The sequence below is a fragment of the Amblyomma maculatum genome, chromosome 1 (assembly GCF_055883805.1).
Source record: "Amblyomma maculatum isolate TAMU_Amacu chromosome 1, ASM5588380v1, whole genome shotgun sequence".
Lineage (NCBI taxonomy): Eukaryota > Metazoa > Arthropoda > Arachnida > Ixodida > Ixodidae > Amblyomma > Amblyomma maculatum.
Genome location: NC_139344.1, coordinates 362,124,999 through 362,242,633, shown reverse-complemented (window position 1 = coordinate 362,242,633; position 117,635 = coordinate 362,124,999). Strand labels below are relative to the sequence as shown.

General features: G+C 44.5%; 3 protein-coding genes across 7 annotated transcripts; 2 read left to right on the top strand and 1 right to left on the bottom strand.

Moving 5' to 3' along the window:
* Positions 1-11,438: 11,438 nt before the first annotated feature.
* LOC146207953 (scm-like with four MBT domains protein 2) lies at positions 11,439-56,853 on the top strand. Of its 4 annotated transcripts, none has more exons than XM_084591664.1 (21): positions 11,439-11,542; positions 14,270-14,359; positions 15,257-15,342; positions 19,713-19,986; positions 21,261-21,349; positions 23,727-23,816; positions 24,758-24,905; positions 26,276-26,379; positions 26,965-27,099; positions 28,873-28,996; positions 30,569-30,651; positions 33,432-33,500; positions 34,797-35,056; positions 39,179-39,210; positions 40,828-41,059; positions 42,304-42,482; positions 47,140-47,294; positions 49,610-49,773; positions 51,556-51,778; positions 53,345-53,530; positions 54,479-56,853. In XM_084591664.1, exons 2-21 carry the CDS (start codon positions 14,281-14,283, stop codon positions 54,617-54,619), a joined length of 2,853 nt encoding a protein of 950 aa, XP_084447790.1. In that variant the 5' UTR covers positions 11,439-11,542; positions 14,270-14,280; the 3' UTR covers positions 54,620-56,853. The 4 variants fall into 4 exon arrangements, with proteins under 4 accessions (XP_084447790.1, XP_084447789.1, XP_084447787.1 ...); XM_084591663.1 differs by having other exon boundaries at positions 51,556-51,784; XM_084591661.1 differs by having other exon boundaries at positions 51,556-51,838.
* Positions 56,854-61,037: 4,184 nt separating this feature from the next.
* mEFTs (elongation factor Ts, mitochondrial) lies at positions 61,038-77,898 on the bottom strand. 2 transcript variants are annotated; one of them, XM_084591659.1, is made up of 7 exons: positions 77,700-77,898; positions 73,874-74,045; positions 72,814-72,942; positions 70,531-70,653; positions 68,571-68,781; positions 63,851-64,122; positions 61,038-62,180 (listed from the first exon to the last, which is right to left on the bottom strand). In XM_084591659.1, exons 2-7 carry the CDS (start codon positions 74,024-74,026, stop codon positions 62,022-62,024), a joined length of 1,047 nt encoding a protein of 348 aa, XP_084447785.1. In that variant the 5' UTR covers positions 74,027-74,045; positions 77,700-77,898; the 3' UTR covers positions 61,038-62,021. The 2 variants fall into 2 exon arrangements, with proteins under 2 accessions (XP_084447785.1, XP_084447786.1); XM_084591660.1 differs by lacking the exon at positions 77,700-77,898 and adding an exon at positions 77,522-77,677.
* A 335-nt stretch (positions 77,899-78,233) lies between these two features.
* On the top strand, positions 78,234-100,633 carry LOC146207951 (uncharacterized). The gene is made up of 6 exons (XM_084591658.1): positions 78,234-78,604; positions 83,448-83,765; positions 89,802-89,900; positions 94,890-95,037; positions 98,901-99,149; positions 100,188-100,633. The coding sequence occupies exons 2-6, from the start codon at positions 83,464-83,466 to the stop codon at positions 100,509-100,511; spliced, it is 1,122 nt and encodes a 373-aa protein (XP_084447784.1). The 5' UTR covers positions 78,234-78,604; positions 83,448-83,463; the 3' UTR covers positions 100,512-100,633.
* Positions 100,634-117,635: the final 17,002 nt, after the last annotated feature.

Here is a 117,635-nt window from a genome sequence, read left to right as displayed (position 1 = left end):
TGGTATGAAGCGACCTCTTAACTCACTGAGCAGTGAGTGCACATTCATCAAAACTAGCTGAGTGACTGCAATAATTGCAGTAATACCCCAATTGAGGCTTAACATGCATTCTATTTCACTTTAGAATTCAAGGCAGTGCATATAAATCATTAGAGACATACCAAATTGGAAATTCTTTATGCATCGACTAAACCCTCCGTTCACAAATGCCTTACAGTTCCGTTTAGGTCAGGCAAGCAGCCTGCTTTGCAACAATTGTGGCTTATGGAAACAGTGGAGATTATTTTACTGGAATCCCCAACGTATGGCAAGGAATGTGTGCTTATATATTGATCATGTTATGGATCCACTCACTCAAGTGCCTTTAAAGCTTTACTGTGTATTAGGATTCTTATAGCCTGCCATATAGGCAGCAGAGAAGTACAATCAATTTTTATTCAGCTATTTAGCTGACACCAACCTTACTTGTATAGACATTCCATTCCGTCCTCATAGCGTACCACTTTCATTTATCTCACCTCACACAGCAGGTTACATTTCTTAATCCACATTTTTGTTTTTCAAGGCATTTATCATTTCCTGCTCCACTCTCTTTTTTGTCTTTTACCATTTCCTGCTCCACTCTCTTTTTCGTCTTTCTCCCTCTAAATCCTTGCCCTGTGCAGAGTGGCAAGTCAGCAAATTAAAATACTGGCTAAATTCTTAGTTTTTTGCACTGAAGAGCTTCTCTTTCTCTCTCTCTACATGCTTACAATGAACAAAAAAGCATATGTATACGTGCAATGCATGAAAAGCATACAATTTAATAATCAATGTTTTATTTTGTAAGATAAAAGTAATTGTCTGAAACACATGCAGGCTCGTGATGCTGTATTAATTTCTAGTTTTATTCTTATGTCTGTAACTTATGTATGTAGCAATTAGAAAAATAGTTTATATAGGGTTGTGGTTTAGGTGCACTATCCTTTGCAGTGTTACAGTATACTCTGATGCATTTCCATGAAGAAATGGAAGTTATAGCTAGCAAGTGTATAATTGCTAATCCACAGATGAAATGCCTTCAGGGATATTCATTGACTGCTAATTCAATCAGGCTTTCGGAATAATTTCAATTTTTTAACTTAATACCTGCTGTTGCTGCTTTGACATATTATGCTCAGCTTTGGCATTTGCACACTCAAAATTATGTTTCTAATTTGGGAAAGGCAGTATATATTTGTTAATTTCTTAATAAGTTGCAGGCATTTACTTTATTAGCTTTTGGAATAAAACTCCACAGTGAAGAAAATGCACACAGGAAAAACGCGGCACAATAATTATGTGACGCCTTGAGAAATTTGGTTTTATAATTTTTCATCAATCACTCATTTATATTTGTCAATACTATTTGCTGTACATATAAGGCCCTTTGTTTTTGGGTTTAATTTGTCATGAACTTCGGAGACCAGTATTATAGGCTGCTAGTTCAATCAGGCTTTCGGAATAATTTCAATTTTTTAATTTAATACCTGCTGCTGCTTTGACATATTATGCTTAGCTTTGGCATTTGCACGCTCAAAATTGTTATGTTTCTAATTTCGGCAAGGCAGCATATATTTGTTAATTTCTTAATAAGTTGCAGGCATTGACTTTATTAGCTCTTGAAATAAAACTCCACAGCGAAGAAAATGCACACAGGAAAAACGGGGCACAATAATTATGTGACGCCTTGAGAAATTTGGTTTTATAATTTTTCATCAATCACTAATTTATATTTGTCACCACTATTTGCTGTACATATAAGGCCCTTTGTTTTTGGGTTTAATTTGTCATGAAATTCGGAGACCAGTATTTTTAATTGTCATTTTTCTCACCTGCAAAACATGGATTCCACAAATCATGCATTGAGACCGAACTCATATCATTCGCGTTCATATTCTCGACCGCTTATCCTGCGCCAACTGCATTTTTTTCGGCCTTTTAGAAGTATGTGCTATTATCTTACTACCTTTCAAATTGAACCAGTTAAGCATAGAGCACGTTTTACTAACATGGATTGAATGTTTTCTTGTTAACCGGTCTCGGCTTTTAACTGCTAATGGTCATCACCCTTATTTTACTGATGTACGCTCTGGCATATACTGCAGGTACAGTTCCTACGTATGCTTTATTTCTTGTTCATATGGCCATCTCTCCCTCATGAAGTTTATGATTTTATGATGTTTACCTTTTTGCAAATGATTGTTCACAAAATAAGCATATACCGATGGCTCTTCAGTTTTGCAGTCTGATCTACCAATTAACTTAGTGTAATGCATTGTTATGAAGCAATATTTAATGTATGTAAAATTATCTAAACCTAAAAGGTAGCTAATACTCCAACTTCCTATTAAACAGCAGCTAGTTAATATCAGTCTATTCCTACAAATGCCTTGAGGTCCATGTGGCCTCTTCATATTCAAAGAATAATATGCTATAGTCACATATGCTGGGCTATTTACACCATAATTATTCTAAAGCCCCATTCTTATACTGAAACTATGCACTAAGAATTAGAATATGCAGTGCTGGTTTAGGATGCCTGTTATGGAAACTGTTTTCAAGACTGACCTCGCTCAAACAGATTCATGTGTTTCACATTATAAAAGGGAAGCTGGCCTAATTAGCATAAAATCTGGAATCGATTCCATCCCTATCATTATGTGCAAAAGTTCTCTGTCATAGCTGATTCTACAAATTTTACCACCTCTTACACTCTGCATGCTATTAATTGCTTGCCCTGTATACCCTCAATACATTTGAGCAGCATTGGCCATTATCACTAGTGCAGCATTGAATTGTAATGAACACAAGCTTGCTTAGTTAATTTGTATTCTATACCACATAGAGTAAAGCCACCTCCAGTATAACGTGTGAATATAATAATCACTTTTTTGGCACTGCTGTAGCTAACATTGTATGTTATTGTTTTTTCCAGCATTGTATGTTTCCTATAATGTATAATATATATATATATATATATATATATATATATATATATATATATATATATATATATATATATATATATACATAATGTATTATGTATAATATATATATATATACATAATGTCTTTTTTCGTTTTTCATTACTCACCCTCTGGCCTTTGGCCTTATTGATTTACTAAAATCAATATGAAACAAATCAAAATTAGGTGCTGTTTTTCCACATCATATTCAAGAATTCAGGACTCAGTAGGTTAGCCAATTGTCTCATGAATCTAAGTGGACAGCCCAATTGGTTTTTTGTGTACAGCTGTCCAGTCAAGTTGGTTTGCAGTTTGAATTAGATTATCCACTTGGGCAATTCACTTGGATATCCAATCAGGAAGTCAGCCAAACTGTTCAATTGGCCATCTTAAGTTGTTTTCACTTCTACTATCAGTCTATATTAAAAACAATAACTGCTCAACAAACAAGAGCCATTAGCTTTATCAGGAGCTAGACTCTCGAGGGCAAGTATATATACGCCCAAAAAAATAAAAATCAAGCAGCAGCCAGTTTAGCTAGGCTAAGCATGAATAAACATGCGGAAGTAAAATTTAGTGCTCATTTGGCTTTTTTTTAGCTTGCTTTTCTGTGCATCTTGCCATGAAGTGTTTAACGGGCTCTTTATGCTGAAGGAGTCCTAACTACGTCTTCAGAGTAGTTTTTTCAGAGGAGACGAAGATGACGACTGCGAAGTGCAACGTGGAAGACCAGTAGCTTAGTACTATGAAGAAACCAGCCATGAAGATGGTGCACCAGTCTAACGCAGTGGCCAGCGAAGCTATTTCTTTGTCTCGGCCTGCTTTCAAAACTGGCTGATGGCGAGCATTATTTTTTGAGTAATTGTTTGAAAGAGGCATCACAGCCACTTCGAAGAAATACAAAGGTAGCAGTCCTCCAATGGAAAAACATTATTTCAAAATACACGTATGGAACAGTTTGGCGTTATGTCGTCTCTTCTGATGTCATGCATGCTTGCTTGCGACCAACACAGATTGGCTACCTGCATCGGGAGTCAACAGTTAATATTCTTAAGCTCCTATCGGGCCAAAATGGTTTCAAATACATTAAGTAAAGTCAGATATCAGCTCTATTTTTGAAGCATTTAAGTGTTTCGCTGACTTTAAGGTAGGCATGCTTTTGTTCTGTTTCACCCTTTGCGATCTGTATTACCTTTCCCCCCTATCTTTGTCTTGACCAGACCGATATATTAAAAAAATAATAATAAATACTTAAACTTTTCATTTGGTTTCAAATATATGTATACAGTTGGAGCCAACTGCACTATCCAATTGGTTCCAAATATGTGTTTAGAAAATGTTTCAATTAACGGCCAGACCAGTTGGAACATTCGAGCGATTGCATTCCGATTGGTTATAGTATGTTATCCATATGATGGAGACTTATTTGCTTAAAATGTTGGAAATGGTGCAGTCTCAATTCATATACTTGCATATAATTATTCCCTCAATTTCGTTCTTTCATTTTTCATACATCCTTCATTCCATCAGCAAAATTGGGAAAACAGCTAGATTGCGTGTTTTCAACTATGTCTGAAGTTTTCCATCTCTTTCCATCATTCACTATTGTTCAATGTGTTATGCTGCATTCACATCTCTAAATGGGCACTCTTAACATATGAGTTTCCATATGTTAACATGGGAACCCATGGTTAACATGGTTAACATGGGTTCCCATGGTCTTTGTAGACTACAGACAGAAAACTTCCACAACCCAGTATGGCTGCACCAATTAAATGTGGAGGACAGATACAGACAGAAAACTTCCACAACCCAGTATGGCTGCACCAATTAAATGTGGAGGACAGAGAACACGAAAACAGTAAACACTGCGGACAGAGAGGTATACTACACCACATAATTTGCCTGGGGCAATGGCCAACATTCAAGACACGGAAGCTTGGGAGTACCTCCTACAAAGCGAAAACTTTGAGACCCAAAAAGAAGCAATCGGCCTGGTGGTTGAGGCCGTGAAGAATCGGTGTATTAATTCTTGAATGCCTCTAGTTGAGGAGTCCCAGCCTTCTATTTCTGTCCATGTGCTACCCGAGTGGGGGAGCAGGGTAACCTCCTATATCGATGGTAATAAAGTTTTCAATCTATCAATCAACCCCGTGATGTGCTCCAAGTAAACTGCCAGAGTGCACATGCACACAAAATGAACCATGAAAAGAAAAAAGAAGTCTGAATTAATTCATCATCATCATCATCATCATCATCAGCCTGACTATACCTACTGCAGGGTGAAGGCCTTTCCCATATTCCTCCAATTAACCTGGTTCTGTGCTAACTGCAATCACTTGACCCCTGCAAACTTCTTAACCTCATAACCTTATCCACCCACCTAACTTTCTGCCGCTCCTGGTACGCATTTCCTTCCCTTGGAACATAAGCGACTGTCAGTTATCCTCACTTCACACTATATGAGCTGCCCACGCCCGTTTATTTTCTTGATTTCCACTGGAATGTCAGTGACTTTTCTCTGGCCCACTCTGCACGTTTCCTATATCTTAATGTTGCCCCTATCATTTCACGTTCCATAGCCCTCTGCGTTGTCCTTAACTTAAGTAGAACCCTGTTTGTTAGCCTCCACGTTTCAGCCCCATAGGTCAGTACAGGTAAGATGCAACTGTTGTATACCTTTCTCTTGAGCGATACCGGTAAGTGGCTAGTCATAATCTGCGAGTGCTTACCAAATGCGCTCCATCTCAATTTTATTCTCCTTGTTGTTTCCCTTCTCCGGATCTGTGGTTACTACCTGTCCTAAGTAGACATATCCGCCTACTACTTCCAGTGCCTCGCTACCTGATGTAAACTGCTGCTCTTTGCCGAGGCTGTTGAGCATTACCTTAGTTTTCTGCATATTGATTTTCAAGCCTACCTATCTACTTTTCCTGTCTAGATCATCAATCATTCTTTGCAGTTGGTAAATACCATATAAGTAACAGACAGTAAGCTGACTGGTCTGTAATTTTTCAAGTCCTTAGCCTCCCCATTCTTATAAATTAATATAATGTTTGTGCTCTTCCATGGTTTCGATACCGTCGATGACACCAGGCACTGTGTATACAGGGTAGCCAGTTTTTCTAGCACGATATCACCCCCGTCCTTTAACAAATCTAGAGTTACTTCATGCTCTTCAGCTGCTTTCCCCCTTTTCATAGTTTCTAATGCTTTCTTAACTTCATCCTTCGTCACTAGTGGAAAGCCTGACTGCATTTCCCTACCGCCAATCTCATTATTGTCCTGACTTCCTTGGCTACTGTAGAGATCAATATAGAACTCTGCGGCTACTTTGATTATCTTGTCCATATTCGTGAGGACATTTCTCGCCTTGTCCCTCAGCGCATATATCTGATTTTTGCCTATATGCCCAATTTCTTCTTCATCGCTTTAAGGCTTTCACTATTCTTTACAGCACGCACAATTTTCTCCATGTTATACTTCCTTATATCGGCCACTTTGCGCTTATTGGTTAGCTTTGATATCTCTAGCTGCCAATTCTATCTGGTCTGTTGGATTAGAAGCTTTCATACTTTGCCATTTCTTAATCAAATATTTTGTCTGCTTAGACAGCTTACCGATATTGTTTCTAACTACCCTACCGTCTACTTCTACAGTGCACTCATTAATGATATCCCTGAAATTACCATTCATTGCTTCTAGGCTAATGTTGTCATCCTCGGTTAGAGCTGAATATCTATTCTGTAGTGAGATCCTGAACTCTTCTGCCCTCCCCCTCAAAACTAATTCATTGATGGACTTCTTTCTTACTAATCTGTTTCGTTATTCAGACTAATTCGAGACCTTACCATCCTGTAGTCACTGCACCATACTTTTCTGATTACATCTACACATCATGAAATCAATTTTATTTTTAGTCTCCCCGTTAGGGCTTTTCCATGCCCACTTCTGGTTCTTCCGTTTGCTGAAGAAGGTGTTCATAATTCTTAAGCTATTGCGCTCTGCAAACTCAACGACTAACTCCATCCTACTATTCCTAGAACCAATGCCATAGTCACCAGTGCATGGTCTCCTGCCATGCTTTTTCCCTACCTTGGCATTGAAATCACCCATTAGTACATCATACTGCATCTTCCCTTTCCCTATTGTCAATTCTACATCTTTGTAGAAGCTTTCAACTGCCATGGTCATCATGACTACATGTTGGTGCTTAGGCCTGTACAACCTTCAGTTTGTACCGCTTATTATTAAGCTTAATTACGAGGCCTGCCACCCTCTAATTAATGCTATAGAATTCATCTATATTACCAGCTATATACTTATTGACAAGAAAACCTACTCCTAATTCTCGCTTCTCCGGTAAACCTCGATAATACAGTACATGCCCATCTTTCAGTACAGTATATGCCTCATTTGGCCTCCTAACCTCGCTAAGTCCTATGACATCTCATTTAATACCCTCTAGTTCTTCTAACAGCACTGCTAAACTAGCTTCACTAGCTAGGGTTCTAGCTTTAAACGTTGCCAGGGTCAGTTTCCAATGGCGGCCTGTCCAGCGGAGCCAGAGATTCTTAGCACCCCCATGCAGCCGCTGGTGACTGAGGGCCAGGGTTTTGTAAAACTAATCATGGAAGGTTGCGGACAATTATTGCATCAGGGTGGCCAACTCCTGTTCTGGTGAGGGAGTGTGTTGTCGGAGGTGTTCACTGGCATCAGGTTGCACCCCAAATCTGTTTATGCAATTTCATCGACATATGGATTAAAAAAAAAAAAAAAATTATCCAGTGGAGAATTGCGTGGCACTGGGAATCAAAGGTTCTCTAGCATGCGAGGCAGGTGTTCTACCTCTACGCCACCGCAGTATATCTGAATTAATTAGGCGTTGGAAATTCTCAAATGATCCAACCAGTCGGAGCAAAATGGGAAATGTTCTATAAGCAAGTCAATTATAATCAGCATCAACATATATAGACCATTTTTGCGGTGAGGAGGAAAATAGTCTTGAACTTGGAACACACAGCACCACTCCTCCTCTCTGGCATGTGGCGACACGGTATAGTAGCAGTGAGCGAGCCAAGGCATACTATGCAAAAAGCACACACGCCACGCTGTCTTTTACACATAAAGCATCTTGAATGGTCGAAAAGCATCTAAGGTGCTCAGCTGATACGATATAATAGCAGGCGGGCAGTGCACTATATATCTTTACACTTTTTTTATATTTGTATGGTTCTATGTACATACCCCACCCCTGTCCTTTCCTTTCATCCCCTTCTTTACTTCCCTTTGTATCTCTTCCCTTCCCTGTTCATTTCATTTACATTGGCAGCAGTATGCTAATTAGTGCCGCAGCTAGTGAGATTTTTCTCTTTAATTTGCTGTTCAAATTAATATGAGAATAACAACCTAAGACAGATGATTACCAGAAGACAAACAGATTAACAGTGGTGGTATGAGTGCATGTCGGTGTACGCAGTTGCAACTCTTTCAATCGGGCAAAGACGAGCAAGGTTTGAATTTCAATCACCAACCGAAAGTGTTTTGCGTGGGAGCCTTTTGCGGGTGTTCCATGCACTTTGTTGGCAGAAAAGAGACAGGAAAAGCTGAATGCCCATGCAACAAGCAGATTATATTTTTGGCAGAAAATTTACAAGATGCTGCATGGTAAAGAAAAAAATATTTTGGCGCAATTACCTGAAATTTATGAAGGTATGAACAAAAATGCATATGCCGCTTCAAGTTAATTACATGCAATTAATTGGTTGTCAAGTTAGTATTTAGTGAAACAGCACTACAATACTTTTTTTCTGAAAACACACATTCCGAAAGTTTTTGCTGCCGTAACAATTGCGAATATGGTTGTGGGAACAACAGCCATTCTGTAAAATATTCAAATTTTGCAAGAAAAAATTGGCTATAAAATATATGTTGATAAAAGCAACTTTCACTGCAGTCATCATGAATATTATTCCATAAGGTGACTATTACAGAAGGAATTGCCCATTTCCATCTGGCCAGACGGCAGCATAAAGGAAGCATGAGACGAACATAGAACATAGAGCGGCCAGTCACAGAAATTCCAGGACAGGATTGAGGCCCCGCCATCGACGACAGATACTTGCTATGTGCCCTGGCAAACCAGTAGCTGAGTCATGCAGCCAATATGCTGCAATCTGACCGCCAAAAATGCTTTCGATGCTTGAAAACCGCGGCTTTATTTCCAGCAACAGTGCCTTAGCTAGGGTAGCTAAATGCATCTGAATAGAATGCGTCCCAGTAGAGTTGTGAGAACTCCACACAGTATATCTGCTCAAGTAGTAAGCTGTATATGCAGGATTAGTGGGTCCAACAAATGTAGCACGATTAGCTCCTGAAATGTCATGAAATGACATTCACTTGCTTTCATTGCCCGAACTGTTAACGCAGCCCTTTTCTAGCAATCATTCAGGATAAACAGTAGTCCAAAAGCTACTCTGCATTGCGCTTTGCCGCCTTCGCTCACGCATTTCTGTCATATGGTCATATATAATTCTAAACAAATGGCTTATTAACTGCTGCTGAAAAGTTTATTCTTCAAGTCAGGTATTTTCAAATGCAAAATTTCGAATAAAAAGCTCCGGAGTGCTGTGCAACTCGTCAGGGTGGCAATCCTCCAAAGAAGCGGGATCGAATCCGGGCCTTGGCGGCCGTTGATGGAGGCGAAAGGCAAGGCGCCCATGTGCTGTACATATAGGATGTCAGTGCACGTTAAGGAACCCCAGGTAGTCGAAATTTCCGGAGACCTTCAATACGGCGGCTGTCATCCATAGTCGGGGACGTTGTCCTATTTTGCGAATGCAGCAGCACACGCACAACAGTTAGTAAGTACATAAGATAGCTGATCTCATTTTGACTTAGGGCAGGCGTTTGCCAAAGCCTTCCCTCTGCATATAAAATGACAGCGCTCATAATGAAATGATCAAGAAATTTTGAAATCCAACTTCCTTTTTTAAATCCATTTTCTTCTCCCCTTCGGGCGGCTGGGTTTCCATCGAGAGGCATGCGCATGTTTCGGCAGCTGCGTTTCGATGGAGGCGAAATGAAGAGGCGTCCGTGTGCTGTGCTTTTTCAGCGCACGTTAAAGATCTCCAGGTGGTCAAATTACTCCGTAGCCCTCCACTACAGCTCCTCTTTCTCTCTTTCCACTTTCACCCCCACCAATTCCTTCCTTCCCTTACGGCGCGGTTGAGGTGTCCACAGAAAACAAGTGAGACAGTTATCGTGCCTTTCCCCTCCTACAAAAAAGAAATCAGGCATGCGCATGTGCTGTGCGATATCAGCGCACGTTAAAGATCCCCAGGTATTAATCCGTAGCCCTCCATTACGGCTCCTCTTTCCACTTTCACTCCAACCTTCCTCCCTTCCCTTAAAGCGCGGTTCAGGTGTCAACAGAAAAGTGTGACAGATATACTGCGCCAAATTTCCCTTCCGGTGAACCAATTATTATTATTATAATTCTGATTTATTTTTATATACTGCGCCTTTCCCTTCCGGTGAACCAATTATTATTATTATTCTGATTTATTTTTATATAGGAAGGGAGAGGGGCGGTAACTGTCTCACTTGTTTTCTATGGACACCGCAACCGCGCCGTAAGGGAAGGGAAGATGGGAGTGAAAGTGGAAAGAGAGAAAGAGGAGCCGTAGTGGAGGGCTACGGAGTAACTTCGACCACCTGGGGATCTTTAACGTGCGCTGACATCGCACAGCACACGGACGCCTCTTCGTTTCGCCGCCATTATAATTCTCACCATTGCCACAACACGTACACGTGGGCACGTGGCTAACGATCATTCGCCGTAGCTAGATTACGTCACTGATCGTCGAGGTTTGGTGGTGCATAAACACAAACCACCGGCGGTTTCGGCCGGTGGTGTTTGCTGATATGCCGTCGTAGGTGGACAATGTACGCCATCGGACATCTCAAAGCGCGAACATATGCAGTTAGATGAGTACTGCTGTACACGTGCAAGCATGAGAGACAGGAAGACGGGCGTGCAAAGGTCAAACCGTCAAACCATTCACACTACGCGCGGGCAAAACAAATACACACGCGCAAACATTATCTGCATTTTGGGGGCTCTGTAATTGCCGAGAAGTGTACCTCCCAAGCAAGAATTAATGCGCAGCTGGTTCAGCAAGTACAGACTGTTACAGACGTTGTTTCTTGTGTGCTGCTCCATGGCTTCGCCTTCGCGCGCACGTTCATATGTGTGTTTCGATTAACAAATAAAGCATCATATTAGTCAAATAATTTTTACAGCGTAGAAAACATAAGTATAGTGTGCAAAATACATTTAAAACGGTAATAAATATATTTACCGGTTTAAAAATGTTATTATCAGACTCTTTAGCTTCGGTTTCGGTTTTAAAGTTCAAAAAAGAAAAAAAGGTACAAAGGATGGCATTGCTGGAGCCGCTGCGCTGTCGCCGCCGTTGCATGCTCGGGAGGAGGCGATGGTCAACTGGTGTTTCTGCTGACAATTCAGGTGATTCTGTCCCGGAAAGCGCTCGGTGAGTTCGTCTTCTTCCTTTAGTGTGGGGCAGTGCGCGTTTGTTTCAAATGGCAATCCGGCAGGTGCGATCGGTTGCTGTGATCAAACTGCATATGTACTACGTTCGTATTCGTTGAACGCTGCCGCAGCTCGTCAGCTGCTGCGCCGGTAGGTTCAACCTTTTTCATCACTATATTAATTGATTAGAAGTTACCACAGCATTGTTGCGAATGCTTTAGGAAATTTCAAATAATTGTCAGGCGTTACCTTCCTGTTCAATCGTATCATATATGCATGCCATTTATTAACTTGCGAGAGTGCGAAATATGCACGGGAAAATATTTGTCGTACACGTTTTGCAAGTCTTGGCATTTTTCTGGCTCATCTAGCCATGCCTTGCCCTTCTTGCAGTGTTACAATATTGCAACATAACAGGGCAAATTAGCGCAGTGAAGCGTGAATAACAGTGGATCTAGCGATCGAAGTAATGGCACAACAGATTTCTGCGTTGATCGCAGGGGCGAACGATCCGTTTCCAACGGAGGTCTGCCTATTTGCGGAACGGGATCTTTCGCAAATTCGCCGTTTATAAATTGACACATCACTGCGAAAATTGGAGCAATGATCGAAGAGCTGACGCGAGCGCGTAATCTTTTTATGCTGTTAATTTTCGTAATATGGGATATTGGAGCTATAGTTGCCAAACGAGACGCATATCGCGCGAATATGATCCTGAAGCGGATGCAAGTTTTCTGTTCGTTTGCCTCCTTTTTAACGAGTTTATGTTGTTTAGGAAAAGTGCAGCATGCGTGATCGAGTCGCGTTTGCGGCTGCGCTTTAAAATGTTAATCGTATGCGGCGTGTGTCATGGTAATTATCAGGCGTGTTGAGCAATCAATACATAGAATTGAAGATTCGCGAACCGGAGACATCGCACTTGGTGGTTCATATACGTATTGTTTTGTATGGAGACGTACCGATCGCACCCCGTCGTCTTTGCTGGCGAACACCGCTTTTGTGCAGTGTGCAAAATAAAAATAAAAGACAAAAAGAAGTGCGCTCTACCAATCTACGCCTCGACAACGGTTAATGCATGGATTTACAGGCAACAAACCTGGATGACGACGTTCTCTTCAATCGTGTTAGAAATTGCGATGACTTTTTGCTAGCTGTTACCTTTCGTTTTCTCTTTGTGTTGTTTCGGTTCTTGTTTTCTCGTGGCTGTAATGGCGTGCAGTGGGGTTAATCCTGTTAATCCAAAACGTTGAAGTTGTTTTAAGCGTTCTAAAGCGAATTCAGTAAATCTGCTCCACGAAAAGCATTATGTCTGGCCGGACAAACACGTATTAACCGCATAGTGAGGGAAGAGGTGGAAGGAGTGAAAGAGAGAGAGAATATTACCACAATGGGTATTGTGAAATACTTCGGGTTCTCGAACATGGGCGGACATATTGCATAGACTCACGGGAAGCTTTTGCATTTCGCCGACGAACTCTGACGAACATTAATGTCGCGGAAATGAAATTATTGGTTTTATTGCGCCAATTTGGATGGAAATTATTTCTGACTTCTGCCCTCATGCATTTGCAAATCTGCCGCCCTTTCACGAAAAATGTGAAGGAACTAAGAGAAATTGGCGTTTAACATTTGAATATTTTTCTACCGTTAGCTCATACCTTCATAAAATGGGTGTGCGATATTTTAATGTATTGCATATATACGTGTTCGCACCGAAAAAAAAAAAAAAAGTGGACATGTTTTCACCGAAAAATGAAAAGGGAGGGAGGGGGAAGGGGGGGGGGGGGGGGGGGCATTTTTAATTTTTCTTTTTTTTACATTGAGGTCGGTAAATATCTTGCTTCAAAGCTGAGACTTTTAACTTGCGATAAAGTTTATTAAGCTGATGTAGATTTCTAGAAATTAAAATTGAAAGCAATCATGGCTAACAGTTATATATAAATACAATTTATAGGAGAAGTGCAAGTTCTTATTACACATTAAACATAAAGCCAAGCGAGCGGGGGGGGAAATGATAAACAGTAACATGTCTCTTCAAGTGAACAAAATGAAAATGAACAGACAAATTTATTTATAAGAAAAGCAGTATTGGTTTGCTTGACGGGCAGCAAGCACAACCTCCTAATTATTTAATTATATTGTGAAGACATTGACAACTGCAGTGCCTTAACATGGCGTGAAGTGGTAAAATTTGCGAAAGTTGGCGCGTGTGCAGAATGTGTCAGTTCCAGCTTTTGTTGAATGCAACGCCAATTTTTTCTCCGTCTTGGTTTTAGAAAGCATGTTAACGGTTATTGCTAAAAGTCACTGTAAAATTTTCGAAATGATAGAACAGAAATGTTCCCACTACCACTAATAAGCAGAATAAAAATGTTAGCCTTCTTCGGATTCTGCAGTCCCAATATCTGAGGGGGATCTCAGATCTTCTTTAAATACTGTTGGAGGTTTTCAGACCCTTCTGACTTTACCACTACTGCCTGAGGCTCCTCAGAGGCATGGTACTTAAATATAAGGACAGATACAAGCATTCCTGGAATGGATGTCCTTTATTATTATTTTTTTTTTCTGTAAATGTTCCAGCATTTGAAATGCACCATCAGTATGCAACAGTGTGGGCCTCCTGACACAGCATGATTACAAGGAGCCCTTCCTTGAATGAGTGAATAGTTGTGATGTGGCATATACATATAGGCACACAACTTGTGTTATGTGGGGTCCATTTATGCAGGGCCGGCAGCAATGAGCGGCAAGGTGCCCGGCTCTCCCAAGAAGGAGATGGGCAGCCCCCACAAAAGGCAAAGCCTCACTGGAGTCACTGGTGAGTGTCCTTCCCTGCACATCTCACTCATATTTCTCATATTTCTGATATTTCTGATATTTTTCATATTTCTTCGCTCACTCAACGGTTGTTCAATTTAGTGAGGAAAGTGGTTGGGTGGCAATTTCTCACACTGTTTAAACAAAGCGCGCCCATTATTTAGCAGACATAGCAAAGGACTCTAGTCTGCCTTTGTATATATGTACGTTATTGCTTCTTTAAAGCCTACTGTGTTGCTAGATGCTTCTACTGCCACTTTGTCGCAAAACACAGCACTGTCTCCACAAGAGGACGTGTAGCAGAAAGTTAGTAAATTGGATCATTGTGTTATACCTGTAGGAAAGCTATGCTTGCTGTATTGATGGCGACAATGAACAAACTATGTAGCACCTAATTCCAATTGACGAGAGGACCAAGAATTTGAATCATGACCTTTGAGACCTTGCATGAATGCAGGGTTTATTAATCCTGCCTCAATCCCAATGCATTGCTGAACCTTGGAGGCAATATGTATGAGAATTATAAGCTCTGCCACATGAATGGACTATGTCGTGGTACTGAACCCCTTCTCATCTCAGTGCAGAAAGCTGCATAATGTCTTGGACCCTCTCGCCAAAAATTACTATGCCGTGTGTTGTTTGAACTCATGCCGGTTATTTGAAAACTTGGATTCGATTCAGTTTCACTAATTTAAACACGCACTCTTTGATTCGTTCAGCAAATTGAATATAAGGATATTTGGTTCAGTATTACATATAGTCACGCACCCTTGATGCTACACTGAAGTGAACCCTTGATGCTACATTGAAGTGAACGTTGTGGTTACTGGTGTAGGTATTGCGACCGTCCCTGCAGTTTGTGACGTGATGTTGTGCTGGTCATAATTTCCCTGTACAGACGAAGGCGGAGAGCCAGAGTTCCAGTGGGATGACTACCTGGAGAGCACACAGAGTGAGGCCGTGCCAGCCACAGCTTTCGCTCATGTGAGTGTGTGTACTGTTAGGCTGAGTTCTCACGTGATGTCAGTGCTGCATGGAAGGCAAGGTTAACCTTGGCATGAAAAAGTGTAAAATGGTGTGTGTGTGGGGGGGGGGGGGGGGGAGGGGGGGCAACATTATTAGTGTGGCTAGAGTTACAAAATCCATTTTATGAGATGTATCTGTGCTGGTACGTCTCATACAATAGATACAATGGATAGCAAAGCACTAGGAGTAGTAGGCTCACTGTGTCTACTTAGGACAGCTATTAACCATAGATCCAAACCATGAGAGGGAAATAACTGGAGAATAAGATTGGGATGGAGCGCATTTGGCCAGTACTCGCAGATTATTACTAGCAGCTTACTGGTATCACTAAGTATATATAACAGGTGCATCTTACCTGTACTGACCTAACGGGTTGAAGCGTAGAGACTAACAAAAAGGGTTCTGCTTAAGTTGAGGACAATGCAGAGAGCTATGGAACGGAAAATGGTAAATGTGAGCATTGATTAGAGGTAAAGTGCGCAGAGTGGGTGAGAGAAATAACTCAAGTTATTCTACTGGAACTCAAGAAGAAGAAATCGGCATGAGCAGGTCATGTAATGCAATGAGAGGATGACCGGTGGTCAAAAAGGGTAACAAATTTATTATCATGGGCAGGAAAGCAAAGCAGAGGGCCACAGGAAGTCAGGTGGCTGGATGTGGTTAGGGAGGTCTCAGGGATCAAGTGGATGCAGCTAGCACAGGACCGAGTTAATTGAAGGAATATAGAAGAGCCCTTTGCTTTGCAGTGGGTATAGTCCCGCTTATGAAGATGATGACCTCTGCCTGACGTTTATGAATGCCATTGTTTTCAGCAAGAATGCACACTTACATTCTATATAAACTACCATGCCGACAGTCACGCAAAGACAAATAGGAAACTGTGTTGGAATCGAGGCTCTGTGGGCTGATGTTTATGTAGTGCTAAATTGACTTCAATCTTCGAGTCACTTTTCATGCTATATACTGTATTATATTGCATGAATAGTTGCATCAATGGTAGTTACCATGATAGAAACGCTGTATTTATGATACAAATTAGGCTGGCTAGTGGCAAGTCTTAGTTGGGAGTTTTGTCACTTGTAAAAAACATGCGTTCTTACAGAGGTCACCTTCAGACAGACATTGTGTGTTTGCTGCATGATACTAAATGTGTAGAAAGTTGAATGCTTGGCAAAGACTTGCATTGTCTACTGTGTTGTAGGTATAAGCATGGTATTACCTACTTTACGTATGGCTTTATTAACATAACCTTTTTATTTGAGGTAGCCTTTAGTTATTTTGTCTGATACTCATTCGGGGAATTGATCTCCTAGTCATATCATAATTTTTTTATTGCTTTTAAATACAGATTTATCATTGACGGCATTGTCAGTCCTTAGTTATCCATTATTTTCTTCCAGTTTTGACAATTATTTTTCTTTACTTCAGATTTTTTCAAATTTATTGTTTACTGCTCCATTACAAAATCAGAAAGTCAATAAGCAGGTTTAACTCACGTTTAAAAAACAACACTTTATGCCCTGGCATGGCACATATTTTTTCTTTACGAAGTGTTTGGGTTCCGCAGTTTCACGGTTTTTGCTGGGATGATGGCTAGGTGTAACTAGCCTAGTACACATTTCAGAACACGTGACAGTGCCAAAACTGTGCAATTGCGCTGAACCTATACCGTTAAGATGTGGAGCATCAGTAGGGACTGCCTGTCATGATGACACATTTGCCATGGTATCAATTATTATTATACAGTCGTGCCTCGTTAATATGGACACTTTGGTTTCCGACCAAAACTGTCCATAAAGCGAGTCATCCATAATAACGAGTCATGAATAAAAACAAAACGAATTTTATTAAGAAAAAAGAATTTTAATTAATGACTGCTTTTGTACATAACGGTGTGCACTGGACTCAAAATTTCACAGAACACCGGCAATTTTGAGTGCATTATCCATTGTAGTGCAATAGTCTGAAGCGACTCGCGTACCATGACACACCTGATGGTGGGCTTTGTGTTGGTCGAACTTTCGAGCACGAACTCCTTACTGGCCGATGAATCAGCATCCGATCCTCTACTCACAGCCACTTCCAAAATGGTCTCGTCACTGAGCAAAGTAGCCGCTAAGTAGCTGCTTGAGATTCTCCTGAGGCGAGGAATCAGCTGAACTGTCGATACTAGTCCCTCACAGCTTGGATTGACTGAGATGGCTTTTGCCGCTTATATTCACAGATTTCTTCGCGCCTGCGTTCAGCTCTATTCTTTTTCGTTTAACTCCTGCCATGCCAAAAGCTAGACTCAAGTTGAGGGTCACAGGCTCCTGATGCTTTGCACTTTTTTTCCTAGTTAACCTTTCTGCCTTTTTGTTCTTCTGATTCTTTCTTTTTTGCCTTGTACTGTTTCCGTAAGGAAGCAAGGGAGTCAAGTTGGCACGCTGCTATGCAGAGGGCTATCGAACATCCCATCTTCTTGGCGCTGGTTCTATGTGCTCCTATAAAACAAACACTGCAAGCTGAAGTACAGTTTAGAATGACGGCTAGCTGACTACGAAGAGCTCAGACCTTGTCAAGGCCGCATCGCTGACTCAAGGCGAAGCCGACATGCCTGAGGTGCGAAATATGGCAGTTCGGCAGCGCAACAGTGACGAAAACCAGAAGCATGAGAAGGAAGGGCGTCCAGGACGGGACGTCCGGTCCTAGTTGCTTGCACTTGGCTTTCTTCCTGTCATTTCTCTCTTACGCTTTTACCGGCCTCTCTGTTCACATTCAGCAGAATTTATTGCAACCACATGTTGCTGTTTCTCGACTGCGGCGGCACTTCCGCTGCACCCAGAATTCTCCTGTCTTACGCTTACCCTCGGTTTGCTATGTACGTTCCTCTCTGCCCCCCCTCCCCCCAACGGCCACGCGCCCACTTTGGTTCTTTCCAACCCCACAGGACTCGCTCAGGCATCCCGCCGTATCGGCTGTCGCGTAGGTTCGCGGGCGGCGCGCCCTTCTTTACCTTGCGTTCGGACTATAGTGTATTTCGGACTCCTCTGCTTTTTTTCAAGCACTGTCCATATTAACGAGACAAAAATACATGGGCCCAAGTGGGCCGTGTGCATTCTTCCCCTGTCCATTGTCCAGACAGCGAGCTTCCATATTAACGGGGCATAAATACATTGAAAAGGTTTCGTCCCCAGAAAAACTGTCCATAATTCGGGTCGTCCATATTAACGGGGGTCATAATAACGGGGCACGACTGTAATCCTTGTTGATTGGAGGTACTGTCTCACAAAAGTTTGCAGTCTACCTCACTATTCATTCTAACGGAGTAGTGAATTGTAAACTTTTGCAACGTATGGTACATACATATATGCCTTGCTCTTTCCATAAACGTGATATGGGTGGAGGAATTCTGACCCTGAAGTGGCCTAACAATTGTGCTTGTGCACCACAATCGTGGTCGTCAACACTGGTTCACGATCCATCTTTTAGCGAAAATGTGATAACCTTTCTGTAATGCATCATTTGGTACATGCAGGCGATACTTTCAACTGCAGTGAAGGAATTTTGTGCAGTTGAGTGAATTATAGCAGAGAAGGGCATGCTATAATGTTGCTATGAATGCTGTCTGTGTTGGGTGATACTGTCACATCCTACCTTCCCAACAGACCAGGTATCTTTGTGATTTAATTTCCCTTTGCCTGCCTTGAGCCATTGTCTTGTTGACTTCATTTACTCGTGAAGTGTCATGAGAAGCAGCTACCGGCCACATCAGGAAATAAAATGTAGGAACCAGGGTTATAGTTCCAGTGGATACGAGCTAATGGGGTGCAAGGACAAAAATAGGGGCAATGTAAAAACTCATGTGCCTATCTCATCATGCAGACTTTGCCTGCTATATATGTGCCTTTATCTCTGTTTCACTTTGGATGGCTTAAGTAATTTTCTTATGCTGTGTGGTGGCATGTATATGAGGAACTGGAGTCATCATAGCTGGAGGATCATAGCTGGAGGATCATAGCTGGAGGATCATAGCTTGCATCGTGAAAAGCATATATTAAAACAAAAAAAGAATGAATTTGACGTGGAGCAATTTTCTTCATAGTGCTACACACATTTGTGCTAGCAGAATTTTGAGTGGCAAAGTTGTAGCACAGGTTCGGTTGACGACAATGACGATTGTTTGATTTTAATGGCATTAGGGTGGCTTCGCCAGGGAGCACCATTTTTTTAATGTTGGTAGTGTGCAGAGGTTGGGTTCAGAGACCTTTCTTTTTGAGTACAAAGCGTCAAATAAAGAGCTGAGTTTGGAGTACAGTTGGGAACGTGCGGGGGCCTCCTGCACCCAGGTGGAGCACAGTCTGGAGAGCGGCCTGCGCCCCGGGATGAAGTTGGAGGTACCACTGAGCTCGGCCGACGGTGGCGGCAGCGGCAGCAATGGCAGCGGTGGGAACGTCTACTGGCTGGCCTCGGTGGTGACTACGTGTGGACCACTGCTCTCCCTGCGCTATCTGGGCTACGGGGCTGACCGCTCGGCTGACTTCTGGTGCGATGTTGGCACCAACGAGGTCCATCCCTTGGGCTGGTGTGCCCGTAACCATAAACCCCTCAAGCCACCCCCGGGTGAGGGACATGTTCTATGTTCTGTCGTTCCACTTACATGTTGTATTTGCTTAATGGCCAAAAGTCGTGAAAAAAAAAAGCAGCTCTTTAATAATGACGGGATAAGGATGTTTTGGGAGTGTAAAACCCATTTTTTACATACCGACAAATTTGTTCACTCCCTTGACCATAAATTCAGCTTTATAAGGTGTAAGCAAGCTGAATAAATTCAATCTCTGTAAATGTTTTCTTGTTTTCTCAGAACGCAAAATTTTCAGGGTTTGCTAGTTTACAAGAAGGATACCTTTGCATCTAGAGCAGATAAAGGAATAATTTTATTACAGCATGCTCCTGAGTGATTAAACTAATGTTCAGGGCAGATTTCTCGTTTTATTCTTGCTAATTTTTTTGTGCACTGTAAGTTAAATGGCTCATAAATAAATCACTTTTCCTACATTGAAATTCAATAAGTTGTAGAATGTCTAATATATTGCATTAATCAAAAAGTAGTTCCTAAATTGTATTTGTATTACTGCATACTATCTAGTCACACAGTAATAATAGTTTTATGATTACTGGCTTTTCTCTATTGTTTCCATAAACAAATAAGTGGAAATGTTTCATTTTCTGAAAACTAATTGACATGTCAGACTAATGATTATATATTTGAAATCTGCTTAAAAAACTGGTTATGACTGTGCATTTTCATTGAATTTAGCCTAAATGTAAATCAAAATGTTCCATCAGCCCTGTCTCCTCTTAAATGTAACGCAAGTTCCTTTTTACTAATAAAAGACGTGGAGTGTTGTTCCTTGTGTAATAAGGTCAGTTTAATGAATAATTTTTTTCTCTGTGCCATCCTCAAAAGCAACCTTGGATGAATATGACAAAACAAGTAAGCTTATGATTTGTCCTGATCAGTTCTTCGGTTCTCTTTAAGTCCTGTCTGAATGGTATGATGGAATAAGCACCTTTGTCTTATTTTTTATATCAATTTTTTTCAATTGCTAGCACTCATTGGGTTCTCACTGCTTACAAAATGGCTGTGTAGCTGGTGTCACCATCACTGTGCTGTGTGGGTGAAGAAATGACTGTGGGAGGTAGGGGGTGCCAATAACTGGCTTTTCACCATAAAGCGCAAAGAAGAGAGCAGTTTAAACCTAACCATCCAGTGCACACAAATCATTCTTTGATAAATTTCATTCCATGTAGCTAAGCGTTGCCCTTTTGTCATAGAAAATTGAGCTGGCTTGCCTCTAACTGATGCCTCGGATTTCTCTATCTGTCCCTGGCAGCCATTGTGGAGAAGCACCTGGACTGGGAAAAGCTGCTCTCTGACGAACTTAAGAGTGCTGTCACAGTGCCGGCCTATGTGCTTGAGATGGTAAGTGGCAGATGGCCGAACACAGGCACTCTTAAAGGAGCTGCATGCTTCGTCGCAGTATGAATGTCTTGTAGTCCATAGTCCACAGTCCGGAAGACCTGAGATTCTCTGGTGTGTACTATTGAAGCTGGGCAGGAAAAAGAAAAAAAAATAGAATTTTGTTTATCTGTGGAATTCCTTTTTTTCATTATGTACATATTGCATGAATAAGTCCTGTCTCTTGTGTCTTTTTATGCAGCAAAGAAAAGTGCCAGTTATCATGAATTTTGTTCGGTGGCCATTTTCATTGACTGAAACAACCTAACCTAACCTGGCTTAGATTAGCTAACCTAATGTAACCTAATCTGCAACAGCAACAACTGTTGCTGGGTGCTGCATGAAAATGCATATACATTTGAATTCCCCATGCCCCAACTCTCTCTCCACAATTTCTATAGCCTCACTAAGCCAACTCATTTTGTAAGGGGGATTTAAGAATTTGGCAAGCATTTATATACAGCATTTATATATATATCTAGGAAACAATGAAGTGTGCACATCTGAAATATAGCCCCTTGTTTGGCTTCACTCCTTCGTTTTCTCAGGATCAAGTTTTAGTTCAGCCACCGACATATACTACAGTCGAACCCGGATATAGCGAACTCGAAGGGGATCGCGAAATAGTTCGATATATCGATAATTCGATATACAGAAATCGGCTTGTGACGGCACTTACGATGCTAAAAAACGATACCGTATTTGTCGTGTAGTCAACCCACTCGCATAATGAACCCACCCTCCACTTCTGCACCCGAGAATTTAAAAAAAAAAAAAAAATGCGTTAAGGCCAGCTCGCTCACATGCAAGCGACGAGCGGCAGCAACAGAGCGAAAATTTTCAAACTTGTTGGAACTGCGTCCCTCTCGCCGCTCGAGCCAGCCCGGCAGCTCAAAACAAGGTTTCTGTGTCGCCGCGGCGGCAGCAGAAATCGCAAGCATTTTCGCTTGCATGTCGATGGCGCGCGTCAGACCGTTCCAGTCACGGTCGTCTCATCCACAGCCCATTGGCAGCGTGCCAAGATGCTGCGCCGCGATAACGTCAGGGCGCGTTTATCTTTTGATAGCTCCTGCGGTGGCGGGGAGCGAACTTGGCAGAGTACCCGTGATGGCGTGATTGCACAAGCCTGGTTTGATTTATCACGCTGCGCTTGGGGCGGGCGTCATGATCGCAGCAGCTGACCGCGTGCTTTCGCTGATTCATACATGCAAGGATAAACGATAGAAAATAAAATAAAATAAACATCCCCGCAAAAAAAAAAAAAAAAACCCTGCCGCTTCTAACGTCCGCAGCCGCCATATCTTGCGCTACGCCGCGCGTACAGCACAACGATAAGAAAGGATGACTCTCGCAAAAAAAAAAAAAAAAAAAAAAACAGCTGCCGCTTTTTAACATCCGCAGGCGCGCCACCCCACGCAGAGGGTTCGCAACACACGCTAGAGAAAGCGTCCCACGTCTGTCTGAAAACTGGCTGAGCTGGCTTGGCGCATTCGTTGCGCGTGCTGAAGGAGAGATATCTCGGCAAAAGAATGGGCACACCCATGCACATGGCTTGCAAACGTCATGTGTTGGCGCGCGGGAAACGACAACTGCAGATGCTCGCGCCTTTGGGGAAAGGGCGCGCCGCTGCCCAGACCAGCCGTCGCCGAACTGTCCCCTCTCATTCCTTCCGCGCGGCTTGAAAACGTCACGCGGCAAACGGCCAAGGTTGATGCGATCGTCTTTGGGGAAGGCACACTTTCCAGTGCGCAGTGCGGAGTTCGATATATCGAACGACCGGTGAAATTGAGTTCGATATATGACGCGGCTTTCCTATACTTTTACATGGGATTTTCAAGGGGATATTTCGTGAGTTCGATATAACCAAAATTCGGTATATCCGGGTTCGATATAACCGGGTTCGACTGTATGTACACTAAGGGCGACTTGTCCCGATGTTGCCGGTATGCAATGATATGTGGGTGTTCGTCGTGCTCTGGTGGTTTCGTCGTTAGTTTGACTCAGGTGTAATTTGAATATATGCGTGTAGCATAGACACTTTGTCTGGTAAGCTTTCTATTTCCTATGTAAAAATTAAAAAAAAGCTCTTGTTTCACATGCTGAAGTGTAACCGCAAAGAAAGCACTGCTTAATGACTTTCCATGCAGCACTGAACACTGGCCCAATATTGGTGATGTGCCAATATTGGATCAAATTTGTCACCCGAGCATCAATATTGGACCGATGTTGTGTGCTGCCTGGGTTAGTGCTTGGACGCTTGGGTCATGTCAAGGGGAGACAATTCGGAGTGAGCAAAAACTGCTTGCGCCCCATAAAGTGTGCTGTGTGTATGTGCATGCAGAAAGGTACAGCGCCCATTGACCAGATCCAGCCGGACATGAAGCTGCTAGTGCTTGAAGAAGAGAATCCTTTGAATGGGTGGGCTGCCTCGGTAAGCCTCTGATTATTCTCTTCGCACGGAGTAGATTTTTGCTCAAGTCTCTTCGTCACATGGACCTGGCTCAGATTGTTCTCATGATTTAGTAGTGCTGGAGTAGGGCAGTTGCAGAGCAAAATTCATCCAGCATATGCTCAGTGTTCATAATTATGAGTTTACTTTTTTATCTGAAGTCATGAAAATGTTTGTGTCCGATAGTGTGTTCAAGCATTATATTTTAGCTAACAAAATAAAATAAAAATAAAATAATACAATGAAAAATTTCCCTAGATCACTGCAGAATCTGTACTGGAGAAATGCGGAAGCCTATGCGTTGTTTTGTCCGCGAGATGGTCAGTGGGATTTCGCGAGTAACAGATGCTGCGCCTTTCCTTTCGTGTAAACTAGTTATGGAATGCCGGTGAACTTTGATGTGTTCAATGGAATGCTGATTGTGCTCGACAAGGGGCACTCTGTGTACCATGTGCAGCAGCAGCAGCGCTCAGCCTTTCACATTTCTGCACTGAGACACGTGACCAGGAACTGAGAACTGAAACCTGGAGTTGGTTGGTGGCCGTCTTGGCTCCCAATTACGCACTTATTTGGCTCTAATTAATTACCTAATTAACCCACATCAACCGTTTTGTTGCTTGCACACCTTTCCTTGATGCTCTGTCCGATGGTACCATTCTTTTTCTCAATATACCAACTAGTTCCTCTTTTACAGCTTCGACAAGGCCACGACCATGAGAAACCTGCCTACATAGCCATACAGTGCTTACGCATTAAAAATAAAAGATGGGTGCATCCATAATATGAGTGATTATGTACAGCACTAAATTAATTGTAATATGATGTCAAATGCACCTTTTTTCATCTTTGATCCATCCTCGGTACCAGTTACCTTTGGCCTATAGCTATCGTTTTTTTCTGTCCCTCGCTGCCATGCTGCGTAGGTCCTGAAGAATGTGGGTGGTCGCCTCCTTCTTCGCTACGATGGGTGCAATGACCCCCAGTGGGACCTGTGGCTTTTCTATCTGTCGCACCGTGTCAAGGCCCTTGACACACCATCACACGGCGACCAGAGCTACCGGCCTCCACAATGTGAGCACGGGACCATGAGTCCTTGAACCTTTGCACAGAGTGTGGTGCATTACGCTGTTTCATACCAGTGCACCAGTTTCGGTGAAAAGATAAGTACAATCGGGACCATTTGTAACTGTGGCCATTAGAAGGATGTGTACAACAGAAAGAGAGTTCTAGATCTAACATATGTTCTCTTCCTTCTTCCGTTGCTTTTTTAGCCAATGGCTTATGTTCTTGGTTATTGTTTTGTGGACCTTGAGCACAATTCTCTGTTGTGTCTCCAAGAGCAAGTGAGGATGTGAGGACCTGTTGTGGATGAGGCCAATGCTCTTTGGTGCAATCATGTTGCCTGAAAACAAAATGGTCACTTGAATGGTTTTTGCCCATTTCTTCTTCTGTGTACCTATCTTGTTTACACAGCTATTTTGAAGTCTGTTCCACCAAAAAAATATTTGAGTATGGGTGTCGTCCAAGAGAGTAGCTTGGTGGCAGGCTCCAGCATATGGTAGTCTTTGTAGCAATGACTGTGCTATATTATTTGATTTTGAGAGCCATTACTATCCACTTGATGTTGGAAGCTGCTGTTCGATTTCATTCTTGGTGTCCTACACTGTGGAATTTGCATATAGCGTGCTTAATCACTGAGCTGTCTATCACTCTCACTTTCCTAGGCTTTGATAGAGAGCAAGATGAAAATGTGGTGAGGCAAAAGGGTACATTGTACTCCTGCACATTGTAAAGGCACACTGTATATATATGTTGATGTCACTGATGTCAGCATGTGTTGTGACTATCATTTTGTTTGATATCTTACCACATTTTCATCTTACAATATAATGAAGACTTTAGAAATGGGTGGGATAGGTGGCTGAGCGATATTATATTGTGCATTCTTATTGTGCAGATAGTACGGAGCCGCATGCTAAGATTAAAATAGAGTACAGTGGGTCAGCGATATATGCCTTCAGATGCAGCGCAGAGTTGGCATCATTGCGCATTGTCATGTTGGTTCTTAACCCAAGTATTCAGTCTGGAATTTCCAGCTTTCACGGGCCATAGCAACAGCAACTATCATGGCATAGGCAGTTATAGCCTTTTTCTTTTTGCCTTGCGAGACATTTGCGATTGAGAGGGCGCGTTGTCTGCAAGAATTCCATTACGCAACTTGTGGAAGAGTTTTTACTGGAATTCTGTGAATGGGCTTCCCCTGAAATATTACCACTATGGGGTGGGGTCACTTTTATGTCGATTTTGAAACTGGGAGGGCAGTGTAGCAGTTCTTGCCGCTAGCGTTCACTTCACTTCGAGGTTCTGCCTTTTGGTTAGCAGTGCTCGTGGATGACCTCCAGACGACGCGAGGCTGAGCTGAGCATGCGTATTGTACGCAGGTATCGAGAGTCTACACACACTGGACGAGTGGAAACGGATCCTGCGTGAGTCGATGGATGAGGCCCAAAAGTACAACAGCAAGATTCTGGCTAACATACTGCAGGTGGGCTTGGCTTCTGGATACCATCCGTCTAGTGTCCAGCTTTGACGCTTCACTTCTAGCCTTCTCGCTCAGTTGGTTGGAATGCACGCGGCATAATAAGACGTGTTTCAAGCAGCATATTTCCAGCTTTAACTGTTGTATCAGGGTTGTTCCAAATTAGAGACCATTAAATAACCAATATTTCCTCTCGGTGTGCGTACCAGGAGAGTACTATGTGATTGCGGTTACTAACAGAATGGTCAGGGAGTATGAGATGTTTGAAATATAAAAAAATATTCAGACATTCAGCGAGATTCGTGCTGCAAGGCATGCATTAGCATTAAAAATGATGTTTGCATCTCATGTAGCATGCAGCTTCAGCTGCTAAGTGGTAAGTTTGAGTCTTCAAATTTTCTTTAACTTTAGCTACCTAAAAGCTTTTTGCAGTGGCTGTGAAGTGTGGGGGGGGGGGGGGGGATGTGAGTGAATATTAATGTGAATATTCTGCATAAAATCAGATAATGGCTGACACAATTTGGAGTGTCACAGAGTGGCATCCCCTCATTTGTCTGGTGACTGAAGAGCAGCTGTGACCTCTGTTTGCAGCCCCCTGTGCCACTGTGCGAGCACTCTTTTGAGGTGGGCCACAAGGTGGAGCTGCTGCACCCAGTCAGTCGCAAGGAGGCCTGCCCGGCCACTGTCACCGCCACCCTCGCATCGGGGCAGTGGTTCCTTGTCCAGGTCAGTGGCAGGCACAGAGTGCGCTGGGCATCTTTGTTTGTCCAAGCAGTGTTGCCAGTTGTGAGCTATTACTCTGCTTTAAATGTGTGCTCTGAGAACAAAGGCCAGAATATGTGGAGAATCAAGACTTTTGTCTGGGCTAGTTAGTTTGTGGTGAGGTGATGAAAGAACAGTGTGAAAAATTGACGAAGGAACGCACGCAAGTACAGAATGGGCTCTTTTCATCGCAGCACCCTACCTGTGTTTGTGTTTGTTCCTTCATCGTTTTATCGTGCTGTACTTCCATCACTTCACATGCGGAGGTCCTCTCCGTATGTGGTGCTTACATTCGTTCTTTATTTCCCTTGTTTCAACATGTCATGCAAAAGGCGTTTTTGTTTTCTTCACTGTTTTCACCTAGTCTTGGAGATAAGGTGCTATCACCATAACAAGTGCAGTGAATGACGTAAAAGAATGAGACGTACGGAAAAAGAAAGATAAGAGTAAACTACAGGCAGCCATGTACACTGTCATTTAGCTAAATGACAGTAATGCTGGCAATCTACATAGCCCTCTGTAAGAACTTTCCCAAGACCTTGTGGGCCTCAGTAAACGTTATAAAATGCAAATTGATTAATTTTTCAGATGCTCTTTACTCGGTCGTGTGCTTTGTGATCTCGTGGATTTATTCCCAGAGTGTGCTCTGCCTGGCACTGACATCTTTGTTTCAGGCAGATTTAGCATCCGTAACTTTGCAAATAGCATGCTCTTTTATGCCAAGTATGGAACACAGCATATAGTATATCTCCCAGAACATGAGCTTGTTTTCATGTTGTTTACCAGTTTCTTGCAAAATTCTCCACCAGCATATCCCTTCCTGATTTTGCCATTTCTGTGTCAATATTGTTTTTTTTTTATTTGTATCATGTGCACCTTTGAAGCAAGAAATCATGGCATGATTCGCAGCAATAATTTCTTAATTCTTTCCTCTTTGATATGATAGTTTGAAACTATTTTGAGAGTTTGCAAGGAATTTTGTATCTGTGTGTAAGAGATGCTTTTCAAGGCAAAAGCCTTTCGAGGTGCATGGACTGGGGAAACGTTTGCAGGGAGTGTTCACAGGAAACGTTCACATGAACTGAAGGACAAAAATTTGTCTCCACCGGGAATCAAACCACTATTCCTCTGATCCCCAGCCAAGCTTGCAAACCACTCAGCCATGCCGGGCTCGTCAGAAACCGATCATAATTCTCCTTGTCTACATGAGGATAATAGTCGCGATGCCAACGAGGATGCAGTTTGTGATAGTGTTAAAGATGGTACTACCGATGACAACATCGGTGCATTTGTTTGATAATGATGATAGTGGCAATGGTGACGATGATAGTAGGGATGGCAATGACGATGCAGTTAGTGCAAACAGTCCTGTAAAGTGTCTTTCGCTATTAGTAGCGATGCCAACGAGGACGCAGTTTGTGATAGTGTTAAAGATGGTACTACGGATGACAGCACCAGTGCATTTGGTTGATAATGATGATACTTGAAATGGTGATGATGATAGTAGGGATAGCAATGACAATGCAGTTAGTGAAAACAGTCCTGTAAAGTGGCTTTCACCGCTTCCGCTTTTAAGCAGACTTAAGCGCAGTCCTGTAATTTTTCTCGTGGAAAAAAAGACGAGTTGGCTTTCTATAGCCTTGGATTGGATTCACCACACCATTTAGGTACAAAGGTGTTTGTTGTCGATTTGAAATGGCGAATGGCATCTAGACAGGGTTTTAAACTCTCTTGCAGGTGGATGACCTGCGTCACCCCACTGAGGCGCCACCACTGGTTCGCTGCTGCCATGCCCGGTCGCAGACACTTCTCCCAGTCGGGTGGGCTCAGGAGCATGGGCTGTCCCTCCTGGCACCTCCCGGTCAGTCATGGGCCATCTTTTATTCCTCCTGTGAAACTCACTGCCCTTGCTTCTCCGCTTATGCAACTAGATAAATGACGTACAATATGTTACGACTGTCTATTCTAGTGATGTTTTAGTGAAAATCAAGAAGAAGAAATAGGCATGGGCAGGATATATAGTGCAAAGAGAGAATAACTGATGGTCTCTAAGGGTAACAAATTTGATTACAAGGGAAGGAAAGTGTAGCAGGGAACTGCAGGAAGTCAGGTGGGTGGGCGAGGTTAAGAAGTTCGCAAGGGTCAAGTGGATGCAGTTAGCACAGGACTGGGTTAATTGGAGAAGTATGGGAGAGGCCTTTGCCCTGCAGTGGGTATAGTCCTGCTACTGCTATTACTGCCAATGATGATGATGATGATAATGTTACAGCTAATGCCACTCATGGCTGCCATGAAAAGGTTACTTTATTGCCAGCAGGCACCCTCAATTGCGTGTTTTCCAAAAATTGGATTTGACTCAGTCTGGAGTTGTTTCGGTGAGTGAGTCTGAGAGAGTTCATGTGTGTCAGTGAGAGAGAGAGAAGGAATGGGGAACTGCACTGGAGAGTAACTTCTTTTTATTTTAGAGCGGGAAGCAAGCACGCCATGCCAAATTTTGTCAGATACAGCCCAAAGGAGCTTCAAAACACATTCCCGTAATTGCTTAATATTATCCTCCTTTTCAGTTTATCCTGAAGCTAAGGAAAGGAAAAATATAATTGAGCACCTTTGAAGAGCATAAACAGAAAATGTGAGAAGAAACAGTTGAATACTGCCATGTTCACTGAGGACCACAGGGTTGCGGGGCCACTAAGGCATGACATATATTCAGCGAATACATACAGCTAATTTTTATCTTGGCAGTAGAGGGTAAAGTTTTTATCTGAATTTCATTAGCCTGGCAGGTTGCTTAGCTGTTGAGTGCTTGGATTTCAAAAGTGGCTTTGATGCAAATTTTTTAGTGCTTTAGTTTATCGTTTCCATCTTATTGCTTGCTTTTGCCTTGTCTAGTATGGATCCCCTGTTTCATTTGCTTTTCAATTTTATTAAAATTTTGTTAAAATGAAGAATTCGGCTTGCGTTTTATGGAGTAAGCAGCCTGACAGGCACTTTTTTCCCACTTCTGTAATCTCGTGCTATTTTTCTTTGGGACACTAAACCACCTGAAGCAAACGTATACATTAGATAGGGAGTGATTAGCAGCGTCACTTGAAATTGACTTTTAGGTGAAATAATGGGTCACTGTCCTTTGTGAAGGCCAGCTGAAAAGACAGGCACTTTTTTCCCACTTCTGTAATCTCGTGCTATTTTTCTTTGGGACACTAAACCACCTGAAGCAAACGTATACATTAGATAGGGAGTGATTAGCAGCGTCACTTGAAATTGACTTTTAGGTGAAATAATGGGTCACTGTCCTTTGTGGAGGCCAGCTGAAGCCTACCCGCGGAGCATAAACTGCAGGGCGTTCGGTGATTGTATGAGCCGTTATCCTCGGGTTCTTAGAAAACGAGGAACCAGATCATTTTAGCAACATGGCGCACCTTTAAAATTGCAGGCTACACGTCTGAGACGTTCAGCTGGGATGAGTACCTCAAATCCAGTGGTGGCAAGGCCGCTCCAAGGTCATGCTTTCACCTGGTGAGTTGGGCCAATGCCTGATATGTGCACAATATAGCAGTCACACCTGTCGCGCGATTTTATTGGAGAAAGTTTATTGTAAGCCATATTTTGTGGCCTTTGGGAAGATAATGCACTGGCCGGCATGAGGCTTTGGAAACCTTTCCTTGTCATTGTTTTACACTGAGAAAGAAGATAGCATGCTAAATGTTCCGTTTGGTTGGGAACTTTTTTAGATGGTCATTTAATTGTGACGAACTGAATGGAATTTGAACAGCACATTTGTAGTAATTTAAAATATGCATGTAAAGAAGGTAATATCTTGGATAACCTGTTGTAAGATGCAACACTGACCCCAACTAAGTGACACATGACGCTAAATCAGTTTATTATTTCTCTGACTGTCACATGCACAGGAACATTACCGTTTGATGCCGATGATGACAGCAAACAAACTATACTTCTGGACAACCTTTTTTGGCTATGCAGCCAAGGCAACAGGGATGGAGCTTCGTCACAGTGTTACTACACCACGTAGTTCCGGCATATCTGGCCTCAGTCATGGTTTCGGTTTCTGTTCAAGCTCTGCTTTAGAGCTGCCAAAAACACAGAAATGCTTTCTTTACAATACTTACGGCTTAAGCGAACGTAAATTCACGGTTAATGAGCAGCAACAGGAAAGAGAGTGCAAGCTATGGCCTCTGAAAATGGGCACCAAGAGAGGCTTTGCAATGGGCTGAATCCTGTAGCGGAGTTTAATTTTGAAGGTGATGCATATCTGGAATGGCATTGCCTGAATGGACTGTTTCGTGGCACTGAGCTTTCTCCCCTTTACACGTCTGCCGTGGTATCGTGCTGTGTGGCATCGTAGTGGTCTCTGTATTTGAAACATTTGTCGAAAAATGTACAGCATTCTTTCATGTCAGTTATTCTGAAGGTATCTGAGAACTTAAGAATAGATCCGGTTTGTTTCTAACAGGGGTGTGGAGTATACTGATTTTTTAAATAATTAACCACATTGCATGTCCTTGTAGCATTCAATTCATTTAACGAATGAAATATTGCATGTTCAAAATTGTTCGCAATTAATTGAATAGGTGCTCAAGTTTCGAAATGCTGTTTGGATAAATGGCGCAAACTTCAAATAGGCCAGCCATAGTTTTCTTTCAAGAGTATGCCAAAAATGGGCACGACACATGCCCTTTGGTGTGTTACCACGATTGGTATAGGTGAGGTGGAGTGTTCAACATCACGACGTGGTCCATTCTTCGTGGTGTTCGTAATTCTTGTACATGACCTCAGAGATTAAACAATGTGGTGGGGTCTAGGCAAGGTCAGCAAGCCAGATTTCTGCCGGTTCCAGCAGTGTTTGTTCGAGAGAGTTGACATAGCGCATTTCCAACTGCTGCTGGGACCGGCAACCTTGAGATCCAGCAATTTATAGAACCAGTAGGTTCTCTTGCAGCTCAGAAACATTAAAATAAACTCTTATGGTGTAAAAAAATGTCCATACAATGGCGTTTTGTTTTCTAACTTTATGATATATTAAAATCAGGTGGTGAAGGAACAGTTATTGAATAATTTAGCAAGACACTTCCAGCCTTAGTTGAAATGGTAATTACCCTACTGGACTATGATACAGATCTGTGAAAGCACAAGTACAGCTTCATTGTCAGCTCAGTGGGAAACTGCAAGAGCAACAATAAACTACTATAACTAAAACTTCCTGTTGGGCGATTTGACAGTTTATCTTGATGTAGGGTTTTTAAGTGTAAACAAAGACAAGGACACACACAGGCGCTATCAACTGACTTTATTGGCGGAAGGCAACACCTTATATAGGCCGAAGGGTAGGAAAGAAAGAAACCAAAGCAAATAATAATAAAAAAGAAAACAAAGGAATCAATGGTCGAAAAAAGCCAGCAAAGCAAGGTACATGCACGGGTGGGCATGTGTAACACATTAAAAGACACTTTTGCCGCAGAATCAACAGGTAGTTGCGTTGAAAAAGTCAACCTCAGCAGCAAACAGAGATAAAGAGGGTTCGCTGATGCGCTCGCTGCAAAGTTTCTTAATATAATAGGCAACTGCATCAGCGGACTCTCTTTATCTCTGTTCGCGGCTGAGATTGACTTTTTCAACACAACTACCTGTGGATTCTGCGGCAAAAGTGTCTTTTCATGTGTTACACACGTCCACTTGCGCACGTGCCTTGCTTTGCTGGCCTTTTTCGACCATTGATTGCTTTGTTTTCTTTTTTTCGTAATTATTTGCTTGGTTTTGCTTGCTCCTACCCTTCCGCCAATAAAGTCAGTTGATTGTTAGCGCCTGTGTGTGAGTGTTGCCTTTCTCGTCCTTGTCTTTGTTTGGGCTTAGAAACCCTACATCAAGAAGTACTATATAATATACACAGCTTATCTGTAGAACTCATGCACTTATATTAAAATTAATACTACGGGTTCAACTAACACATGCCCTCCATTAAGGTCATATCAGTGGTATTAGAATTAAACACCAAAGCTTTCTCATCAAATTTTTTGTGCCCTCTATGCTATTTATAGCAGACATAACTATTAGTTGAACAATATTATTTCCATCAGAACAGTGGAGAAAAATTGAACGGCAAAAAGTCGTTGCCTGGAACCGGCAGATCTCAGTTCAGAATCAGAAAGGTGACAGTGAGGTTCGCACTGTCACATCGTCACAGTTCATGGTAGTTAGGTGTCCTCCAAGCTTTTCTGTAAATCTATTTTGTCACGGGTTATCTGAGGTTGAGCTGTTGTCCTTTTGTTCCATAATAGGAGGAAGACACTTTGGGCTTCGAGACAAACCAGAAGCTGGAAGTGGTCAGCAGCAAAAATCCCAGTGAGGTGAGCCTCCATCTGTCATTGGAACAACAGAAAGTTGCTCGTGTATTAGATTTCAACTCCTTCTACATATTTGCTCAGTATTTTCTGTTTCTATTTTTTTGTTATTGTTCCAGTTATCATGTGATGGGATGGAGGTTCTTTACAATTAGTAAATACAGTCGAACCTCAATATAATGAAGTCCTACTTGCAGCCGAAAATTTCGTTAGATCGTGAATTTCATTACGTCGAGGTTCCCATGTGTTCCAGCTGCCCAAGTAAAGTAACAGGTTAGTGGAACATTGCTTGTAGCTGGACACTTGCAAATTACGAATTCAAGAAATAAGCAAGAAATTCTAGCAATAATAGTGCTAACAAGGGTACTGAATGTTTTGTATATCAGGAGGATAATGGGTGATGGCAAATGGTCGTGAATGAATCATTTTTCTTCATGTGAGCAAAGAGCGAGCGCATCGCCCACACCGGCGTGGCTAACTTTCTTTGCGGGCAATCTTTTGTTCTGGCCTCACATACGAATACCTTATTTACACACGTAATGAACTTGCCTACCACTTTTGCAGCCAACACTTGAAAAAAAGCGGTAGTTGTTAGCACGTCCCTCCGTTGGGCTGATGGTATGCTTTCTTTGATGACTGATAGGCAGTAGGATGGACGACTGCTGTAAAAAAAAAGTCTACTTCTTTCCGCATATTGAACCCTCCCCTCAAACTGACGTCAGTGTGGGGCAAATGTAAATTGCGATGTTTGTCGGCAAAAGTTTTCAAAATGGCTACTGATGCATGGATGCGATGCGCGAGGACTTCGTTAAATCGAATGTGTGGCATAGAATTATTTTGTTAAATTGCGATAAAAAATTATTGGTTTTCAATAAGGTAGAGATTGGGAAATAAAAAAGTTCGTTACGCCGTGAATTTTGTTACATTGAGGCTCGTTATATTGAGGTTCGACTGTATTAAGGTGCCACAGGAGATGCACATACAGGCAGTAGCCCTGCCTATGTGTGCCATCACGGCTTCCCGCTCATGTTAATTATTTCTGCCATGCCATGTGTCTGGAGCCTTAAACTCATGCTTATCTTCTGGCATATTTCTTGTCCTGAATTACTGTGTCATATAATCAAGCTAGTTTGGGGTATTGCTTGCTGCTTTCCTTTGTTTTGTATGGTGCTGGTGAAGATTGATTTATTGAGGCCTCTGGACAAGCCTTTCATACTGTAGCTTGAAACTGCAGCAGTGATGAATGGAATTCAGTTTGCAGCATTATCACTCTTCTTGTGTTGCATGCATCCCTATGTCCAGCTGTGCGTGGGTACAGTCGAGCGGGTGTGTCCTCCCCTGGTGTGGGTGCGCCTGGAGGACAGCACCGAGGGAGGCACCACTGTGGTTCTGCCACTGCGCTCCCAGCAGCTCTTCCCTGTAGGCTGGTGTGGCTCCAATGCATGGCCCCTGCGGGGTCCTCGTGACTGGCCGCCCCCACGCTTGCCCTCCGTGCCGTCGCCACTCAGGCGACCAAGTGGCACTGTGGCACCATCGTCTGCAGCTGGCACCAAGACAGTCAGGTAGAGTAAAACTGACGTTTTTTTTTCGTTTTTTTTCTTCATTTAAGTATAGTGAAATCATTTTGGTTTGCGTTTATTGCATTGACGGCAGTGCTGCTGGTGTTTCAATCTTTTTGTCTTGAGTTGGGGTTCATTACTTGCATTCATTTTCCTGTTGGCTGTGCTTGCATTTTCGCATCTGCATCTTTTAGGGTGAAGCAAGGCCCTCCATAACGTTTGCCGGAGCATGATTGAGTTCTGCACATGTGCGACAGTACAGCGCATTTGCTGGTCAGCAATCTAGTGCTCTGTGCATGCGCACGGTACTCGCCGCTGTCACAGCGATGGCACCGGGGTCACCATCTTGTTTTAGAGTGTGAAGCTGCATCTCTTGTGGTTTAAGGGGCCCTCCTGCGCAAACAGGGAAGCCAAGAAATGAAGCCATGGTAAAAACTTTGCCGACCGAAACTATGACTCACTAACTATGACTAAGACTGGTTATCCGTGACTATGACTACCAATGACTAATTACGACAAACCATGACTGTGCCTAACCATCCTTATACTATGACAGGTCAACTATGACTATTCTGTGACTGACAATGACTACGACTAATATTACTATCGATGAGTATGAAGATCATGAGTTAAACGTGATTATGACTATTACTAACCATGAGTATGCCGTAGTCATACTTAGGCATAGTTGTGGCGTTGCAACTTGATCAACCAGCACATTCCCCTGATTGCGAACCGGAACGTATCGAAGTCATCCAGTGTTCGACGCTTGTGTTTCAAGACGGGAATGGTGTTCATGCTGGCCAGCAACATAATATAAGGAGCTCGAGGACAATAAACAGGGAGGTGGGGGTGGCTGCTTCCGGCCCTGTGGGGCCAGGAACCTAGAGGCCTTTGCAGCCATGCCGTCATTGCACTCACCACCACTTTGGTGACGGACAATGCCTGTTGCAATGCGTGGCTTTTTCTTCCTTTCTTCTTTTTTCTCTCAATTCTTCTTTGTTTGCATGAGGCAGCGGTGATGGCTTAGCTATAGAACCAGTTGGCAGACTTGTGCAGCTTCTTTTCTTCCTTCCTGCAGTCACAACAAAACAACAATAAATGGGGCTTCCTCAGCTTAGGGCCAAGATGCTTGCCTTGTGTTTGCGCCACTCATATGTTCGCCCTGTGGTGCGGCCGAAGCCGTAACCACAGCTGCTTGTGCAGCCGTGAGCTGCTCATGGTTCAGCAAAGGGCGCTGTGTCGTTGCTGGGAGAAAGAGTGGGACAGAGACTGCAAAGCATCTGTCTTCATTCATGTGGGCAACTGCGGGATGACTAAACCGCAGCCTTCAGACTATCCAGCCCTTTAGGTGGCATATACCAGTCAGCTCACACTGCCACATGCACTAAGCTGCAAAAGTTCAACTCTACCATTCTTTTTTTTTTTTCACAGTGCTTGGTAATATTGCCACCTGGTGTCCCTGATGTTCTTAGGTGGCGCCTGGAAGAAAAGGACGCCGAAGTTGGCTCGCGTGCTGTGCGCAGAACTTTATCTGCTGGTTCAGCTTCATCCCGTCGTTTTAGTCACGTCTAGCCCTGTTGTCCATGACATATTTTGGTGTCGGCGCTAGGTTTCGATCCCAGTACATGTCTCGTACACCACCGCATGCCCAGGACTCAACTCCTGTGCCAGTCGACACCCCTGTGTACCGTACTAGCCGAAGGAATCAAGGCCTGCGCCCTGAGCACGGGCCGTTGGAGTTCAACACCGCAGCCGCCCCTCGACTGGCTATGCAAGCTCCAACTTACTACACCCTGCAAAATCCACGACTGCCTCAGCCCTTCCACGGCAGTCAGAGCGAAGACGTCGAAGACTGGCTTATCCAATCTGAATTGGTCGTCTCGTTTAATCAGTGGGACGACACCGCCAAGCTTCGAAACGTCTTCTTCAGCCTGGAAGATGGCGCTCGTACTTGGTACGAGAACTGAGAAGACGCCCTAACATCATGGCGTGAGTTCTGCCGACGCATTCGTGAGACCTATACCAGCGTAGATCGCCGAGAACGCGCAGTAAGGGCTCTACAGTCTCGTATACAGATGCCAAATTAGACTGTGACCATGTATGTGGAGGACATGACCCGGCTCTTCCGACGTTCTGACCCGGCCATGACCGAAGACGAAAAGGTGCGCCACCTTATGCACAGTATTAAAGAGCAACTGTTCGCTGGCCTCTTGCATAATCCACCAAGGACGGTTGCCGAGTTTCTTTGGGAAGCTGTCTTAATAGAGAGGATGCTCCAGCAGTGGTCTACCACTTACGACAGACCGGTGGTCGCTGTTTCGGTTGTGGAACCGTTTTCGGCCTTCGGGGCTACCCCGAACCTACGCGACATCATCCGCTCAGTTGTACGCGAAGAGCTCCAGCCGCATTTCGGTGCTCCACAGCCGATGGTCGGCTCTGTAGCTAGCATTGTCTGCGAAGAGCTTCAAGCGTTGAAGTCTTCGGTAGCGTCCGCTGATCCACAACCTTTCCCCACGGAGTACCTGCATCCAACTTATGCAGATATGGCGCGACGCCCTGCCCCTGCTTCGGCGCCATTACCGCCACCCGATCAAGGCTCACTGTATTCCGCACACACTGAGCCATTCGCCGACAACCGACGACCACCCCAGCGGAAGGCGGACCTGTGGCGCGCCCCAAATCGCCAGCGCCTGTGCTTCCATTGCGGGGAACCAGGTCATCTCTATCGCCAGTGCCCCTATCGACACCTTGGACTTCACGGATTTCCCATCAACATGCGTCGCCCTCCAATAGGCCAAAGACCCCGAGAGATTGAAGACTACTTAGCGCAGCAGCGCATGGCGCCAACTTCTCAGTGGCAGTCACAATCCACGTCCCCACGCCGACCATCGCCGCAGCCCAGGTCATCCTGGATGGCGCCACGACGGTCGCGAAGTCCCCACCGGGAAAACTAAAGACAGCGACCTCCGGGGGCGAGGCCACTTGCAATCGACGTGACGAAGACCCCCTGACAACGAGACCTGTGAGCGATCTGGATTTTACGGCACAGACGACAGTTCCTACAAATGAACATAGACTCTCGCTGGACATACCCGTGGTTCTCGACGGCCATAAGGTTAGCGCATTGGTGGACACTGGCGCGGATTTTTTCGATTATAAGCGGGAAGCTAGCAGCGCTTAAAAAAGTAATGACACCATGGTCGGGCACACAGATTCGCACCGCTGGCGGACATGTCGTAACTCCTAGTGGCCTGTGCACAGCACGAGTTCAAATTCGCAGCTCCACGTTTATTGTAAACTGCCTCATTATACCTGACTGCTCCCGTGACTTATCCTTGGGGTTGATTTTCTCCGGGAGTATGGAGCTATTATCGATCTCCGGAAGCACACAGTGACATTTTCAACCGAGAAAGCTGCTGCGAGAAAGAATCACCAATGCCGCGCCGCCCTTCGAATTTCCGCCGGGAGCGTTTCGATTCCGCCACGCGGCAGTGTTTTTGTGACTGTTACTTGCGACGAACTGCGTGACGGGCATGCGGTCACGGAAGGCAACCAGTTTCTTTTGCTCACCCACGGCATCTGTACAGCGCGCAGCCTCATCCACCTCTGCGACGGCCGGTCTGAGCTCCTGGTGACTAACTTCACCAACGAACCCCGGAATCTTTTTCGTGCTACTGCCATCGCGTTTGCTGACTCCTTAGTGGATGTTTCAGAATGTTTTACGTTTGGCGCTGTTAGCACTGTGCAGCCCCCACTTGATCGTCTTGATATTAGTCCGGATCTCTCGGACACACAGAATCGTGAGCTACGTGCTCTCCTAGTAGAGTACAACACTTGTTTTGCGTCCTCATCGAAAGTACGGCAAACGCCTCACGTGAAGCACTGCATCATTACTCTTGATGACGCCCACTGATGTTCTTAGGTGGCACTTGGAAGAAAAGGACGCTGAAGTTGGCTTGCGTGCTGTGCGCGGAACTTTGCCTGCTGGTTCAGCTTCGTCCCGTCGTTTTAGTCACGTCTAGCCCTGTTGTCCGTGACAATATACAGCAAAATGTGTACATATTTGGTGTGTTCGTGGTTTAATTTAAAATCTCTTTTCTCTTATTCCACCTTTCATAACAGCAAGAAGTCTGGATCTATGGAAGTCAAGTCAGGTAAGCGCTCACCTGTTCGAATTATTGTAATCTGCACTTTGGTCCCCAAGTCAACCCTCTGCTGAGGCAGCAGCAGCAGCCCGATCTTCTAACATTTATCATCATCTCTGTGAACAGAGTTTGTTTTTCCTGAAGCAGTTATGCTTACAAGCACAAGCCATGTGATAGTGGTGATTAGTGAGTTTACTCTCATATAGATTGACCTTCTTTTCTTAATGTTTTTTCTCAAAAATCTCACTTTTCACCACATGTGAATTGCATGAAGGCAGGAGCAAACAAATCCACAAACCCTGTGAAGGAATGGAGAATGGCGTCAACAATTCTGTCGTGGAAAGTCCTATGTTCTGCCCATGTTTTGAGTTGTTAAAACAATAGCAGTCATCGTTACTGCCTGCAAATATTTCCTGCACTCTTTCTTTCGAGAGCCGTGCAAAGTGTTCCCTGCTATGGCCGACGAGAACATGAGAACGGAGCCTCCACAGCGTCGACTGTAGACTTCAGAGGCATTGCCTTAAAGAACTAAACTTCCCTCATTCATTCAATTGCACATGAGTTGCGATTCCTGAATGTGTACACCATTTTCTGAGCACTGAACCTATTTAAGCCATTCAAGCATTTACCTATGTCACTTTAAGTGCAAACTCGATTAAAAGTTTGAGTGACTGTATGAGGTTTTAATATTGCCAAAACTTTGTGAGGTACTGGGGATAGCAGAAGAAGTTCCGCTCAGTGCTCCTACAGCTCTGCGTTGTGCCAGTTGCTTTAATTTCGCCATTTGTAGCTTTTATTCATTGGCCAGTACAGCATCCTAATTTTCTTCTTCTTTTACGACTCCCAAAGTTAAGGGCCCATCTGTGTGACATATTGGCTAGTACACCATTATAAATTCGACACTTCCTTACAGAGTAGTTGTTCTGTAGCAGAGATCACGTGATGCAATAATCGTTAATTTGTGCCGATTCTTTATTCGGATGAGCAGTAGTGCAAGGTCAGTTAATTTTCGAGCTTCGCATGGCGATATCTGATGCTGCTGCTACCCGAGACGAGTTAGTGCCATTTGCTTGACTATTAAGGCTCTACAACAGCAGTGTAAAAAAGGCAGCAAAGATCTTCAGTGAGTCGAAATCTTGCATTGCCAAGCATTGGCTAAAGTTTTTCATCCTTTTGTGACTGCCCACGACAGCTATTTGTCCGTTTTGTTTAAGGGGTAAATACTTCAGGGTGGAGCGAGGTTTGGAAGTAGAAGTATAATTAGTAATTACTCATTAACATCCACCCAACCACAGCCACACATCTATGAAAGAAAGCTGTACAGGTCTCACAGAAACTTTGCCGTTGAAGAAAAATTCCACCTTGTCCTGAAACTGAATCCGAGACATTCCATCTGGCTACGAGAGCAGTTTGAGACAACGTTGTTCGCGCCCTTCTGACCTCTTGTAATATAACTCATTAATTTAATTAATGCAGTAGGATATGTGCTGCAGTGGCTGTTTATTTTTTGGCTCTTTGGATACTCCCTTGAGCAAACTGTCTGTCATGCACTGTTGTGCTAGTTGGATCTGTGCCACCTGTTTACTGCAGTGCTATGCTCCCATGCTCCTCCCACTCCCCGCACAGGGTGGTGTCCCGCGCTGCATCTGAACCATCGGTGCTTCTCGGGTCCGCTGCTGTCCAAGGGTCGCCTGGCGGAGCTTCCGCGCCAGACGGGTCCCGGCCCCGTGGCGCTGGTGCTGCGTGAGGTGCTTGCACAGCTCATTGGCGTCGCCTACAAGCCCAGCCGCGTGCTAGCCATCCTGCAGCTACGTGGAAGCCCAACGCCCGGCATGCTCCAGCAGACCCTCAAGGCCAAGTGAGTGTGCTTGTCCATGCTGGTAAAGGGGTGGGGGAGGGAGTTAGGTCATGCACTTTTCTTCTGTTAAAGCAAGAGCCTTATAGTATATGACTAGTCAGCAAACGAAATCTGGTGATGGCGGTGTCTAGAAAACGTGGTCCCGAAAAATCACTAGGACGTCATCAGGATGGTCGTGTCGTTGTGGTGGCCCTATACATCGTCACTGCAGTATAGGCTCGTGAATACTACTAGTCCACTTTAATTCACCCCGTAATCCATTTCAGGCTTTCGCACCCACAGAACATAAGCAGTCTTTTGTGCCCTCCGTAACTCATTTAGTTTAATTTGAATGGTTTGAACACTGTTAGTGCATCCTGATGAATCACTTGTGATGCTAGGGGGCAAACCTAGTGTCCGTAACTTCTCTCTCAGCTATTACGGGGTTGTTAGCCCCACATTTTGAAATCCTCACAGCAAGCATACAAAATGCCACTGAAGTCTATCGACACTATGTCCTTGCAGAATGTTCTTTTCTCTGTGGAGCGATGTTCGGCCTTACTGCCGCTAAAGCAGCAAGAGTCGGAAGACCAAGCTTTGAATTCTTTGGAAATGGAATTTGTCAAACTTCAGGCATTTGACATTCCTCAAGGTGTGCTACAAGAGAATGTGCCGACAAGCAGTGGAGAGCCACCTCCCAGCTGGAAGGCGCAGATGTGCAAAAGAAATTTAGCCGTATCTCGGCAGTGATGCTCGGAATCCTCTGTATACCACACCGCAATGCTGAAGGTAAGAGGCAGTGCGGTGTTGTAAAAAAAAAAAAAATCGCACCCAGTTTCAATTATCAATGTCAGACGCAGCGCGTGGTCACATTCTTTTGGCAATATGTTGCAGGGGCAAACATTGTTATGCTTGGCAGTACTCTAAAGAATTTTTGAAAAGGGCAGCATCTATCTACTACATCAAAACTTCCCCAATAGTGAGCAATGATGCAGCACGTCGGTGGTTTGCACACAAAAACAACCCGATTCCTGCTTTTTTGAACTCAGTAACAAACAACTCAGTCATTATATAGATGCCTGGCAACTCCTTTCGCTCTAACCCCCCTCTTTGGTCTAATCAGATCTGCCTAGTGCCTCTTCTGTGAACCTGGCAGGTATGGGTTTATTTTTGCGGTTCCTTTTGCTGTACAAGTGTTCCCAGTGGCTGCCACAGTGTAATCCTGCGCCCTTTCTGAACGAGCATATGCCTCACGCGGTGCGCAGGTACAAGGGCAAGACTTACCGCGCCACTGTGGAGACTGTTCGCAGCAGTGGTGAGGTGGGTGCGTTTTGCCGCAGCATCTGTGCGAAGCTTGAATGCTGCCCCAACCTGTTCGGCCCGACCAGCTTTGGCGAGAGCGCCTGCCCTGACAACTGCGCAGGACTCACCAAGACAAAATATGGTACGTTGTTGTCTTTGTCATTTTTGATGCGGTCACTCGTACGTCCATTTTTGGGATGGTTAGAGCAGCTTTTTTTTTTTCTCTTTTTGTTCATGCTTAAGCAAGCACAATCTTTGTGATACGCTACAAAACATTTTAAGGCATTGTAGTATTGTTTGATTTTTCATGGCACCCTTTGGAGAGGACTCGCGTAGTGGTAGGAAACAATCTAACTTGAAAACGGAAGTATTGTGAACAAAAATACTATCTGACCTATATACGTCTCATGCACTAATTAATGTACTGGCCTTTAATATGAATGCATATTGGCTAATAAGGTGTATCAGTTTCTGTATTGCCTGATAAAAAATAAAACAACACATAGAAAACTAGCCAAACAAATAAAACTTTTCATGGGACCAATAACCTTTTCTGATGCTGTCCCCTTCAGTGCGAGCATAAGGGTCTTGATTCTGATATTGTTTGTTGGCCAAAACCAAGTTTTGTGTTTCCCACTATTGTTGTAATTGAACAGCACATTTAATAATTTGAGTGCATTGTTTTGCTTGTTTGTTGCAATTTCGGAGTTTTAGCGACGTTATTACCACTGGCCGTACTGCGAACTTTTCAATATTTAATATTTTTATTTGCTCGAGGAGCAAAATCATGGTACTGATGGTGTCGGCAGACAGTGTAGGTTCTTTGCAGTGGATATGACGTCAACAGGTGCTCTTCTGACGATTGCATAAATAGAAAAGGCACTGCAAATTATGTCTATATTAGGAAAACTTTGTTATGTCGCATTGTTGTATTTTATATTAAGTCGATGAATCCAACATGTTTGCTTTGCACAGAGGCACCGTAAAGCGAGAGACTCAAAAAGTGCCAACAGAGACATTGGTTACTGTTTGCATCAGACTTTCACGACCTATACACGTGGACCTGTGGCTATGCAGCCAAAGTTATGGCAGGAAAGAATTTAACGACCTTGCTACTTTCTCCTCACTATTATAGGATGCCTGTGAGTAGAGAGAAAGGGGCAGTCAAGCAGCGGGCTCATGAGAAGAGCACAATAGTAGTTGGCTGTGGATGTTGACAAAGGAATGTCTCCTTCCCCTTCTCTTTGTTCCTCATTCTATTTCTGTGAGGTGTCACGGAAGAGATCTCTTCAACTTTAGCAAAGAACTTGTTATGGCGACCCGGAAACCATGAGAAGACATCTTTCGCGACTTTGTCGTGACATGCTCATGTAGGCTGCTTGGATTGGCGCCCCACATAGTATCATCATTGGGCGAGTGAAATGGGAAAGTGAAACTCCGGGAAAATTGAGATGAGGGCAATTTTTGGTTTGCTTGTATTTGGAAAACTCATTCCTTAATAATTCAGGTTCTAGTGCAACGATTCCTGTAATTCTTTTCGATTCGATATCTGCTTGACATAAAGAAAGCGAACAAGCGTTGGGGGGCCTTTTTAAAAAATGATTCGAAATGTTCTCATTATTTATGCGCATTATATAACTAAACTTGGCACAAATTTACTGGATCCAAGAACAGCATTTTATTTTAAGCTGATTAGTATAATTTGTGAGCAAGTATAGTTAGCACCATCATTAACTGATCCCCAGGGTCATTAAAAAAAATCCTCCCCCCCCCCCCCCCCCCTCGCTGGTTTGAACCTGGCTGCGGCAACTGCGTTTTGACAGAAGAATGTGCTGTGCTACTTTAGTGCATGTTAAAGATTCTCAAGTGGCCTGATTTAATATAGAGCCATCCACTACGGCATCTCTCATTAATGTTAACTTCCACACGCCACATTGAAAAAATCGCAACAAAATGCATAAATCTTTTTTTTGTGTTAGCATGTGCTGAAATCCCCATTTTGTGCCATAAAGCTGTTTATTCTTTTTTTATATGCCTAGTACTCATGGAAACAAAAGTTAAGTAAAAATATTTCTTACAAAAATCGCTCACAAGAACTTCTGTGCAAGTAATAATTTTATTACAGCTGCCAGGGTGTCAGGATTCATACAACAAAAGAACAGAATCATTCTACTGTCATTCGTTATTAAATGCCAAGAGAACGAGTGATAGCAATCGCAGGTAATGTGAAAGCACAGAAAATCAGCCTTAAAGTTTATTCCCTTCCCTGCCTTATTTGTCACATTTATGCGCGTTTCTTTTTGGTCCGAGAAATGCGGCATTGCAAACAACCGAAGCACGCTGATCGTCTGATCTCTCCTCTTCACCGTGATACGAAGATGGCAGCGCTCTGTCACGGGGAATTCGCAGTTTACTCTGACTATTCCAAGCCTGGTTTGCTCACAATGCTCGATGACCACACATAAACAAACATGCGGCTTTTTAATTTCTTCTTCAGATTTTGCTACAATGTTTTGTAGCAAGGTAGGTGGAGACACGAAGGTTGCAAGCGATAATAAATTATAGGAAGCAAAAGATATGACCACAGTGGCCATTTTATTTGCTACCCCCTCCCCCCAATTAAGGAGAGTGACTGACTACAAGCGTAGCGCTTTAATTGGGAGTCGTGCTGCATAAGCGAGAGATTTGCATCATTCTAAAAAAGGTGGCATCTATATGCAGTGGCTGAACGTAACAAGCAGAAAAGGAAACTCTGCGCAAATGTGTGAAATGGCAGTATCTCGAAGGCAACACAAAGCACAACCAGCCTAAGTAGATCTGTTCTTGGTAATAGTATTATTAATTATTTGTTTTAAAATGTCGACATGCTTACTGTGCAAGACCTGTCCGTTTCCTATGATGCTGGATGCCTACAGAAATTCTGTTGACCAGTGGCTTACAGTGCTTGGCAAATTGTTTAGCCTGAAGTATTTATTGGCTGATTGGTTAACTGACTTTAGGCCTGCCAGGCAGCTTCGAAGTCATGGTGATGTACCACTTGTGCGAGGCCAAATGTTGCCGACACGGTCTGACGCACTCTGGACTCGATCTTGACCTGCGCTTATCATCTGGAGCGTACAGAACATCCCCTGTGCTCAATCTTTATGTAGAATCAAATGAGCTGCCTTTAGAGCATCGCAGAGCTGCACTGATAAGCATGTATGTCTTAAAAATCCATTCTCTCCGGAAACATCTCTGCTACTCCAAATCACAAAATGCCCATCTAAAACTTTATTCTACTTCAAACCACATTTTATCAGGCCCTTGGTATTGCGTTTTGAAGTTATGTGATGTTAGGAAGATAGTGAGTGACCGGAAAGCGTGGCGTGACATGGTCCATAGGGTCACGAAGAGTTGGACCCGACTGAACAATTGAATTGAACTGAACTGATTGCGTTTTGAAGATAAATGCAAAGAGCTAGCGGAATTGGACTCTCTACCTAACACTGCACCAAGAAACAACCCTCTGCCACCATGGTACAACCTCCCTGTTGTATGCGATTTCTCACTAACACATTTACACAAAAAACAAATACTACAAGCCTTTTTCGCACTTCAATAAAAAAAAGTATGATGCCTAGGGGTTTTTTTAGCGCAAACAAAGGCAAAGACAAGAAAGGCGAGATGTACACACACAAGTGCTACGTGTACGTCTCGCCTTTCTTGTCTTTTGTCTTTGTTTGCGCTAAAAAATCCCTACATCAAGATGAACTACCAACTGGCCCAGCAGGAAGTTTTAATATGATGCCTACACTGAATTTTATACAGATAGCTCAAAAACAGATATTTGGGTAGGAATTGCTGCAGTTAAAGACAAAAGCAAAAAAAATTGTAAGTCTGCCACAGTGCGCCTTGATTTTCACTGCCGAGTGTTATGCTGTATGTGTTGCTGTAGAGCAGATTGTAAAAGAGGAAATAAAAAACAGCATCATCTACACTGATTCATTGAGTGTGCTCACAGCATTAAAACCAAAAAATGGTCAGGAACCTTTATAGGGGAGCATTATTCATGACATTGTTAAAATCACCTCTCAAAAACATAACATTAGGTTCTACTGGGTCCCTAGCCATGTTGGGATTGACAGCAATGAGACAGCTGATGCATGTGCTGCGCAAGCCCAATTAAGTCAAACTAAACAAGTGAGCTTGCCGCACAGGGATTGTTTAAAGCTAATACAAAATAAATTGCAGTCAAACAAAACAAGTGAGCTTGCCGCTCAGGGATTGTTTAAAGCTAATACAAAATAAATTGAGAGATAGATTGCAGGTCGCATGGAAAGAGCAAGTGAACAATAAATTGCATTCTGTAAAGCCTCTTTTAGCAAAATGGAAGCCGAGTAGACATCAAGAACGTTGTAAAGGAATAATTTTATGTTGCTTTCGCATTGGACACACTCACCTCACTCATAATTTCTTACTAACAAAACAAGACAAACCACTCTGAAAGGTGCGGTGGTGAACTCACAGTTATCCACGTCCTTGAAGATCTGAGAAAAAAAAAATTTACATTATTGTAAAGAACACATCCCATTACACCCCATGCTCCTTTTAGGTGAACAAGCACTAGTTGATTCTGCAGAGATTTTTAAGTTCCTCAAAGATGCCAGCATTTTAAACAAACTGTAGCAGTCAAGCTATGTCATTATCAGTCTATATCATCAGTTTTTAATCTTATGTTTAGCGCAGCATAACCTTGGTTGCTTTTACGCCATAAAACTGAATATAACTAACTCTGCTTGGTGTGTCTTTTCCCTGTGCAGCTTACAACTTCGTGCGCAAGCGTCACAAGCGGCAGCTGGCACTGCGAAAAGCCAAGCAGGCGCGTTCCGAGAGCTCTGCGTCCGGAGCCAATGCCTCGTCTGGTGGATCCATGGGCGATCCATCTGAAGCCAAGAGAAGCCGAGTCAATGAAGCGGTGCGTTGCACGATGAGATTGCGTGCATCGGGGGCAGGTTTGCATTGCAATGGCACTTAGCTTGCTTAGGATGTTTTGGAGTCATTTTTTCTTTTTTAACATGTTAAAATATATACTTTTTAGCTCTTACTAGTCCGAATTGGCAACATACAAATTATATGCCAATCTTAATTTGGTCCGAACATGTTCTTGGCAGATAGGTGTTTTTGCATGCAAATGCATGGCACTTGTGTGGAGCAGGCATTTGAAGCAGATGAGGCAAATGTAAACGACTGCGAGTCTACAATCGGCACTACATTTCTCATTTTGTGGGAACTGTTCCTGGTAGAATAAGGAGCAATTTATGGCGTGAAAAGTTGCTTATGCTTAGTCTACCCTTTTACACTGTTACGCTTCAAACCATGAATTGTTCGAGTGGATAATGCATACTACACAATGTCGCATTATCTGCCTGGCTGACAATGTGTATTTTACCACCAAATGGGGCGATGCTAGCTAAAGATGGTTGTTATGAGCGATAGCAACAGTGATGGTCGAGATTGCGTGTGCCTTAGTTTTACAAAGGGCCCATCTGTGGATTGTGGACAGCCGAAGTAGTACTGAGAACGAGCAGACCATGACAAAACATAAATCAATATGAGCTCCGGCTTTAAAATATTGGAACAGAAATTGTAAACTGAATGGGAGCAGACTGCTCCAGCCTGTCACGTTACAATTGTAACAAAAAGTCCAAGCGACAGTGCAACGAAGGCAGCAGATACAGTCTGCCCCTGAGTAAAGGCGAGATCAATGACTGCTTAGACGATTTTCATCAAGAATGCTATAGGTTATTGTATTGCTTCTTACATGCCTTGTTGGCTGTTCAAAACGATCAGTGTCTCCATAGGCGGATGTGATTTCTTAAGTCAAAGCAGTGGTAACAGATCTAACGGTGCTAATTTTTTTTCATTGATTATTCCATCAGTTGGTTGTAGGAGTGTCGAGTGCTTGCTCAGTGCTCTTCTCATTGAGCTGATTTTTACTTACGCATGACATGGCCATAGTTTAACACTTTCCTGTCATCGGGAAAAGGGTGGTTTTTGGGTGGTGTCAGTAATATTTTTTTTTCTTTAACAAAACTTGCTTGGTACAAGAGTGTTTAGTATTAAATTGTAGAGGAGAATTCCTCTTCACAAGGGTATTAGCAACAATCAGCATATTTATTGAATAACTGATGAAAAAAATTAGAAGGGTTCAACGCTGCTGAACCGAATATGGAGCGAAAGCATTGGCTGCGGGTGACCGGGCGTTCGTTTTCTTCGTCTTCTTCGTCATTGTCTTCTTCACGGCTGTTGCGCCCAGCTGTTGCGTGGTGATTGCGGCCACGGACTACGCGGCTGGCTGAAACTTGGCGTAGTATTGTTTTCGCAAAAAATAAAAACTATTAGCAAAATATAGTAGTTAAAAAAAAACAAACACACAAAAGCATCAAAGTTTCTTGGCACAAATAAAAACACAAAGTTATAAATATACGTTTTTTACAACAGGGACCAATGTAACATTGCAGCAAATTCTAGCTTTCTGTGTACAGTATTCACTGAGTTAGGAAAAAAAAACAGTAGTTGAGGTTGACCCGTGGCTGTCCTCTAGTGGAAAACATGACTCCCTGTGCTGTCGGCGGCAAGTAATACTACCCGAAAGACATTGTCACCCTGCAGGTAACTGTTGTAATCTTCAGAACAGTGATCTCTTCTGATCAGCGCGCAGCAAACGCAGAAATTTTTTTGGGAGGAAACGCGAAATTTATTGAGGCCTGTTGTCGACTTTCCGAGTCGGTTTGATATAGTTTCGCTGTCAGTCCTATAGTCTGAAAAACTGAATTCATCTTCCAAGTCATCACTGCTGCTGTTTGCATCCAAAAACGAGCTCTCTGATGCGTTAACTTCAGCAGAAATGCTCGTTTCTGCGCAGCATGAGCGCGACGTCGACGCCATGCTGTAAACAAGAAGTGCCAATCACCTGACTCCGGAGACCATCTGGACGAGCGTGGCGTGGTGGAAAAGTTAAATCAAAAGCAGAACTGAAAGAAGGGTTTCTATAGTTGCCATTGGAGGACGCCACTTGTCAAGGAGCGCTTCGAAAGCGGGAAAATTTGAATCGTGACACCATCGATAGCAGGCTATCGATGGGAATAGGCGTGGACAGGAAAGTGTTAAGTACAAAACAGATACTAGCATGCGTTGAAAAAGATTAGGACTTCAATGAAGTGCACTGTACTGAAAACTAAAGGTAACGAATGAGTATAATGATCAAACGGTGGTTTCGCTTGCCTGTAGGCTACAGAAAAAAGTACTGCATCATCCAAGGAGGCGAACACCAGCACTGCTGCACCAGCTGCCGTAAAGAAGTCTGAGCGGCTGTCGAACCGGCTAGCTGGACGGCCGCCCAACCGGATAGGACATCGGCCGCCCGGCAGACCGCCCAAGTCTGCAAACAGGCAGTGCGTTGGTTCTCATGGGAACACCCCGCACTCGTGTGGAGTGTAACAGCATTGCTGGCCTTGTGCTTGCCTTCAGTTTGGACATCACTTCAATAACAAGAAGTGACTGTGATATTGTTGGTTTAACTGAAAAATGTGCTTGGGAAGACCAGAGCTCTCAAGCTTGTGTTTTCATTGTTTGCAGGTAGCAAAAATTGTCACGGGCTTCCTTTCATTTATGTTGTGCAAAAGCATGCCATCATGCATTTTTTTAATGAAAAACTTGTGGTTAAAAGGACGAGGTTGCCATTGCTGCTTCCTGTAGATGGATGCAGTGATTTCCTCAAGCATATATGTACAGCTAAATATTTGCACAGGCGGCAAAATAAATATATTTTTGGGTGGGTGCAGGTTCACCACCTCTTCAGCACCAGCATGATCTTGATGTGCAATTCATGCCTTCTTGTTTGATAGTAGTCATTTTCACAGCTGGATGAGTGGCCAAGCAAAAGTTTTACATTTCCATGCAGATGTGGGCAAGAAAATTGCAGAAATGTCAAGTGGTGGAGACTATGCATGTACAGTTTTGTTTGTTGATACTACCTGAGATGCAAAAAAAAGTTACAGGATTAGTACACTTAAGTCTGCTTAAGAACGGAAATGCAAAAGCATATTCCTTTCCTTTTTTTTCTTTTCTATTTTCCTTTTTCTTGTTTATTTGCTTTTTTTCCTTTTCCCCCTTTCCGCATTTTCTCTCTGCTTTTTATTTTTCTTATGTTTACATACGGTGACCAAAGTATTCGAACCCACCACCTTTGAGGACACACCCATGGTGTTTTGCTGTCACTTTCATCACCACCACCACAATTAAAATCGCTATCATCACCATCAGTAGCGCCATCAATAGCTATCATCACTATCATGTCACTACCACTAGCTATCACCAGCATCATTATACCATCACTATCATTAACTATCACCACTGCCATTACTATCACTATTTATCCCTAGCATTATTGCTATTTCTAGCACTAGCTGTTGCCAGTGTCATTACATATTTATGGTGCTTATAAACTTGCTTAATCAACTATTACATCATGTTTACTTACCTTACAAGTTTGTGTGCACAAATTTTTGGCCAACACACTGTTTATACCACTCATGAGCCAAAAGGCTTTCGCCTTAAAAAGAAAGTGTGATGCCCTTTACCTGCGTTAGAAGCTGTTGGAAACTTCTTTTTCTCATATCTTCACTCATATCTTCCATAATGGAGCATGATGTATAATAGGTTGTTAAGTATGTGTAACACACTTTATTATCTATTATTACTTATAATCCTGGAAGGAGTCTCATAGCCTGTGTGCATTGAGACTGGTAACTGTGAAATGCAGAGTGAATTGCAGCTTTACAACGATAAAAAGCATGAAATGAAAGTTGGCCCTAGTGGCTTTCTCTAACAGCATGTTTATGTTTCACTCCACAAGCTGTGTCATTTTGGTGCTCTTGTTGATTTCTGTTGAAAAAGAATAGTGGCAATGGATGGCCCTGCATTGTTATATGCTACTGAGAAGACTTAAAAGAGGAAACTGTTTCGTGGGTAGTGTTACGAAAGGTTTCGTGTCCAAGCTAATTGTTTCATTGCTTTCAGCCTTGATGGTATTTTAACCTGGTTTGCTAAAGTCAGCTACACATGTCCAAAGCAAAAAGCCGTTCGACCTTTCGATTCGAGGATATTCTTTAAATTTGACATGATCAGAGCACGTGCTGTCACTCTGAGGCGTGGCATCTACTTGGAACGCGCAGGCCTCCCGCTGCTACGTCAAATGGCTCCTCTGCTCCACCTCCGTCGGATGATCGGCCTGGTGTTCGAACACGGGGGGCACGCCTACCAGACTTCAAGACCCTCAACCTCGACCTGCGGTGGCAGAAGCCACTGCGGGCACGGCTCCTGTCCAGCAAAAAGCCACAGCAGCAGACATCACGGTCGGACACTCCGGATTCCATGTCATCCGAGGGCACGGCTGAGGCGAGTGTAAGACTCGTGGTCAAACGTGTCATGCTGAATGGGGGCAGCAGAGAAATAAATGTAATTTCATGCTTCCCTCCTGCTCCCGCATATGACTATCCATACTCAGATACTTGGGGTAGGAAAAAAACAATTGCGGAACGCTGAAGCCTGTGCAGCTGTGCACTGCACTTAGAATGCACTGCTGTCACGCTATCTTCTGGGGCAGTGGGTGCTTCATATCGCAGAGCTGTAGCACAGACATACTTATTAGCATACAGCCAGAAGGTATCATTTTACATGCGAGATCGTACGACGCATATATTGTCACGTAGTTGTGACAATGGTGTGCATTATAATCACAATGATAAAGCCGCACGCCAGCGGCTATTGAAAACGACAAACAAAGCTTCCAATGGTTTGCGGCAATATATAAGACCTGCCTGCTCCCAGTCCGCACAATCGTTCCTCGCTCATCTTAGCCTGCAGTATGTCTGGCTCAAAATGCGAGGGTTTCAAATACTGCGATGTTCTTGATATTTTTATTTAATCAAAATTAATTTCTTTGTAAACTAAATGGTTTGAAACATGAGGAAACTTTCATTTCGCACTTTGTGTCACTATTTAATCACTTTAATTCTGTGCGTGACATCACGCTTCACCTGAATGCTGTGGGATGTTTTAAAATTCCTGCACAAAGTCATGTGGCTGCAACATCACGACCCTCTTGACCAATCAGGATTATTTCCTCGTGACCAGCTACGCTGCTAATGACGATATTGTAACGTAACGTTACACAGAAGGCGCTCTGGCACTCTGACACTGAAGAACAACAGCCAGTCAGGGCAGCACGAAAGCGGAGCACCGTTTCGCTTCGTCGTCTTCTCCGAATCGCCAGTCCAAATCAATGACACATGCCATTCATAGACGACGAAGATTTGGACCGGCGATTCGGAGAAGACGACGAAGCGAAACGGTGCTCCGTTTTGTGTTGTGGTATCCCACACCAACCTAGCATAACATCTGTCAGCTCACTGCGTCAAGCAGCATTTGCAGCATCGAGGCGATGCTGCCAAGAAGGGGGGCAATGACACATGCCATTCATAGACGACGAAGATTTGCAAGCGTAACGTTACACAGAAGGCGCTCTGGCACTCTGACGCCGAAGAACACCAACAGCCAGTCAGGGCAGCACGAAAGCGGAGCACCGTTTCGCTTCGTCGTCTTCTCCGAATCGCCGGTCCAAATCTTCGTCGTCTATGAATGGCATGTGTCAATATTGGCTTTTCTGCGACATGCGGCCCAAACCATCAACCTAATATTGGTATTTCTTTGGCAGTATACCGGCCCAATGCTGGGCGGGTACATTGCCTATGCAGTACCAACATTGGGCCAATGAATTTTAGTGTTTGTGGTCTTAGTTCTCCCTCGTGTCACTTACCTGCAGAAAGCACGCCTTTATTCTTTTTTTTACTGCAGAAATAGTGCTCACTTTTTTTTCTTCTGTTAGGGCTAGTGCATTTGTAGGTGCTTGATGTATAGTTATTAGTCAGTGACTACATCTACTCTGTCTTGTGTTGAGCGCAGTCAGTCCCAGAGCAGCCATCTCGGTCTTCGTCATCGTCATCATTGACCAGTACGCAGTCCCAGCCCAAGGCCCAGATTCCTCACCTGTGCCTGGACTCAAATCCCATCGAGTGGAGCGTTGGGGATGTGGCACGCTTTGTCGCTGGCACAAACTGTGCACCCCTAGTTCGAGTCCTGCAGGAACAGGTCAGTGTTAGCGCATGGGCTTTCCTCAGTGTGCCTTGTGTGGGGAAATTTTTGTCTCTATGCGGTGCAAACATCTACGTTTTAAATTAAAATTGAATAGATCAGTGTAGTTGTCAAACATACTAAACGTGATGACGCCCCCTCTCATAAAAAAAACCAAACACATAATTTAACGGTCTAAAAAAATATCTGAACTTTCACTTTACTGAAATAAAGACTGGGTTGGCGAAAAAAAGTTAGTCCAAAAATTAGGGGAATCCCCTGAGTGGAGTTGGATTTATAATAAGGGAGCGATTACTCATTGACATTCACCTAAGTGCAACCATGCGGTTAAAAGGAAAGCTCTACAGCTTTCTCAGAATCTTCGCGGTTAAAGAGAAATCAAGATTATGGACAGGGTCTAATCGCTTTAAATAGGAAGCTCTTGTCGAACCATACAAAATGCTTCCGTAATCTAACTTCGGGACTACTAGAGAGCAATAGGTATGCAACAGGCATTCTATATCAGATCCCCAGCATTTCTGCGGCAGTAGTTTCAGGACATTTACTTTTCGTTTTTCGACGGCCACAGAATGAAAGGCGAGGTTTCACACATTTACTGCAATTTCGTGGTCCATCGTTGAGCACCTTTTCTCGGATTTATTTGCAAATTGGTTTGCACGAATTCAGATATATTGTATACATACTTTTAGCATTGATATCAGGCATTACAAAACACACTCTGCATGACATAACCAAATGCCATGCACAGTATGGTGCTGCCACCGATAAACTATAAAATGTTCAGCCGCCTCCCTTCAAACTGTTATCTCTGTTGTAAGCTTATAGTAATGCTTGGTTGGGCTAACTGGCAGTGAGTAGCCTATTCTAAAGGTTCATGATAAACAATGCTTTGCTGATAGACTGTCATCATGCTACACTGTCCCTTTCCTGTACCACCTTTTGCAGGAGATAGATGGTCAGGCCCTGTTGCTGCTCACGTTGCCCCTGGTCCAAGAATTCCTCGAGCTGCAGCTGGCTCCAGCCGTACAGTTTTGTCAGCTTCTGGAGAGAATAAAGCTGGCCTTCTACCTCCAGTATGCCAAGTGAAGTGAGAGGCGACGGGTATCCACCCGTCATATTGACCACAGACTTGCCGTCAACGGCAGCAAACAAGTGGACCCGTCTGCAGGCAGAGGATCGTGGCGAACGACTGTGCTCGTGCAGTGATATGCTCGAATGACTAGAGTGTGTGCTCCGCTGAAAGATGTCCTGGAAAGATGATGTCCAGTGTTCCGTGACTGCATCTGGCTCTTTTCAATTGCTGATGTGCGTGGTCATTTGCTTCACCCACCACATTATGCATTTGCACCAGCTCTGTTTGCTTTGATCCAGTGGCATTAATTTCAGGTGTCCCACTTGACCTTATCGTTAGCTGGATTGTCCGACATCAGATATGCTGTACTGCTTTGGCAAAGCTGTGGGCTTGTTTTCTTTTTGTGCGCATTCTCTGGAAGAATGCAGATGCCTCAGATTTGAAGTGTAGTCAATAAGCATTTCTGTCAAGTGTTAGCTTTTTCTGGGAATTTTTTCTTAGACTTTTATAAATTTCCTATAAATTAACGTTGGTTGCATTAGAATGGAAATGGTAGTGTGTAATCGATTATTTCAAGGACATCTTTAATTTGGAACAGGTGTGCACAATGGTGGAAACAAAGGAAACCAAACACCTTCATAGAGAGCAAGTTTGTCAGAGCGAACGCTTTGGGAATGGGTTAGTTTTCACTTTGGCAAGACAAAGAACAGAAGAAAGCTCATATGAGAGGTATTCTTGCACATTGCCATTTTGCATCTTCTCTTTCTTAAAGACAGGGCCAAAATGCTATCCACTGACAGCATTCCAGACTTCCTCAACCGAGTACAGCCTCCTTGAAGAATTCCCAAGGGCGGCAAAATCTAGAACATTGAGTTGCTTGCATAAATGAATTGGCATATTGCAAGCTGCAAAGTAATGGTTACCTTTTCCTTGCATGAGTGTCGGTAGTCGGTATATACTAAGTGCCATGTCCCCCTTTCTCAATTTTATTATAATCCAAATTTACCTGTGTTAAATGGCAGGTTTATTGAATGCATGAGTGAGTGTGCATGCGATGATTAATATAGGGTCGTCAGATGGTGCACTGGTATCAGTGCTGCCCACTTAATTGTGCTGTATGCCCAAGGCCATTGAAGAGTGGCTCGGCTTTGCCTGTCAAACTAAACAACATGGCACGCACAGAACTGCTTTTTACTTCGGGAGAAAGCAGCAAAGTTTTGCATTTTCCAATGCCAAGGCTGATCTGTGAGCACTTGTTGACATAATGTATTCGGTGGTTTGTTGTGTTTGCATTGTGTAGCATCTATGCACACATGTGTGGGCAGTCATAGGGCTTACTCGTTCCTATTGTAACTGAAGTCTTTGTGTGGCGTTATTGAAGCCTCGGATTGGCTTCAACACGCATTCGGCAATATCTTCTAACCTGCAAAAGGTTGTTAAGGCGAATTTCCAGAGGGTTACTGATAAGTGTGTGCTTCTCCTTGTGTTGCTTTGATGACAAGCTCTGCGTAGAGTGCCCCAGCTTTTTTCAGCAACATCGTACTCTGCGAGCAATTTAATTTCGGAGCCTAGAGTTGCAAGAAAGAAAGCATGTACGGTTATTTTTCTCACTGACCACGACATATCATTAATGGAATTGTTATACTTGTCTCAAGAGTGGCTAATAGAGTGGAAGTCGATGTTTAGGTATGAGCGGCTACTGCAGTTTCTGCAAGCAGGAAAGACCTGCAAATGCTCTTCGGTGAGTCAGCAGCAATAGACGCGAAATGACAACTATGATGCGCGCATGCTTCAGGTGATATCGAATGATGCTCTGGGCACAACTACTAGGGCGACATCATTTGTCTCACTGTGGCGACTAACAGCAGACGAGTTAAACGAAACAGCGAATGCCAACTGTACGGCATTCTGCATTATTTAAACATGCGCATACAGGTAAAAATTATTTAATACTGCTGATGTCATAATGCCACCAAATGGATATCGTGTACTTGAAACAAGCACTCCTTGCAGTCTTGACACGTTCTCTGTCCTGTTTTGAAATGGAGGGTGCTTTTGTGAGACTTGTACAGTTGAGAATGAATCGGTACGCGTGTATGTGACGGCAGAGCCGAAGGACTTCAGTGAAAGGCAAGGAGTGATGGACGTTGTGTGCTATACCAAAGTTGAAAAAAAAGGTTGTTATCTATGATCAAAGAGTTTAAAAGCAAGTGTTATTTTCCCTCTGTCAATAAAATATACAAAAACATTGGTGTTCTCTCAATTTGCTGGTTTTCTGAGGTTTAAACATACGGGAAGCATTCATCTTCTAACGAGTCATCGTCCCACGCGATTCGTGGTGGCAAACCTCGTCACAAAGGGATGCCAACGCAGTGGGAAACTTCTATGGCGGAAATAGTGTGTGATGCCTTTAGAAGATGAAACTGAATGGTTTTTGCAGACATGGTCTAATGATAATGCATTGGGTGGAGTTCTGCAAAAAGGAGAAAAAATATTAAATGCAAATGCAGAAACATGAAAACATAGCTGCTGGAGGCGAAATGTTTCCAAAGGACAGGCCTGATGTCCACAAAGTGAAAATCAACCATTTTAGTATTTGGTCTCCCATAATACGCCTGCCAACTATGCAGATCTTGTCCCGTTCATTGCATTTGGAGTCTTAACATTTGTGTGTTTAAAGGGACAGAACACTGGCCAAAAAAATTCAGACACTTTGGCGACTAAAGTGATGAGAGGCGAAAGCCCGAGTGCTGCATTCTGCTACGCGATTGTTGCGCATGTAGTGATGAATCCTGCTAAGAGTAAAGTGAGCGACTACTCTCACATTCTGCGAGTGCATTTGTTCAGTGAATTCTGCTTGGCAGCGACGAGATCGCGCTTCTTGTATCTTCGCAGCTGTATGTTCACTGTTGTGTGGTTGATTTTATCAGTGCGTGGCATTAATTAGTAATTAATTAGATCATTGCAACTAATTAGGAGCTATTAATAATTAGTAAGCAGTTAATAATTAATTGTTTAAATATTAATTAGTACTTGATCATTGGCATATGGCCATATAAGGCACGCATTCACGCATACTGTGGTGGTGCTCTGTGATTTTGCCATTGAAAATCTGAAGTGCTATCCAGTGGAAAAACCCTATTACCTTCACTGTAGTACCCCACGTGACTAGTCAGCAAAATATAGTCAATTTTCGTAAGTGTCCATTGTTCTTTTTTTTTCTAGAAGTGCTTGTCACAATTTATATTTTGCACTCTGTTTACACAAAAGCCACCCCTCCTTTCGTACTGCAAGAGGCATGCTTTCAGGTTTTGCCACCAGATGGCGCCAAAGTGTTTGGAATTCCGTGAATGAAGCGATGATACTAGTGCTCACTAAACATTTCGTCGACGAGGTGTGCATTACTGTGCCGTAACAGTCTTGAGTGTGAAACTGAAAAGGAAGTTACTCTAAGCAAAAAATGTCTAATTACTGTCCTGCGAGTGAAATTATTATTTGTTTTCAGTAAGTCTTTTCTGTCTACCACCAGTCGCCATCGCGGTCGCTCCTCATGGTTTCCAGCATCGGACTACATAAACACGGGCGCATGCACTGATCGAAAAATTGTAGGCAAAATTTTCTACGGTGTTTCTACACAAAAAAACTATGGAATCGAAACATTTTCACTGCGGCGAAAAAAATTTGAGGCTTATATTCTAGTGTTCTGTCCCTATAACCTTGATCATGACTTTGATTACGGCTGTAAGTGTATGCTGCAGAACATGTAGCAATGAAGCCATTCAGCAGCGCACAAGGCTGGTGCAAATGTTTGCAATAGTAAACAGTTTGCGAATAGTATTTGTTATTTGATTTGACTTGAAATGAACCTCCCGAGCATTTGGAACTTGCGGAATTTCCTGTTCACCTGAACTTGCATCCAAAGTTCACTGCACTTCGAAACGACATCCTGCATCTTTTGTACAATAGCACAGTCAACAACTGGATATGAAAATGACTGTGAAGGAAGCAAGCTGCTTATATTTTGTTTTTGATCCCTTACCTTGTGTTTCACAACAACCCCTTTCATATTATGCACATTTCGATTGGCATACCTATCACCTTTTATTTTACGAGGATGACTGAAATGAAAGCTTCAGAAAGAGACTAATTCTCGCATTAAAGTGGCAATGTTTCGTTTTTGACCTTTTGGTTTAGAATGGCATTTGCTTTTCCCATGGGGCTTGGCATGTTGCAGAAGTGAGAAACGAGGGCAAAAGCATATTGTTGAGGACGGCACCTTTGCTTCAGCACTAGAAGCCTTAAATCTAGCAGTGACAGTGTCAGGAAATATCACACAGCACGAATATGCAACGAAAATATTGCAGAATTTAGCGCATTACGGGACATGGCGTAAATGTTGTGTTTTGTCACATTTTTCCAGTAGCACACTTGTGAATCTTGTATGGCATGTAACTAACTTCACCCGGTTTCATGCAGGCCCTTTCTGTACAAAAAGACTGGGTATATGGAATGCTGTATAAAGTGTACGTACCAGACTTTTCAGTAGGGTATACAGTGCAGTTATGACTATAATTTTATTTACAAATACCATGCGAATTCTGAAGTAAAATGCTTGCTGTTTATTAATTTTTCTTTCTCACTATACAATATTCAAGGCTCGAAGGCATTTTTTTCCCCATATTCGTATTCGATTCATATTAAAAAATTGCAAAATTTGCACGCTTTTTGTTTTAAAGCAAGCGTACAAACCCCGCTCTACAGAATAGCTGGAATATTCGCCATCATGAGAAAAAAAGATCATGGCCATGGCTGTGGTAGTTGTCAGGTGACATAGCTTCACACTGGTTGGCCTGACTGTTGTGCGACGTCACGAGACCGCATGACATGGCAACAACCTTCCAGTGCCCTTCGGCAACGAGTAAGATAAGCTACCCCTATTCCATGCAGGCACATTCATATGGCTTGACTAAGCGGTAATATTTGTTAAAAGCTATTCACTATACCTACGTTCATATTCAAAACTATTTTAAAATAATTTGGTTTGATTTACAATGAAATTTCGCCATTCGTATTTTATGTTCGCAAACAAGAATTTTATGTTCACACACCTCTACTCTGCACCTTTCACTTGTTTATACTATATATCACAGGGAAATATTACCGTGTGTTTGGAACAATAATTCAAATTAATTTCTTTGATTTTGGCTTCCATGTGCTGGCTCAGCCAAGCAGCCTGTTGGTTGCTTAGTGGGCTTTGAAGTTCCAATAAAGTTTTTCCATCCATCCATTGAAGTTCCAAAGCGACTAAAGCTATGAAAGATGCTGTTAGTAGACGGCGCTGGAAATTTCGACCACCTGGGGTTTTTTAACGTGCACTGACATCACACAGCACACAGACGCCACACTGTTTCGCTTCCATCTACATGAAGCTGCCGCGGCCAGAATTTGATCCCACATTCTTTTATGTGTATTTCTGTTTGGAAATAGAAGTTGATTGAGTTGAAGTTGATCCTTGGGCAGAGCAGTCAAGGGCCCTAATCACTGCACCACTGCAGCTGGGCATCAAGCAGCCCATCTCACCACAACCTATCTGTAGCAACCAAATATATTTCTTGTTACAAAAGATGTCATGGAAATCTGTTCCCATAACAGTTCTTAAATAAGTATGGACACCAAATTTTGGTGGCATTTTTCTTCTTGTTAATAATGCGTAAGACAACCTTGTATATAGATCCCCACAGTTTTCGCCTAACTGAATTTTTTTTTCTCATCAGTTTTGATTTCAGCAGCCGAGAGATGACTCTGGTGTCACAATCAAGTCTAAGTCACGCATGAGGGAAAAAAAGAACAGCGATATACTCGTTCCTCTGTCGTTTTGAATTCACTAAAACACGAAGCCAGCCTGTCTCAAGAGCAGGAATTGCAGAAAGAGAATAGTTAGCAATTACATCGCTGTTATTTCAAGCCTTGCGTGACATAGACTTGCGTGACCTAGACTAGACCTAGACTGACTTCACAGCTATCGCTCGGCTGCTGAAACCGAAACAGGTGAGAGAAAAAAAAAAAAAAAATCGATCATAAATTATTCAGCAGTCGTAGGTGAATATCACATGGCTATCCACATACAGTAATATCCTACAAACCATTACAAAGGATACAACACGAACCCAAAAATTAGACGTCTATACTTCTTTAAAACAACCACACCTTACACTACCAGTCGCTCCGAGAGCATGGAAGATGCAAAGAACTACACAGAAGTTTCTTGACATGAAGGAAATATAATGCATCTAAATACACATAGTATTCAGTAATGGATTGATTGAAAGATGAAATTATTTTTTGTTATTGTCTTCGTCTATGCTGCTCCACTTCCACAGAATGCATCGCTGTTATTAGAAGAGCCCCCACATATTCAGTGCAGGCACCAAGAACAGATTGCAATGTGATTTATTAACAAGATACTGCATGCACATGTGTGATGGGCCCATGGTGGCAAGGTATATTGTTGCACAGCGCTGATACACAACTAAAAATGGCATACGGGTCATACACTGGACAAGAACTAGCATGAGATAAATCACAAATAAGCAACAGAACTGATAAGATGCGATCTGAAGCATGGGAGAGGGGCTGCTAACCGCAAATGGTTGCAGACACTTAGTACATGCAAAGAGCTGCTTCGCGCACAAAAGCAGCGACACTGAAATATCAAAACAGATAGTTGCATGCGATATTACATTTAAAGTGGCTAGCGCATATGTAGCTATCAGTAAATAACAGACATACATGCGCATCAGTACTAAGATGACGGAAAATGCAGACATTGGTATGGCAGCAGTTTCAAGCTAGCGGTTCATTGACCAGCTACTGCCAAGTACCCTCAACACATACTAAGCGCAACGCCGAATGCACCATAGGGCTGGCAAAGAAAGTTGCAATGCTACAAGCACGGTGCAAAAAATTGTTCCCTCTCGCTAGGTAAAGCTTCCCTGCTGACAAGAATATGACTCCACACATGCGCCTGTTGGAAAATACTAAGCCTGCTCAAGAAGCATACATCTATCATCGCGGTAGCAAAGTTGTTGCAATGCATTAACGAGAGGTAACAATCGGTAGCTCCCTTTGCCAGCCCCAGTGAATGCGCCTGAAGCATCTCCATCAACATGACCTGCCACTCTCGGCCCTAAGCTCACACAGCTGCTGTCGGCCCTGTCGACCCTGCAAGTGTAAAAGAGGAAAGGCACTAAGTGGGCGGTATCTACTAAAACCTGCCGGCTCGGGACGTCACTTCGTGAGGCCACAGTCAAGCAGGCCTGCTCGCGCTGCCGGATACTTGGTGAGAGCTGCAAACGCGGACACGAGATGCCGCAGGTCAAGGCGGTGCGCAATTGGCTCAATTGTGCCGGGACAAAGCTATGCGCTCTGGTCGGTACTCTCGCCGCAGGCGTACCGCTCGAAGTCCATGATGTCGATGCGGCCCTCGGCGACCACCCGGCCCACTCGCACGCTTGGGTCGACCACGTAGTCCTGGAACAGTAGTCGGCTCTCGTCTTCTTCCTCCTCGGCAAGTGGCTGCACAGAGTTGAGCAGCTGACTTGCAGTAACACTGGAGACATGATAGCATAAAGGATGCTACATCCCAAGCATCCATACTTTCATTCTTCCCCGTGCTCCTCGTTCGCTCCCATCCACTGCTCCCGCCTCTTTGCTTTTAGTTTCCTTTTACGGCTATGCCAACATTCAACACACGGACAGGTACGTAAGAGCGGTGCTAAAAAAAAATCTCGTTACGTGCAGTAATATGAAATATGATCAGAATAACTGGACACAACAACATTCCAAGCAGATGTGCACAAGCTTCCGAAGAAACCCCCCCCCCCCCCCCCCCCCCCCCCCCCAAATTATCGTCCCATCTCTCTTACCAGTACACGCTGTAAATTATTGGAACAAGTAGTTTTCACGAAACTTGTCAATTTTCTTCGACTCTATTTCCTTCTTCACACCCGTAAAGCACGGTTTTCAAAAATCATATTCACGTGATACCCAACTTGCCTGCTTAGCCTAACAAGCTCCAGCTTATCTTAAATAGAGAATCAGAGGCTGGTTGCATTTTCTTTGATTTCTTTAAAGCTTTTGACAAGTCATGTCACTGCTTATTACTTTTTAAGCTAAATCAGTTGAACATTTATCATAACATTGTGAATAGATTGAATACTTCCTTCTTATCTGATCACAGTTTTTTTCCCGCTAACAATTATAATTCACCTTTCAGTGATGTTTACTCGGGTGTGCCTCAAAGTTCAGTTACTGGACCGCTTTTGTTTCTTATTTACAAAAGACCTTCTTCCGAAGTAGAAAATAAAATCCCCAATAATGCTAATCTTCTTCACAGCGATCTTTGTACATTTCTTCTTGGTACAGCGATTGGTTTATGAGCCTAAACATAGCAAATGTAAAGTTATGAGAGTATCCAGACCTGCTAACGCCCCTTTCAAATGCTGCCTAAATAACGTGCCCCTAGAATCTGTCACTACATATAAATACTTGGGCATCCACATTTCTGCAGACCTCACCTAGTCGCACATATCGAGTACATTACAAACAACGCTAACCGCATGTCAGGCTATGTACGCCGAAACTCTGTCAAAATTCCGTCATTTCTTAAATCATTGCTTCACAAAACACTAATCCATTCTCAACTGGAATATATGGGGCCCTAAACTTTTATAGAGACCCCCATGATAATAAGCTAATTATTTCGCTAGAGTTAGACAAGCGTAACGAGCATGAAAACGTATAATCACTAGCGTGCCGTCAAAAAATTATTTGTCTCGGTCTTTTACATAAACTGTACCATCATTCAACACTACAGAACGCGCTCATTCCTCCTCCTCATACGTGCCGCACCGATCATCGCTACAAGGTTGGAACTCAAGCATTTAACACTGCATCAGCATTGCAGCCTTTCATGCCTGCTGCTTTATGTGAATGGAACCACCTTGCCGCTGAAACCGTCGAAATCGATGATAACCAGTATGTTCGCAAGCAATGCATTAACTAATGTTGTACGAATAGCACAATTATTTTTGTTATGCTCACTGTTCTTCTTTCTGTATTTTTCTATATTCTCATTTGTAACCACTCTCCTCTTTAAAGCCTCCAGCGGGGTTCAATAAATAAATAAATAAATAAATAAAATCTCCTGAGTTAGCATGAATGCTGTCCCTAAACCGCTTCCACACCTGTTCCTCCTCAGTTGCTTCACTGCTGTCCTCGGCTGCTTGGCTCCCCTCCTCCTGCTTCTCTTTGGCCTTTGCCTCACTCTCCTCTGCTTCCTTCTCAAGCTTCTCCTTCTCTTCCTTCTCCAACAAGAGGTAGTCATCCAGCAGGCCAATTGACTTGGGATTCAGCGCCACCACCTGCTGGCACAGCCGGCGGCCCAGCTCTTCCATCTCCTCCTCGCTCAGCGGGCTGTCCCCAAGGTCACGGTACGCAACCAGGGCGCCATACCGACCTGCACGCAACAGCCCAAGGTTGACCCCAGATGGTGGAATGTCACACCAAACTTAGGTTGAGAGCGGCCACGAGGCAACTGGAGACACTAGCCTGTCTGTCAAGGCCACAGTCATGGCCATCACGCGGTAAAGCATAGCCAAGGCCAATCTATTGAAACAGCACATGTGAGAACATTTCATCTAATATACTGCCGAGACCATCTCCGAAGCAAGCCAGAGCCCCCCCAGTGCTAACAACTTCCACCGCCATGAGCGCCTTTTGTCTCCCCACTTGGCTTCGCACGTCCTAGAGCAGTAGTTTTCAACAGGGTTCTGCAGAGCCCTTGGGTCCCTCGAGCACTTTCATTCCATGCATGCGCTAGACCAAACTTCTCTTATCCCCCAATTTATTTTGGGACTGATGATCACAGTTCAATGATCCCGATTCAAAACTGTAGAAGTGATTGATTGATTTGCGGTGTTTTATGTCCCAAAGCGACTCGGGCTATAAGAGACGCCCAGTGGAGGGCTTTGGAAATTTTGACCACCTGGGAGCGTTTTCTACCGTGCACTGACATCGCACAGCACACAGACGCCTTGCTTTTCACCTGCAAAAGCCGTACAAGCGCGCTTCCCCATCTGACACTGCTGTCCTCAGCAGCCAAGTGATCCGGTGGGCGACGAAACCAGTCCAGCCCACTGTGAGAAGATTCCTGTTTCTTGCATTCAGTTCAGTTCAGTCGTGTCCGACTCTTCGTGACCCTATGGACCATGTCACGCCACGCTTTCCGGTCTCTCACTATCTTCCTAACATCACATAACTTCATCTGCAGTGCCTCGAGGATGCCATCTAACCATCGCGTTCGCTGCCTACCCCTTCTCCGGCGACCCTCAACCTTTCCCAACATCAAATCTTTCTCCAGCGACTCCTCTCTTCTCATCAGATGACCAAAGTAGCTGAGCTTTAACTTTAAAATTTGACCCTCCAATGAGCAGTCAGGGTTTATGGTCGACAATATCGACTGATTTGATCTTCTGGCAGTCCAAGGAACTCTCAAGAGTCTTCGCCAGCACCACAATTCAAACGCGTCAATTCTTCGGCGGTCAGCCTTTTTCACAGTCCAACTCTCGCATCCATACATCACAACTGGAAAGACCATAGCACGAGTTATACGGATCTTGGTTGGCAGACTAATGTCTCTGCTCTTTACTAGGCGGTCAAGGCTAACCATTGCTCTCTTTCCCAGAAGCAGGCGTCTCCTAATTTCATGGCTGCAGTCTCCTTCCGAGGTAACCTTGGAGCCCAAGAACAGAAAATCTAACACAGCTTCCACTTCTTGTCCATTGATGCTCCAGGACTTGATAGGGCAAGACGCCATGATCTTTGTCTTTTTAATGTTCAGTTTAAGCCCGAACTTCTCACTCTCTTCTTGTACGCGCATCAGAAGTCTCTTGAGTTCCACTTCACTTTCTGCCATTAAAGTGGTATCATCCGCATATCTAAGGTTGTTGATACGTTTTCCAGCAATCTTCACTCCAGCTGAAGACTCCTCCAGGCCGGCCTTCCTCATGATGCACTCTGCATATAGGTTAAATAGGCAGGGCGACAGTATGCAGCCTTGCCTCACTCCTTTCTCGATCGGAAACCAATCAGTAAGACCATGCCCAGTTCTGACTGTGGCCTCTTGCCCTTCATACAGGTTCCTGAGACAGATGAGGTGAATTGGAACTCCCATCTCTTGGAGAGCTTGCCACAATCTGCTGTGATCTACGCAGTCAAACGCTTTCGCATAATCAATAAAGCAGAAGTAGATGGGTTTCTGGAACTCTCTTGCTTTTTCCATGATCCAGCGAAGGTTAGCAATTTGGTCTCTAGTTCCTCTGCCCTTGCGAAACCCAGCTTGCACGTCCGGAAGCTCCCGATCCACATACTGCTGCAGCCTACCTTGGAGGATTTTCAGCATCACCTTGCTAGCATGCGAAATAAGCGCGATCGTGCGGTAATTGGAACAATCTTTGGCACTGCCTTTCTTTGGAATGGGGATGTAAACTGACCTCCTCCAATCCTGTGGCCACTGCAGGGTTGTCCAAATCTTCTGACATAATGTATACAGAATGTTAACAGCGTCATGGTTGAGGTTTTGAAGCAACTCAGCTGGAATGCCATCAATTCCGCTAGCTTTGTTCTTAGCAAGGCTGGCTAAGGCCCATTCAACTTCACTCTTCAGGATGTTCGGCTCGAGATCAGTAATCACAACCGTCTTATGTTGGGTTTGCACATTCGGGTCCTTCTTGTACAGTTCTTCTGTGTATTCCTGCCACCTCTTCTTTATCTCTGAGGCTTCAGTGAGGTCCTTGCCTTGTTTGTCCTTTATCACGCCCAGCTTAGCACAGAAGCTTCCTTTGATATCTTTGATTGTCTTATACAGAGCTCTTGTGTTCCTTAATTGGCTGTTGTCCTCAACTGCTTGGCACTGTATGTTAAGGAAGGCATTCTTAGCTCTCCTTGCTATTTTCTGAAAATCCGCATTGAGAACCTTGTATCTTTCTCTTTCCCCCATAACTTTTGCCATCCTCCTTTCCTCAGCTATTTGCAATGCCTCTTCAGATAACCAGTTTGCTTTCTTGCATTTCTTTTGCTTTGGAACTACCTTAGTAGCAACTTCTTGTATTATATCACGAACATCAGTCCACATCTCTTCGGGCTCTCTGTCATTTAGATCTAATTCTTGAAATCGATTCCTCACTTCCACAGCATATTCTAATGGAATTTGATCCAGAGCATACCTGAAAGGCCTTCTAGTTTTCTGCGTTTTCCTCAATCGAAGCTTAATTTCGGCAACAAGAAGCTGATGATCGGTGCCACAATCGGCCCCAGGCCTTGTTTTTACTGCTTGTATAGCGCTTCTCCATCTCTGCCGGCAAAGAATATAATCGATCTGATTCCTGTACAGACCGTCCGGTGAAGTCCATGTGTACAGGCGCCTCTTGTGCTGTTGAAAATGAGTATTCGCTATGGTCAGGTTGTTTTCTTGACAAAACTCTACTAGCCTCTGCCCAGCTTCATTTGGCTCGCCAAGACCGAACTTGCCTATAATTCCGGATATTTCTTCACTCCCGACCTTAGCATTCCAGTCGCCTATGAGAAAAACGACGTCTGATGATGGGGTGCGGTCTAAAAGGCATTGTAGGTCCGCATAAAATCTCTCAACGTCAGCTTCTTCAGCAGCAGTGGTCGGTGCATAGACTTGGATAACTGTTATGTTGAAAGGGTGACCTTGGATCCGAAGTGAAATCATTCGGTCGTTTTTGGGGGTGTACCCTAGCACTGCTTTGCCCATTCTTCTGTTCACTATGAGAGCGACCCCATTCCTTCTCTTGGATTCGTGGCCACAAAAAAAGACATAATGGTCGCCGGAGTTAAATTCTCCCATTCCGGTCCACTTGAGCTCGCTGATACCCAAGATATCGATGTTCAATCTGTCCATTTCTCGCTTGACGACATCCAGTTTACCTTGCGTCATAGATCTTACATTCCATGTTGCTATATGATATATCTCCTTGCAACATCGGACTTTCCGGTCGCTTCCCGACACATCCACAACTGAGCGTCCTTTTGGCTTTAGCCCAGCCGCTTCATTTGTCCTGGAGCTACTAGGAATCGCCCTTTGTTCATCCCCAGTAACATGTAGGACGCCTTCCAACCTGGGGGGCTCTTGCATTGCAATCACCCAAATCGTGTGGTCAGCACATCTTGTTTGGGTTAACTAAGATATGTGGAAAGTGTGCTCGAGGAATTTTAAATAAGGCAAACTGCTGGTAGCATAAAGGTTCGCTACACAGCCAGTTAATTTTTTTTTTTTTTTTACCCTGAACATTTCTTTGACGTGCCACGGATTTATGCATCACTTTCTACATGCATGTTAGGTAGGAAAGGACGGAAGGAAATACCTATGGGGTTCCGAGCACCTCTTGAAAGCCATAAGGGGCTCTCTAAGGGTTATCTAAGGGTAAAAAGATTGTTAGCTCGAATTCTACTGACTCTTGTACTCTTTCTTTGACCTAGTGTGGTCGTGGCTTGCTATGAGCTTTCCACGCTGTTTGAGTTGCAGCAGTGGATACTGTTGGGTTCGCAACCATGTAGAAGCTTAGTGAAACGAAACAGATAGCTGAAAACACACAAACAAGAATGTACTGATGGACAGGTGAAGCATACAAAGACCAACAAGGGAAAGGTTGTGAAGGTGATTTTCATGCATAGGAAAAAAAATAAAGAAAAAGCTGCTACACGATGAGGCGCAAGGATGAAGATATCGCAAAATTTGCCAACCTTCTCATCGCAGGGCCCAGTACTACTGGCTGTACAGTGTAAATAAATGATAGGACCTATGGAGGACCCACAACGCCATGAACGCATTAAAAATCCTTGCAACTTGGGTACGGCTCCACCAAGACCAGGCTAGCTCACCAAAGCAGGGGTACTTCTTCTCCCCGTTGTTGCTGTTCTGTGGGTGGCAGTATCCGGCGATCAGCGTGGTGCCGGCCTCACCCCTGAGGCAGAGGGCCCGCCGAACGGCGAGCTGCTCGCCAAGTTTGCCCACGGCCAGCGCCCGTGCCTCTTCCACCGTGTGGCCGTCCTTGATGCGCAGCTTCTCCAGCTCCTTGGTGCCCAGACGCACCTGCTCATGAGTACAGCACAGCAGAATAGTGGCAACACTGACCTCCCCATAAAACGACAGAAATAAAAGTAGACAAAAAAAAAAAAAAAAAAGACGCCGGCTTAGCCACAACTAAATGAAAGCTTTGTGCGTGAAAAATAAATAAGCTTTCACACTGATATAGGCTTTCAGGAAGGTGCAATTATGACCAACGTGTGTTCAGACCGCAACGCACTACTGCAATGTGACATCATAGACCTTGACGCTCAGCTAGGCCTAGTAGGCTGAACTAAGCCTAATGCACGACCAAGCTTAGGAAGGCATACTTACACCAATGCGCATTCAGACCTGTTTGTCTGAGCTTCATTTCCTAACCTGTGCCTAATACAGATTTAACTAGCGTTAATTATGCCTAATTAACATTGGCAGCCTTAATTTTGGCCATGGTAATCATGATCACTCCTGGCAAGTAGTATTATAATAAAGGGCCATTTTTTTAAACGTATACCAGCTATACTAGTGTAGCAAAAAAACCTTAGTCCTGTATACATGGACTCAACAAAGTCGGGTCAAGTTAGCCCGTCGATAAAAAAAAAAAAAAAAAAAAAAAAAAAAAAAAAAAAAAAAATCAAGTTTTCAGCTTCATGTTTAAGCAGTCAGCTTGAGTAAAGTAGGCGGCAGAGCAAGTCGAATTAACTCACCTGCAGGGGCCAGGTTAACTTGCTTGACCCGACTGTCTAAAGCACGTAAACGCTGTCGAGTCTGGGAGTCGTACTATGGGCAACTCTGTGATTAGAAAGCTTCTGGTGTGGAGCGTCAGGGAATTGAATGCTTTCTAGCCCTCATCAACAATAAAAAATAATAAGCGGAACTCTCGGTAGTGAAAGGTAATGGAATCAAATATGAACAGAAACCTTGCACAATAAGTGCAAATCTTAACACTAGGCGCTGCTGGTATAGTTACTCATTAGAAGCGAGTTCATGTAGACACCAAGTAGGTCGAGTCCATGTATACGGGGCTACACTGGTGTGGCTGGTGTAGGTTAAAAAAAAAATATGCCTCTTATGTATAGCATTGCTAGGCTTGGTTGTTGCCACAGCAACTCTGTTAGGTGGGCCGAATCCGAAAACCAGTGAAATCATTGCTTTTGACTAGGAGTGCTTCTGCAATAAAAAAAAAAAAAAAAAAGCACCAAGAAAAACCTAGTCTAATTATTACTTTTGGTAGAAATCGATTCTCTGGCTCTTCCCGCTTGTGTCAGTGGTCTTTTTTTGCGACTAGAATGCAGCACCCTATTGTTACAGTGCGACTCTTTTGTTGTGCTCAATGCTGACACTTGATGCTTTGATTATAGCTTAAAAGAATAAAAAAAAAAAGGAAAAAGAAAAACAGAGAACTCTGTTGCAAATTTTAGTTCTACAAAGCACATAAAAGCTTTGACAACAGTGAGTTCTGCGTAATTTATGAAAAAGGTAATCACGCACAACTTTTTGCCCCTTGTTGTTTCATACTGGTGCCCACATCTTAGCAAAAGAATTAAAATTTGGGGTTTGATACCCAAGGTGAAATGCGAGCTATGAGGGACACTGTAGTGGAGGGACCCGGACTGATTTAAACCACCCGGGGACATTTAACATATGCTGACACAGCTCAGTGATCAAGGGCAACAGTGGTTAAGTTTTCTAACAAAAGAACTGTACTGCATTGTTCCACAACTGCTGCAAGCAAGGACAATGCCCCCCTGCCCCCCCAACGCTGCTGCAGTGCACCTTCATGATGGTGGTTTCCAAGGAAGGCAGCTTCTTTGCATGGCTCGTGCACGACCGCACCAGCTGCTCCACAAACTTTTGGAAGTCAGGGGTGCGAGCCACAAAGTCCGTTTCGCAGTTCACCTGCATCACATTTTATTCACTTTAGTTTCATTCTCACCTCCAGTGACACAAGAACCCAAACAGCAAACGAATATCACCCCCCCCCCTGTAAAAACCACCCCCGCACCCTTAAAAGATGCATTTCGTGTCTATAATTTACACTCTACAGAAAGGTCTAAAAAAGGGCGCATTGATGTACCGATGCACTAATGGGTGCAGTGCTGCTTGCTGCACCCAAGGAAAGGGTGCATCAGTACCTCAAGGCAACTTTTCAGAAGAGTGTGAGTTATAGAAACAAAAAGGGTGCAATTTAATTTTTATTTTACAGTGCAAGCTGTGCAATAAAACCGACTAAAGCAAGGCTCTGGGCCCCTCAACATCAGCTGTGTTAAAGAGGTTTGCCACGGTGCGATTAAATAGAATTCAAACCAGCCTTCTCTCCCCTTCAAGTTTGAATTACAGGGTGATTACTCGACTGCACCTGGTCTAGTCTGATTGTCTATGCCATATTCGTTGGTGCAGTGCTCATTTGGATTACACTTCCATTACGGCAAAAGCGAGAATATGGAGGCATGAGTTGCCGGAGGAGGCATGAGAGGGCGAAAGGAGTTTTACCGCCCCTTCAGACTGGTTAGCCGAAAAGAAAATTAGTACTGTATTCTCCTGTGCGTAAGACGCATCCCTCATATTTACGGTATTTTGTGCCGCATCAAAAGTGTTCTAAACAAAATGGCAGCGCATTTAGGATTTAGCGTGCCAAAGTGGCCCTGTGTACGAGGAATACAATAGTTGAGGGGTCAGGATTAATGCCTATTAACCTCGGGTTCTTTAATGCGCACTGACATCCCACGGCACACAGATAACGTGTTTTGCCTGCATCAAAGTGCTTGTTCACCTATGAGTGTAAAAATTAAACAAGTCTACATTTTCATCCCCAGCCAAAATGACTTCGCATATGCTCACAAGTACATTTCACGAATGAACATGTCTAAAAGACATTTCTTTCAATCAAGTACACTGTCAAGTCTGAACATATCAAGCCCAGATGATTCCTATTTTAGGCTATAATCCCTTGAATATCCTACCTTAACAAACGAGACAAGTATTGGAGTTTTATATACTGCGCAGTATATAAAATCCCAATTTCAGGGATTGTTCACTACCTGCAAGGGATGTTTTTTCTTTCTAATGGTGACCTTTTACCACTTTTCGCGTGCTGAGGTGAATCTGCAGCATCACCTTTGGGACCCGATGGAAACGCTTTCACTGTGAAACTGCGTCACAAGGTGAACGTGAGTTGTGCTTGAGAATGGCATCCCATTTACTGTACTCATTTCCAACACGACAACAGCACATTTCTGTCATGTGGTAAAGCCAGCCCAACTAGCTAGAAGGCGAGTAAATGGCAGCTGCTTTCCAGTGATGCCACGCAGGAATTATGATGCTCAGAGGCTGAATTCGCGCGAAATACTGGCACCGGTAGTCACTGCGAGGCGGGGAACAGCAATTGTAAGAAACATAGCTCACTTCTGAGGACTTGTACGCAACATGTGCGTTCTGTGGCACTTGATCTACACATTGCAACCATTTGAGAGGAATTTTTTGAACCCCCTTTCAGAGGCCTTTTCATAGTAACATGTTGTGAGTTGCCCTTTCCTTGTAAACAAAAATTTTGGCAGCTACGACAACATCCAGGATTTCTAAAGAAAGGGAAAATGGGCACATATGATGCTAATGCAGTTTCTCCTGTTTCCACTGCTTTATCTTTTCAACGTGCGCCCCTGGTATCAGTCTTAGCTGTTCATTCAGAACTTGAGTATAGTTTAAACACACATGCTCAAAGCTCCCCTAAAACTGGTTCTGCGCGTGCTTTCCTCTTAATCAGCGCCAACAGTGCTGACTGAGGGATGCTTAACGTAGGTGTCAATTAGAGATATGTGTCAGTGAAATGCACTGAAATGTGTTTCAGCATGCTCGCTCTATAATGAATGTAAAGGAACTACAAAAACTTGTTTTATCGAAGGAGTGAGTTATCAGAAGTGACCCCAAAAGGAGGAGCATATCAGGCACTGCAAATGTCGCTGTTCCATGAGAAACTTTCAATGCAACGCACACATTAACATGACTGCTGGTGCTGGCAACGTGGCAAGGTGGCCCGCTGAGACACGAACAGACCCATACCTCGGCCATGGCTGCGTAGGGCCCATCGATGTGGACGGCAACCAGGCCCTGGGTGGTTGAGCGGCCCTGCATTTGCGCTGCCTTGGCCCAGCCGTGCTTCTTGGCCTCCTCAGCAAGCCACTTCTCAGCCTGAATCATCGTCCAGCACATTGCTGTCACAATGAGGACCTCAAGCATGAAAGCAGAGGTCGCTTAGACTTTTTGCTGCACCAGATGATTCATAGCTACTTAAAGTGTAGCAACTGCACACAAAACACACACAAAGTACTTGCTCTTTCACTGCTGTCTGCATACATTTTTTTATTTAGTTGCAATAATTGCTCACCTCAGGGCGAGAACACCTGTAGGACATAATGATAAAGACGAAGCACAACACACAAGGACAAAGAGAAGTAGACCCTGTAGGAACTTAGCACGCTTTCTTTTTGTGCTCATCTGGCACATATGCATCGTGCGTGAGAATGACTTATGACTGAAGCTGGAAAAATCAACTTTTCTCGAGAGGTCTGTTTATGCTACCTCAAAGCCACTGTAATTATGATGCAGGTGCCTGAAAACTACAACATATATCAGTGCAAAATAAAAGAACACAAATGACTCGGTGTCAGTCAGACGAAAACAAGATGAAACAATTTTTTTTTACACGAACTTCAGTAATATAGCAACAAAGCATGCCATGATTTGAGAGTTTGGGCTTGTTTAATGCTGGAGATCCTCAAACTACAATAAAAAAATGCAGACACGCAAGTTAATTACATTTTGATAACAGTGAATGCTTTCCACCTCTGGTTTGACAGAGAACAAACTTGCTGCAACCTATTCTTTGTCACCCAAATTAACATGACGGAAAAGAGGCACACTGTGGCAACAACAGCTACCTACCTTTGAACAGTGCATGTCCATTAAGCCACAGCACGGATACACATCGGAATTCTTGAGCAAAGAAAAAATATGTTCCAGTAATATTCAATGAAGTGAGAATTTGTACAATCTGCAGTTGAGTGCCCTCCATCATGAACAGCTGTTTGCAGACAAACTAGACATGCGACATGAAGTGCACCTTCTTCAGGTCATTGTTGCTGGCCTCCAGTGCCTTCTTGCAATTGGAGAATGTGTAGCCTGTCTTCCTACGCAATTCCATGAGGGTAGCCTTCTCCACAACATGAAGCGAGGCACACGTCTGTAGGCATCGTGTCAGCACCTGAGCAAACATGCTAAAGCCGACACGCCACCTGGAGTGAAAAAGGAGGAGGAAGAGGGGTTTAATTGGCTGCACTTTGACCTCTCTGTTTACTTATTTGCAAGAAAAAGTAAACCAAATTTCTGTTCTTGTTGAATGTAGATTGCAGAATAAGGTGCATAAGGGCTTGAAACACCACCAGAACTATTGAACAGGTTTCGTTCATTAATGGACTGCAGAAATAACAGCACAAGAGACTGAGCGATGCAATAACAAAGTATATGTCATTTTGGCCACAGCGGTTACAGTATGTTATGCAAAAAGTGAGCACGGTCAGCCAGGTAGCCAGCTTTTATTACAATAAAAACCAACTTAAATCTGCCGTCATCTGCACTATTAAGTGGAATGAACCGTTGCTTTCATTTCTCTCGGAAGCAATGAAACTTAAATTCCTCATACAGAGGAGGACATTGACAGTTTCTGGAGCAATGCTTCACATCTTCCACTGATGCAAATTTGAGCAAACTCTGCACCAGTTCAATAACAGTGTCTGTATTGCGTCTCACATAACACAACATAATACACCTACTTCAGCGGTGATAGATTATTCTCCTCGCTAACCTATTTTTGAATAGACAGAAAAAAGGCGTCTAAAGCAAGAAAACTGCATTGTGACAAAGGGGCACCAATACCGCTGCCTCCTCGACTTGATCGGTCAAACATTTATTTATTAACAACTGTATTTAACAACTATATTTCCTAATAGCTCCCTTTATGTCTTGATGCAATAAATAACATACTAAAAAAAGAAATATCTTCCATTGTAAATACAGTATGGCATGGTATAGTACATGGGGTCTAAAGTCCCAAAGCGATATCAGCTATAAGGGACACCGCAGTGAAGGGCTCCTATAATTTCGACTACCTCGGGTTCTCTATACCATGCACTGACAGTGCATAGTACATGACCTCCTTGCATTTCAGCTCCATCAAAATGCAGTCCCCATGGCCAGGATCAAGGCTGCATCCTCAGAATCGGTAGTTAAGCGCCACAACCACTGAGCCAACGAAGCGGAGGTCAGTTGCAGTAATGTCAGAGCAACTGCTAGATTACTGAGAAAAACTGCACTATAAAGTGAACTTATAAATTTATACTAGCTTCTGCACGCAACTAACTTGCTGAAATGATAAATCATGTGCCCTTCATCAGGCACATAAAGCAAATCTATAGCATAATTCAAAGTAAGACTCCTACACGATATAACAACATGACACGCTTGCTGAAACTTTCACTCATTTAGTCCAGAAAGTCGGCCTTTGCCAACAGTGATTTCACGGCATGCTTGCAGTCTCTCTGGCATTCGAAACTTTGGAAAATGCAGCTTGTGCAATTTAATAAAAATTTCATCCTTTTCCAACGAGAAATAGAAACTGCTGATTTTCATGCAATCTGCATTTCATGTAACGAGCAAGTTATTATAGAAATAAAGCAAGGCCTACAGATTTCGGAAGCTAATATATAGTGTCTGCACCACAGAAAAAAAAAAAAAAAAAAAAAAAAAAAAAAAGTGGCTAAATGCAGGTGGAGATTTGGAGGGCTGATAGATACATTTAGGGGGCGGGGAGACTAACGCACAATGTCAATTATATGCTGAAATACTTATCCCTTGCCTAAGCATCCTTACAATACTCTGATTGCTACCAAAGTAACAATGCCTTTCAGTGTTGCACTCTGGCAGAAAATGTAAAGCAGTTTAGAGAATCGCACACAATGTTTTACATCCGATCGCAAGCTGCACTAGCCAGATGCTTGCAATTTCACAATGCTACAGGAAGCACAAGTGTGGACCTTGCGCTGGGCATTCACAGAAGGGAGAGAAGAGGCGAAAAGGTGAACACTGCTCAATGCCCTTCGGTATAGTCACAAAACCTGAAAACGGGGCTAAAACGAAGAGTGTGTTGTATTCTGGCTAGTGCACGAGTTTGAGGGCAATAGGAGATATGATGGAACTGCTATATTTTAAACTCAGGCACTCCATTACTTCTAGCAAAAGATGTTGGCATCCTCTGTCAGACCGCAGATACCTGGATTCACTATCATTATAATGTACTCAGTTTGTTATCCCTGCCAAACAGAAGATACCTTGGCAAGCAAAATGTGGTACTGGTTGGAAGCTGTGACCTCGCCCCCAAAAGTGGTGGATGGTTTGAGTGCACACAGTTTGTTCACAAAGCACAGCAGATGAAGTTAAAGGACAATGACCATGGTCAGTGACCTGCGAACTACATCTGCTTGACCCCAGAAAATTTATTTGCACTGGTGTGGCTCTAGGTTAGTCTGAAAGAAGACTGTTTTGGTACAATGGCATAGGTCAAGTTGAAGCAAAATGTATTCTCTGCCGTGCATATTAAGTAAAGATTGCTTTCCCTGCTACAAATGGTGGTAGCAATCCTGCAGTTGCTTTTAAGACTATTTTCAACTGCACACATGCAGCACTCCCTCCCCTGCAAATAATTAAAAAATTTGCATTATTCTACACTCCAATAAAAAGCAGTAACTGCTCCAAGAATAAGTTCATAATAAGTAATAGTAAGTAAAATCTCAGCTCCACCAAACAAACTCTGTGTGCCAAAATAAACAAAATTTAAAGAATTAAACACAACTGAGAAAACAAAATTTTCTTTCAGGCCCAAAAAAACAGGTAGGCAATTCCATGATGCATATCACTGTAGAACCGTTATTCCCAGCACAAGCAATCCAGGATCGGTAAATGCAAGTGAAGACACTGCTTGACAATAAAGATCTGTTGTTGCTTTTGATGTAGGAGACCTTGAAGGTTTCGCTTCAAGTCATATCAAGGTAGGAGCTCCAACTGCTGTGCAAGTGTTATGACCATTTGCAGACAGGGTTGCCTAAACAAAATAGGATAATTTCTGCGCACTGTAGATGACCGAAATAGCCGGACAGTAAGCTCGTTATGCTGATCACGCATGCACAATCATCAATCAGACACTGCCATAGTTTTGGCCGGAGTTTTTGACGCAGAATTCCTCGGCGTGCCGGCCGAATTCAGTGGGCTCTGCTCTTTTCAAACCTGCAGCACATACCTGCTACTCAAGAAGTCACAACTAATTATTGACCTCTGTCATAAATTGTGTGCAAGGTCATATAGTTATATAGGACCCTCACAATGAAAGCCAAAATTCAAATCCCTAGGCAAGGACAACAGCCCATGTTATTGCCCGTGAGCATCGGTGATGCAAGGCACTGAAGGCCCAACGCAAATTCACGACCCGCTTAGAATACTTTTTGCATCTTAATTGGTCATTCACTGCTCAACTGGTAGGTAAAGTGCTGGGGACATGACAACGCATATGCATTTAACAGGAGATCACGAGGACTCTTCAGGCCGCTAAAAGCAATTTGTTGCTCGTCATAAGCAAAATGAAGATAGAAGCAACTTCTAAATCGACTCGGAGTATTATGCTACGACGCCGGCAGGAGCCTCAAGATCACAACCACTTTACCCGATGTGAACAGTTCCTCGTGTTTGTCTTTATGTAGCTCTTGTGATTCCACATACACTTGTCACGCGCAAAGGCCTTGGCTCCTCGGATGTGCCTCAGTTTTCTTAAGTTATTCACTGCTATTCAGCTAGCTAGGAGCAGAGCGGAGGGAAAACGTGGTTCGCGTACGCATGCTCACCTGCGTTTTTCGCCTAACCAAGAAATCAAAACTTTCGGCACCGACGCCCTCCGATCCGCAGCGCGATAGAGCACGCAGCGCACTTGCACTTGGCACGAAAGAAGTCGTAGGTACCACGAAGCGAAACGAAGTCACCAACGCATGTGGGCATAGGCGCGGCAAGGCCAGCACCAGCGGCAGCAGGTAGGAGTCAGAAGTGCGAGCTGCGCGTGGCTGCGGCTGCGCATCGCCAGGCGCATCGGAACAATTGCAATTCAATCCAATCCAATCCAATTCAATCGATTTCTACGCTTGCGTACGGTGACTCTTCTTGCGTTATGTACTTGCGTTTCAAACATAAATGTCGCACCACAAGAGGTTTGCTTTACTGCTTAAGGCCTTTAGAATTGGTGAAATTTTTGAAATAAACTTACGAGTGATTTTTTGGTATTGTTATTTTCATGTATGGAGTGTGCGCATAGAAGCAGCCGACGCTTCGGGCAACGTTACTAGAACCTGGCTACAGGATTCACCGACAGATAGCTTCGTCTATTATAAAATGCAATACCGTAATGTTCTACCTGGCTTTGTTTTTGTACGATCTTAATGTAATAATAACGCCAATATTTTTGTAATTTTTCTTATATTACAGAGCATGATCTGCAAAATTTATGAAGGGACTATATTCTGCTGCGCAGTTAGTTGATGCGTTTTGGCAATGTTTGCATGATGTTTGGCTGGTTTGGCTGTCGGGCTTGTCCGCTCAGCTCGCTCGCGTTTGTCGGCATGATATGACATAACCATAGACCGCTGCATTTAAGCGCGCGTGCTACACGCTCCGTGTAGTTGTCTGTCGGCTGAAGGGCCGTTCACGGACGTTGGTTTAGTGGAGTCGTGGAGCTTCTCGCAGTGAGCTACGGGAAGAGGTGAGATAAAACATTTGTCTAATGACGATTATTAAAGAAGCTCGCGGGTACTAGTTGCAGTGTTTCATTTTGGTTTGCCGTTCCCGGGTGCAAAGTGTCGCCAGTGTCGCGTTGAATCTTGACGGTGGCAAGCAAAAGAGACGCCTAGCATCATTCTTTATATTGGCAACAAGCGTTATTATTTAGTTCTATGTTGCATCGGAATGAAGCGAAACGCTACGTTTTTCTTGCGTTGCGTGTGTCATCATGCATGCTATGAAACGCTCATTATGCCTTGCTGAGCGTTCTCGAAGTCAAATGCATGAATGATTTATTCCTTTATTTGTTAGCAAAATAGAGTTAACCGCATTATTAATTGGCGGTAAGTTTACATTGAGGTGAATGGTTGCCTTTGTAACGCTCTCCTTGTTGACTGGTTTATTATCTTTGCCTCTCTGTGAAATTTCGCGAGTCGACTTGCTATCTCTTTTTGTAGACCAGTGAAAACCGAAGTGATTCAGATGCAGGTGTTGCCTGCACAGGTCTGTACTTTTTCTCCGTGATCCTAAAGATTTTTAGTTTGACGTTTTGTATTATGCAGAAAGAGTACAGACTTGTGCGAGCAACGCCTGCAACATCAGTTTAGCTTTTACTGATGAAGAGCTTGCCAAATTGACACGCGAAATTTCAAACAAAAAATTACGAGGGTCTTTAGCGACTAAAGTAGTGAAAGGCGAAAACCTGAGAAGTCTCGTCTTGTCTAGCGTTCCTGCCATCTGCAATCCCACACTTGAACACGCGCCAAGGAACGCCACGTGACAGGAGCGGTGGCATACCATCCAAACGCACACTTGTCTGAGAAAGTGTGACAGATACTACACCTTCCCTGAAGTCTCATCTTGTCTTGCGTACCTGCCATCTGCAATCCCACACTTGAACGCGCGCCAAGGAACGCCACGCGACAGCCGCCGCAAAAGCGGGACACACTTTGTCCACGACAGTATGAGCTATTAAAGGCTTTTGCCTTAAAATCACTGTCAACAAGGTGAGGATTACAAAAACAACCATTCACATCGAAAGGAAACCTTACAGCGACATATATGTGATCAGCAAACAATATATGTTAGGTCCAAATGTTCAGTAGCAAACAGCCAAAGCTACAGTCGCCTTCGTTGTGACTGTTTTAATAATTAATCAGTTCTCATATGCGACCAAATGTTCCAGATGGAAACTTTCGCACCGCAAGACAGTTTGTGCTACCCTCCTCTGTGGCTGCCTTAAAGGTGGCAAATGAGTAGTGCGTGCTTGTATGCGAAATTCACCTTCGAACTTTGAAGAAAATTAAATTTGTCTAAAGGCCCTATAATAATAATTGGTTCGCAGGAAGGGAAAGGCGCAGTATCTGTCACACTTACTCTGTGGACACCTAAACCGCGCCGTAAGGGAAGGGATGAAGGTGGTAGTGAAAGTGGAAAGAGAAAGGGGAGCTGTAGTGGAGGGCTACGGAGTAATTTTTACCACCTGGGGATCTTTAACGTGCGCTGACATCGCACAGCACACGGACGCCACTTCGTTTCGCCTCCATCGAAACGCAGCCGCCGAGGTCGGGTTCGAACCCGGGAACTCCGGACAGTAGTCGGGTATCTTACCACTGCACCACGACCGTCCTTCTTCAAGGAAGAATTCTCATTCTTCCTTGAAGAAGGACGGTCCACCGTAAGGCCCTAAAATTGTGTTTTTTCTGCAGCAAGAACAGCTAGCATAATATTCTTATCATCAGGTCTTAGAATAACTATCCAATTTTACTTTGATATGGCAAGGTTGTGTGAGAGCATTTTCAGCCCCAGAACACATAAAGCTACCTGTACATTAGTGGAAGGGAGTGAAAAAGTGCCTTAGGTTTCTACGGAATCCTTATTGCAGTCAGAACCATAGCTGTTTCAGTGAGTTTGGATAAGGGACCACTACTAATAATCAGGATGCCCATTAACAGAGCCTCCTGCCTTTGGAGATGCCCAAGGGTTGGTGACTTGTCCAGGAACTTATGTCATCACAAGCAGTTGCTGCTTGGAAGGATACAGTGACTTGTTTCCATCTGAATTTGTTTAATGTTCCCAGACTTCTTAATTTTTTTTTTCTTTGTGTTAAATTCTTCCAGTGTGCTGTTCTTCTCGAATGTAGGAAGTAATATGTTGTGTCATGAGGGTTGGTTCTTGTTTATTGAATTGCCTTCTTGTCACACATGATTGTTTATTGGCCACCTCTCATCATGTGACCCTTATAAACGCGTGTTCTCAGTATAGAGGGTGCTTCTTCTGGAGTCTTTGTTATCACTGCATTGAGTGGTGTGCTTTGGAAATGCTTTTTTTGCAGGGATTTTAACTGCAGTTTTGTTTGCTAAGCTTTGCACCACATCTGCTGAATCACTTTCATTGATATAGAATTTTGGCATGAAACAAACTTATGAAACCAAATATAGTGTGGCCGTTGTTTTTGCATCGCTTTTCTGCTGGCTACAGCAACATTAGTACTCACCTATGCAGATATGTCAGTACAAGTGCGGGCTGTCAGTGTTCAGAATGTCCATAGCCATAAGACTTGCATTGTTCTAGATGTATATTTTGTTTAGATATGATACCGACACACAGTGAATTTGTTTGCTTGTCTCTCAATATTTGTCTGCATACTTTCACTTACCCCTTATCCAAACTATATAAACTTACAGTGCATTTTCAGCATTTTTGCAAAACATGCAGACAGTATAAATGGTTTTGAAACCTTAGCAATCTCAAATAAAACCTGCAAAGGGTTCCGATATGAGGTTTTATGTTGCTATGCAGTATTCCTTAACAATTAGAAACTGCATATAATGAGTGCAGTTGTAGTGACCAACAAGGCATTTTTTTAAAGTGAAAAACTTCACTATGAGGGTCGGAGCTAAGCTTCGCATGAGCCGGTGCACAGATTTGCCAGTTCTGCGCATGCGTGAAACCGAGTGACGTATGCCGCGACCGAGTGACATCACAGCCAAGGCCAGCTGCGCAGCCCCCTTGCCAAGCTCTGCCGGCGTTGCCTAGCAACGCTTAAGAGGTGTGGGAATTAGAAACTACATATAAGAGTGCAGTTGTAGTGACCAACAAGCCATTTTTTTTAAGTGAAAAGCTTCACTACGAGGGTCGGAGCCAAGCTTCGCGTGAGCCGGTGCACAGATTTGCCAGTTCTGCGCATGCACGAAACCGAGTGAGGTATGCCGCGACCGAGTGACATCACAGCCAAGGCCAGCTGTGCAGCCCTCTCGCCAAGCTCTGCCGGCGTTGCTTAGCAATGCTTGCCTAGCAAAGCTGCGTTGCCTAGCAAAGTCTCCATCTGGGAATCGAACCTCCATCCCTCGTATCCCCAGCCGAGCGCTTTACCGCTGTGCCACGCCCTGGGTAGTGAAACACTCTTCATAATTTCGCTTGTCTACCGTGAGGATGATAGTGAGATTCCGCGAGTGACAGACACTGCGATTGGTGCTCAATTTGAAAGTACCAAAGACTAAAACAAGTTAAGTCACTCAATTAGGTGACGTCAAGGATGTGACGTCACCCATCTGCTGTCAGCTGTGAGGACCAAGCGGGGGAACGAGTGCGTTCCAACGCCGCCTGGTGGCGCTTCTTGCCTTCCGCGAGTGACAGATGCTGTGCCTTTCCTTTCCTGTAAACGAATTATAGAATGCCGGTGGAAGCCAAGGAGAGTTTAGCTGCTTGTGAATGGCGCAGAAGACTGGAGAAATTAACTTCTTCTGATCCTGAGGTGGTTACTGCTTTTCGCTACGTATATCCAGGCATAGCAGAGCAAAGCCATTTTTCTTTTTTTGTTTTTTCTTTCCAAGCACTTTTATAAATGCTTATGGGGGCAGTGGGCCTTATTCTGCCCAAATCCTTGCCAAATCTTATTCATTGAGAGTATTACTTTCTTTACTACTTTGGAGAAAACCAAGCACCACTACTGGAGCTAGTTGAGCCATTGACCTTTCTGCTTCAAGACAAGCTTGCCGGACATTGAGTTGTGTCAGTGCCTTGAGTGCAGTTTGTCTTTGCAGCAGAGGAGGGTAGTAGAGAGTGCCTTAACTTTGCGCTGGGAAGGACGATGGCAGTGCGATGGGCATTCATGCTTGACTTTTTTGCAGTTTTGTTGTGCATCCCGTTATGGCATGGCTTTTCTTCTTTTTTTTTAAATAGTAGTGTTTTACAACGTGAAAAAATTGGATGCGTTATCACAGCCCTGGTCTGTTCTGCCAAAGAAAACGTCTTCCATTCTAGTGATGGTTGTAAATACAGATTTTCAAAGCTGGAATGCAGTAAACTTCTTGACCATGGAAAGTTTATTTCTCGATGAACAGAATAAATAAGTGCAGCCATGCTCGTAATGGGACAGTTTAGTGGGGGAATGTCAAGTTGATTGTTTTGACTCCATGGGAACAGTTAGCATCAAGCCACTGGATGGAGGCAAGAAGCTGGGCATCCATGTGTTGTGCAATGTTTGTGCACATTAAAGAACTCTAGGTGGTTGAAATTTCTGGAGCACACCACTATGGCCTCTCTCAGCCTGAGTGGTTCAGGACGTTAAACCCCAGAAACCAAACCAAGTAACTGGATGGTGGCACTAGTTCCTGGTGGTTGGTGACAGGATGAACGACAGTCTCTTCTGGGAACCACTGGTTGTCCAAACTAACCTGGAACCCTTCTCTACGGTGTCTGTCGTAGCTTATCTGCAACTTTGGGGTTTTTTCCTTAATGAAATGTCCCATATCTTATCCTCTTTATTAGGGGTATACTCACTCAAAAGATGCTCATCCAGCATGTGTACTTCCTCTCCACAGCTCAAGAAACTGTGACATGTCGGACTCACTGACAGACGCGCTGCTCAATATTCCTGGATTGTCTGATGAAGAGTCGCTCGACAATGAGACTAGTGCGTTTCATTCTGAGGCGCTCGACAATGAGACTGGTGCGTCTCATTCTGAGGCGCTCGACGATGAGACTGGTACGCCCCCTTCTGAGCCACCAGCCAAGAAGAAAAGACGGCCACGGCTGCCAATAAAGCCAGCACTACGTTCCAGCCGCGGGCGGGATCTGAAGCTGACGCAGCGCTATACTAATGAAGGCTTGAAGAATGACAACAGATTTTGGACAATCAAGTCAGTGGTGGCCCTTTCTTGAAAATATTGCATACTTAGTTGTCTGACCTACTTACTAAGTGGCCCACAATTCTTTCATGCAGCTGGGGTTTCTTTAAAGGACATGTTGTGCAATGAGGGGCGGGAGCTTTCATGTGGAAACAGTCAAAATTTCAAGTAACTCGGAAATAGTAGTGCTTGTCGCACGTTTTGCATTGCACCTTTGCTCCGCGTGAGGCTATTTCTTCCTTTCAGGTGGAATGTTGTGTGATTTGTCCTTGCATCTAATTTAAGCTTCTCCCTGAGTTCCGTCCTCGACAGAACTCGGGGAGGAAACGACCATTGATGAGGCAGGTGATACTTGGAAAAAAAAAGACTATTCTCGCGACGGTCCCACTTGTCACTTTGCTGCTGTCGCATTCCATTCGCCCAAGTGAGTTATTGCATATATGAAGCTCACCCTTAAATTTGGTCGCACCTCGCGTCTTAAGGTAAGGGGGGTGGTGCGTGCCGGTTGATTTAAGCCAGAGTTCCACTCGGGGCAGCTCACTACGCAGAGAAACACTAGCACATCATACTGGGCAATTTCGAATGTCATAATGCTTCCCATGAGCTTCTTTTCGCTGGACGGCTTGTCTTTGATTCTGTCGTAGCACGCCGAGAGACACTGGAAGGAAAAGCTACACCTTTTCACCGTTGCTGCTGTAGCCGTAACAGCCACCCTTCAATCAAGCTGCTGGCATTGTTCGTAGAAAGCGATGAATTTATGAAAGCACACATATTCGCATACTTCGACGCTGCGTCAGTAAAAACGCCATAAACGAACACTGCAAAACATCGCTCTCTCCCTGCTTTGCTACCTGCAAAAACGTGCCCCCCCTATTGACACTGGCGCTGCTTTGGGCAGCATACTAAACTCTCCCGTAGAGTGACTGAGACGTTTCACTACCATAAAGCTGTTTTGAAGGACCTGCCTTGGATACCTAGATTTGTGAGGTCACTGAGGATACCAAACCTCCACCCAGTAAAATTCTTGTCTATATGGGCTCTAGCCACTATTCTATTTCTTGGCTTCTAAAGCTTGCTAAATCTGTTGCAGCCTGTGTCTGAGATAGTTGGATTTGTTGCTCATTGATGCTACTGTGTTACAAAGCTAGCCTATGTTGCTCATTTTATGTCTTTTTTTTTGTTTATTCTGTTGCTCATGACATTAGATTTCAAGTCATATTAGAGGGTATGTAAGAGTGGTGCAGTAGAGAAAAATGGCATGTTGGTTTCAGCCCTAGGGTAAAAAAATATTACTGAGATACATAAAAACTACTTAAGATAAAAATATTACTAAATTTTGCAATTTTTTTATTAGTAATACTTGTGGCCTAAAGCCATGCAGTTTGTTTACTGCACCATAATTTTCCTCTTTTTATATTTGAGTGCATAATTTTAGGCTAAGGTATATAAACATATGTAACCTTTTTTTCTTAACTGGAAATAATCTGCCCATGAAGCTTTGCACAGCCAAATGGTTACTAGAACTTTTTTAGTTTTGTCATGGTATATTATTAGGCTGTATAAAAAGCAGCAGGCAATCTTACAGAACTTTTCAAGCTGAAGAGGCATCCAGAAACAAACTAACGAAGGCAGTAAAATGAACTTTTCACTCCGCACTACAGTCGGCGGCCGATTTTTTTGGACTCGCTAGGGAAAGTGAGAACATCTGGAAAATCAAAATTTTGTGGAAGAAATCACATCACATAAACGTTCAATTGGCACTATGGTGAAGGAATTGGGGTGAGCAGTTTTGTGTCCATTCTCATGCATGATTGTTTGGCTGTGCAGTGCTTGCACAGACAACAGGTGGCAACTAACGTTCAATATAAGACATGTAAAACTCTATAAATAAACGTCTTCTACACTGAAATGCTATGGAGAAAGCAAGGCCTTCAGACTCCCAAGCTATTTGGCAAGGTCGGGAATGAAAAATGCCTTACCGCTCTTACAAAACAGCTAGTGATTAAACATTGGCATTTCACACTGACCTATTAGTGCTTAGCATGTTCACTTCCTCTTGCCACTATTGGCTGTCATGATAACAGCTGACACTTTATTTTTTAATGAGTAATGGCGAAAATAGATGACAGTTAGGGCTGACCATGTGGCTTTGTTGATGACTGGTGAATAGATGGACAAATTTTTTCGCGAGCTGAAAATTTTGATGCTTTTGTTAAACAAATGTGGGCTTATTGCGTGAGTAAATATGGTAACCTTGTCTTGTTGTACATATTTGGCTGTTCTTCTAAATACAGCTAAACCAATGCGAATTTCTACACAAGGGGCCGTAGGTAAACACCTATTGTACTTGTGTTCCAAGCTAATTTCCCTCTAAGTGAAGTAGTTTTAGAAAATTAGTTCTTTGAGATATGTTATATCAACATAAATATGGATTTTTGTCGTTTGCAATGTCTCCTCTTGTGCAGTTGCTTATGCAGCCACCCAATAGCAGCAGTTTGGTATCACAGAGGATTACTAATGTAATGCCGTTTCAAAGCTTCGGGAATGAAAACATTGGGAAGCGAAAGATTCAAGGTAATGTGACAAAAAAAAGCTCTCCTAATAATCAGTTGTGTGCATACAAAACAGTCCCCACTTCCACTGTTCGGGGTTTGTGGACAGTACAACAGCTCACAAAATTTGTTGATCAACATAGGAGCTGTGAGAAAATATTGAATTTTGAATTTTGAAGATGCTATGTTGAGGCACCCAGATTCATAATTATCATTGTTGCCAAGTTTGTGAATTTCCCACTAAATTCAGTGGGATTTTACAGTGTTTGGCGGGTAAAAATGTTGTGTTGTGAGAGGTGGGCTTTTTAGTGGTGTTTTAGGTCCTGTTAGCTTTTTTTTTATTGGTGATTTTCGTGGTCCTACAGTTTTGTTTAAAGCAACGCACGTTTCTGTGAGAGAACAACGCTGTGAGCGCGTGATACCACTGAAATCTCAACACGGCGAGCATTTAAACGTGCCTAGTGCGCCTTGAATTAATTTATGCTGCATTTTGTAATCCGACCGTCGAATCTGCTGATGCTGGGCACGCGGTCCAGCAGACTAGGATTTGTCAGTAGCCTGTAGAAATATGTGAAGGAGTGGCTGCAGGTCCCTAACTTTTGAGAAGACAATCGCTCTTGTTCAGCTGTAAAAGAATTCCAATCGTCAGCTGGGATAGACGTCTGATCACAGCTGCATTATGAGATGGAAGTGAACTAGTGCGGGGTTACTTCCAACAAAAAATTTATTTTTTGAGTTGGCCTAGTTTGATCTCCCCCCATGCTGATGTTGCTCCGGCGGTAGAACATTTCAGTCACCTGGACTTTATCAGTTGCAAGCAAGGAAGCTAATGTTAACAAAGATGATGAATCTCATATTAATTATTCGAGCCACACTCTGAAGGCAGTGTAAATTCTGCTCGACCTACAAACTGCTAGCAAATGTAATCCAAACAATCGGCACAATATGAATCTGCTAGAGTACCGCCTAGAACTGCCTGTACGAGCGGACAGTAGTCCGCAGAGTGTTTGGCAAACCAAGAAGCAGATCATGATTATTTGCAGCTTCACTTGGCGGGATATTTCTGAAAAGGAAAATACTCATAGTGTGAAGTTTCTAGTAAAAAAGAAAAAGAAGCTTTCTAATGTATTTAAAATGCTGGTTATATTGTTTACAGGTCAAATAATGAAATAAAATATGCAAAAGTTAGCTTTTGGTGTATGTATTGAATTTGGCAGTGTTGAGGGGGTCTTGGGGCTTCCTGTTGGTGGGGTTTATCTTAAGTTGGCAACACTGATAATTTTGTGTTAAAGATAGTGCTCACTGAGGACTGAAGGAAATTAATAATGTTTCACATGGTTTTTGAGTGAGCTAGGCAAATTTCCACCTTGCCTTTAAGAGTGTGTTGTGTCTTTATGGCTGTCTGCCGTTTCTTTTGGGCTGAAACAGGTCTGATAATCTCTTCTTGTGCGATGCCACATAGCACCCACATTCCTTGATCTAGAGCCAGAGAAGGGCCGGCTTTAGTGTCCTCTTTATTGTGACTAAAACGCATTGTCAAATTCTGCAGCTTTCCAGGTAACAGCCTTTTATTCCGCATGTCTGTTGGAATCAAGGAGAAAGCGCACCCAGAAGTGATGGTGTGTCTTCGGTCACTCGCTCGTAGCTTCTGCAAAAGTGAGCGTGGGAGCACCCTACTGAATAGAAGTGCTGAAAGCAGCTTACTTCATACGTATTTGTGCTAGAGCAATCAGCATGAAAATTATGGTGAACAACAACGTGGGTGGGGGGACACGTGGCTTTTCTACCGCACGCGGCGGATTTAAGTTGTCCGACATCGGAGCTGTCAGTGCACACGACTCAGCCATCTACTTCAAGGCCACCGTAAGCACAAAAGGTCATGCTAATACACAGCAAAGCTGGATTCATTTGGACCAGCCATCTACATCTAGGCCTATTTTAAACACCACAGCCGCCCGGTTGCCTGCCCAAGAGCTGCCTGACCCAACCCGCTAAAAGGGCCACGTGTGAGCTTTGTCACACGAGGTGGATTTAAGTTGTCTGATGGCGGAACTAACCGCTGGCTTGCGGTTTTACCGCACAAGGTGGATTTCGGTCCCCCATGGATAAATTTTCCACCTGGAGAGATATTTGGTCAAAGATTCTTTTCTCACGCATTTCACCTCGGAGAAGCTGAGCACCAGGCCAGGGGAAATCTTGTAACCACTGGAAAACTAGCGAGCAAGCACTGACACCGGGGATCGAGCCCAGGGTCTGCAAATGCAAGGAGCATGCTTGATGACGGGGCCACCGCTTTGGTTTCCCCCAGTTCGGTGCCTGGCTCTTCTGGGGTGAACTGCTTTGAAAAAGGGTCTCGAATCAAATTGCTGTGCTGATGGGCCAGTGATTAGCTCCTCTGTAAGACAATTTTAAGTACGCTTCGTGCAGTGTAGAAGCCCATATTTGGCCCTTTCTTTTCATCTGTTAACATAATGGCCTCATGAAACTCCATTCGACTGCTTCATCAGTCTTGCATCCCTCTTCATAGGAACGAACTGATAACATCGACCTGTCAACATGCAAACTGAGCCGCGAAACAGCATTGCAGGCTGATCGCTCTTGAAACTGATTACTTGCATTGCCCTAACAACAATGAGGCAATAGATCGCTCTTGAAACTGATTACTTGCATTGCCCTAACAACAATGAGCATGCCCCGCCGGGGTGGTGCAGTGGCTAGGGCGCTAGGCTACTGTGGCCAAGTACGCGGGATCGAATCTCGGCCTCGGCAGCCGCTTTTCTATGCAGGTGAAAAGCTAGGCGCCCATGTGCTGTGCGATGTCAGTGCACGTTAAAGAATCCCAGGTGGTCGAAATTTCCGGAGCCCTCCACTACGGCCTCTCATAGCCTGAGTCGCTTTGGGACGTTAAACCCCAAAACACAACCAAACCAAACCAAAAGCATTGAAGCAGTGCGGTTGATATACCGAGACCAGGTACTTGGCTGGATGGGTATTAAATGCATTTTTACTTTGTTCTTTGACCAAAGCCTGCTGACTGGTTGCGGAACAACTGCTGTCGGCTTGTTCATAGTGGCATGCCACTTTTGTGGACAGACTTTGCAGCCTAGAATTGTGTAGTGCTAGTGCTTTTTTGCAGAGAAAAGGGCTTGAATGTGGGAATCTCGAAACACCAAGCAAAAGGAATGAGGGTTGAGAGGATGCCTCGTTGAACGTTTTGGGCAAGAGGACACTTGTACTTATCAGAACGAAGGACAAGCTCTCTTGATCAGGCAAAGGCACGTCCTCTTGACGAAGCATTCACTAGCCCGCCGAGCCTTCCTCTCAGCCGTTGTTGCTATGGCTGGTTTGATCGATCACAGTAGGGGAACTCTGCTCTGCTCTACTCCAGACATATACTGTAGAGATTTGTTCACTCGAAGTGTGCTTGTAACAAACTAGCCCTTCCAGTGAGCTGCTCGGCCAGTGAGCAACACAGCGCATGCTTATGTCTTCACAGGGAACGCAGGCAGCTTCTGGAAGCGTTGAAGGAGCATGGAAGCAGTGACATGGAGAAGCTGGCTCAGGCAGTGCCGACGCGGTCAGCGGCTGCTGTCAGGTAAGTCGAGAGCCAGTTCGAAGATGAATTGAGCAAGTTGTACAAAAATTTCATTTCCTTGCTTACACTTAGGGGAAATTTGTGCCCGTAACAAGAGTAGGCATGTCAGAAATGCTCTGATATTGCATGTTTGTGGTACCAAAACTGGGACAGAAGTTCTACCTGCAGGAAATAGCATGAAACTCGGAATTGCCGTGGCTTGTTGATGAGCATCTGACATGGCAAAGCAGGGCCTTCGTTTGGTCACATCACATGGCACCAGAGACGTCCACGAGTCTTTGGCTGATGCCGTCTTGCATAGAGTGAAAGAGATGAATGCGAGTTTAGTATGGGACGAAGAACAATATCGGCATCCTTTTGTAGTTTTACTCCTTGGGAGAATCTATGCAAGAGTCAGAGAGGGACACGGGCAGGTAGTGCGAAAGCCATCAGTCGTTACAATCGTGAGCCAACTTAGTGCCCAAGCCTAACTTAGTGCCAAAGCCTAACTTAGCGCCTGGTAGGCTCCGCGTTTCGATTGTTCGTAGTGAGTATGGAGCGTGAATGCCAGTAACTTTTATGTGGCTTGTGTGTGGTTTGAATGTTCACCGTGTGACTTTGTCACATATACTCTTGCAAGAAAGAAAAGAGATGGAATCTAAAAAAAAAAAAACGTTGGTTTAGATGGTGCACATACTTGACACTTTGACACGGTGCATTGCGTGGTCATTTTGTGAACGATACCCTGTGCCGATGATGAAGTCCCACAGTAGAGGGGGAAGAACATTAGAAGGAGTCTTGAATGTCCGATGTCTGCAAGAATGGGCTCACGGCTCTGGGGGTGTAGTAGTTGAAAAACGTTCATACTGGACATTGTTGGCAGAATAATATTTGGTGTAAAGGCCCCAACAAACCTGTTGAGAGCTGCTTTTTCGAAGAAATCTGCCATCATATTGTAAGCAGTGCTGTAGTTCTGTGGAATCCACTGAAAACAGACTGCTTATATGTGAATGGGAAGGAGCAATATAAAAGAGATTGGCTCAAAAGATGTGTCCCCATGCTCCCATAGCCCGATCAATTGAGTGCGTGGACACAACTGTGGAGAAAACTCTCGCTACAGTCCGCGTGACGCACCAAATAAAATAATGCGTGATGCGTTCCTAGCCATTTCAGTCACGCAGTGTTATTCCATGCACTTATTTATTTACTATGCGCTTTGGTCTGGTCCTGTTTAAGCTTAGTTTGAGGTGTTTGGCCCACTCTTGAATAAGAAAGCACTTCACCGAGTCTGAGAGCTGTCGAAACATAGCTCCGTGAGCTTTACCTACTACGACGCTAGTGCGTGCCGGCTGCAGCGTTACTGCAACTATGGAAATAACTGAAGCTTTCACACAACCAGTTAGAGATAAGCTGTTACTGAATCTCAAGCTAGCAGACTAACTTTGCTGAGGGGTACTACTTTGTGAAAAAAAACTAAAAGCAGCATCTTTTCCACTCTTCCAGCAGTCTGTATCTGTTAGCTTCGCATGTGACAAATCCAAAAACGTAAATGCGTCACTGGTCCTTCGACTGCTATTCATCAAACTGTTTAGTGCCATCTGCGTAGATGATACCTTGCTCACTGAAATGTGGGCTGCACAAATGAGAATGACCACTTACTTCATATCCCATGCTCAGCTTAATTGATCAAACTTATTGGAGCTTAGTTTTTGGGTAGTAATATGTGCTTACGCTTTGTTCCTTCACATATGTCTGTCGCTGAGGTACAGAGCAGCAATGGACTGTGGCAACAGTAAATAAGCTGCAGCAACTCCAGCGATGATGCAAGGTCGAAATGCATGATGCTGTCACTCGCTGAGAAGCAGAATTACAAAAAAGAAAAAGAGAAAAAAAAAAAAGACTTGACTTTCAGTTTTTAAAATCTCTGGTACTGTAGCAGGTAATCCTCCAGGAGGCCATTTATGACATTGATATTCAGCAGCTTTGCATTAGATGGCAGCGACCAGACAAAAAAAGATGCAGCAATAGCCTGAACATTACTAGTAGCGTATTACATGAACTTGGCAACTGTGCAGTTTTAGGCAACAAGGACTCGGCAAATGCAAATTGTAGTTGCTTGTGCTGCGGCCAATAGTTATCACAAAACAAAGCTGGGTGTATCTAAAAAATGGGAGAAGCTACTCCAGACAGATGCTTAAATGCTCTTAAAGATGGGTGCATATTGAGAAACAGAAATCGAGAGTTAGTCTCTTACACGTGCTCCTGGGTAGGGAACTACATTTGCTGAGGCATAGCCATAGAATGCACCTCTCCAAAAGTAACAAAGGTTGCACATTTTATTTGCAACTGTCAAAGAAAAGAGCACGATTGAACTCCAGAATTGGTTTTGCATAAGTTTTATAAGGAAATGAAAGGATGTCTCTGCGCATACCTGATTGAATACCTTGTCAGATGGCCAATAGTGCGCTCAGTTGCTTTTGATATGAGGTTGCCAGTCTAATTGGGGGTCATACTTGGGGACTCAACTTGTGGGATTTGGGCATCACAGTGCAGTAGAACACCGCTAATTGATATCTTATGGGACCAAAAAAGAAAAAAACGTAAGAGCCGGGAAATACGATAAAATGAAAACTGACATAGTGGCAAACTGAACTAATGTTAATTGCTGTGCAATCACTTGAAAAAAAAAAAAAAAAGAAATTGTGGACCATTGTTTGCCGCATCTTCTCGCGTCCAGTGAGCACAAAGTGCTTCTCTAGAACTTTGGAGGGCCATGTGACTCGTGATCGTCCATATACCTTCTGAGCAGGGCCACTACAACAGATGTGAAGGTTGGTTCTCGCAGGGGGCCGCTATCCTTTCCATCACCACAGTTGTGCGCATCGATGCACTCGACCACGATCTCATCGACGGTCTGAAATGCGAAGGTCAAACGGCAATGTCCATGTAAAAGTAATCTCGTTCGCAGTTTGTGCAGACGGGATTGTTTGTCACATGCTGCATGTGGTCCCATTCGAGTCAGTCGTGAAAGGAAGCACGAAACGCATGGCGACATCGCTAGGATAAAAGAGCAAAGATACGCAAGGTGCAAAGAAGGACATGCTATTGCTGCTGATGGTGACGATGTACACAGCCCAAACTCCCTCTACGTTACACAGCGTGTAAAGACTCTCCACGCACCTTGGAACACTCTGGGCCAAGTCAAGCCACCTTAAAAGTCAACATGACCATTGGCGCTTATCACCGGGAAAATGCAGCACCCGAGAATGCAGCAATAGGATTTCTGCTATGCAAATAGGGAGAAATATAGAGGGTCGGCTGATCTGAAGATGAATATGGAAGGTTTGTTCACATTGAGAGTTACGTTTGCCTTATTCAGCCATACTTTTCGGAACTTTTTTTAAAGAGTTCGTGTGAGCAAGCAAAAGTGAAAAGGTGACCTAATTTCTTCCAGCTTTGTTTCAAGAGTATGGGGTATTCTACACAGTCTTATGCTTTGGCATTGTGCAGAGTGACAAATGCTGATAGTGGTTTCTTCCCCTTCACTAACTTAATTTTGCTCTCCAAAGTCGAAAGGAGCAGCCCAATTGATTGATCATTCTCGACAAAACCAAATTCGCACCGCTTGAAGGCTTCTAGAGACATGACATGGTCTGCGTGGCGGGCGTGCACTATGTGTTCAGGAAGTTTGACTAAATTTGGTGTTATAGAAATCGGCCGAATATTGTGCAGGTCAAAACCTTTCTTGGGGTCTTTAAGGAGTAGAGTAACTTTTGCGACTTTCTTTCTAGCCTTGAGGTAGCCGAGCCGTTTCTAGAGGAAAGGTTACAATATTCAGCACCTCCGAGGTGTGGTTTTGCGCTAAAGTTTTCAACACACCAACAGTGATGTCACACTAAGGAGCTTAAAGTTTTAGGTATGGCACTGTACAATGCAATTTAGATGGGTCAGCATCTGTGCCTGAAAGCACTGAGCAAGACCCCGCACTATTAGGATAAGTTTATGTTCCTTTTTATGGGGTGGTAACACCACTGACAGTTTTGTGAGAGGTGGGTGGATTGTGGTTGCATTCCATAAGCCTGTACCAAGCTTTTTGATTATTTGCATTGGAGAGGTAAATAGTCAGATTAGCATTATTCTCCCGCTTAGCTTTATCAATAGTTATTTTCAATGAAGCCACAAAAAATTGGAATTTGCCCAATTTTGAGGGCTGTAGTTATGTTGAGACCCTCTTCACTTTTTTTTTTGTACCTTTGACCTCTTGTTCATCCATAACATCTTGGCAAATCTCTTCTCCATCACTATTTTCCTTCTCTCTCTCCTTTTTTTTTCATACCTCAGTGGCTATGCCTCATAACTGCAGGCTCTCTATTCTAGAGCTTTTTCTTAAAAAAAAAAAATAAACCGCTGCTTTTTTGTATTGAATGTGATGCTCGGAGAAACACTCATGCCCAGCATTGGCACTGCACATATCACACTAAGCGAGTCTGTAATGTTCATCAGGATATAGGCACTACAACCTAGGGTGCAGTCCACGTACTAAGGAACACACCACATACACTCGTCGACAGTGAATGCATAGAAACCAAGATCTCTAAAGATTGTCCACATACTGCATATGTGTAAAGTTCTTTGAGTGAACGCTGCAAAAAAGAGAAACACGTGGGGATAACACAAGCAAAACAAGATGAATGAAAAGGCAACCTAATGTGTTTCCACTGCTGTGTACACTGAAGCGTCATTCTTTCAGTGGTACCACAAGATCTGCGCAAATAACCTTTTAATTAACCCCCCACATGACCATTCTGAGAAATATACCAGCACCTATGAAGTATATGTACTCATTCACAACACTGTGTTATGCATGTCCCGCATGCTTAACTGCCAGTCTTCACCAGACTGTCGCGCCATTTGTGGAAGGTAACTTAGTCTCCTTAATGTGAAGTCTTTTGAAGTGTCGATAATGTTTTCTTACAGTAGTACCCCTTCGTCCCTTATCTGTCTTTGCAGCCATTTTCTGTCGGAGCGTCGGCGCAGGAAGGATCGCATTGTGTTGGAGCGAGCAGCTGGCAGACGTGCGGCGCAAGCCGTACGCATCCTGCGGAGAGCGCTGGACGTGAAGCGTCGTCGCTTTGACCGCTCGCAGGCGCTTGTGGAGGTAAGGTGGTGACAATAGGCTGCACACCCTGTGTACCCTAAAGAAATGGAAAGTGAGCTAGTTGTTGTGCCCCTTGCCAATTTCTTCTGTTCCCGAGTCCAACTGAGTTTTAAATAATGCAAATGCTTCACTAGATTAATATGAATTTATTGTGCTTTTCACCTAAAAAGCCGTTTACAAGGCTTATGAAACGGAATCCCACATGCGAGAGTTGTGGGCGGGATCTGTGCATAGGATTTGTGCGCTGATGTGTCACCTGCTAATAGAAGTATGAGGAGGGAAATTAGTGATGTAAACAGTCGATGGTGATTGGTAATGAATAAGAGTTATATATGATAGATATCGATAGTTATTGGGTAATGATAATGACTAATAATAAAATGATCATAAAATGACTAAAAATGATTACAGAATTACCAACCTGTCAAACAAAGACTTGTAATGACCACAGCTAACTGGAAATGAGTAAACATGCTTAGCTATGAGTGCTATGACTACACTGACTAGGCATGACTACAGAATGACTTAGTATGTCAAACGACTTGTAATTGCTGCAACTGACTGGAAAATGAGTAGATATGCTTAGCTATGAATGGCAATGGCTATGATGACTAGGCATGACTCATCACGAATATAAGAGGCAAACGATTGGAGAGGAAGGGTAGGCTTTTGCTGTTCTCCCCTTAAGAGACCTAATTTTTTTTAAGTCATGTTTTGCAAAATATTTCATCTGTAATTTAACTTTGGAGTATTGGAAGAATGTTAAAAAAAAATGTTTCATCCAATTTGCATTCAGTTTGAAATTTGCTTTGCAGCCGAAATTTTGCTGTTCGCACATCTCCACAAAATAATTACCCAAAGGATCTAGTTGTATTGCCACTTTTGCATTTTGTTCAGTTACAGTCGCCGGCCATTTTTCCGGACTTGGCGGGACCCGGGAAATAGTCCGAATAATCGAACAGTCCGAAAAATCTGTGAACTTAAAAATCTGTGAAAAATCAGCTTTACAGATCACGAACTTTGCCGCTCCCCATGTTTTGTTTATATGTAGATATTAGGGATTTATAGCATAGCGCAATCTGCTACTGTGATCAGCTTTCACGCGCTGCCCATCACGTGATCAGATAGGGCACGTGCGGCCGCCAGTGCGTGCACTGACTGGTGCTGACGCGGCAGGGAAGCATGCAACTTGCTCGGGCGGTCACTGCATCTGTGACGCAGCGGCAGGTCGCGCTCGTGCCAGGAAGGAATGCATGCTCCGCGTGAAGCAATAACATCAAGTTTCCATGGTTAATGATGGGGGTTTCTCCACTTTTTTCCATGGGCGTCGGTGGCAGAGCAAGCTGCGGCAAACAGGAGTCATGTTTCATTTTCAGTCTGATTGCGCATTCTTTGTAGGCTACTGCGATGACAAGGCTGAGCATTCCTTTATTGCCACTGCTTCAAATGGCAATAACTGAGAGCCAAGCTGCTCTGTCCGAATGACTGCTTCGCCTAGCTTTTACGGCCGCGCAAAAATGGTTGTTCTTGGCAGTGACGCCCGCTCGCGTCTATCGTGTCTAAAAAACAAGCCGTCGGCCAAAAAACTATTTCTACAGAATTGATGGCGCCAAACTTGGCCCAAAATATTGGTCATGAAAATGTACACATACATGTGGGGTGCTTGACGGTTCCTGAATGAAGTCTGAAATATCATGCAAGTATGAATTTATTGGAGTCTGAAAAATCTGTCGGCTTCTGCATTTCTCATTTATGCAATTGTTTTTCCCCCTGAACAAAAATTACTTTTCAACAAATCCATTTGTTCGTTATAGCCTTTTTATAGGAGTTCTATAGTGGCAGAATTTAGATGAGAAGTTATGATTGCTTGTTTTACTTCTATCACGTCAGAAACCTGAACTTGCTGGCTCCAAAAGCTGAAATTTTTCTGTGACGTCAAGACAATGCTTATAGAGACTTTTTTAGTTCCATAACTCCTCCTCTGAAAGTGGGCGCTGCTTGTACCCGGGCGGTGAGAGGGCGCTGCAATTGAAGTTTGCGCGGTCGCCGGCGCGCACGCAGCTCCTTTCCTGCAGTTACTACTTGGCCCTTGCACGTGTTTGCTGTTGCCCTTTTTTTTTGGTCCATTTTTTTTCTATGCGCTCTGCAAACACGTCGACAACTACAGTGCACTCAGATCAACACACGCTGCTGGCCGTGAAGCAGCTTTCGATCGCGATGATGTCAACTTGCTTCGTGACCGGCTGTACCAGCGGGTACAAGAGAAACCCGGAGAAGCGCCACTTTTTTGGGCCGCCATGCTATCCGGAGCTTATCGGAAGGTGGGTTCAAGCTAATCCGCGTGCAGACAAAGTGCTCAAAAAGACTCAATTGTTTCTCAATCGTTGAGATGGACCTTGGGTGTTGGATACTGAAGCCTGATGCAGTTCCGTGTCAATTCCTGAACTTTCAGAGCTATTTAACGAGAAGCCGCAAGAGGCGGTGGTAGCCAAATAAAAAAGACCTAGCGTATTTATTAATGCGGCGCCGGAGTCCCACCTAGAAATTCCTGGAACATTGTCTGATCTCGTGCGAAGCATTGATTTTGCGCAGATTGTGGAAAGAACGCAGCAATACAGCTTCCGAAAAACTGGAGAATGGCAGCCCTTGAGGAGAAGGCGGGAAAGTGCAAAGAGAGAATGAAGGCGTCTACACCATCATGAAAAAGTGTTGTGTCAACAATGATGTTTGGTGTATTTGTGCTAAGGGCCTTGAGTTACTCTTGCATTTCGCTTACACCGGTATCGAACTCGCGACTTTCAGGAAAGCAGCCACGGGCCGTATCCACTGAGACACAGCGGCGAGTTTTATTTGCACTAGTATTGCTGCAATAAAATGTAAATTAGTTTCGCGCGAAATGCGTGACACAGCAGCCAGTCGCGAAAACCTGGTTTGGCGGATAATCCGAAGGTTAGTTTCATCTCACGATAAGCAGAATCGAAGCATGCATTTTGTCATTGCCCATACAAAACGGTTGCTTGTGACACTGCTCAGAATACCACTCTTAAGTTCGCGAACGTGCTAAGCACACACATTATCAAATACCTCCGGGCAAGGTCCGGAAACAAAACACAGCAGTCGCGCAATGATTTCGTGCAAAACACTGCGCGTTAGCAGATGACTCGCTCTCCTAGCTCAACCCGCGACATCAGCTCTGCGGTGGCGGGGTGGCTACAGGCCGCCCGCTCCCTATGGGCGCTGCAAGGAGTTATGGAACTAAAAAAGTATTTGTAAACATTGACCTCAAGAGGCGGAATTTCGGTCCAAACTGCAATTTGTTTTCTGACTGCACAGGCTGCAACGTCTGCCTTCCGTTTTTTTTTTTCTGCCACAACACCCAAAACTCGTCACTACAAATTGTGAAGACCATTGCAAGTTCTGCCTCTGGTTTCCTTGCTCGCTCCTGGTTAGGTGTTGTACAATGCAATTTAGATGGGTCAGCATCTGTGCCTGAAAGCACTGAGCAAGACCCCGCACTATTGGGATAAGTTTATGTTCCTTTTTTGTGGGGTGGTAACACCACTGACAGTTTTGTGAGAGGCGGGTGGATTGTGGTTGCATTCCATAAGCCTGTACCAAGCTTTTTGATTATTTGCATTGGAGAGATAAATAGTCAGATTAGCATTATTCTCCCGCTTAGCTTTATCAATAGTTATTTTCAATGAAGCCACAAAAAATTGGAATTTGCCCAATTGTGAGGGCTGTAGTTATGTTGAGACCCTCTTCACTTTTTTTTTTTTGTACCTTTGACCTCTTCTGAAGAGGTCAAATTCTGAAGACCATTGCAAGTTCTGCCTCTGGTTTCCTTGCTCGCTCTTGGTTAGGTGTTGGCGTCGTGCCAGCAGCAGCAACCTGCTCCTGATCCCACGGTTCCCGACTCTGTGGAGCTGCCCCAGTTTGCGGACATCTACCAGATGCTGCGCGAGCTCATGGAGAACAAGGTGCCAGCTGTCCTGGGTCCGTGTGAGACGTTTGTGGTGCGGCGCCTGATCGGAACCCTGGTCACTGCCATGAACTCGCTCGACCTGACTGAGGAGCGCGAGGTGCTGAAACGCCAACTCGATTGGGCAGCCGTGAGTTTCTGAACATTCCTTTGGGAAGGGTTCGAGTTGACGCTGTCCAGCTTGGCTTCTTCAGATGAGAGCTGAGAATACCTCCGTGCAAGTTTTTGTGAAATTTGATCCTTTAGGTGATTGTTGCTATGACCTGTTGCTGTGGCCCAGATTAGGGCGGCCACGTTTGGCGCAATGAAAGATGCTTAAGGTGCCTATGGTCTCTGCATTGTCAGAGCACGCTAGAGGATCCTACAGGGTGTCTAGCAACTGGGAAAACCGGGAATTGTCAGGGAAATTTCATGCACCAAGAAAAACCAGGGAAACCAACAAAAATTTTGCCAAGTCAGGGAAAATGGCACGATATATTCTGCAGTGCATTTTCATTTTAAGCTGGTGCACAGCAAGCGTGTTATTCACGCAGACTTTTTTTTTTTTGTGTGTGTGTGTGTGCTGAGCGCGTGGCCGAGTTGAAGGAAGAGGAGCAGCGTCATTTTGAGGTGAAACCTTTCTAGGCCCAGGCGAAAATCTCTCATCCGCGAGATTTATTCACGAGATTCCACGAGATGTGTGTCTTCGAGCTTAGAAGTAGTGGGTTCGAGTCGTGTCCTGTGGCTATGAGAATATCACTGGGGCACCTGGTATACAAAATGGCAGGCATTTGTGCACAGGTTATGACAAAATAGTTAAACGACAGCCTTATTGATGTGCTTAGTTTCAAAAGATGTGAAATGATGTGGTGGGAAGGTCATGTGGCATATATTATGGTGAGGCTACCCACAAAAAAAAAATGCCTCTACTCGTGCCACTAGGTACACGACAGTGAAGTTGCATGAGAATCTCTCGCGACTATGAGAACGCCACAAGTACTGCATCAAAAGCGGCATGTTCCCTGGCTTTGCTAGCATTAAAAATTTTTGCTCTGCTATACATTGCTAACTCGTGATCTCAAGCTTTTGAAGATAAAGACAAGATATGTGTAACAGTGTGTTGAAAATAAACAAACTTGACACTTGTTTTTCTCTTCCCATTCCTGTCCCCTCTCCCGGTGATTATTAGGCGCAGCCTATGACGGGTCCCGCAAATGATGCGACGACACCATCGACGTTTGAGCCCGACAGCTGGCATTCAATCAACTTTCCCTCCATGAAGGTGCGTAATGAAAACATGAGGGCCTCGTGGAATCCACTGCGACTGCCACCTGAAGTGATCCAAAAGCAGTGGCCTGTCTTAGACAAACTGCTGCAGGCAAATGTGTTCAGTTCGGATCGCACCCAGCCCCAGGTGGAGTCACAACTTCCAGGTGATGCTAAATCCGGTAAGCGGGGAGGACATCGCCGCCGACCCCAATCACTGGAAACATTCAATGCTTGGAAGCACTGAGCTCATGGACTGTGTATGCAAGTAGCTGCGTATGTGACTAGGATCGAATATTTGTGCCATTTGAAGTTGCCATTTCTTCATTCTTTTTTCTCAATAAAAGCATGCAGCGCATGCAACCCATATTGACTCATTTGTCATACTTCAGCTAATGCTACAACATGGCAGTCAGAGTGCATCGGTTAGTCGTAGAGCAGGGTGCAAAATAGAATGTGTGTTTTTTTGTTTTCGGTACTGCTAATTTTGGCGCGCTTCGTGGCATAGAGCTTGACTGAAATAGCTTGAATTTTTTTTTATTTATCTTACCCCTTTCAGCAATAGTGTGTCAAGTGGGTTAGGATTGTGACCACCCAAGGAGCCGTGAAGGCATGCAGAGGTAGGTAAATGCAAGAGTGGAGTCTTTTTAATAACCGATCCATGTCATGACCGAGCACTTTAATGTGCCCGCATTCGCTTCATCATCGTCATGGCAAATCGTAGAGGCTGTCCTGTGCTATGGGTATGTGACCTTATTCCCCTCCACGCCCATTACAAAAGGAATGTCGTCTGAAGTGAAATGAGTTATTTAAAAAAATACTGGGAACAAAAAAGTGGGTAAGCTGAACTCTGAAATCTGTGGAAGCTGGAAAGTGCAGAAAGGCAAAGTTCAGACTTGTGAGATGGTGGTAACTGTTCACAATGTTTCGAATAATGCTGCAGCTTTGCAAAATAAGTCTTAAGAAGTTGAGATGCCAGATTTCAAGGCCCCCCCCAAAAAATTGGTGGTGGCTTAGCTCAGCTAGGCCAGGGTACATAGCATGAGCTACGTTTAGTTTGGTTTAGATCTGGTTTGACTATACTGGTTAAGCAATTAAAGAATTGTGTATCGATATTGCGTGTAAAACACATACTGATATTGCAACTGGCGAACTGTGATTGACTTGGTCTACTAACGAGAAACATTCAAGTCTACATTCTGTGGGCCAAAGATTGAAACTGGCGAACTACTTAATGGATCTTCGATCTCTGTACCAATGAATGAATATCAATAAGAATAAACTTGTTCTTTTGAAGAGTCTCTTTGGGACGTTAAACCCCACAAACCAAACTTGTTCTTTTACACATGCTGGTGTGCTAGTGTGTGTAATTGCTTAACTGCTCGAGCCAGACCAACGCTAAAAGTAGCTCTGACTATGTATGTCCTGGCCTAGCTGAGATAAGCCAGCGCCAATTTTTTACCTTGTGCTCTTTCTCCTTTTTGTCATGTGGTGAAGCGGCGGAACCCTTGCACAGCACCAGAGCAGCTGGTTGCCATGGTAATGACACGTGTAATTCTGGCTCCGGCTGACCACGCGAAATTGCTCCGACTTGCGACTTTGCTCTTGCTACAAAAGCATTTTCACGGTAGAGGAGTGCAAAAAAGATATGCAGACTTAGAAAGGGAGCAGTCCGTGTATATTAGTGCGTACAATTTTTGTGCTCCTTAATGTGTACCAAATGTCCAGCTATAAGTACTAAGCATATGTTACAGGCTTCTTCTGCATGTAAGGTTACTCATATAGATAGGTACAGGATGCAACAATCAAACGCTTGAGATGTCTTTTAAATTGACTCCAAAAGGCAGTTGAATGCTCATTTTCACAATCAATTAAGGCCATCCAGTGATGGCTGAACCATTTCGATGAGTTACTACATGCTGTTCCAAACGGGCTTTAGTCGAAACGAACCGTCGGTAGCATTAGGGGGCGGGAGTGTTCCAGTGTGAAAAATATGGTCACTGCTCTTGTATGCCATTGAAGGTTCTCGAGAGAGAAAATCCAGTGCAGTCCAGTTCTCTGTCTCCTGGGCGCTGGCACAGTGATTGCTTGGCCGTTCTATGCACTCTGTGCTAGCGTGGTGCCAGAGCATAAAGGAGGCTATGGTGGTGCAAGCACCAGCAGAACCGGTTTGCAATAGCCCAGAGAGGAGGCATTTTAATATCTACCTCGCTCGATAGCAAAGGTCTGTTTCTGATGGAGACGTGGGAGAGTGATAGCGTTGATGGGGGTGTGGTCAATGAACACTTCTCGCTTTACACCCAGTCCAGGCGGCTACGGCAACACGAGTACCGCTAACCCGCTTATAAAGGACATTTCATTCCCCATTTAACATGCCATATTTTTTCGCATTATTCATGTGGATTTGAGCAAATTTCATCTTTAGCTCGCACTTCCAGTATCGTCATTACACAGGGCTATTGGCATCAAGTAGCATCCAGCTGCAGGAGGCGCTATCTAGCACTATTATGGTGGATAGAACGCACGGAGGAAAAAAAAACAGCGTGACTTCACGCGGCCAACCTTTGCAAGCCAAGCGCCGAGGAAGCCGTTCCCTCCCCCGTTTCTTTGCTCTCCTAGTCTGTCCCTATGTTTTGATGTCGGTAGGCTTTAATGCGCGCGCCTGCCTTGGCGCAGATGCGCGACTGTCTGCTGTGGTGGCTGTGGCGAGCATGGTGATGGCAAGCATGGGTTATCGCGCAGATTCCCCGGTGCTGCGCGCACGGCAAACATCGTGCTGCGCCGATTCGTGCATGCGCGATGCGCAGCAGTAGTAGTACTATCACCGCACATTATCACGTGGTCTAATCACGTGGATGCCGACTCTCTCCCTTTTATTTTCAATGACTAGGCTTCAAGAGTATTGTCGCGCGCTCTCTCCTTAGTTTCCATAAAGAGGTGGCGTTCACGCGCGTTGAGGGCGCGCGCGTATTAACTGTTTCGATTGTTTTGATTTCACCACGTTTACACCTCAGCCCTCGTGACCACGGAGCTCGCGATGCATACACGACCGGAAGGAGATTGAGAGCACCTCGCACGATGTCTGGACTGCGAAAGCAGCACTCGACTCTTGCACAGTTCTGTCACGGAATTCTCCAGCCATGCTTTGTGTGATAAAGATCGGCTAAATTAAGCGAAGCGCTCGGTTTAAAAAAGCGGTGTAGTGCTCGCTCATTTGCCTTCCATTGGCATATCATTTTGCCGCCCATACACACTTAAAAGGATTTTGCACGTGTACAATTACGCAGGACGTGCATCACGACTTTTGATGATATTGGGGCACAGCCCTTTGTAACGGGCGATCTGGACAGACAGCTCCGGATCAGGCCGAAAAAGAAAAAAAAAAGGTTAACGAAAAAAAGAAATTTTGGGGGTTTAAAGCATGGCTTGAAGCTAGTGATAGAGCAAAAGCTACGAGCTGCAGTGATAGCCTCTGTAACACCGCCTTTTTTCGTACACTTCCTCTCCTGATAAATCTCACTACCATGCAAATACGCATTCTTAACGCATACAACTAAATACACTGCTTACTCCTGCCCGATCGTTTCTATACCGAATCAGATATTCCCCCGAATGCCCAAATTGTTCCAAAAACTATGCAAACTTAGAATATTGCATGTTTTCATGCCCTGTCGCAATTCGATCACCCCACTTTCCACACCCTCCTCCACCAAAGTGGCGGGCTTTGTTAGCATCTGACCAGCTGAAAGACCAGTTGGCCTTGGTGACCCTACTCCAGGGCATTCTTGACGCTTAGTAATGCGTTAAACAAAGTTGTTTCGTCCTCCTCCACTTTTTTAATCCACGGTCTTTTCAAAATGTTTCTTATAATGGTTCAAAGGAAAGGAAAGGCGCAGTATCTGTCATTCTGTGGATACCTGAACCGCGCTGCAAGGGATGGGAGAAATATGAGGAAAAGTGGAAAGAGAGGGGCCGTAGTGGAGGGCTGTGTAGTAACTTCATCCACCTGGGAATCTTAGGATGTGCCGTAGTGGACGGCTGCTGAAGGTCACTCTAAGGCTTGACCTTCGAGTTGCTCTAGGGCAAACCTAGACTGGCGCTGAAGGCTCAAGCTGGCTGATGTAGTAAAGCTTCCGCTTAAAAAGGATGCTGCCAAGACTGTTCACTGTTGTCAGGGGGTAAGGAAAAGTTAGGCTGTGATTTCCCATTCGGGGCCCACATCACCCAAGGATGCTGCTCTTCCCTGGTTGTGATGTGGAGCACCACCTGGGCTAAAAAAACCAAAATCTCAATTGTTATGCTTGAATAATGCAATAAATTATTTACTGGCTCCATTTTTTATTCTTTTTGAAAAAAAAAAATGGAGGTGGCTATTTTTGAATTGGAGAAAATATATTTCACGAACTATTACTGCCTCTTCCGCTTCAATGGGCTGGGTCGAGTTCCGGATGGTGGCACAGGTAACTAAGTTCTGAGCATTGTCCGTCACTGCAGCCACAAACGCGGACTGCTGAGGGTATATATTCAGCTGCATCTACATAGACTGCAGGGGTGGACGGGGGGTATTGCTTTTGAAGTGCCTTAGTTCTAGCAATACGTCGGTCGTAATTGTGTTCCGGATGAGCGTTTTTCGGAAGTGGCTGTAATGTAAATATTTGCGCTAATGGTTTCGGGAGGAGAATACACAGCGATGGATTGACCAGGGAGGCGAATTTCCAGTAGGTTTAAGAGCTGCTGTCCGGTTTTAGTTCCAGAGAGTCGGTGGTATTGGCCCATTAAGTGTGTCTCGGCTAGCCCTTCTAGGATATTATGTACCCCAACTGAAGAAATTTGGCGGTGGAAGTGGTTTTGGGCAGGAGAAGTGCCGTTTTGTAGGCCATTCTGACAAGACTGTTAACTTGCTCGGTCTCTGAGGGGGAGAGGTAAAGGTAAGGTAAGGAATAGGTAATTCTGTTTAGGCAGAATGCCTGATTGAGGCTGCGCGTGTCTGCCTTCCTTATCCCACAATGGCGATTGCAGATGCATTTGATAAGTGCCGCAATATTTTCAATTTTCGAAGAGCTTTCACGGCATTGGTGTTAGTGCCAGTGGTGGAAATGCATAGGCCTAGGACTTAGATGTTTTTGACTGCTTGGATGGGGGTTCCATCCAGGATGATGCGAATTGCAGGGGGGTGATGTTCTTTAAGATGTATTAATAAATATTCTGATTTGGATGCCGAATAGGATACTCCTATGCTTTGGGAGTGTGCAGTTACGACGTTGACTGCTTGCTGCAGGTTGCACTCGATTTCACCGTGATTACCCATGCTAGTTCAGACTGTGATGTCATCGGCGTAAAAACAGTGCTGAATCGCATGGATTGCTGCCAATTTGCGTGCTAGTGGAGAGTCCCAGTAATTAAGCCTAACAAGTGGTATATAAGCAAGATTGTACAGGCCTATGCGTCTACATATGCCTACAAAACTATAATTGGTCTACAGGAAAGGAAAGGCACAGTATCTTCTCCGGCAAGTGTGCTTGGATGGTACGCGATCGCTCCTGTCGCGTGGCTTTCCTTGGCGCGCGTTCAAGTGTAGGATTGCAGATGGCAGGAACGCTAGACGAGAAGATAGCTCGCAGAATCTCGCAGAAAAAGACAGATTTTACACACAGGATTTCGTTCCATGAGCATAGAAAGTAAAACTCGGTATAGTGTACTGATGGGCGACTTCAATGTGAATTTAGCCGGGTAGCACTGAAACACTATAGCAGTATGTTACACGTTTGTTTCAGCCAAACGTTATTTTGATAATGTTTGAGCAATGTTACATATAAAGGCTAGTATAATATTTTAGGAAACGTTTAAACAGCATAAAACTGCATATATGCAACTTAAAGGGACAGAACACTGCACCAGAAATGAAGAAATAGGGAAGGACTGCCCCCTGTGGTGTTCCTCTACTTCCTAGAGTGGTTGATTGATATTGATAGTCCTGTCATACACTTTGTGGTGGGGCATCTGGCCCCACCACAATCACGGCGACCGAGGAAGGTGCTGGTTTGATTGCCTGTGACATTTACTGTAAGACTTGGCTCTGGGGCCTAAGCCAACAAACTCTCCAAGACAGTGGAAGGACCCAGTCGATGTAGCTGGTTGGGCAGAAAGCAGTTGGAATATCGACGAGACCTCGGTTCTAATGTCGGAATACTCTTTACAGTCCCATACTATATGGGCAGCGGTCGCTGCACTTGTAAAAATCATGTCCGCAGCAGTTGTAATTGAGAAGGGGTAGGGGTTAATGAGGGGTGTTAATCGATAGAGGGTGACGTAATGTTGTGTCCGAAATAATAAGTAGGTCCATAAACTAATTAAGTAAATAATTAGAGGCAATTACCTAATCATAAACTAATTAAGTAATTAATTAGAGGCAAACCCCGCAGGGGTGGCGCAGTGGTTACGGCGCTCGACTACTATTCCCAAGGACGCGGGATCGAATCCCGGCCTCGGCGGCCGCTTTTCGGTGGAGGCGAAGAGCAAGACGCCCGTGTGCTCTGCGATGTCAGTGCACGTTAAAGAACCCCAGGTGGTCGAAATTTTCGGAGTCCTCCATTATGGCGTCTCTCATAGCCTGAGTCACCTTGGGGCATTAAACCCCACAAACCAAACCTAATTAGAGGCAAAACAAGCAAAACCGTGTCCACAGCAGTTGTAATTGAAAAGTCATAGAGGTTAATGAGTGGTGTAAGTCGATAGAGGGTGCTGAAATGTGCGCGAAAAATAATTAGGTCAATAGGTTAAGTATTTAATTAGAGGCAAAAGTGAAAAAGTAAAGTCGAAAATGGTCTCATTAGCGAATGGCTTGGCGCCACATTTGAATGTATCAAATACTAAAACAAATCAGTCTAAGGGGACGTCCAAGATGTGACGTCACGCAGCCGGAAGTAGAGCTGAAAAAGGGCATAGGAAGAGACTGGCGCGCAATTAAGCGGTAACCGCATGAGGCGACAGTAGGGTCCCTAGAAATACTTCTATGGACTCTACCGACAGCCTCTGGCGGTCCGTCGCGCGACGCCGCCGCCAATGCCTGTCGTCTCTGGTGCATACCGCACGGAGCGACGGGGTTCAGCGACAGAGGCGCGTTTTCAGCGTTGCTCTGTCACCACCGCCTCGTCATTTGCTCAAAGGAAGTGTAATTACGTTATAGCCCGTTTCTAACACTAAACAGCATGAAGTACGATAAAACTGATGAAATTTCCTGTAACGCATCGCATTTTAAAGGGTCACAGCGAAGCGGTGCGCTTCTACACTGCAGTGCCGACTTTCATTGCAAGCAGCGACTTTCTCCTGCTCCTTTCGAAAATTAATATCTAGCCACACTAGCCTTTTTTTTTTTTTTTTTTTTTTTTGCTACCTTTCCAAGCTTTTACTGGATTGTCTCAATGTTTTCATGTATACACAGATCAGACGAAGTGAGCGCGTGCAGGCACCAGGTTCGCCCAAACCGAAATAGGAAAACAAACTTCGCACGCAAAAGCAAAAAAAAAAAAAATACCGACGATTACGTTACTTCCTAATGCGAAATTTGAGCGCAGCAAACAAGCTGTTTCACCTTTTCGATAGATTGAGGCAAAGAAATCGAGCAACACATGTATGCGCTGTCACACATTTTTTTTTTATTTTTCACACGTATTCCTTTAACAAAGACTCCACTAACAGTTCTTGACAGTCATGATGGAAGCTTTGTGGTCGGAGAAATAGACTGATATATGTTCGACTTGGTACACTAATGCTTGATTCTCAAAGACGCGATCTATATACAAGTGCCTCGCGAGGTTGTCACAGCCGTGGGACTCGTTACGAGCGAGAGGAACGGGATACGAAGAGGCGTCCGTGTGCTGTGCGATGTCAGCGCACGTTAAAGATCCCCAGGTGGTCGAAATTACTCCGTAGCCCTCCACTACGACTCCTCTTTCTCTCTTTCCACTTTTACTCTCGCCTTCTTTCCCTTACGGCTTGGTTGCGGTGTCCACAGAAAACAAGTGAGACAGTTACCGCGCCTTTCTCTTCCTATAAAAAAAAAATCAGTTTTTCTACGCGGTCATGCCCCGCCGGGGTGGTACAGTGGTAAGACGCCCGACTACTGTCCGGAATACCCGGGTTCGAACCCGACCTCGGCGGCTGCGTTTCGATGGAGGCGAAACGAAGAGGCGTCCGTGTGCTGTGCGATGTCAGCGCACGTTAAAGATAGGCAAACTACTTGAGAAAGTTATTCAGAGGAGGCTAACCAAATACACCGAAGAGAATGATGCGTGGCCGGCTGAATTGGTCGGATTCAGACCCGGCCTTTGTACGCAAGATACCATGCTCAGACTACATAACGATGTTGTCAGAGACTTCAGGAAAAAAAATACGAAAGCTATACTAGGCTTAGACCTTAAGAAAGCTTTTGACAACGTCAGTCACGACGCCATTCTCGACGGGCTCGCTGAGCTTAGAGTAGGCGAAAGAACCTACAACTACATTAGATCATTCCTGCGAGACAGGACGGCGATCATCAGCTTTCAGGGCTTATGTTCGGAGGAGTTCCCGCTGGGTAACAGAGGCACTCCGCAGGGGGCTGTGCTCTCACCTTTCCTTTTTAACATCGTAATGAGGAAGCTCCCCAGTAAGCTTGGCCATCTCGATGACTTAAAACTAAGCATCTACGCGGACGATGTGACCGTCTGGATGTGCGAAGGGAACGACTCGTACATCACATCCAGGCTCCAAGAGGCAGCAAATATAATCAGCTATCACGCAGAGGACGTAGGTCTATGCTGTTCGCCAGAAAAATCGGAGCTCCTGGTAATGACCAGCAGTAGTGGGAAGATAACTCCAGATATCAAAATTAAAGTCAACGGAAATGAAGTCCGGAAAGTAGATGAAATTAGAATATTAGGTATGATTATCAACCGCAGGGGTAGTAACAAAAGCCTGATTAAGAAATTAAAAGATCAGGTGGAGCTCGTAGTCAGAGTATTTAAGAAGACGTCCAACAGAAGGAGTGGTCTCACGGAGGCTAGTAGACTCAGACTCGTACAAGCTTTTGTCACGAGCAGAATGTGCTACGCGACTCCATTCCTAAATATCAACAAGACCGAAGAACACAAATTAAACACCATAATTAGGAGATGCACGAAGTGCGCTCTAGGACTCCCCATAACTACTACTAACGACATTCTAGAGAAAATGGGGTTGCATAATGAGTGGAAAGAGCTGGCTGCGGCGGTCAGGCTGTCCCAGAGAGAGCGACTCGCAGGAACGGCGGCGGGTAAGCAAATCCTCGATTGGGTAAACCTACTAGCGCCCGGGGAAGGCGAAAGTGTCAGAGAAAGCATAGATCGAGAAATCAGAAAGCATCTATACGTCTCGCCCATACCGAAGAACATGCACCCCGTACACGACGAGGGGAGGAGGAAAAGCAGAGCTAAACACCTCGCTAACAAATTGGACAAACTCCCGCCGGGATCGGTCGCCTACACCGATGCAGCGATCGGGAAAAAAGGCGACGTAACCTCGGTCGCCCTATTGGACACTGGGATCGCCATAGGAATAGAAAGAAATCGAGATCTACCGCCGGTAGAGGCGGAGGAGATTGCAATAGCCATTGCCATTGCACGACCAGGCGTGAAACACGTCATCAGCGATAGCAAAGCGGCGGTTAGAAATTTTAGCAAGGGTAGAGTCAGCAATCGTGCTGCAAAACTTCTGAACGAGTCGTCTCTCGCCGAAAGCGTGACCATAATCTGGACCCCAGCACACGCCGGTCTCGCCGGCAACGAGGGTGCCCACATGCTCGCCCGCTCCTCGCTACCTCGGGGTGCTGAGGACGCCTCCACAACATCTAAAACCAAAGAATGTATAGGTACCTTTAGGGATGTAACCGACAACTTGAAGAAAGACCGGAGGATATATCCGCCACCGGTTAGATCCCTGAGTAAAAAGGAATCGTACGACTGGAGAGGACTCCAAGCTCGAAATTTCTTTTCGCCCCTGTGGAGGAGTTGGACGGGTGCCAGAGGGCGGAAGAGGGACGGTGCAGAAACCGAAATTTGTAAATTTTGCGGCCACGTGGCAACATTAGATCATATAATATGGAGATGCGTTCGTGCCCCAGGGCGCAACGCGATTAAAACTAGCGATGAATGGGAGACCACGCTAAGAAGCTCCGACGAAAAAACAGCGATTCGCCGTCCGCCTGGCGGCCGAGGCTGAAGACCTCTTCTCCTAGACGAGGCCGGGTGTCCTCTGGCCGCGGTGTGACAGACTGCCTCCCCGGACGCCTGCGTGCGGACACGTAGGTGGTTGCTGCACCATATTCGGCGGAAATAAATGTTCTTCCTCCTCCTCCTCCTCCCCAAGTGGTCGAAATTACTCCGTAGCCCTCCACTACGGCTCCTCTTTCTCTCTTTATACTTTAACTCCCACGTTCCTCCCTTCCCTTACGGCGCGGTTCAGGTGTCCACAAACTCGTGTGACAGATACTGCGCCTTTCCCTTCCTGTGAACCAATTGTTATTATCTACGCGGTCACGTTGTCTTGACTCGCTAGCGGCGGCAGCGGCATCAGACAGTCGCTGCTAGCGCTTCCTCCGGCGACCCCTCCCCCCCCAAACCCCCTTCCTTTCTTCCTTTCCTTGTGTTCTCCGGCTGCTCCGCGCTTCCTGCGAGGCTTCGGTTGCCAAGCGCCGGCTCGAACTGGGGGGATGAAAGTGGGGAGGCGCTGGTTACGAGGCCGACGCCGACGCCGACGCGAAACCCAGGAACGAGCGCCAAAGAGCTGCGCTCTAAAAGCTAGAGCAGAAGTTGAGCACCCCAAAGCCTTCTGCGATTGGCTGCCTCACGAGTCACTTCCGGGTGACACGCGAAGTTTTCTAAAAACCCAGAAACAGCGACAGCGACTAGCGGCAATGCTCTGGCGGCACTCAGCCCGTCGCGCACGGCGTCGTGCGGCATGTCGCCGCGAATTGTCGCCTCATGCGGTTAGCGCTTTACAAAGTACCAAAGACTGAAATGAATAAACAAAAAGTGAATTAATGTAACGTAAATGATGTGACGTCACTCAATCGGAACTAGAGCCGGAAAAGGGCATAGGAAGGGACTGGCGCGCAATTTGCAAAATCGTGTCCTCAGTAGTTGTAATTGAGAAGTCGCAGAGGTTAATGAGTGGTGTCAATCGATAGAGGGTGATGTAATGTGTTTGAAGAAATAAGTAGGCCGATAGGTTAATTAGGTAATTATTAGAGGCAGATATAGAAAAGTAAAGGCGAAAATGGTCTCATTAGGGAATGGCTTAGCGCCACATTTGAATGTATCAAATACTACAATAGTTAATCCTGGTGAGCCATATGGTTGGTTGGTTGGTTCACAGGAAGGGAAAGGCGCAGTATCTGTCACACTTGCTCTGTGGACACCTGAACCGCGCCGTAAGGGAAGGGAGGAAGGTGGGAGTGAAAGTGGAAAGAGAGAAAGGGGAGCCGTAGTGGAGAGCTACGGAGTAATTTCGACCACCTGGGGATCTTTAACGTGCGCTGACATCGCACAGCACACGGACGCCTCTTCATTTCGCCTCCATCGAAACGCAGCCGCCGAGGTCGGGTTCGAACCCGGGAACTCCGGCACAGTAGTCGGGCGTCTTACCACTGCGCCACCCCGGCGGGGCGAGCCATATGCTCCCAGGAGAAAATAATAATAATAGTTGGTTCACAGGAAGGGAAAGGCGCAGTATCTGTCACACTTGCTATGTGGACACCTGAACCGCGCCGTAAGGGAAGGGAGGAAGGGGAGCCGTAGTGGAGGTCTCCGGAGTAATTTCGACCACCTGGGGATCTTTAACGTGCGATGACATCGCACAGCACACGGACGCCACTTCGTTTCGCCTCCATCAAAACGCAGCCGCCGTGGTCGGGTTCGAACCCGGGAACTCCGGGCAGTAGTCGGGCGTCTGCTCCCAGGAGAAAGATAAGAATTCTGTGCCAACTGTGACTCGAGAGGGACCCTCGAACACATCCCCTGGGACTGCCCTTTTTCTCCCGGGAGGGGTCTAAATCTGACACCGCAACTCTGGGAGACCATGCTGCGCTGCTCGGACCCTGGACTCCAGCTAGCCGCCATCCAGCTGGCCTGGGACGCCGCCGGCCAACAATGTCTGCCGACCTGCGTCTGAGGCGGGGCACCCGCCATCCACCCCAAGCGACGGAGGGCCGGAGCCTCTTCATCCGCTGGAATAAATAAAAAGTTCTGCTCTTTAATTAGTCAGTTAGGGGGACATCAAAAATGTGACGTCACGCAACCTGAAATCGAGTCAAAAAAGGTTATAGGAAGGGATTGGCGCGCAATTTGAAAGTACCAGACTAAAGTAGTTAAGGCAGTCAATTAGGGTGACGTCAAGGAGGTGATGTCACGCACCCGGAAGTAGAGCTATGGTGGCTAGAAGGGGGAGGTGACGCCAACGGCGGACGGAAGCCGCTCCTCCATTTCAAGCCGAGTGTAGGTGGCGCTGCTAGCCGCAGTGCGATGCATGGTACGCGCCGCTCGCCTTCAGCCACGGTACTTGAACATACGTATGCCCGCCGTGCGTGCAACGCGTCGGCCTTTCAGTGATGTTGTTGCAGGTAATGATTTAGCTCATTAAACTCTAGTCGGACCGGATTACGGCTGACAGAATTCAATTTTAAGCCATGGTGGTGCAATGGTTAGGGCGTTCGACTGTTGTGCCCAAGGATGAGGGATCGCATCCCGGCCGCGGCGACCGCTTTTCACTGGAGGCGAAAAGCAAGGCGCTCGTGTGCTGTGCGATGTTAGTACAAGTTAAAGAACTCCAGGTGGTCGAAATTTCGGAGTCCTCCACTACGGTGTCTCTCACAGCCCGAGTAATTTTGGCACATGAAACCCAACAATTAAAATCGATCGGTTGGTACTCCGATACTTCTGGTGCGTAGAATAAGGGCGTATCTATCCTTTCACTTCCAGGAATTGAAGGGTCTTGAATGAGTCCCGTCGGATCGAGATAGTGCATGTCGAAAGTAGAAGACAGACCAATGAGTCTTCAAGGTATACTGCGCACAAGGACGAGAAAGGTACGCGCAGCTGTTGCGCTTGTTGTGTACCTTTCTCCTCCTTGTTTTGTGTGCGCGCAGTATACCTTGAAGATATGTCTGACCGACTCGCCCAACAACGCACTATTTCAAGAGAATGAGGATGGAAGGATGTTTCGGCTCCGTGCGGTCGCATTTTGTTTTTCCACAACGTTGTTTGCCCCAGGGCATAAAATAATATGTAAGAAGAAAATTAAAAGGGGTAATAAATTAAAGAAAAAAGGTTGGCTGTTCTTTGGTCGATGTTTTCCACCTCCTTCAGTTTCAAGAATACGAAGCATCAGCATTACTCCTAAAAAATGTGATTGGGGATCCAAACAAGCAAAACAAAGCATAGCAAAAATTTATTGCACATCGTAGTAATAGCAATGTACTGCACATCATAACATTCAGGGTAATTCAAAATTACAGATACATTTACACATGCTTCTGTGTAATTAGAAAGAAAAAACATTAAACATTAATTACCAACACTGCATCCATCGCTTGGCACTAAGAAATGGGGAGGCAAGGATATATCACTTCCCGCTAAATAAAAAAAATATTACATTCGACCTTGAATAAATATGCCACTTAGAGCACCCTCCTAAGTTTCAGCACTTTCATTCTTCCCTGCTTAGCGTTGCGCTTACAGTTCTGGGCCTTAACATAGAAGTGCTGCCTGGTAGGAACATAAAACTTTATCATTTTGCTTGAGAGGGACATACTGTGTTTTTTTTTTTTTTTTTTTTGCGCTGGAGTTCATGTGCTCGACGAAGTTAAGCACTCACATTGACATGTAAGCAGCGCAACACATCTTGCCACAAACGAAAGATCACGCTGGCAGCCGCGAACAAACAGGAACGCTGCCGCACCGTCCATACACCGCGCGCGAACCTGCACACGCGCGCGATCGCGTGACTGCATCGCCAAGTAAAGCCCTCGCCAAGCTGACCGCAGCGCCACCGCGGCCTTCGCGGCAGCGCATGAACCAGAGGATCGCGCTTTCTCGGCGGATACGCCGGCGCTGGCTCCACCTAAAAAAAAAAAAAAAAAAAAAAAAAAAAAAAAAAAAAAAAAAACGCTTCGCCGGGGTGGTGCAGTGGTAAGACGCCCGACTACTGTGCCGGAGTACCCGGGTTCGAACCCGACCGCGGCGGCTGCGTTTCGATGGAGGCGAAACGAAGAGGCGTCGTGTGCTGTGCGATGTCAGCGCACTTCCCCCTTCTAGACACCATAGTAGAGCCGAAAAGGGCATAGGAAGGGGTTGGCGCGCAATTTGAAAGTACCATAGACTAAAATGAATAAACAAGCGGGCGGCCAGTCTACTGAGAAGGCACCCGCTAAACCGCGAGGTTTCAGTCATCTGGGTTCCAGCTCGCGAGGGTCTACCAGGCAGTGAGGCTGCCCATCGCCTCGCTCGAGATGTATACACCCGAGCGGCCATAGAGACCCCGCTACCCGGAGACAAAGACCCCCTCATCACCTACGAGGAGTTCTCTGAGACTCTCATACTAAACAGAAGGATCTATCCACCACCAGATAGGTCCCTGATACCCTCAGAATGCAGGGCCTGGCGAAAAATTCAGGCCAATCGTTTCTTTCCTCATGTTTACTCTGCATAATGAGTTGACAGGGGACCCAGAGGCTTGCAATATCTGCAACGTACCTCTGAGTCAAAATCCCCTAATCTGGCAATGCCCTGATTCTCCGGGAGCTAAAGAAACTGATCCCCTTGATCAAATTACCTTGGAGTCCTACATCCGCAGCCCAAATGTGGATGAACAAAAGATCGTCCTACGCCTGGCGGAGGAGGCTTACTCCAAGACCTTCTATGCGGCCACGGCGCAGGAAAGCCGGCAAGGAGACCCTTCCCCTGGCTGAGCCCCTGCCCCGAGGTCCATATCGGTGTAAATAAAGTCTTACTCACTCACAATAAACAATAAGTGAATTAAGCAACTAGAAGCAACCAGAAGCAACGAACAGCGGTATTCGTGCTTTCGCGTTACTCCACTGCAGATTCTGCAGTGCTCTAATTTTTTGCTAGGATGACATTAGCCAGGTCTTCCCTGGGATGGAAATAGACGTTTCAGAAAAAATTGATAGGTAAGCCCGTGCGGCGGGGAAGAAGCTCTAAGGGGAGGTAGTTGCAGGGTAAAAGGCGGACAAATCAAGGGCGAGGTAGACTATGTGACGATAAACGCATGGGTCACCCAAGGTGAGGTAGAGAATGAACGGCTTGGTAACCTGTTAATGCGCATATTTTGTGTGGCTCCTGTACAACGATGACATCAGGCGCAGCAGCGATTTGCTGCATATGTCCTTTTTTCGTTGCAGGCCTCTGCAGTTCCATTGCCACATGCAGAGGAGTGTGGGGGAGGAGATTTGTTTCTAGGAGGGAGCTATTAGGGCGAACATGGTGGGAGTGGAGGGATTGGTTGAGCAGGGTTTAGGGCGGTAAGTTTCGTCATCATCTCCAATACTCTTAACCTTGGAGAAGTGTTCATCTATTTGCGAGAAGCCAAATTTTACTGGGAATGTCAGTGAATTCCAGTAGCGCCTATCATAACAAACCCGAGTGTGGAGCAGTGAGAGGGAATGCTCTGCAGTGACCGGCGGGAAGACCAAGAAGGTCTGATCCGACGGGCCCATGCTTAAATGTGAAAGCATGCATCCGCCGGAGGGCCTGCAGATTACCAATTCGGAACAGTGGGAGGCCGCATTGCTTAGCTCTGATTCAAGCCGGCAACACGCCATCACGGCTTGGGCCAAGGAGGTCGTAGAGCGCCATCGAGCGATGACCACCCCTGGGGCGGCTTGAGAAGAAGCGAACTCCCACGAAGAAAGAATTTTCCCAATTCTTCTCAATAAAGTTTCCTCCTCCTCCTCCTCCTCCTCCAGCTGGCGGCGGCATTCTGCGGGGCCCTGGAATAAGGGCGGACGACCACCGCTACGGAAGGTGGTAGACATCTAACCACCACAAACTATAGATGAAATAAATGTTTATTCTCTCTTTCTCTCTGATTTAGCGTGTTGATTTGTTCCTGCTGTTGCAGTTCCGAATAAGGCGGCTTTAGGGTTATGATGGTTGGTTGGTTGGTTTGTGGGGTTTAACGTCCCAAAGCGACTAAGGCTATGAGAGACGCCGTAGTGGAGGTCTCTGGAAATTTCGACCACCTGGGGTTCTCCGTTTCTTTTTTATAGTGGGAGGGAGGGGGATTCTGACGCGATTGATTGTTTTGGATGAGGATAGATATTGACGTTTGGCCCATGTCACGTGCCTGGACAATGGGGAGCAGCGAATTTGCTCTCCGAAGTTCTTGTATGATCTCTCTGGGTGGTTCCCCGTTGTGGGCGCAATAGATGATGCCTCGTATGACCTGATCAGGTGGTGCGATGTATCATTGGACTTGGACTTTTTGGCCTCCTAGGGTACACCTGTGCGTATTTGGCGACTTGGCATGAACAACTTGTAGACATAGTGAATACTTTTTTGTCCACGTTGATCCGGGTGTGGTGACCGGGACTCCACAGGAGAGCATCTCCGAAAACTTACTGTGCCCAAGGACGTGGGATCGAATCCGGGCCTCGGCGGCAGCGTTTCGATGGAGGCGAAACGGAGTGGCGCGTCCTAGTGCTGTGCGATGTCAGTGCACGTTAAAGAACCCCAGGCGGTCGAAATTTCCGGAGTCCTCCACTACGGCGTCTCTCATAGCCTTAGTCGCTTTGGGACGTTAAACCCCACCACGACCGGCGGTCGTGAACCCCACAAACCAACCAACCAACACTCCCTCAGCAAAACAGGATGTGGCCACTCTGGTGTAGTACTTCGCCGCAACCTTCCATGAATACTCCAATAAACCTCCGGTTCTCAGTCGCCAGCTCAGACCTGTGATGCAGCGGAGGGTGCCAAGAATGTCTGGCTCCGGACAGGCCGCCATTGGAAACCTACCCTGACGATGTTTGACGCTAGAACCCTAGCTAGTAAGCCTAGTTTTTCAGTGGTCTTCGAGGAACAAGCGGGTTATGAAATGGGATATCATGGGGCTTAGGTTAGGAGGCCTATTGAGGCATGTACTGTACTGAAGGGCGGTCATGTGTTGTGTCATCGAGGTTTATTGGAAACGAGAACTGGGAATGAGGTTCTTTGTCAGTAAGCATGTAGCTGGCAACATAGATGATTTCTATAGCATTAATGATAGGGCGGTAGGCATCGTAATTAAGCCTAACAAGCGGTATATAAACTGAAAGTTTGTACATGGGTATACGTCTATT

Bases quoted from the DNA above. Each gene is read 5' to 3' on its own strand.
- mEFTs (XM_084591659.1), bottom strand. From the start codon at position 74,026: ATGTTTGCTCAGGTGCTGACACGATGCCTACAGACGTGTGCCTCGCTT. The intron at 70,654-72,813 runs GTATGGGTCTGT...AATGTGATGCAG, and splicing joins CCTACGCAGCCATGGCCGAG to GTGAACTGCGAAACGGACTT. The intron at 68,782-70,530 runs GTGCACTGCAGC...ACTCATGAGCAG, and splicing joins TGGAAACCACCATCATGAAG to GTGCGTCTGGGCACCAAGGA.
- LOC146207951 (XM_084591658.1), top strand. From the start codon at position 83,464: ATGTCGGACTCACTGACAGACGCGCTGCTCAATATTCCTGGATTGTCT. The intron at 83,766-89,801 runs GTCAGTGGTGGC...ATGTCTTCACAG, and splicing joins AACAGATTTTGGACAATCAA to GGAACGCAGGCAGCTTCTGG. The intron at 99,150-100,187 runs GTGAGTTTCTGA...GGTGATTATTAG, and splicing joins GCCAACTCGATTGGGCAGCC to GCGCAGCCTATGACGGGTCC.
- LOC146207953 (XM_084591661.1), top strand. From the start codon at position 14,281: ATGAGCGGCAAGGTGCCCGGCTCTCCCAAGAAGGAGATGGGCAGCCCC. The intron at 14,360-15,256 runs GTGAGTGTCCTT...TTCCCTGTACAG, and splicing joins AAGCCTCACTGGAGTCACTG to ACGAAGGCGGAGAGCCAGAG. The intron at 42,483-47,139 runs GTACGTTGTTGT...TTCCCTGTGCAG, and splicing joins ACTCACCAAGACAAAATATG to CTTACAACTTCGTGCGCAAG.